This window comes from Typha latifolia, chromosome 8 (assembly GCF_019914945.1).
Source record: "Typha latifolia isolate L0001 chromosome 8, TyphaL0001v2, whole genome shotgun sequence".
NCBI lineage: Eukaryota > Viridiplantae > Streptophyta > Magnoliopsida > Poales > Typhaceae > Typha > Typha latifolia.
The window spans coordinates 5,426,495-5,570,673 of record NC_133093.1 but is presented as its reverse complement, the minus strand read 5'-3'; the positions used below and the strand labels follow the sequence as shown (position 1 = coordinate 5,570,673).

General features: G+C 38.5%; 3 protein-coding genes across 4 annotated transcripts; all 3 read right to left on the bottom strand.

Annotated features, from left to right (window-relative positions):
• Positions 1-49,242: 49,242 nt before the first annotated feature.
• On the bottom strand, positions 49,243-89,512 carry LOC140793785 (dol-P-Man:Man(5)GlcNAc(2)-PP-Dol alpha-1,3-mannosyltransferase). Of its 2 annotated transcripts, XM_073145479.1 has the most exons (13): positions 89,264-89,512; positions 89,151-89,185; positions 88,889-89,026; positions 81,493-81,561; positions 70,231-70,388; positions 70,054-70,120; positions 69,933-69,986; positions 65,909-65,997; positions 64,860-64,976; positions 64,265-64,383; positions 64,069-64,147; positions 49,866-49,922; positions 49,243-49,768 (listed from the first exon to the last, which is right to left on the bottom strand). In XM_073145479.1, exons 1-13 carry the CDS (start codon positions 89,397-89,399, stop codon positions 49,600-49,602), a joined length of 1,287 nt encoding a protein of 428 aa, XP_073001580.1. In that variant the 5' UTR covers positions 89,400-89,512; the 3' UTR covers positions 49,243-49,599. The 2 variants fall into 2 exon arrangements, with proteins under 2 accessions (XP_073001580.1, XP_073001581.1); XM_073145480.1 differs by lacking the exons at positions 81,493-81,561; positions 88,889-89,026; positions 89,151-89,185; positions 89,264-89,512 and adding exons at positions 71,937-72,046; positions 72,141-72,183.
• Positions 89,513-94,845: 5,333 nt separating this feature from the next.
• Positions 94,846-96,406, bottom strand: LOC140793735 (uncharacterized). Its single transcript, XM_073145410.1, has 2 exons — positions 96,216-96,406; positions 94,846-95,149 (listed from the first exon to the last, which is right to left on the bottom strand). Exons 1-2 carry the CDS (start codon positions 96,404-96,406, stop codon positions 94,846-94,848), a joined length of 495 nt encoding a protein of 164 aa, XP_073001511.1.
• Positions 96,407-97,075: 669 nt separating this feature from the next.
• LOC140793734 (uncharacterized mitochondrial protein AtMg00860-like) lies at positions 97,076-97,672 on the bottom strand. Its single transcript, XM_073145409.1, has one exon. The coding sequence runs from the start codon at positions 97,670-97,672 to the stop codon at positions 97,076-97,078; it is 597 nt and encodes a 198-aa protein (XP_073001510.1).
• Between the last annotated feature and the right edge of the window lie 46,507 nt (positions 97,673-144,179).

Here is a 144,179-nt window from a genome sequence, read left to right as displayed (position 1 = left end):
GAATACGTATACATATAATTATAATATATCCTACTATAGGAAAGCTTTCTAGGAGGTAAGACTACTCACCATCTAATCAGAAGATACAAACACATATTTCTCCCATTCGTTAGTCAAACGTCAACTCATCGCCAATAGGGTCCACGGGGTCTCAAATAAGAGCATTGGGATCTGAAAATGGTTAAGTAATATAAAGTTATTCTTTTATCCAATTATAATCCATTCGAGTAAAATATGATAGTTTATTAAGTTTAAAATTATTTAGATTCATATGATAAATTTAATTCTGATAATATTGATATACTATTACTATAATTTATATTTTATTTGATAAGAATCTTAATTTGCTAATTATAGAGTAAGTATATAATAATTTATATCTTTTTGTATACAACAAACAACAGCCATATATATGTGTTTTAGAAAAATACAATTATAAACATAGACTTATTAGTAATTATTTTGTGATTCTTACTCTTGTTTAATTAATCATTAACTATATGTGAAATAGTCATTATCCAATTACATAAAAATAATATGTAAACTTAATATTTCATAAAAAAAAAAAGTAGACAATAAGAAGCTGCTAAAAATAATTATATAAACATGAATACAAGATTTTTATCAATATAATTATATGCATTTATCTAATAAAAATGGCTAAACTATAGATAAATTTATATGCAAATATTTATAATTATAATTAATAAATTATTATGCTAAAAATACTTAACTTGTTACACTTTAGCTAGATATGGCTTGGACTTGACCAACCCGCCTCATAAGAAATAACTTTTAATTTTGAAGGATAAAGATTTCTGGCAGTCACATTTGAATGTCAGGAAGTCGGATTCTAACGTTTGCATACGTTATCAAATAGAGAGAATGTATTTAGCGTATTCAAATGCGATTGATGAAGCTGCATTATTTCTAGGGCTATCTTTTGCTTATTTTGCTTGTTAGGTTTGTCTTTAAAATATGTGGAAGGCAACCTTATTGAACTATTGATAAATTATTGAAGTTTTCAACCTTATTGAACTATTGATGAATTATTGAAGTTTTCAACCTTATTGAACTATTGATGAATTATTAAACTTTTCCCTTCCTATACCTCTATCTCCTTCCTCCAAGTCCATCCATCATTGAATGTCGTCTCCGTCCTCCTTCAAGCTGACCGTGCCCCCTTGCCTATCAAGGATCGGTCCACCCTTTGCCCCTTCATCTAGCTTAAGGCTCTATCCCCACCATCGCTGTCATTGTCATCTTCCAATACCCTAACCGTTATTCCACCTTACACTACCCACGTCCATCTCGTCACCATCTGACCAATGGTCAGTATTTCCCTCATATCTTCTGTTCTACACCTCCAATAGACGTGATTTTAGTGGCGTTGGATCCCTTATTTCAGAAGGAACAACCCATCAAACTCTCAAATATTTTGGATGGCCAGATCACCTGCAGTTGTTTTCGAAAATTCGGCCCTATATCTGAATTGAGCTAATTGACCATATCTCTTAAAAGCCATCGTAACATAGCTAATAATTATACTAGTGAGTGTAAATTATCAAACTAATTAACTATCTAAATAAACTAACTTACCTTAATGTTAGAAAATAAATTATATAATTAATAGAAAAAATAATCCCCTTTGCTACAATGATGGGCTCGGCCTAGTATTGTCTACTACAGTGCTAGGTCGCGCCTAGCACTGTTGTAGAAAGAGGAGGAGAAACCGAGGAAGAAGAAGAGAAAAGAAGAAGAAGAAGAAAGAAAGAAAGGAGAAGAAGAAGAAGGAGAAGGGAAGGGAGTGGGGCTGGGCTGGCGGGGAGGGGCTCAACCGCTGCTGGCCAGCCAACGATTGACCTCCCGTCGGCAGCTCAGGTCTGACTAAGCCGAGTGGAGGAAGAAAGAGAGAGAAAACAAAGAGAGAAAGGAGAAGAGAGGAGGAGGGAACTCACCTTGGTTGCCATGGTAGCGGCGACAGCAAAAGTGAGAGAGAAAGAGAAAGAGAGAGAGGAGAGTGAGAGAGAGAGAGAGAGAGAGAGAGAGAGAGAGGCAGTGGGGAGGACGACACTATGGTTGCAACAGCGATAGAGATAGGCTCACCAAAACCAGATGGCCAAGTCGGTGGTTGAGAGTGACTGGCACCCCAAGTGCATGCCATCACAATATGGCACAAGGCCAAGCACACTGTGGCTAGCCACGTCGTGCTATGCAACAATTTTCTTTCTAATTTAATCAAGGGCTAGGTTGTTACACATTAGTTCTTGAACTACTATCAAGTTGTCCAGTATTATGTCAACTGTGATGAAGGCAGACTGGCAGCCAAAGATGATATCTGGAAGAAGCATCTTCAGTCTATTTAGCTAGAATTTTGGCCATTGCTTTGTTTATTATGTTGTAGAGACTTATGGGCATGAAATCACTAGTTGTGATAGTCTTGACCTTCTTAGCTATTAAGACTATGTTAGTCTTGTTAGGTCCTTCTTCCATGGTACCAGATGTGAAGAAATAATCCCTTATAGATTTGCTAATAGCAGGCTTCATGATATCCTAGAAAGAGTAAAAAAATCTAGCGTTGAAACCGTCCAGGCCCGGAGCTTTATCCAGGCTGAGGCTTTTGACAACTGAATCAATTTCCTCACTAGAGGGGGCAGGCAGTGAGGATATCAACATTTAGGGAAATCTGAGGAATCTCCCCTAAAAGATCAGTGTCCAGATTTGCCAGCAAGGTAGGATTTGACGACTTATAAATCTCCTTGAAATGTGTTACAAAGGCATTGCCGATTTCATCTGGGTTATAAATCCATTGTCGATTTGACAACTTACTTGCAACTATTTTGGGATATTCCTAAGTTGGATATTTGTTATTCTATCAGTTCTTTCTTCTCCATGGGGGTGATGGACAACAAAATGAACAACACTATTATAGCGCTTGTGCCAAAGAAGAATAATTCCATGACTGTTGGGGATTTTAGGCCAATTAGCCCATGTAACACTTCTTATAAGTTAATTTCCAAGCTATTTGCTAACAGACTAAAACCAAATCTTCGGGATATTATCTCTCCTACTCAGAATGCGTTTGTTTCAGGGCCCCAAATACTTGACAACCATCTACTAGCGCAGTATATGAAAACTTCTTCAAGCAAGTAGGGATTCTTTACAATTAAGGTGGACTTGTCCAAAGCCTTCGATCAAATGGAGTGGAATTTTCTTTGCAGCTGTTTATCTCTCCATGGTTTTCCACCAAGTTTTATTCATTTGATCTTTCAATGCATATCAGCATCTCTGCTGTTGGTGGATATGAATGGAAGCCAAGGAGGGTATTTCAAACCTACTAGAGGACTCCGACAAGGTTTCCCCCTCTCTCTATACTTATTTTTCTTGGGAGCTAACTATCTGTCAGTTCTTCTTGACTAAGGATTGCACACAAAAGCCATCTCAAGTATTTGGGTGGCTCGGCATGCCTCTCCACTCTCTCATTTTCTTTTTGCAGATGATTTAGTACTATTTGGCAGAGCCACATAAAGGGAGGCCAGAAGCTTGAAGGAACTATGAGACCAATATTGTTTATTTTTGGACAGGCTCTTAATTTTGAGAAGTAGGCCATACATTTCAGCAAACATACACCTTATGTTATAAATATACTATTATTGCCACTCTTCATGTGAAGGCAATGCTGATTTTAGATAAATATCTTGGCTCCCTACTCATTTAGCATAGGTTGAAAACTCAGGCTTTTCATTTTGTATATGAGAAATTGCAAAGCAGACTCACCACTTTGAAGTATAGGCTTCTTAGCCATGCAAGAAGATTAACTCTTGTAAAGTGATGGGTTAGTCCGTGCAACCGTTAGAAAATATTCACCAAATATTCTCTTATAGCTAGTTAATTACGAAACCAATTGGATTAGATCCGTAACTCCCTGATCTAAAATTTTTATATTTATGCCCTTCGTAGATTCAAACTGCAATTGGGACGAAAATATAAAAAAAAACATGCTTGATAGTGGTGGTAACAGGTGGAATGGATGTTAAGGTTATGAATGATTATAGAGATGAAAGTGGAAGGTGGATGTAGTTAAGTGATAAAGACAAAGGGGAAGAAGTGGTCGAGATTTCAAAGAAGAGGGAGGACATGACAGATGAGGGAGATTAGAAGTTAGGAAAGACCTTGCCAATGGTAGAGGTGGAAGGATGGTGAAGAAGAAAGATGGAGAGAGAATAGAGAGAAGATAGGAGGAAAGAAATCAATAATCCAATAGCATAATAAATTTGGCTGCCATCCACACCTTTATAGAGGCTAGCCGACAAGCCATAATATAATAACTAACCCTAATCCTAGTACAATCCCACCAATTGCGTTCGAACGCACAAAAGACGTTCTCTGTATGTGCGAACGCGATGTTGGCGTTCGAACGCGCCCGACCGCATTTGAATGCACTTTTCGTATCCTCTATATTTGTGAACCTAATGCAGGCGTTCGGAAGGGCGTTGGAACACAATCTCTCCTGCGTTCGAACGCGACCTACATGAATTTTACTTTAATGAAAATAAACAACTAATGTAATAAGAAAAGATCCGAACTAAATGTATCAGCCCACCATTCTTCCCCCACCTTACCCTCAAGGTGTAAAGTCAGGGAAACGCTCTAAGATATCAATCTCCAACTCCCATGTCGCCTCATCGGATGGCTTGCCAAGCTACTCAACTAGAATCTCCATCTCTAATCTGGTACCATATCATCGTCGACACCTAGCAAGTACATAAATTGGCTCTACGATCCCTGTTTCCTCTAATGGCTCCGGTAGAACTGATCCAACGACCTCATGATCTCCAATCAGCTCCCTCAGCGAAAAAACATGGAAGACAGGATGCACTCTTGACCCCTTCGGCAGCTCCAAATGATATGCAACCGGACCAATACGCTCTAACACCCAAAACGGACCAAAGTAGCAATGTGCTAAGTTCTGGTTTCGCATCGGACGCAAGGTCACTTGTCAATACGGTTTCACCCTCACAAACACCCATCTACCGATGTCGAACTCCTGCTCCCTATGGCTGCGATCATAAATTAGCTTCGTGCGATTTTAAGCAAGTTTAAGATGGGCACGCAACCTCCTCAATGTGGCGTCTCTATCCATCAAAGCTAAGTACATCTCCGTTCGATCTGTAGATGCCACTGGATCATAAGTGTGTAATGTCAGAGCCGTGCGTCCATATACCACCTCAAATGGAGTCATGCAAATGCTGCTATGGTAGGCGGTATTATAAGACCACTCCACCCATGATAAGAACTCTAACCATTATCTCAGCATCTCTCCAACAAAGCACCTCAAGTACTGCTCAAAGCCTCAATTGGCCACCTCGGTTTGGCCGTCCATCTGTGGATGGTAGGCCGAACTAAAGTTTAATCGATTCCCCTGCAATCTAGAAAACTCCATCCAAAAGTCGCTCATAAATACACGATCACAATCCGAGACAATCGTGTGTGGCATGCCATGTAACCGAGCAACATCCCTCACAAAAATTTCAGCCACTAATTTATATAAAAATGGATGTGACAATGCCGAAAAATATGCATACTTGCTCAATCTATCAACCACCACAAAGATAATGGAATAACCACGTACCAGTTGAAGACTCTCAATGAAATCCATAGAAATATCTTCCCAAATACGGTATGGTATAGGTAAAGGTTGTCATAATCCGATCGGTTTCAATGTGGTTGCCTTAGCCCTTTGACAAACTTCACAAGCATGGATAAAACTCCTCACATCCCGTCTCAATCCTGACCATGTGCAACTCTGAAATATCCTCCTATACATCCTCAAGACACCCTCATGACCAGCCTCTAGAGTTTGGTGGAAGTGCTCCAATAATTTCTGCCACAATCCATCATTTGCGAGCACCCTAATGCATCCGCGGTCCAGCAGCAAACCGCCCTGGTTCTCCAACTCTAGATGGCGCTCCGGATCATCCATCACCTCCGGTAACAATCTTAAAACATCTTAGTCAGATGTACATGCATACCTCAGCTCGTCAAGGAAGGAAAGGTAGGAGAAGAATAGGCTGCGAGCTCGGCGGTGTCGGGTTGGCGTGATAGTGCATCTGCCGCACTATTTTCTGTTCCCTTCTTGTACTAGATTTCATAATCATACCCTAACAATTTTGTGACCCATATCTGCTGTGCCGGAGTGTGTATACGCTGTCCCATAAAGTATGGAACGCTCCTTTGATCGGTTCATATAATGAATCGTCTACCGATCAAATAAGGCATCCACTTTGTCACCACATGCAGAATTGCCAACATCTCTCTCTCATACGTCGATAATTGCTGAGATTTTTGTGATAAAGCCTTGTTAAGATACATAATGGGACGTCTTCCTTGCATTAGTACAGCTCCTATGCCAACTCCCAACGCATCACATTCCACAATGAACTCTTTGGTGAAGTCCGGTAACGCTAGAACGGGCGCTGTCGTCATTGCTGTTTTAAGTTTTTCAAAGTTAATAGTGGCTTTATCCGTCCATCTGAAAGAGTCCTTCTTCAACAAAGTGAAACATGAGGCCATATCGGTATCCACATGTGCAATAAGAAGTTATCTCAAAGATGGTAGCCGAGATGTTGGAGCAAAGCCTCATACAACCAAGTCATAGCTCATACTCATCCCCCGTGCTTTTGGTGCGAAAAAAGGATGGAACATGGCATTTTGTGTCGACTATCGAGCACTAAACGCTATTATATCAAGGACTGATATCCAATTTCGATTATTAAGGAGTTGCTGGACGAGCTTGCAGGGGCGACTATATTTAGTAAGCTTGACTTGAGGGTCAGGTATCATCAAATTAGAGTTTGCCTGGCGGATGTGCACAAAACTGTATTTTGGAATCTGGACGGGCATTACGAGTTCCGAGTGATGCCTTTCGGTCTCACCAATGCTCCAGTTACCTTTGAAGGCCTCATGAATGATATATTTCGGCCTCTCTTACGAAGGTATGTCTTAGTATTTTTTGACGATATTTTGATGTATAGCAGGATTGGATTGGATTGGAGCATTGGCGGTATTTGAAGGACATGCTGAATTTGTTGATGCAAAACCAATTGAAGATCAAGAAGTCCAAGTGCCTATGGAGAGTACCAAAGGTGGAGTATTTAGGCCACATCATTTTAGTGGATGGTGTAGCGGCGGATCCTCAAAAGGTTGCATGTATGACCACTTGGCCTATTCCTACTACAACCACCGGATTGAGAGGATTTTTGGGACTGACTGGTTATTATCGTTGATTCGTCGCCGGATATGGCAAGATCGCTGCTCCTCTCACTTCTTTGTTGAAGAAGGACTCTTTTAGATGGACGGATGAAGCCACTTTAGCTTTTGAAAAATTAAAAACAGCAATGACAACGACACACGTTCTAGCGCTACCGGACTTCACCAAAAAGTTCATTGTGGAATGTGATGCATCGGGTGTTGGCTTAGGAGTTGTATTAATGCAGGAGAGACGTCCCATTGCCTATCTTAGCAAGGCTTTATCACAAAAATCTCAGCAATTATCGACTTATGAGAGAGAGATGTTGACAATTCTGTATGCGGTGACAAAGTAGAGGCCTTATTTGATCGGTAGACGATTCATTATCCGAACCGATCAAAAGAGCCTTCCATACTTTATGGGACAGCGCATACACACTCCGGCATAGCAGAGATGGATCACAAAATTGTTGGGGTATGATTATAAAATTCAATACAAAAAGAGAACGGAAAATAGAGCAGCGGATGCACTATCGCGCTAACCCGATACCGCCGAGCTTGCAGCCTATTCATCTCCTACATTTCCCTTCCTTGATGAGCTGAGGTATGCATGTACATTTAACCCAAATATATTGAGATTGCTGTAGGAGGTGATGGATGATCCGGAGCGCCATCCAGAGTTGGAGAATCGTGGCGATTTGCTGCTGGATTGCGGATGAATTCGAGTGTTGGAGGATATTGATCCGGTTGCATATCGTTTTGAGCTGCCGAAGGGGTCGAGAGTGAACCCTATTTTTCATGTTTTATTGTTGAGAGAGCGCATTGAAGATCATGAGATTGTTGGATTGGTTCTACCGGAGCCATTGGAGGAGATAGAGATCGTAGAGACAGTTCGAGTACTTGCTAGACGCTGACGACGACATGGTACTAAATTGGAGATGGAGATTCTAGTTGAGTGGCTTGGCAAGCCATCTGATGAGGCGACGTGGGAGTTGAAGATTGATATCTTGAAGCGTTTCCCTGACTTTTCACCTTGAGGGCAAGGTGGGGGAAGCGTGGTGGGTTGATACACTTAGTTATGATCTTTTCTTATTGCATTAGGTGTTTATTTTCATTAAAATAAAATTCCTGTAGGTCGCGCCCGAATGCTTGTGAACGCCTTGTGAACACCTATGTTTGTGAACGCCTTGTGAACGCCCGTGTTTGTGAACGCCTTGTGAACGCTCGCGTTTGTGAACGCCCACGTTCAAACGCCTTGTAAATGCCTGTGTCGCATTTGCAAATCTAGAGAAGGGGCTTTTTGAGTGCGTTCGAACGTGATCGGGCGCATTCGAACATGATCGATGGGAATCTTTTAGAATTAGGATTTTATATTATTTTAAGAGTTGTTGGCTAGCCTCTAGAAATATGTTGATGGCAACCAACTTCATTATGCTATTAGATTCTTGATTTCTTGCCTCTTATCTTCTCTCTAGACTTCTCTCTCCTCTATCTTCACCATCCTTCCACCTTTACCGTTGGCAAGGTTTCTCCTCACTTCTAATCTCCCTCAACTGTCGAGCCACTCCTCTTCTTTGGGATCTTGACCACTTTGTTCCCTTTGTCTACTTCCCTTAATCACTTCCACAATCCACGCTCATCTCCATACCCGTCCATAACCCTAACATCCACTTCACCCGTCACCACCACCATTACCCACGCTATTCCGTGTTTTCTTACCTGCTACAATTCTAATATATGAAGGGAATAAATACAAAAGTTGTAGATTAGGAAGTTATGGATCCAACCCAATTAGTTTCGTAATTTGCTGACTACTAGAGAATATCTGAAGAATATTTTCCCACGGTTGCACGGACTGCTTCCTGCAATAAATTCAGATCTTGAGGAATTGTTCCGTAGCCGATCTTTTGGTTCCAGATCCTATCAAATTTTATCAGAGCCTCATCAATTGGTATCAGAGCCTATCAAATTAGTATCAGAGCCTATCAAATTGGTATCAGAGCCTATTAATTGGTATCAGAGCCTAATAGAAAGCTTGCCATCAAGACCTTTGCATCCTCCGCTGTCCCTTGATAATCAAATATTGTTAAACTTGCAACACCCAATCCATTGGATCACCGACTTAGAATTTTGAAAAGTCCAAGTGTGCGGTTCTCCCCAGAATAGCATTGTCGGGTTTGCAAAAAATTCTTGGTTCAGGTCTGGACCTTTGTGCAAGTTGATCTTCTTCTCTAAATCCTTGAGCACATCCATCACCATCTCCGAAGGGATCAACCTCATCCTCAAAGTGCCAATTCTCCTCATCGACGAAGCGCACTGGTGCCGCACGCCTCTCAGGTTCCACCACCGCTAATCTTGGGTTTTATAATGGAGGTGGGGGATGATGTGTAGGCATGGGTAAGAGGGGATCATTGATACTCACATGTCGCACCTAGACTTGTGGGGTATCGATTCGATGTGGTCCCACTGCTGGTCCTTCTTGAGGCACTTATTGTCGTCGAGGAGATGACGAAGCCGATCAGTTCATGACATCTTTTTTTAAAGCATTATAATCATTTTGTATTCCGTCAACTCTATGCATCAATGTTTAGAAAATGCCCCTAAGTTCATCTGCCAAGCCTATATTCACACCCATGGATGTTGGTTGATTCGGTCCTGCCGTGGTCACTCCAAAGGAATCGGACTCACGGTTAGGGTTAGCGTGGGCTGAGTCTTCCCTTGTCGGTGTGCTCTCCATTGGTCTCCTTGTTGATATCATCTTCCTTGTTTCCACCATTAATGGAGGTCTGAGGTTTGCCTGGCTCTGATACCAAATTGATTGGTTACGGTACCAAAAGATTGGCTATGGAACCATTTCCTCAAGATTTGGATTTATTATAGAAATTAGTCCGCGCAATCATGGGAAAATATTTACCAAATATTATCCTGTAGTCATACAATTATGAAAATAATTGGATTAGATCTAGAACTCCCTGATCTACAATTTTTGTATTTACACACTTTGCATATTCGAATTGCAACTAGGACTAAAACACGAAAGAACGCGCATGATGGTGGAGGTGATGGGTGGAGTGGATGTTAAGGTTACGGATGATTATGGAGATGAAGGTGGATGGTAGATGTGGTTAAGGGATAAAGATGAAGGGGAAGAAGTGGTCCAGATCCCAAAGAAGAGGGAGGACTCGATAGACGAGGGAGATTAGAAGTTAGGAGAGATCTTGCTAACGGCAGAGGTGGAAGGATTGTGAAGAGGGAGGAGGGAGAGAGAATAGAGAGAAGATAGGAGGCAAGAAATCAATAATCCAATAGCATAATAAATTTGGCTGCCATCCACACTTTTATAGAGGCTATCCAATAAGCCCTAATACAATAACTAATCCTAATCCTAGTGCAATCCCGTTGATCGCATTCGAACGCACAAAAGACGTTCTCTGTATGTGCGAACGCGATGCAGGTGTTCGAACGCGCCCGACCGTGTTCGAACACACTTTTCGCGTTATTTGCTTTGCGAACCTGATGCAGGCATTCGCCAAGGTATTCGAATACGACCTCTCCTACGTTCGAATGCGATTTACAAGAATTTTATTTCAATAAACATAAACAACCAATGTAATAAAAAAAGATCCTAACTAAATGTATCATAAAGTCAAATAGTATCTTCTATATCGATTCATTTCAGGTCCACTATTCTTTTCCCTAAAAGCTTGATGTAGTGACTGGACAACATTCTAGACAACATTCTTAGAAACCTATGCTAGGGTGGCACTCGAGAGAGTTCTCTTTGTCTATGAAGGTGGGAGGTCCTTTGTAGGACAAGAAAAGCATGGTGAACTAAGATTTCAAAGTTTTGAAACCCTGAATGGAAATGGTCTCTGGACAACTATTCTCACAGCTAAATATTTTCATGAATCTCCATTCTGGCGTGCTACTCTAAAGCCTTGCAGTTCTTGGGTTTTTGCAAGCTATATCCCAATGCTGAGATATTCTATGCTCTGCAACTTTGTAGGAGATACACTCTGGGAAATACTAGTATATTTGAAGATGCTGGCTTAGGGGCATTAGTCTCTCTGATGTCCCCCTATTGAACGGAATATCAATTGTGTAGCATCTGAGAACATCCACGGGGGATTGGGATCAACCACTAATTTACTCTATTTTCCCTGTTGCGCTTGTCGATAGGTATTGAGGCTTCATATTCCTGTTGCTAATACATCAAGTGCTGACAAAATTTTATGGACGCATACTCCTTTTGGTGTCTTCAATGTGAATAGCAAAAGGTAATTGGTCTTCCTCCTCTTTGATTCAGCTTAAATCATTATGGCATGCTGTTTGGAAGACAATATGTTCGACTGAGAATTATAGTGTTTATGTAGAGGTGTCTTGTTGATGCTCTTTCGACAAGAGTTTCTTTACATAAGAGGATTTCAGCAATTGATGAAATCTGTCCTCGTTGCTAATGCCATGAAGAAACTATAACTAATCTATTCTTTGGATGCAATTTTGCTAAAGCTATTTGGTTTGGGTTTGACTTTCGTTGGCTGCATTTGCATTGTCCGATTTCCTTCTTTTCTTGGTTAGGTGAATGTTAGTCTTCTTGCGGAAGTGATCCTTTCCCCACTATCTCATAGCATATTTGGGTTTGCCCAAAATGAGCTTATTTTTCAGCAGAAATCTTGCTCTCCTGAGGAAGTTTTACTAAGGATCAAAATTTGTCTCCAAAATGTTGTATTGGCCTCTAATAAGTCCATGGTCCCCTCTCACTATCCGGTAGCCGATATTTCCTCGCTCGCCTCCGCAGAACTGGCATCCTTTTGTTGGGTTGATGTGAGTTGGAGATAAGGAATTGATGGGGGGACCGGTAGATTTGATCAAACGGCCCAACTCATTTGTGCTCACCCCGGTTTGGACCGAGCTAAGCTCGTCTCGGACCTGGTTTAGGCCTGGCCTGGCCTGAGCCCGAACTACCCATGGGCAGCATGGGCTAGCCCTTTGCCCGCCCGACCCGACCCGAAAGCCCGCCCGTTTGGCCTACAACTAGGCCCGCCCATTCTGCTACAGTATTTACCCGTTCCGCTTTAGTAAAAACTAACTAAAATTTTGGTACTAAACCGTTTTACATTTTTTTTAAGCACACATTTAAATTTTTTTAATTTATTATTTTTTTTAAATGGAGGAACATAAATAAATTTTTTTAAAAAAAAGCTAATAGTAAAAAAAAATTTAAAAAATAGCTAAAATGTGGGTTGAGCCGAATGAATGGTGGGTCGAGCCAGCCCAGCTCGACCTGCTAGCCCGATCTCTCATGGGCCGACGGGCGATAACAAGATAGACTATTTTAGCCCAGTGCGAACCCGGCCCAACTCGAGTGATTGGTGGGTCATGTCTAGGGACTGGGTATTTACTTTTGCTTGAATGTCACTCGGAGTATTAAACAATATATTTATCTTCCACTATGTGCCTTTTGCCTTGGAGGGGAAGCATAAGCTCTTATGGCGGGATTTCATCTTTGTTTGGACCATGTTAAAAAATGGCAAGCTAATCTTGTTTTCAGATTCACATATAGTGGCAGACGCTGTTCGCTCTGCTCAGGAGGACATCCCTTGGACTATTCGGCCTTGGATCTTGGACTGCATCCATCTCTCTTTCTTTTTCTCACAGCTTATAATCTTGTTCACTAGTCGTGCAAACAATTCTATTGCTTATGAGCTAGCCTTTTTTACTATTTCTAAATCTTGTACAGTGGAACTACTCATAGAAGCTAACATTTTGCAATGTCACAATTCTCCTCATCACCAATTAATAAAATATGATCTCTAATAAAACTCATAATGAATGAAAGCATGCAATGAAGAAGAAACAAAGAGAAACCCCAAAAATCTATATCTCAAGTATCTCTATAAGGTAAGATAAACCTAATTTGATACGAATTAAAAATTCATGAGGAAGATAGGATTCTTAGATTGATTAGGTTTAGAGATATGAAAAGTAACAAGAAACTTAATTTCGAGTCAAAGTTAATAAAAACAAAACCGAATTGTGTTTGGAGAATAGGAACGTATTACATTTAGGAAAATAGAATAAGAACCATATTTGTAAAATGAAGCTAAATAGGAAACTCAAAATCCTACGGTAATAATGAAAATCGAACTCAAGTCGGTGAGTGAAAGTAGAAACTAAAAACTGAAGATGAATTCGAAAAGTAAAGTAGAACAACCCCTCCTAACACGCCAATGTAAAGCAGAACAACCCCAAAGTCGATTAATCTTATTTCATCAAGTAATAGAAGCAAAACTTACAACCCCTCCAGACACTCCAATGCCTCACTATTTAAGTAACTCACTATTCTCATGAAAAATATCGTCACTCTTTGGTCAGCATCCGAGTGGCGGATAAATTCTCAATCCTCGTATCATTATGGTAGATGTCGATATAGACTAGATTCAGCTCCTTTGATAATTTTGGATCATCCTCTATTGAAGCACAAGCACTCAGACATACTCCTCACAAATAGAAAAGAAATATACTCTGAGGGGTCCTGTAATTTATAGATGACTTGCATAAAGTTCACTCAAGTTGGATGTCTTCCTCTAAGCCTTTGTATCACTTATATAGAGGTGAAAAATATATCTACCTCATACTAGAAAAATCCATTAAATGAAAGTCCCAATCTGAGAAGGAATTTGAATTTCTATTTTTGTAATTCTCCCACCTAGTAGGGCACCTGCAGGCCCATGCACCCACACAGCACGTGCGGCGCATGCAACAGGATGGGCGAGGCCACCACGCATAGATACACCTCTGTGCTCATATAATCTATCACAAAATAAATCATGACATCATCAAGTAAAACCTATTAATATATCCATATCTAAATCCACAACAACCATATAAGACAGCTACATAATCTGGCAGGGTTCACACAGGCTACGATAAACCATCAAGATACAACTAAAACACTAATACAAGCATATACTATAATTCGACCTATATTATACAAATCATCGTCTAATACAATGGAGTACAAATATCAAATAATGGTACAATTCAATATCTATATATGCTATCATCTATACCATCTTGCATATATCACTCATCTCATTATGGCTCTAAATATTTTCTTAGGATATCACAAGTCACTATCACGTACCACATATCTGAAAGGGTTAGAAAAAAAATAAAAAGAGTCTTGAGCTAAAGGCTCAGTGAATAGACCTTGCCCCGAAGTAGTGATGCCAAATAAAGAGTAAATCATGTACTGGATAATATGAATCAGAAAGAGCATCATGTCATGAATGTAACACTCAAATCCCAAACACGTGCATCAACATCATAAGTTTATCACAACATGTAAACGAAGAATAACTCAAATCTAACTATCAACAACATATAGATAATCTTACTAAGACCCTACACAGGCCACAACACATCATCAAAGTCTTTTCGCTACTACATATACACAACGGTGGTATATACATAATTATACAAGTGCAAAGTCACCTACTAGAATATAAGACAAAAATGAAAACACACTTTGAAAGATATCAACTGATATATCATATAACATAACTCATCTAGCGTATAACATTAACCACACTCTACTCTTCACCTACTGGCAAGACCTCTAAGGGAGAATCCTGCTCCACTCTTTCACTTGGATTTTTGGAAAGGCAAAAACAAAGAGAGTCGTGAGCTAAAGGCTCAGTGAATAGACCTTATCCCAAATCAATAAAGTCAAACAAAGAGTAAATCAAGTACTGCGTAATATAAATCAGAAAGAAGCACCATACTGAAGCATCAGAAAGAAGCATCGTATCACCTTCATATGTTCTCTAATTATCTTTATCTTCTCAACTGTAGCATGAACTAGTATTGAGTTTTCAACCTTCTTTTCTCCAACTTCTTCCTAGTCAATCTTTTCATTCATTCCCACCAGAAATTATGAGCTTCATTTAAAATTTCATTTCTAAGCTCTTCACAATTAGGAACATACAATATGCCTTTAAATTGCAGTATCCCAGTAGGGTCCAAAAAGAAATCTGGTTTACAGGAATTCTGTCTGTACTTGTTTCACAATTTGCATAGCCTTAGTATCAATCTTTCGAGATGCACTAATTTTATCTATCAATGTAAATTTGATTGTAAATTGTGCCAATAAACCAACTCTACTACCCTTGGTCACAATTGGAACTTCTAGCCTTTGTAGATCCTTAAGTATCATAGTTTGTTGGGTAATAAAAAATGCTAGACTCCCTACTTAAGGCATCTACAACAAAATTTGCTTTACCTAGATGATAATTTATTGTACAATCATAATCCTTCACTAATTCCAACCATCTCCTTTGCCTCAAATTAAGTTCTTTCTGAGACTTTTATGATCTATAAAATTTTCACATTTTTCCCCATAAAGATAGTGTCACCAAATTTTTAGAGCAAACACTACAGCAGCCAAATCCAAATCATGAGTAGGATAATTCTGTCTATAATCTTTCAACTGCCTAGATGCATATACCACTACTTTACCACTTTGCATTAAAACAAAACCTAATTCTTTACATGAGGCATCACAATACACTTAAAATCCTATTCCATTGTAAGGAATAATCAGAATTGGTGCACAAGTCAATCTTTTTTTTTTAATTCCTGAAAATTATTTTCACATTTTTCATTCCACTCAAACGTTTGATTCTTTCGAGTCAACCTGGTAAGAGGCATAGCTATCTTTGCATATCCTTCTACACATCTTCTGTAATACCCAGCCAGACTAAGAAAACTATGCACTTCCATGATATTAGTTGGTTGAGTATATTTCAATACAGCCTCTATTTTGGACTGATCCACATTGATCCCTTCTTGTGATATCACATGTCCTAAAAAGACCACCTGATCTAGCCAAAACTCACATTTTGAAATTTTGGCAAACAATTTCTTCTCTCTCAAGATCTAAAGAATTAACCTCAAGTGATACTCATGTTCTTTCTCACTAGCTGAATATATTAGTATATCATCAATGAAAACTATTATAAACTGATCCAAATAAAGTTGGAAGACCTTATTCATCAAATCCATAAAATCAGCTGGAGCATTGGTCAATCCAAATGGCATGACCAAAAACTCATAATGTCCATATCTAGTGCGAAATGAAGTTTTAGAAATATCATCCTCACAGACTTTTAAATGATAGTAACCAGTTCTCAAGTCTATTTTAGAGAATACTCTTGCTCCCCTTAATTGGTCAAACAAATCATCAATGCGAAGTAGAGGATATTTATTCTTTATAGTCACTTGGTTCAGCTGTCTATAGTCCTTCTTAACAAAAAGGACAGGCACTCCACAAGATGAGACACTAGGTCTTATAAAGCCTTTCTGTAGTAGATCTTCCAACTATACCTTAAGTTCCTTCAATTTTATTGGTGCCATTCTATAGAGGGCTTTTGAAATAGGTGAAGTATCAGGAGCTAAATCAATAGAAAAAGTTTACTTCCCTATGCGGGAGTAATCTAGGAGATCATTTGGAAAAACATCAAGAAACTCTCTAACAACTCAGACATCTTCTAATTTGATCTTTTTATCAGTATCTCCTGATAGGCTAGCTAAGACACATGTACATCTTTTCTTTAATAATTTACAAGCTTCAAATACAGAGATTATCTTCATAGGGCTATTGGATTTATTGCCCCTAATTCTATATACTGCCCCATCAGCTAAATTCATCATAATTTCCTTTCTATAGCAATCTATATTGGCATGATATACAACTAACTAGTCCATCCCCAAAATAACATCAAAATCTATTAGCTCTAGTGGCAAAAAATCTACTTTGAACTCCTTATCCCTAAAACTAACTGTGCAAGATTTATAGGTAGAATCAATAACAACTATCTCTTCTACTGGTGTGGCAATCAAAGGAATATCCTCTAAAGGTTCTATTAGTATATCAGCATGGCAAGCAAAAGAACTTGCATGTGTGGCACCCAGATCAAATAAAATTCTTGTTGTATGTGAAAATAACTTTAGAGTACCTATGGCCACATCATTAGATGCCAAAGCGTCATGCTCCATCATCGCGAAGATCTGGCCACCTCTAGACTTTTGCCTAGGTTGGGAGGAACCTGCCCCTCCAACTCCTCTACCTTGGCCAGCCGTAGTAGAAACCCCAATAGGTGCAGTTCTAGAAGATGCTGCAATAGCTAAAATTAGGGTGGTGGTAGCGCGCGGACAATCACGACGGATATGACCAGGTTGCCAACACTCGTAGCATAAACGTGGGTTGGGGTAATCTCGAAGATGATGCCCAAACTTCCCACACCTGAAATAGCTACAAATCCGCACTGGTGATCCACCAACAAATCCACCTCCTCTACCACTAGAAGGTGGTCCAGTCACACTAACCTAAGACACTATTTGGCTAAGTCCTCCAGATCTCCGTGAATCAAATCTATTAGCAAATGAACTAGCACTAGAACTTCCCTGATAAGGATGGTAGGAAGGGTGATGCTGTGACTGTGAAGCCGGTAGGCTTTGGCTAGCAAAAGAAGCTCTAGAACTCCCACCTTGCCCAGACTATGTCCCAGATTACCGAGCTTCCATAGCCCTCTTCTTCTGAATCACCCCTTCAAGTGCCATAGCCCTCTCCACTGTATCAGTATAAGGGATGAGGCCTACTGCCTCCAAGCTCTGACGTATAGCATAATTCAACCCATGTTTGAAATGTCGAGCTCTAGTTGCTTCATTTGGAACTTGATGGGCACAAAATGAGCTAATGTATTAAATTTGACCTCATATTCTGCCACCATCATAGGACCCTAACGTAAATGCAAAAATTCTTCTTCCATCCTTTTTTTTCTCCAGGTTGGGAAATGTTTTTGATCAAAGGCATCAAAAAATAACTCCCAAGTGATGACAACGTCCCCTATCCTTGATTTTATCAATCTCTCTATGGCTTTCCATCATTGTTCAGCCTCACCCCTAAGCAAAAAGGCAGCAAAGGCTACCTTCTGCTGATCATTACATCCTAGAGTATCCAACATTTCTCTATGTCCGATACCCATCCATTGGCCTCTAGTGGATTAACGCCTCCACTATAAATTCGGGGGTTTAACTACATAAACTTATTTAAGGTGATGCTCAGTGTAGGAGGTGACTCAGAACTCTCTGCTGATATGCCAGCTCCTCTATTTCGTAGGATTTCCTTAATAAGTCTTTGTTGACTGTCCAGGAGACGCGAAATAGGATCACGCCTCTCTACAGATGGAGAAACTTCTGGGGTCTCAGTAGGGGCCTCAGCTGTGGAGGTCACCCTAGACTGTGAACCTCTACAACAGGGCGACATCTTTCCGTGGAAATAGTCAAATTCATAAACTGATTAGTGATCAAGTAAAGCTCTAAAATTTAGCTCTTGCGTAATCCTAAGATTTCAATACTTCTCTAGACTCAAGGTGACAATGTACAAAAGCTCTTGATGATATGCGGAAACTTAACAAACCTAGGCTATCATACCACTATAAAATGTAACATCCAAACTCTAAACACATGCATGACACAAGCTCACATGGCACGTGCGTGGCACCTAACAATTTGGTTAGTTGTCGATAATCAAATAAACCTGTATCAACATCATAATTTTATCCACAACATCTAAACTAAGAATAACTCAAATTTGACTGTCAACAACATATAGATAACCCTACTCCCCACACAGCCACAACACATTATCAAGAGCTTTTCACTATTACATATACACAACGGTGGTATATAAATTATTATATAAGTATAAAGTCACATGCTAAAATATAAGATAAAGATAAAGACAGACTTTGAAAGATGTCAATTGATAAATCATATAATATAACTCAATCTAGCGTATAATACTAACCACACTCTACTCTTCACCCACTGGCAAGAACTCTAATTGAGAATCCTACTCCACTTGTTCAGCTGAGGTTTTGAAAATGAGAAAACAAAAAGAATCATAAGCTAAAGGCTCAATGAATAGATCTTACCCCGAATTAGTGAAGCCCAAACAGAGAGTAAATCAAGTACTGAATAATATGAATCAGAAAGAAGCATCATGATGTGAATAAATATACAAGCAAGTCCTCGATAATCCCAGATTTATAGTAAATGTTATGTTATAACTAATCAAGAACACATACTCTTGACAATGTATAAATAAACCTCTAAGTCATACTATCATCGTATCACTCTCAAATATAACACATATGATGCATGCCTACCATGTCATGATATCAAATTCAATGATATATAAATTATGATATACTCAATAATCATATGAAATTCTCCATATCACAATCATCACCGACATCTCGGTATAACACCTTCATACTAGACCACTGTGCACAGTCAACACCCGATACTTGGTCTCAACATCATGCCCGAAGGCTCAGAGCAAAGTCTACCATCCGCAAGGAGTATCTCAAAAGAAAATCATACCCTACCATTCACTAAGGTATCAACATCCATCTAGACCGAGCACCCTTCTAGCTAATAGAAACCTCGTGAAGATAACTCGCCACATATGCCCTAGGCGAACGACATGTGTCCGAATGTCTATTGCGGACACAGACTAACAACCTCGGACGTAAGGCCATAGGATTGCGACTATGTCGAGCGATCAGTCATCCACCAGGTATCCTCATGCTTTCTATCAACTATACTATCAATCAGATTTCATGCTTTCCTTATAAATGACAAATCATATGCATATATCTAGTATTATAACAAGTCCTGCATATCAAGAATTTAGGTGGAAGAGGAGTCAAAAAAGATATAATGCTATGCATTCTCAAATTATAAATCTGTCACATGCATACTCATGCTAGTCTATCACATGCATACTTATGCTAGAGATCATTTTGACATAAAATCATAATAGTATCGTCATCTCCAATCATCTATATATATATATCACCAACATACTCATATCCAAGATCAATCTAAACAAATGCATGATAAAATATGCTCGACAGAAATCATCTCTAAATAAGGTTATATAATCATACTAGAGGCCAAAATATGCATATCATACCTAATTTGAGAAAGACGTTTAGAGGATAAGGCTACTCACCACCACTGTAATTATCAAACAACCACTCATTCACGCTGCTAGGATAACAATCAAGCCTCGATAGCTAAGTCCATGAGGTCTTAAATAGTGGGTTCAGAATCTGAAATTATTTATAACATATAATGTCAGTCTTCCTATTAATTAAAACTAACTCGGCTAAAGATAATTTCTCGTTGTAATAATATACTCTTCATTCCTATATTTGTTTTGTTATTTATTAACCATAATTATATTATCTAATAGTATATTCTAAACATAATTATCTGCTTATTATTCTCTTTGATAATTAAGAGAATAAGAATTAAGTTACTACAAATAATTATATTAGGATATACGTACATAACCCTAATAATTACTATTTAATATAGTAATTTATGTTGCAGGTATTTTGCTAAACATGATATAATTAGATTTATTTACTAACTACGATACAATTAGATTTAATTCATATAAATTAAATATATTAGATTAACTAAACTAATTAAATAACTAATAACATAATCAAATATAATTTAAATAGTAATCAATAATATGTATATATATATATTTAAAAAAAACTATACATAGTGCTGGGCTAACATAGCAGGTGCAGGTGCTGGGCCAGCACCTGCAAGGTGCTACTTGCTTGAGGGGAGGAAAGAAGGGAATGAGGAGGAGGAGGAGAAGAAGAAGAAGAAGAAGAAGAAGAAGAAGAAGAAGAAGAAGAAGAAGAAGAAGAAGAAGAAGAAGAAGAAGAAGAAAAGGGGAAGGGAGCTGGGCCGCAGGGGAGGGGTACGGCCATTGGTGGCCACTTAGCGGCCAACCTCTCGTTGACTGCTCAAACCTCCGGTGGCCCCGAGAGGAAATCGAGAGAACGAGAGAGAGAGAGAGAGAGAGAGAGAGAGAGAGAGAGAGAGAGAGAGAGAGAGAGAGAGGAAGGCTCACCGTTTGGGTTTTTCCACGTTAAAATCTTGGCGTTCATCTCTGCTTTTGTTCCTAATTTTTCTATGAACTTTTACTTAAGCGAACGAGTGATATCATTGCCTAGTATTTAGATACATACTTGTGTCTACGGGTTTTTCAATTGGTATCAAAGCAGGTTCTCTCACCTTTTGAGAGAGATTGAATAGGCATGGATTTTCATAGAGATGGACCATCATCTATTAGACCTCCTATCCTAGATGGATCAAATTATGGATATTGGAAAGCTAGGATGAGAGCTTATTTGAAGTCTATAGATGAACGAGTATGGTTTGCCGTTGTGAACGGTTGGAGTCCACCAATGTACATGGTGGATGATAAACTTGCTGATAAACCGATAGAGTCATGGGATAGGTCAGACTTTGAAAAAGTTGGATGGAATAGCAAGGCAATAGATGCAATTTTTAGTTGTGTTTCCTCGGAAGAATTTAGAAGAATTTCTACTTGTGAGATAGCAAACGAAGCTTGGACGATCTTAGAAACTACTCACGAAGGAACTATGGTTGTAAAACTTTCTAAACTTCAGAGGTTGACTACTAGTTTTGAAACTCTACGTATGGAGGAGAATGAGACATTTGATGAGTTCTATGCAAAGCTGAGTGATATAGTCAACTCTAGTTTCAACCTAGGAGAGAAAATTTCTAAAAATAGAATTGTCCGTAAGATCCAGGTCTCTTCTAGAGAGGTTTCAGGCAAAAGTTACAGCTATTGAGGAAAATAAAGACATCAATTCTATGAAAGTTGAACAATTGGTAGGAAATCTACAAACATTTGAGTCTAGTCTTTCAAAACCGACGAAGTCCAAAGGGATTGCTCTATCCACAGTTGAAGAAATTATAGAGGAGTCTGATGATGAAGGTGATTTAGATGTAGAGATGTTGGCCATGTTCGTCATAAACTTTAATAAATTCTTTCGGAAGCCGAACAAGTTGAATGCTGAAAAACTTGAGAAAAGCAAAGCCTTTGTCAAAAAGAAGAATACTGCGAGTTCGAATATAGGTGTGAACAAGAACAGTGTCAAACAAAAAAATAAGAATTCTAAGAATAAAGTTCGATGTTTTGAATGTTCTGGTTTTGGACACATAGCACAAGAATGCCCTAATCGCCTTAAGAAGAAAGATAAAGCTATGAAAGTTACTTAAGATAACTCAGATGAATCTGACGATGATTCTGGAAAAGACGAAGAAAATTTTGTTGCTTTTGCCTCTTCTCTACTTAATATCGATTCTGTTGTTGATACTGATAGTATAGATGATCAGGATATGATACCAGCTGAGGAAGATGAATATGAAATTCAAAAGGCATATAATGACCTGTACCTAGAGTCGTTTAAACTTAAGAAAAGCAATCTTAGACTACTTCAACGACTCAAGGTAATCGAACTAGAAAGAATTCAATTTGAGGAGAAGTACAAATTGGAACTTGAACGTGTCAAAGACCTTTCTGAACAACTTGACAATGCAAAAGATAAAATGAAGGCTGATGAAATTGAACTAGAGTGATTGAATAAGGAAGTGGCATTTCTAAAAGGGAAGAACAAACTTGATGAGATCCTAAAGGCTCAGATCTCTGGAAAAGACAGGTATGGTGTTGGATACACTAGTAATTCAAATAATAATAAAACTGTTTTCGTTTCTGTAGGTATACAAAAGGAAGAATATCTGAAGTCATCAACCGTATTTACAAATTAATCTTGGATGAATGCTTCTAAACTGAAGGTGAATCTACAAACTGGTGAATCGTCAACGGCACCAAAGGTAAACTTTAGTCACACTCCTCGATAAAAGGTGAGTAGAAAAAGGTTTGTTCCGACATGCTCTCATTGCGGCACTCTACCGCATATTCGACCTCATTGCAAATTTTTGCAAAAACCTAGAACTGCTTTCATTTATGGAATAAAAACAAAGGCCATATGGGTCAAGAAAAGTGATTTGAAATGTTATGTTGTTAATACAACCTTGAAAGCTTTAAATTCTGATTTGTAGTATTTAGACAGTGGTTGTTCAAGACATATGTCGGTGGCATAGTTGACTTAGGTATCTGGTTTACGTATGACTCGGGAGCTATCATATCTGGATACACGGATTCTGATTGGGCAGGTTCATGTGATGATACAAAAAGTACCTCAGGTGGATGTTTTTATATTAGAAACAATCTGGTTGCTTGGCACAGTAAGAAACAAAACTCGATATCTTTATCTACTACGGAGGCTGAGTACATTGCAGCGGGAAGTTGTTGTTCTCAGTTATTATGGATGAAATAGATGGTCAAAGATTACGGCATTGAACAAGATACTATGGTGCTTTATTGTGACAACATGAGTGCTATTAATATTTTGAAAAATCCTGTTCAACACTCGCGTACAAAGCATATTGATATCCGACATCATTTTATACGCGAGTTAGTTCAAGATAAAACAATAGCACTAGAACATGTTGAGACGGAGAAACAGTTGAGTGATCTATTTCTAAAATCTTTGGATTTACAGAGATTTGAGTATCATCGTACTTCTTTAGGGATTTGTGCTTTGGATTGATTTTTTTGGTTTGGTTTGGTTTGGTTTGCATGTTTCCTTTTTTGGTTTGGTTTGAGTATCATCGTACGATGAACTTTTGACAAATCTAGGTTTGCGTGTTTTCTTTTTATTATTTGATGCACTCCAAGATTCAATAATATACTCTTGACATATAAATATGATTTTTCTCTTGATTATAAGTTATGATAGTCAATTCTGTCATCTTTTAGTATATTATATCATTTTTGATTTGTTCACTCTCTCAACTTCTATGATAATTAAACTAAATTTAATTAACTCATAACGTGTGTATATTTTTGAGTGAGCATGACATCATGAAAATTTTTTAAATAGCTCACTATTGACGTTGATTTGCATAGTTTGACCTCATGCTTACTCATCACAAATGTGTTCACAAATCTGGGATGAGCGGGACTGCTTATGTGGAAGTTGTTCGGGAATTTTTTAGTAATGCCACGGTTTTAGACTGTTGTATACGTTCTACTGTTCGTGGGGTGTATGTATACCTAGACTCAAATGTTATTCGCGCTGAACTTTGTCTTCCTGATGGTGAGTTCCAGTATCCAACGTCTGCTCCACTTCCAGATGTCGATGAATATGCTGGCACTATACTGATCAAAGGGGAACGTTGGAAGGGAAACATGATGTCACATGCGAAGCTGACGTCCGTGGCTCTCATGCTTCACCTGTTTTGTCTGTACAATGTCACCCCTAAGACTCGACATTCAAGTATTAGTCTGGATCGTGCATTCCTTCTTCATGCAATGTTATCTAGAGTCTCGGTTGATTTGGCTGCGGTGATCTATGATTCAATACTCAGAGCTGCACAGAAAGAAGCACCTCGTGAGGGGTTACTGTTTGGCATCTTTATTACAAATTTGTGCACTCAGAGTGGGGTGCGTGTGGATGCTTCGGAACCTTCTCTTACTTCGTAGAAACTATTGGATCGGATTACTCTTAAGCGGAGTCAAGCTCACGACCAGTCGTCTTCTCTAAAGCCGTCCTCTTCCGCCGCTGATCGCTCCTCGCACCTCGACAGCTCTGATGATAGCTCTGACGGTGACACATCTCACTCTGAGGGGGAGTTACCACAGTACTCTGACCATTTCGATCAGCTTAGTACTCAAGTGCAGGATCTCCATTCGGTAGTGCATGATTTACGAGCTGAGCAAGCTCGTTAGGGGACTGTACTTGACTCTATGTTGACGATTCTTCATCGTCAGTTTCCTCCGAGTTCCTAGTCTTTGGCATTTGTGTCAAAAAGGGGGAGAGTGTCTAGGTGTCTAGGTGTTTAGGGGGAGTTTATTAAAGTCTTTCTGTCTTTCTAATATTGCTTATAACCTTGCTTGGAAGAATTGTGAACTTTGTCTGTTTAAGTACTTTTGAACTTATGCTCCATTGATAACTTGTGTTTGGATTGTTTATTCATTTCAAGTTATTTTCACTTGATTTTGGATTGGTATATGTTTCTTTGCAGGGATTGATGTGCAAAATATTCTAGTCTTGTTGATTGCTCAATTTGAAGTCTTTGTAATATCTTGTAACCTAGGTGTTTTGTCACAAATTGCCAAAGAGGGAGATTGTTAGGTTTTTATTTGTTGGCAATTGTGTACAAAATATTCTAAGTGTATTTTTTCATGCATATGAGCTTTACACAAGTTTAGAATATCTCTGGTTTGAAGAATTGTAAGATTATTGGAGAAAAGCCGTTGAGTTCACACCGCATTCACAAACGCGTTCGAACGCGGGTACTGCGTTCACACAGACAGAGAGCTGCATTCACAAACGCGTTCGAACGCGAGTACTGCATTCACACAGACCGAGAGATGCGTTCACAAACGCGTTCGAACGCGGGTACTGCGTTCACACAGACAGAGAGCTGCATTCACAAACGCGTTCGAACGCGAGTACTGCATTCACACAGACCGAGAGATGCGTTCACAAACGCATTCGAACGCAACCTGTAGAATTCAAGTTGTCGCGTTCGAACGCACTCGGGCCCGTTCGAACGCACCTGAGATCAAGTCATGTCGTTCGAACGCACCCGAGCCGTGTTCGAACGTACTAATGAAGTTTGATAAAATTGGACTTTCGTGTGTACGGATAAGACTTGGATTTTGCTCTATCTTGGAGATCATATATAAGGATTGTGATGCCCTATCTCTAGGGTGGTTGAAGAAGCATTATTGAAAGAGACTTCTTGAGGCTACATCGGTTCTTCAACTAACAAGGTTCCATTCATCATTAAAAAGTTAATCTTTCGTCTTAAGGGTTATCTATACGAAATATCAATCTCGAGGGTTACTGAGATTGGACTTCAATCACGAGAAGTAGTGAATCGTGGGTTCTAGCGAGCAAGACTGAGAAGAACAAAGTTGTTTGGATCGACAGGTTATTTTGTGAGTCAGTCTTGTAACTGCTACTATTCTTGTGATTGGTTTTGATCCAAGTTTGGATCCGTGGTTTTTTCCCGTTTGGGTTTTTCCACGTTAAAATCTTGGCATTCATCTATGCTTTTGTTCTCAATATTTCTACGGACTTTTACTTAAGCGAACGAGTGATATCATTGCCTAGTATTTTAGATACATATTTGTATCTATGGGTTTTTCAATATATATATAACTAATTATAATTAAATTGTAGTTCTCACTCTATCTATCTTGATTAATTGGGGACTATATAGTCTTTACTTTATATAAAAAATAAATCAATCAATAAATAAGCCTAGTATCTCATTTGTTACAAAATAATATATAATAAATTATTAAAATTGCTTAAAATGTATATCATATGAATATTAGTATACATCTATAAATCTAATGACTGTAATTTACGAATCTTTCTATTAATCTAATAGAAATATAGATAAATAAATATAAGTATTACCTACATTTATGTGTAATAGCTTAAAACATAATTAATAATTAATTATACTAATTGTAATTAATAATAATCATATTGATTAATATATATTATTATTAAAATAATTAATGATCTAAATAATTTATTTGCATTAACTAAGAAAGAAATACCTAACTAAATAAACAAATCAATCAATAAATAATAGACAGATTATTGCCACCAGTGTTGGGCTCGGCCTAGCAATATTGTAGCTAGGTGCAAAAGGATCGAGAAAAGAAGAAGAAGAAGAATAGGAGAAGAAGAAGAAAGGAAGAAAAGGAAGAAGAGAAGAGAAAGAGGAGAAGGGAAGCGAAGGGAAGAGGGGAGGTGCAGACCCAGGTTGGCAGCGAGGGTACCGACTATTGTTGTCCAACCAGTAGCTGACCTCTCTCTAGTGGCTCGGCTCTAGTGAGCCCAAGCCAAGGGCAAGAAAGAGAGAGGGAGAGAGAGAGAAAGGGAAGGGAAGAGAGGAGAGAAGAGAGTGAAGGCACACTTTGGTGGTGGCATTGGCAAAAACAGCGGCAGATCGGTGCCGACTAGGAGGGGAAAAAAGAGAGTTTGATTGAGAAGAAAGAGAGAGACCGAGAGGAGAAGAGATATTTAGAGGGAGAGAGAGAGGCGGTGGAAGAGGTGTTAGCGGTGCCGGCAGCGGGGGCCGTCGCGCCAACTGGTTTAGCCAATTGGCTGGGCTAGCAATTGGAGGTGCGTGGCACCCTTAGCCAGTCCGTCACTACATGGCAGGGCGGCCACGTCATGCCATGCAAAGATTTTTTATTATTTTATTATTATTATTATTATTATTATTATTATTTTAACTTTTTTAGGATAGGTTGTTACAATTTTCTTCCCTAGCAATGTCATTCAGATGCCACTTGACGCGATCCATGCCAAATCGAGCCAAAATTACGCGTCACGGGCCAAGGGACCACATTAGAAGAGAGTTGGCCTAGCTAGGCTAAACAAGTCATCTATCTTTTATTTAATTCATGTTTATTCCCCAATCCTAGTCTTAGTAGGATTTGTTGTACGTGACAACTATAATTAGTTGGTGTCAATCTATTTGTTCATTTGTTCAAGCATTGTGATTATCTTCTTAGTATTAGACTATCATGAGTAAGGATAACTTGGAGTAGAGATAATTTTAATCTACTTTCATCACCACCAACCGCCACCCCCTTTTCCCTCTCTCCATTGTTCTTCACCACCTTCAACCCTCATCAACCTATCGGCTATATTTTAAACGATGCCTCAGCCCTATTACGGATCAAGCCCTAGTGATGTGATTCGGACCACACTAAGTCATCTCGAGCATGGATACAATCTATGGGATCTATTTTTTATTTTTTTTTTTGTTGTTTTCTTCAAAAAAATAAGGATTCTGGATGTCGCGATTGAACGTGGGGAGGTCGCGTTCGAACGCAAGTGTGCGAACGCCTGCATATGTTCACATTTATAGTGAACGTGAATTGCGCGTTCGAACGTGCTCAACCCCGTTTGAACGCGGCTAGTGAGAATACAATGTTTCTAGGGTTATTTCTTGTTATTTTATCTTGTCAGGTTAGTCTCTTAAGATGTGGATAGCAACCTAAAGGGGCATTATGAATGAATATTGAATTTCCTTCCTTTCCTTCTCTATTCTAAGTCTTCTCCCTCCTCGTTCAAGCCCTAGCCGTGGCCATCTCGTCGCCGGTTATCTCTAATCCCCCTCAACTATCAAGTCCTCCCTCTTCCTTAGGATCTCGACCAACTTCTCCCCCCTCATCCTTATCCCTTCAACACCACATGCCACCAAATCCATCACCATTATCAGCCCTCTTTCACCATCTATATCACCACGATCACCATCACCCGTCATCTCCACTTTCACCAGAGTTTTGCATATATTTTCCCTAAGTGTAGTCAGAATCTGAGAAGGGTGTGAATATCAAAAACATAGATCAGGAAGAAACATAACAACCACCACTAGTTTAGTAATTTTCTGATAACCGAAGAATATTTTGTGATTATTCTCTTCCGACTGCGCGGACTGCTTCCCTACAACCGAGCTTGGTCGAGAACAAACGTACGATCCATAACACCTAGTTAGACCATAATAATTTGGTATCAAACCCATCGTTATCCTTAGACTAGATGACAACCACACGAAGGATGGACGCACTAGTGGCTAGGGATACTTCCAAAGGCATGTGTCCACTACCGACGATTGATCCACCACTAGAGAACATCACTCCATTGCTGGAACCACAGAACCTGCCATCGATGATGACCTATCTAGAACTAGTGTAGGCATTGATCACTATCTAGGTGGCCATGGTGGAGATGGCGATGGCTCTCTGTGAACTTCATAGCACATGGACACCACAAGGCCAAATTGAGGGGTTTGCGGTGAAGCCAAAGCCACCCGTGTCTGTTGTAGTAATTTCTGCACACCTAACCAGTTGAAGATAGGGATGCCCTAAGGTTTAGGGCAGACCCACTCCTTGGGCGAGAATCCCAAGGCTCGGCCCCACTAAGGGCTGGCCCATAGGGCGGTGTATCACTAGCTGAAAATCCCACTCATAAGATGGCTAGGGCTTGGTTTGATATGACAGTCCCTAGGACTTGACCGTAACCACATGCATCTAAGGTTCGGACTGAGCCACCTGTAGCCAGGGTTTGGCTCAAACTAGGGCAGGCCAGACCTTGGCCTAAACCACCTGACCTAAGACGCTAACTCAAACCATCCCCCTCCTAGGATTTGGCTTGAGCCACCAATGGCTAGGTATGGCCCAAACTAGTGGGACTTGGAGTAAAACCCATAGTGCAGCCACTTCGCGTGCTAGACATGGCCCACACAAAGATCGAGGACATGTGGTCTAGTAGGACGAACCATTTGTGGGGCCGAAGTCTGAACCATATGTTATGACCCGACTTGGAGGGGACTAGTTAGTTAGATTGTCCTTTTTATTTTATTTCCTACATTGTTATTTTCTGCATTGGGCTGGGTTGAGTCATGAAATATGTGGTTAGGTTGAGTCATGTTAAATTCTGTACTATGTAGTTGGGCTCCTTAGTCATGGCCACCTGACTTAGATCTAGGGTAGCCATCAAATAGTGTGATGAGCACCCATATTGAGGATATAGGAGAATTACCCTAATTTAGCTTTTATGGCTTGAGTCTCGAAGTTCACAAGAGGTGACCTGCTTGACTAGCTCTATTGAGCAGAATAGTTTTTTGGTTATTCAGGGACTCTAAACTAGCAAAAGGTCCTATTGGCATCGTTTTACTTAGAGAAGTCACGATTAGATGATTCCAAGCAGCTCAATGGACCCAACCATTCCTAACTTGGGAGGAGTTCGCATCCGCACTATGTACTTGATTTGGTTTGGCCAAGTACAAAGATTCCAAGCGATCTTGACAAAATTGACTCAACGGACTGATGAGCTTTGTAACCAAAGATAGGCTACGCTAAGATTCCTTCAAGATCTGAATGTATTATAGGAATCAGTCTGTGCAACCGTAGGAAAATATTCATTAGATATTCTCCGGTAGTTAGAAAATTACAAAACTAATTGGGTTGGATCCATAACTTCCTGATGTACAACTTCTGTATTTATGCCCTTCGTAGTTCGAACTGTAGAAGGGACGAAAACATGGAATAACGTGGGTGATGGTGGTGGTTTCGGGTGAAGTGGATGTTAGGGTTATGGATGGGTATGAAGATGAGGGTGGATTGTGGATGTGATTAAGGGAAGTAGACAATCGACAATCGAGGGAGATTAGAGGTTAGAAGAAATCTTGCCAACGGTAGAGGTGGAAGGATGGTGAAGAGGGAGGAGGGATGAGTCTAGAGAGAAGATATGAGACAAGAAATCAAGAATCCAGTAGCATAATAAAGTTGGCTGCCATCCACATATTTATAAAAGATAGCCAACTAGTCCTAAAATAATATGAAACCTTAAATCTAGAAGATTCCCGTCGATCACGTTCGAATGCACTCAAAAAGCCCCATCTCTAGATGTGCGAACGCGATATAGGCGTTCGAACGAGGGCGTTCGAACTCTCCCGACCGCGTTCGAATGCACAATATGCATTCTCTGTGTTAGATACTTAATTATTGGCAATTGTGTATAAAATATTCTAAGTGTATTTATAGATGTATATGAGCTTTATACAAGTCTAGAAAATCTCTGGTTTGAAGAATTGCAAGATTATTGGAGAAAAGCTTTTGAGTTCACATCGCATTCACACCGCGTTCACAAGTGCGTTCGAACGTGGGCTCATGCGTCACACAGACTAAGAGCTGCGTTCACAAACGCGTTCGAACATGGGTACATGCGTTCATACAGACCGAGAGCTACATTCATAAATGCGTCCGAACGTGGGTACATGCGTTCATACAGACCGAGGACTGCATTCACAAATGCGTTTGAACGCAACCTGAAAACTTCAAGATATCGTGTTCGAACGCACTTGGGCCCGTTCGAACGCGCCAACGAAGTTTGAAATTCTTGGACTTTCGTGAGTTCGGATAAGACTTGGATTTGGCTCTACCTTGGAGATCATATATAAGGATTGTGATGCCCTAACTCTAGGGTGGTTGAAGAAGCAATATTGAAGGAGACTTCTTGAGGCTACATCAGTTCTTCAATTAATAAGGTTCTTCTCATCTAGAAAACTTAATCTTTCGTCTTAAGGGGTATCTAGACGAAAGTACAATCTCGAGGGCTAATGAGGTTGGACATTAATCACGAGAAGTAGTGAATCACGGGTTCTAGCGAGCAAGACTGAAAGGAACAAAGTCGTTTGAATCGACGGGTTATTTTGTGAGTCAGTCTTGTAACTGCTACTACACTAGTGATTGGTTTTGATCCGAGTTTGGATCTGTGGTTTTTTCTAGTTTAGATTTTCCACGTTAAAATCTTGGCGTTCATCTCTGCTTTCGGTTTTAATATTTCTTTGGACTTTTACTTAAGCGAACAAGTGATATCATTGCCTAGTATTTAGATACATACTTGTGTCTAGGGGTTTCTTTAATTGGTATCAGAGCAGGTTCTCTCACCCGTAGAGAGAGATCAAATAGGCATGGATTTTCATAGTGATAGACCATCGTCTATTAGACTTCCTATTCTAGATGGATCAAATTATGGATATTGGACAGCTAGAATGAGAGCTTACTTGAAGTCTATAGACGAACGAGTATGGTGTGTCGTTGTGAACGGTTGGAGTCCACCAATGTACATGGTGGATGATAAACTTGCTGAAAAACCGATAGAGTCATGGGATAGGACAGATTATGAAAAAGTTGGATGGAATAGCAAGGCAATAAATATAATTTTTAGTTGTATTTCCTTAGAAGAATTTACAAAAATTTCTACTTGTGAGATAGCAAAAGAAGCTTGGACGATCTTAGAAACTACTCACGAAAGAACTATGGCTATAAAACTTTCTAAACTTCAGAGGTTGACTACTAGTTTTGAAACTCTACGTATGGAGGAGAATGAGACATTTGATGAGTTCTATGAAAAGCTGAGTGATATAGTCAACTCAAGTTTCAACCTAGGAGATCAAATTTCTGAAAACAGAATTGTTCGTAAAATCCTTATGTCTCTTCGAGAATGGTTTCAAGCGAAAGTTACAGCTATTGAGGAAAGTAAGGACATCGATTCTATGAAAATTGAATAATTGGTAGGAAATCTACAAACATTTGAGTCTAGCCTTTCAAAACCGAGGAAGTCCAAAGTGATTGCGCTATCCACAGTTGAACAAAATATAGAGGAGTCTGATGATGAAGGTGATTTAGATGTTGAGATGTTGGCTATGTTCGTCAAAAGGTTCAATAAATTCTTTCTAAAGCCAAACAAGTTGAATGCTGAAAAACTTGAGAAAAACAAAGTTTTTGTGATCAAGGTAATCGAATAAGAAAGAAATCAATTTGAGGTGAAGTACAAATTGGAACTTGAACATATCAAAAACCTTTCTAAACAACTTGACGATGCGAAAAATAAGATGAAGACTGATGAAGTTGAGCTAGAGCGATTGCATAAAGAAGTGATATTTCTTAAAGAGAAGAACAAACTAGACCAGATTTTAAAAGCTTAGATTTCTAGAAAAGATAGGTATGGTATTGGATACTCTAGTAATTCAAATAATAATGAAATTATCTTTGTTTCTGCATGTATACAAAATGAAGATAACTTGAGGTCATCGACCGCATTTTCAAAGCAATCCTACATAAATGTCTCTAAAACTGAAGTTTAATCAACAATCTAGTAACTCTTTAGCGGCGCCAAAAGTAAACTTTAGTTACACTACTCAACAAAAAGTGAGTAGAAAAGGGTTTGTTCCGACATGCTTTCATTGTGGCATTCTAGGGCATATTCGACCTCATTGCAATTTTTTACAAAAACCTAGAAGTGCTTTCATTTATGGGATGAAAACAAAGACCATATGGGTCAAGAAAAATGCTTTGAAATGTTATGTTGTGCATATAGCCTTGAAAGCCTTAAATTCTGATTTGTGGTATTTAGATAGTGGCTGTTCTAGACATATGTCGGGTGACAAGTCCTTATTTTCTAATCTCAAAGAACATGAAAGGGATTTGTGACATTCGGAGATGGTAATTCATCCAAAGTAATAGGTAAAGGAAATGTAAGTTCTCCAGGGGTTCCTATTCTTGAAAATGTTCTTTATGTGAAGGGCTTGAAAGCAAATCTACGAGCAACCAGTCAATTTTGTGATGAAAATTATGAGGTAAATTCTCCAAAACTGGTTGTACTATTCTAGATCATGATGGTAATGTTATATGTTATGGATCTAGAACATGTGATAATTGCTATGTTGTTGGAACTTTACATAAATTGAAATATAACAGTGCCTCTTTCGACATTGCAGATCTTTGGCATCAACGTCTTGGACATGTGAATCACAAGGAATTATTTGTTCTGTCCAAAGAAAAAGTGGTAAGAGGAATACCTAAGATGAAAGAAATGTCAAAAAAAGTGTGCGGTTCGTGTCAAATTAGAAAACAAATTAAGATCTCACACAAGAAGGTAAATGCAGCTACCACTAACCGTGTGCTACAATTAGTTCACATGGACTTGATGGGTCCAACAAAAATGGAAAGTCTTGGAGGTAAACGCTATATATTCTTAATGGTCGATGATTATTCCAAATATACCTGAGTTGCCTTTTTATGTGAAAAGTCTGAAACCTTTGAAGCTTTTAAATCACTATGCTTAAAATTGCATAATGAAAAATTTACTACCCTAGTTAGGATTCGTTCTGATCACGGTAGAGAATTTGAAAATAAAATTTTTTCCATATTTTGTGATTCTCTTGGTATTCAACATGAATTTTCAGCTCCTATAACTCCACAACAGAACGGGATTTTGGAAAGAAAGAATCGAGTTGTGTAGGAAATGGCTAGGGTTATGCTTCACGATAAAAAAGTTACTCAAAGGTTTTGGGCAGAGGCGGTCAATACAGCGGTACATGTGATAAATCGTGTTTATCTAAGACTAGGTACAAAATGACTGCATATCAAATCTAGAAAGGTAAGAAACCTAGTGTTAAATATTTTCGAGTTTTTGGAAGTAAATGCTATATTTTGCGTGATCAAGAACATTTGACTAAATTTGACACTAGAAGTAGTGAGGCATCTTTTTAGGGTATTCTAATAATAGCAGAGCCTACAGAGTATTTAATCTTGACACTTCTACTGTTATGGAATCTACTAATGTTATGATAGATGTATCCACGGCTGATATAACTTAAGCTACTCCTATTTTTGTTTCTACAGGTACACATGACGAAGAAATTGGAAAAAAGCTTGATTAGGAAATTGAGAATCAGGACGAGGATAAAGTTGAAATGAACAAAGATGACTACAACGTACCAGAACCATCCGCCAGAGTAAAATTAAAGTGAGGTATCATTTACTTGTTATACATCTTCGTTTGAACCTATAAATGTGAAGGAAACATTGTTAGACGATTCTTGTGTTAATACTATGCATGAGGAATTAGAGCAATTTTCTAGGAATGATGTTTGGTATTTAGTTCCTAGACCTAAGAATGTGAACGCCATTGGAACAAAATGGATATACAAGAATAAAGCTGATGAATATGGCAATATAGTTCGAAATAAAGCTAGACTAGTAGCACAGGGATATACTCAGGTTGAGGGTATAGATTTTGATGAGACATTTGCTCATGTTGCTAGATTAGAGTCTATTCGTATACTTCTTTCTATTGCTTGTCATTTAAAATTTAAATTATTTCAAATGGATGTTAAAAGTGCTTTCTTGAATAGTACTCTGAATGAAGATGTTTATGTGGAACAACCAAAAGGGTTCGAAGATCAAAAATTTCCTTCTCATGTGTTTAAATTGAAAAAGGCCCTCTACGGGCTAAAACAAGCTCCAAGAGCTTGTTACGAGAAGTTGACCACTTTTTTAGTGGATGCGAGGTTCACTCGAGGGGGAGTGGACAAGATATTGTTCATTAGACGGTTGAACAAGACTTTAGTTATAGCACAAATATATGTGGATGACATTGTCTTCGGAGCAACGAGTCAATCTTTAACTAAGGAGTTTGCAGATCTCATGCACAGTCATTTTGAGATGAGCATGATGGGTGAGTTGAAGTTCTTTTTGGGACTTCAAATTACTCAATTGGAAAGAGGGATATTTATCGCTCAAACCAAGTATGCTAAGGATCTTGTGACTAAATTAGGTTTAGAAAATGCAAAACATGCTAGAACTCCTATGAGTACTACTACCAAACTAAGTAAGGATATTTCAGGAAAAAATGTTGATCAGACACTATATAGGAGCATGATTGGTAGTCTTCTGTACTTAACTCCTAGTAGACCAGACATTGCATTTAGCGTCGCTGTGTGTGCTAAGTTTCAGTCTGAACCTAAATAGACATATTTGTTTGCTGTGAAACGTATCATAAAATATGTCGGTGGCACAGTTGATTTAGGTATCTAGTTTACTTATGACTCGGGAGCTATAATATCTGGATACACGGATTCTGATTAGGCAGGTTCATGTGATGATAGAAAAAGTACCCGAGGTGGATGTTTTTATATTGGAAACAATCTAGTTGCTTGGCACAGTAAGAAATAAAACTCAATATCTTTATCTACTGCGGAGGCCAAGTAGGAAGTTGTTCTCAGTTACTATGGATGAAATAGATGGTCAAGGATTACGGCATTGAACAAGATACTATGGTGCTTTATTGTGACAACATGAGTGCTATTAATATATCAAAAAACCATGTTCAACACTCGCGTACAAAACATATTGATATCCGACATCATTTTACACGCGAGTTAATTGAAGACAAAATAATAGCACTGAAACATGTTGAGACGGAGAAATAGTTGGGTGATTTGTTTACAAAACCTTTGGATTTACAGAGATTTGAGTATCTTCGTACTTCTTTAGGGATTTGTGCTTTGGACTAATTTTTTTTGTGTTTTGGTTTGCGTGTTTTTTTTTATTTCATTTCGTTTTTTTTTTTTTGGGTTTTCTTTTACTCTAAAATTTTCTTTTTGGTTTTAGTTTTAGATTTGTCAAGAGTTTTTGTTATAAAAAAAATTGATGCACTCCTAGATTCAATAATATACTCTTAACATATAAATATGATTTTTCTCTTGATTATGAGTTATTATAGTCAATTTTGTCATCTTGTAGTATATTGTATCATTTCTGATTTATTTACTCTCTCGACTTCTATGATAATTAAACTAAATTTAATGCACTCATAACGTTTATATATTCTTGAGTGAGCATGACATCATGAAATAATTTTTTTTAAATAGCTCACTATTGACTTTGATTTGCACAGTTTGACCTCATGCTTAGTTATCAAAAATGTGTTCATAAAAGATCAATGAAAAGGGCTACAATGAGTTAGTGTTTTCGAGTTTTGATCTTGATTGTTTTCGAGTCTCTTGATCTTAATTGATTTCATGTGTTTTCGAGTTTTGATCACGTTAAAGTTAATATCTTGATGTTTCTTGTGTGGTTGAACGTGATATCGTAGCGTTTTCAAGTGGAAGATGGATTTCAGTTAGGGTCTTCATGGTTTCTAGAATTTTTTTTGGATTTCTTGTTATTTTTGTATGCTTTGGCCATGTGTTGAATCTTGCGACTTGTTTCTTTCTCTAGAATGCCTAAAAAAGCTGCAGTTTCCAATAAACCAAGGTCACCTTCGTCACCATCCTCGGCTCCCATGTTTTCTACATCTACTGCTGTAGGCCGATATAAACATAATTTTGGTACTCGACCTATTTATTATTTGTGAACGGTCAGTTGTCATTTCTGACTTTTCTACCTTGTGGATCGAACAAATATTTACAGAGCAAGGTTGGTTGTCTGTGTCTCAGATGAATGGGACTGCATATGTGGAAGTTGTCAGAGAATTTTTCAGCAATGCCATGGTTTTGGAATGCTGTATATGTTCTACTGTCCGTGGGGTTTCGATATATTTGGACTCCGATGTCATTCGTGCTGAACTCCAACTTTCTGATGGCGAGTTCCAATATCCATCTTCTGATCCGCTTCCTAATGTTACAGACTATGCTGGTACTGTGTTAATCAAAGGAGAATGTTGGAAAGGAAACATGATGCCTCATGCGAAACTAACGTCAGTGGCTCGCATGCTTCACCTGTTTTGTCTTTACAATGTCACCCCCAAGTATGTATCTAAATACTAGGCAATGATATCACTCGTTCGCTTAAGTAAAAGTCCGTAGAAATATTAAGAACGAAAGCAGAGATGAACGCCAAGATTTTAACGTGGAAAAACCCAAACGAGAAAAAACCACGAATCCAAACTCGGATCAAAAACCAATCACTAGAATAGTAGCAGTTACAAGACTGACTCACAAAATAACCCGTCGATCCAAATGACTTTGTTCCTCTCAGTCTTGCTCGCTAGAGCCCACGATTCACCACTTCTCGTGATTGAAGTCCAATCTCAGTAACCCTTGAGATTGATCTTTCGTCTAGATAGCCCTTAAGACGAAAGATTAACTTTTGTAGATGAGTGGAACCTTGTTAGTTGAAGAACCGATGTAGCCTCAAGAAGTCTCCTTCAATAATGTTTCTTCAACCACCCTCAAGATAGGGCATCATAATCTTTATATATGATCTCCAAAATAGAGTCAAATCCAAGTCTTATCCGTACTCACGAAAGTCCAATTTTATCAAACTTCGTTGGTGCGTTCGAACGCGGCCCGGGTGCGTTCGAACGGCATGACTTGAACTCAGGTGCGTTCGAACGGGCCCGAATGCGTTCGAACGTGTTTGTGAACGCAGCTCTCGGTCTGTGTGAACGCAGTACCCACGTTTGAATGCGTTTGTGAACGCGGCTCTCTGTTTGTGTGAACGCAGTATCCGCGTTCGAACGCGGCTCTTTGTTTGTGTGAACGTCGTACCCGCGTTCGAACGCGTTTGTGAACGCGGCTCTCTGTCTGTGTGAACGCAGTACCTACGTTCGAACGCGTTTGTGAACGCGGTGTCAACTCGACGGCTTTTCTCCAATAATCTTGCAATTCTTCAAACCAGAGATATTCTAGACTTGTGTAAAGCTCATATACATGAAAAAATACACTTATAATATTTTGTACACAATTGCCAACAAATAAAAACCTAACAATTTCATCATGTGATATATTTTTAGATGAGGATATAATATGCTCATTCATGAGAATTAATTTCATTCATATATATGTCATTGAGGATACATATATATATATATGTTCATACATGGCATCATGCTACTTTCTGATTCATATTATCAAGTACATGATTTACTCTCTGTTTGGTATCACTGATTCGGGGTAATGTTTAATCACTGAGCCTTTAGCTCATGACTCTCTTTTTTTTCTCCTTTCCAAAAACCCAGGTGAGCGAGTGGAACAGGATACTCCCTTAGAGACCTTGCGAGTGGGTAAAGAGTAGTGTGTGGTTAGTGTTTTGCGCTAGTTGAGTTCTCTTATTTGATGTATTAGTGGACATCCTCCAAGTATGTCTTTATCCTTATCTTATATTCTAGCAGGTGACTTTGTACTTGTATAATGATGTATATACTACCGTTGTATATATGTAGTTGTGAAAAGCTCTTGATGATGTGTTGTGGCCTATGTGGGGCTCATGTAGGGTTATTTGTATGTTGTTGACAATTAGACTTGAGTTTTTCTCAGTTTAAATGTTGTAGATAAAATCATGATGTTACTACAGGTTTATTTGATTATCAGTATCTAACTGAATGGTCAGGTGCTATACACGTGTCGTGTGGGCTCGTGTCATGCACGTGTTTAGAGTTTGGGTGTCACAAGACTTCTTGAGGCTACATCGGTTCTTCAACTAATAAGGTTTTTCTCATCTAGAAAACTTAATCTTTCGTCTTAAGGGGTATCTAGACGAAAGTACAATCTCGAGGGCTACTGAGGTTGGACATCAATCACGAGAAGCATTGAATCGTGGGTTCTAGCGAGCAAGACTGAGAGGAACAAAGTCGTTTGGATAGACGGGTTATTTTGTGAGTCAGTCTTGTAACTGCTACTACACTAGTGATTGATTTTGATCCGAGTTTGGATCCGTGGTTTTTTTTCAGTTTGGGTTTTCCATGTTAAAATCTTAGCGTTCATCTCTGCTTTCGTTTTTAATATTTCTTCGGACTTTTACTTAAGTGAACGAGTGATATCATTGCCTAGTTTTTACATACATATTTGTGTCTAGGGGTTTTTTCACTCTGTATTTGCGAACTTGATGTAGGCGTTCACAAGGGCGTTCGAACGCGACCCCACCTGCATTCGAACGCGACCTACAGAAATTTTTTTTAATGAAAATTAACACCTAATGCAATAAGAAATGATCCTAACTAAGATAGTTTGAGCAGGTCCATAACAGCGTGCCAAATTGGTCCCCCTTGTCCATTTGTAGCACCTTTATCAATAAACGTATGTCCGACATTCAGACGAAGGCTAAGGCGATGCAGCATAGGACCTTATTGAAGGCCTTATCTACTACAACCATGATGGAGGACAAGGTCAAGGAATTGATGCAGCGTGTTCCCAGACTTCTCACCTTAAGGTCAAGGTTAGTGGAAGCATGGTGGACTGATGAAGTCCAAGCCGAACTCAGCAAGAGTTAGGCATCACGAGGCAAGCAAAGACAGTCACAAACCACTAATCTATGGTCACATCATGAGATCGGCAATGAATGCAATACCTTAAGGCTTCAACAAACCATTCCACCCATGGCAATGAAGATGTTGGGTATGTCATAGTCAAGAAAATCTTGCAATAGAACTTCTCTATACATTAAAACTACACGTCTTGATCAAGGTGTTATAATGGATCTTCGCCTCATCTGTCAAAAAACATTTTGGAGAAATAACTTTCTTTCTTCCCCTTTGTGTTCATTACTGTCTAGAATAAAAAACCCTCATGAAAAACCTAGGATTTTGCAAAGATTTCATGAAAATCCTAGAAAAATCAAAATCCAATCCAATTGAAAATGAGAAGAATGAGAATGAAATAATTTAGATAAGAGAGGAGAGCAAATCCAAGCTCAAAAAGTTAAGATCTCCATTCCGGTGTGTTAATGATCTTGGTGAGAAGAGATGGTTTCAAATGAAAACGGTGAAAGTTTGCAAGTTATATTCTCAACTTGGCAACGACATTTGGACAGTCAAGAGTACCGTCCGATTTAGACTAAGCAAAACCAACCCTTCCCCTCTACCATTTGAATAGGATAGAGCCCATCTGAACACAGAATCAAAATTAAATTTTTTGGAGAATTTTTTAATTTCAATCCGAAATCCAAAATTCCATAAAACAATTTGCTCAAAGACTTTAAAGGACGATAAACAATAGAACATAAAAAAATTACTAGATCCCATTATGTCAAGTAAAGTTTGATATGGGATTTGAAACTTTTTTGAATTTTTGTCTTTTAGGGTGAAATTTTGTAATAGAAAATTTGTGGACACAAAAATCCAAAGTATTTACAATGTATTATGTAAGAATTATGTACGACCGTGGAGAGTGTTACGGGCAAAAAACAAAAATTAAAGATTCAACAATTATTACAGTGTTGGATGAACAAAGATTTTGCTATAGCAAAATTACTATGGTACTGTTTCCAGATCAAAATTATGATGTACGGATGCTGACACAAAAATTCAAGTGAACCCTCTACTAGCCCATGAGATATAAGTGCTAGGTGGGAAATGAACCCTCCCAAGTGCAACGCCAGGTTCAAGTCAAGCTAGAATATTATAACTAGTCACCATCTACTAGCCCATGAGATATCAAGCTTGGATCAAACATAATGGGCCAAATTTAAAAAATATTATATCTTAAAGAGCCTAATGGGCCTCCATAAAAATATTAGTTTTGTTTCTTAGGAGCGTACTTATATAGTAATATCCAATTTACTATCCTATTTTCAGATCTAGACAAGATTTGGCATAGAACTTTGGAAGAGGATTCCGGAAGTTATAGCCGTCAGATCAATGTGAAATTTTTATATATTATAGCCCTAGAAAAGAGCTTTCCAACGAATATAATTTTAGGAAAATCGAAAGGCTGGAACTGGAGATATCGTTAGATAAGTAGACAAACATCAGGAAGTCCCTCTATGGATCCGTGGATGGAGGCACCAGATCCTAGGTGGGTTATGGAGGTGGTAGGCCGGTGATAATGGGGTGGCACCGATGAGTAAGGTGGTGGTAGAAGGATTATGGATGATGAAAAGTTTAGGGCAAGGATAGAGAGATTTGAAGAAGGGGGAGGAGTAAGCCACTCTAAGGGTCTAGGGTGAGTGGTCGGTCAAAGGAGGCTAGAAGCGGCGGAGCCGTGGAATGAGGGAATGAGAGAGAAGGATAAGAAGAAGATTATGGCAAAAACTCAATTCATTCAATATTCCCTTTTTGGTTGTCATCCATACCTTAAGAGGCTAATCGAATAATTTAAAAATAATAATTATTAACCCTAAAAATATTGGATTTTCGCCGACCGGTTGAACGCATTTGAACACACAAAAGGCGTTCTCTATCGATGCGAACCTGATGCAGGCGTTCGAACGCACATTTTGCATTCTCTGTTTTTGTGAACCTGATGTAGGCATTCGCAAGCACATTCGAACGCACCAATCCGTGTTCGAACGCGACATATAAAAAACTTATTTTTCTCTAGATAAAATACTAAAACAATAAGAAAAGATACCCATAAAGTGTATCCATGCTCAAGACGATATTGGTGAAATCCAAATCGTATCACAGTCTAAATTTAAGCTTAGCTTAAGGTATCGTATGAACTCATATAACTACTCTAAAAGCAAGCGATATTCATATTCTAATTACCTATGGGAGTATTATTCGGCGAGTGAAGCTTCGGATCACTTGCTCTGATTGCAACCCCACACTTTCTAGGGTAGATATGTTCCTCTAGTTTCTCTCAGATGACTCTCCTCATTCGGCTGAGAAGTGAAGCTTCGGATCACTTGCTCTGATTGCAACCCCACACTTTCTAGGGTAGATATTTTCCTCTAAGTTTCTCTCAAATGACTCTCCTCCATCTATGCAGTTGAAAGAGTGTTGACATCATTCACTTTTCTTTATCGTGACTGCTGGCTTTCCGCAAAAGAGCAAGAAAAGAACGTAGGGGAAGTGATGGAGAAACTCTCAGTGGGAAGAACTGTCCCCCCTCGTCCTCCCTAATGGGGCCCTTTCTTAAGGTTGGACAACCACAACGAAAACTCTAAAGCATGGCATGCATATTTATTGGTTAACTGGTATGAATAATTGAACCATGGAATCATAAGAAAGATTGGCATGCAAATTATTCCAACATAAGAAAGAGCTGTCAGTAATTGCCTTCTTTAGTTGCAGTCCTTACAAAATGGCCAATGAGAATTTTGACTGGTGGCTTCTTCCATTGCACTCTTTTAGTTTACATGAGATGCTAATGTGTTTGTTATGCCAAGAATCTTGCACTCTTTTAGTTTACATGAGATGCTAATGTGTTTGTTATGCCAAGAATCTAAAATGAACTCGAAAGATCATGGAAACAGGAATTATCTAGAAAATATTGTCACTCATAGATATTAGAATATATGATAAAAATCAAGAAGAAAACTTAATAGTAGAATTAAAGATTGATTGTATTTATGTGTATTGAGATGTATAAAGTAGTGACCTATTTATCTTAAATGAGGCCATTGTAATAGTTGAAAAATACAGCAAGAATTAATCCTAATTGGCCCCGACAAACACTAAATATGGGAGGATAAGTATGGTATGAAATGAGAGATACTACCATATTGTGCTAAGAATGAAGAATATTCTTGAAAATATTTTGGGAATATTCTAATATCAATTATGATAATATTTACCATAATCTAGGCTAAATTTTTACCATATATTCTAACAACAGAGAAATTATACTCTTGAAATACTTTTGCGGTTTAGAAGTTTTTTTGATATTAATCATTATTTTTCCTTTGCAGATGATAATTCCTAAAGTTGATAACTGTGAAATTACTAAGAAATTGTAAGATTAATTCTATGTTTCCCTCAAATTAAGGAGCAGGAGTTACTTCATCATTCAGCAGTTTCAACAGTATAAATAAACTGCAAATAGTCTAACCTTAAAGCTAATTAACCTGACCAAAAGAGTGAAGTAAATGCGCAGCTTGAGTCAGGTAATTACAATTATAATTATAAACCTTACATAAGTGATCATAAGTTTGGCAGGAGCCTTGTGTATTTGTGACGTCTAGGTGTGATAAGCTTTAAATAAACAATATATTTAGACAGATTCTTAATCAATCTATTGCTTAAGAATAAGATAATTTAGCTTCTGGTTTCAGAAAACTATGGGTTTATATATCTAAGGGCTTGGACACCTCTATCCCATCACTTCCCACCACTTTTTCCAAAATATCTTTAGTGCTACGAAGCCACTCCACGCATTAATTGTGTTAATCGTGATGACGTTCTTGGAATCAATTCAACTTTAAAGTTAATCTTGAGATGAGATACAAATCGTAGCAATAGAGTCTATATCAAATCTCTCATTGGGTTCTTTAGATTGCACTAAATAATGGGTTCGTCGTTAGCTACTTAAGATGTTGATTACCATGAAAAGGAAGTGACAGAATCCGCGGAGAGAATATATAAATTGCCAAAAGGGAATGGTTAGAAGAGCTTTGAGATTTTAAAGAGTTGGAAAATTAGCCTAAAAGTGTCTAATAATCTATTACAATATCACTTATTATGATACCTTACATTGATGTGGTTGTTATCACAGTTCAGAAGCACACAATTTTATATTTCAACAACCTATGCTACTGATTAGATCTATGGGGACCAGTCCTACTGATTGATTGAGCTAAATGATCAATTGGATACTTTTTATGCCTTGAACTAGTAACAGTTCATGAGAAGATATTTCTATAACATAAGATAATTTTCCACAAAAGCCCTTCCACTTTGGTGTAGTTGACTCTACCTATTGACTCAAGGTAAGACCTCTGACTCAAGGTTTATAGGAAGACGGGGGCAGAGAGAGACCAGAAGAATGATGAATTCACTTAATAATATGAGTTGGTACGACGAGTTAATTGATTTATGAGGGTAATCTCAGCTTACGCATCAGTGCTTAGTTGTTTGACCCAATTTTAACTTAGCTCCATGTACTTCAAATTTAAGCAATTAATCCACCTGTGGTTCAAACCAGATTGTAACTGTTGATCAATCATTAACTGGTACATAAATAGACTTAATTACCTCCACAGAAATATAGTTTAATTTGAGAATAGTAGAAAAGTTTCCCGTCAAGATCAAATTGATGTTATTGAGTTCTGAATGATTTATATCAAATCTTAATCTTTGAATAGGAGATAGAGACACTTAGTCTGGTTTAAAGTGTGCTTTATGACGGTCTGATACTCTGATTGGAGAATTTCTTTTGCGTCCTGTTTTGATTTTGCATTTATATATAAGTTCCATTCCTTTATGGATCTACATAACAATATATAATACTTTTAGTGTGTCACTTAACACATTGTGATCATAAGTTCAAGTAACAGAAATAGCATCTTCAGAAATTAAGGATGCAAAATTCTTCACATCGTCGGATTCGTAACTGAAGCTGAAGGGAGGCATCAAATGTTTTGTAAAATTGCAATCAAGCAGCAGCGATACTGCTAAACTGAAATTATAGGAATTCGCACATTGAACTCTTGACTTATAAAATCTCTTCTTTATTTCCAAGTGTAACTACATAGAGAAACTTCAGAACCAGATGTACACTAAGAGTGAGTAGCATAAGAAGTATCACAAATAAATCTAGTCTGCTCTTATTCTTCCTTACAGCTTCTTATGGCTAACTATAAGGGTTGCATTAATTGTGCTAATCTACAAGAGAAGGCAATTGACAGTGAGATCATGAGGAAATATTACAAGGGTTGGTAGTAGTAGTAGTAGTATATAGAATGGAAGTCCAACAACTCCACAAGCTAAACTGCAACGGTTTGCTTCTCGAGGTCCATGAAACGAGTCTCATGGAACTTAGCGATGAATGCAGAAGCTCTACTGTCTACATCTGGCTCGCCCAAGTATCGTCCTCGGTAGTCGTCACTTGGTCGTATCCTCGTCGAGGACCTCGGCGCACGGTCGACTTCGTCGTCCACGCAATTTGGCTTGAAGAAGATGCAGGAGGACTTGGAAGAGGACATACTTCCTCCCATTAATAATCTCACTTGCTAGATCTCTACTCCCACACCCAATTAATTCTAATTAACAGGTGTGTTTATGGAGAGCTTCTTAACTTACAAGTATATAGTCCCCCTTCAATTTATAGGACAGGAAGGCCACATACTTAAGCAACAAGAGGTGTGAGGTGAGATTCCCTATAATTTGCACGCTATATTGACGGTGGATATTTGATGAATTGATGTATGGTTAATGGGTGGTGGAGATAGCATGGTGAAACCATCCAAATTGCCAAATATTCTTCAGTCCCTCTCCTTTTTGGCATTTGACTTGAACTAATCCCTCGCCATAGTATTCATCTTATCTTGTAGACCATCACAGCTACCCTATGAATCAACTGAACTAATCTACAATTGAGATAAACCTAATTCTAATATCAATCAAATCAAATATTTGATGTAGCTTAATAGTCTCTGGATCATATAAATATAATGGTCAGTAGGTAGATTAGCTTTGGTCTACATTGGCTACTGTGGTTTTATGACATCTATGAAATTATTCGTGTGATATACTAGCTGACTAGAAAGAACTGTAGATCTTCTTAGCTTGCAACCAATTGATTACATGGACAGTGATTAATTCCCTTGTAAGCTAAAGAATGCAACTGATACTTTCATGTACTTAAAACTGTCAAAATTTTGGTAAACAATTGTGGCGCAATATATTTAAGTAAATATCTACTATTTAAGTTGAATAAGAGAGATAAACTTGAGGAGGATAAAGTAGGCTGGTCAAAGAAGGATAGACTTTTTAGATATGATTGGTTAGCTAACATGCATATATGTTTAGGGTTAGCGTTTCCAAATCTCCATTTCCAAATCTCCACCTTTGATTTCTTGAGCATAATGCAAAGCTGTTTGCTTTCTCTATCTTCTGGCCAAGGTTTGGCACACCACCCACTTACTTTTAGACTTTGTCCATTTGTTTATAACTGTTTAATGCTTGCTTGCTGTAATCACATTTGATTAGTATAATACTATATAGGTAGAATCTTAACGCCTGGTTAGGTCAGGCCCTATTCTTTGGGCTGTGAGATTCCTTCTTTTTTCTTATAAGAGGTACAGTTTTTTGGAAGTGGTGTCAACTTGCCAATAAAATAGAGCAGGTTAGCTGCAATGAACCCAATAGGCTAAATTCAGAAGTACATGATAAGCTTCCAACAAAGCAAGAATATAAAGAAGGTTAGAAATTATCATTATTATATATTATATATTAAGCAAGCTTGCCATGTGAACTAATTGGTGGAAAGGGGTGTTTGATTACATTAATCTGATCCTGTGCAAAATGATCACTCTCATGTGTCCTTTCTTGTACAAAGAGGACACACATAGAGAGGATTTCCTGGCAGATGGCTAAGAATAATGGGAGTGAGAATCCGTCTTAAAAGTAAGTCAAAGTTCACGAATAGTAGGTAGGAGAAAGAGGCAAAGATATTGATAGATCTTATCATGTGGAAAGGTGTGGAAGAACTTAAACAGAAGGCCAGGGAAAGAGAAGCTAGGCAGTGCCTACTCTTTTGCTCCTCCATTTGATTGCTAGCTTCAATGCTTCCAAATGCCAGTTTGTTCATGCCTTTTGCATATCTTGCACTATCCATCTATAGTCCATGAGTACTTGAAGAAATACTATTCTTGAAAGTTCATTTTCAATTTTTATATTCTTTTATAAGTCCTGTGTTGAAATTTGATTGATTTATGAGTTTTTTTTTACCAAACTAGCCCTAATGTTTTATTGAGCTTTTTACAAATCACACCTTATATTTTATCAAATTTGTAATTCATACTCCATCTTTTGAAGATTTTGTAACCAGACAGTACTAAAAAAAAAAATTCCATCATAATATACAAAATAATTTATAAATATCTAAATTACTCTTGCATTTTTCATCCTCTTTTTCTCTTCCCAAATAAGAAGAAGAAGAAGAAAAGGAGAAGGGGGGAGATAAAGAAAGGTGGTGGCCGCAGCAGTATTTTATGTTTATTTTATTTATAATAGCGCTAGGTAAAACGCTGATAATTTATTTTATAAAATGCTCAACTCATCAGCATTTTATGTTTAGAAAATGCTGAAGAGATAAGTATTCTATTTGAAAAAATCGAAAAAAAATTTTTTAAGTAAATTTAGAGAAGCTATGGTCTTTTTTGCAATTTTGAGCACAATTGGATTAAGAAAATCATTGTCATTCCAACTTATAAAACTCTTTTATATTTTCACAAGGAAATATTTTATAACTAAAAATAGATAACTTAGCACAAAGTTATAACGTTATAAGTTTTTTATTTATCTTTTTTTTAGTGTTTTAAACAATTAAATGCTTAACTTTTCAAGTGTATCCTTTGTTTTAGTAAAATGCTAAAATATTCATCATTTTTTGTTGTAATTAAAATGTAGATTAGATCAGTGTTTTACCTGATAAAATGCTAATCTAATTAGTGCTTTACTTAGGTTGGGACAGGTAAAATGCTTAACAATTAGCATTTTATTTAGGGCTATAATAAAATAAACCCATTTTGGTACTAAGTTGGAGATATAAGCCACATTGGTTTAAAAAAGAAAGGGTGTAGTTTGGTCAAAACCTCTTTGATTTATAACCAAAATATTACTGCAGTGTAAATTTTGAATATATCCTCCTTTGTTTCTCTGGAAAGGTGTGAATTAGGGTTCTCTGAGTATTTATGAATTGATTCCCTTTTCAATAATGTTTGGGAAATAGTGCCATGCTTTTCACTATCATTTGACTATCCAGACATCGAAGATTAAGAATGCTGAAAATGTCCCATAATTCAGTCGAATCTTGATGCATTTTATTATTTGGGGAAATTAACTGGCTTGCATTTTAACCTGTCTTTTTTTTTTTCTTTTTTAGAGAATAAAGGGTTGCACCCAGTTATATTATTAAGAAGATAATGTATTGAAAACCCTTTGAACACTAGCAAAGAATAACCCTCCAATTATTACGTGGACCGTGACTTCTCAAGAGGTTTTGCAATTTAATTGTATTTGATTTATAGATGTAGCATATAAAATTGAGTGCATATATATTCTATAGTCAATGCATATTTTATTATGACAGAGTATACATAATGTGATACATAGTAGAGTCGAATCAAAAAATCAAATGCAACAGCTCCCACCCCAAGTCCTAAGAAATTATTTGCAAGATAATTCCACTTTATAACGACATTAGCAAGTATGGAGTAAAACATATGTTACATGCAAATAAGAACCACTTTGCTTTGCAGTGCGCACATTAAATGTGCAATGCCGATATTTATGTAAGCAAAGCGTATCTTTATATAAGAAATGCAATGCAAATAAGAACCGCAGCATGAACCTTTCTATAAAGCAATACCAGTAGACCTTGTCTGCAAAGAGTGTGAGTTGTTGTCTGTTTGCTAATGTTATTATAAGAAAAATACTTCATGTTGTTATGATATCCAAGGCAAAAGCCACAATGAACTATAGGAGCTCTTCTTGTGACTAAGATTCCATCAGCAGCAAGAGTACAGCTAATTTGATAACTAGGGTCTGGTTCCAGCCCTTCAATAACTTTCTACAAACTTTCTTGTTTGCCAGCTGCAAAGCAGATTCATCTTTTGTTTGCATATTGGCATGGTTTTATTCTTATCGTACTAATTTATCTTGATGATATGATTACATCTCTATTATACGCACATTCCTCCGAGAAAGCAATTTTTCATGTCTACCTAAAAAGACTAATAAATAGAAATAATAGATAGACAAGGAAACTTCTCGCCTTCTCAAATAATAGAAATAATTTAAGAACTGTTTTACAGTACGGGCCTCTTCCCTGAACTTTGAACTTTGTTACTTTCTCAAAATTTTCCACTAGATCATTATCAACAGAAATTTCACAGGTCTTCCCTATCCAAGAATCTTACATAGTTGCGGTTGTTCAGGAAATAATTGTCAGAATTTAATTTTTTTCTTTTCTTTTTTTGGAAAAAAGAACGCAAAACAAGTAAACTTATTACCAGTTAATGAACTTCTTAAATCATCCGTACAGTCTGCTGTATTCTCAAAACATCCGTGTTGCCAGTTAATGAACGCGGTGCAGTATACATGAACATCATCCCTCCCTTTCTTGTGATGTCTTCTTATCAATATAGGGATGTTCACCTGGGGAAATCCAAAGGCCCCATAAAATTGATAGATGAATACACAACAGTAATATAGAAGAGTAGAAGGTTGAGGGATATATATTCCAGCAGAGCTCCACACCAGCAAACAAGAGGAGCCTGCAGAGGAAAAGTTGGATGCAACATCATACATGGAATACCCTACTCGACGACATTCTCTGGAAACAAATAATCAGAAAGCCATCGAGATTCCTACCGTACAGGAGTAGGGAAAGGTGTCTTCCACAAAAGAAAAGGCAATGAGTAGAAGTACCTGCAACCATCAAGGCGATGAAATTATTTCTATGTACTCAGATAGATGATCAAGATATGCAGAACTAGAAAAAAATGTTACATGTATAATGTAAAGGCCACATAATGCATTCATCATCTGAGTATCCAGATAAATTCGTATGCAGCATATTTTACAGGCAAGCCAATAAAGCAAGAGAATACTACAGAAATCTCATTCAAGTTTTCTATTACAATTCCCGTGTCAGCACACATTCAATGTTAATTGTTTAGAACTGACTAGTTAACTAATGAATCACGTAGGAAATACTGCATGTACATGTCACTGATGTCCACAGAAAGGTACTTAATCGCACTTTAGTATGACTAGCTATTGAGAGACTAAAAACTACATGCGTCCTGGCAGTAAGACTATGCAACTCAAGAAGATATATATGTTGCACTTACTTGAGGATAGACTATTTTATATAACATTGAAGAGGATAAAACGAATTCCTCTCAGAACTTTTGTAGCAGTGTTTATTTGAAAGGATCAAGAAAAAAATCTAACTCTGGTTATTGAACATCCCTTTTGGAGAGAGCTGACCTGATACTAATAATCCAAAAGTCAAGTTATAAAATTGTAGGGTATTTTACAAATCACACCCTACATTTTACCTATTTGTAATTCACACCCCGTCTTTGATGATTTTGCAACCCGATTCCTCATTTTTCTTTATAATTCTTGTTTAACACCTTAACGTTGACTAACTGATATCGACCAAATTACTAAAATACCTCACTACTATTTTTCCTCCTCTCTACCCCTCCTCGAAGAAGGTATGGGTAATTTAGATATTTATAAGTTATTTTATATATTATATTATAATATTTCTTTGTTGGTACCGTTTAAATTAACGAAAGGTGTTAAATGAGAATTATAAGAAAAAAGTAGGAGTCAGATTACAAAAACCTCAAAGACAGAATGTGAATCACAAAATAGATAAAATATAGAGTGATTTATAAAATTCCTAAATTATAATATGAAGTTGTAAAGATTGTTTAGCTGCTCTCACTTCTAAAGAGGGTGCTCAAAGCTAGGAAAAGCTTCTCTTCATTATAAGTGTCATTGGCAGTTTCACATGCATCATGCTGGCAAGCACATATACTTGAGCAAGTAGTTTCACACGCATCATGCTAGCAAGCACATATACTTGAGGAGGGTTTGGGAGCCCCTCCATGGGGTCTTAGAGATCCATCTACACAATAATTAGACTCTTCGATCTAGAGTCCACTACATGTGTAGGAGAGGCTCAGTACACACATGCAGGAGCATTAGGGCCTTGCATGTGAATATATCTAGAGTGCTCACATGTCAGCACAAATAATTCTAGAGCCCCTTGTCCAGGCTCAATCGTTTTCTTGATTGAAGATCCATGTGGCCCTCTTCCTTCTTCGTTTAAACCTCATCCAACTTGAGCACAAGAGGGAGGTTAGATTAAAATGATAGGCAACAAGAATTCTAAGTTTAGAGATAAGACTGATATGCTATGAAGCTTTTCTTTAATAGTTCTAATAACAAAATACTCAAATATGATGTCTTACAAGTATAGGGGTCTATCCCTTATATAGCAATAATAAAGTGTATAATATAGATTGATTGGCGAGGCTCAATGCTTGTGGCAGGGCTGTCAGAATTCAGCAAGCATCACCATAATCTTCTTGTGCACATCAGCAATAATAAGGGCAGCAAATGACTAAGTGTGAGCTTCCATTGGCTCCTCTTATCCCTTGCATAAAGTCCACAAAGATCACCAGCCAATTAGAGGCCTTTCCCAACCGTCAACAAAGATTGCACAACCTTTCTTGTCCAAAAATGAACAAGAACCAATACAGTCAAAGGTTTTGGTAGATCACTTGAGCAAAAGAGCTTCATATCATTTAAAGAGAACTAGGTGAGTATCATGACAAGGATTTGGTGCACCCAAATAGCATGATTTTAAGTCAAAAATAGGTTGGTTATGACATTTGCCCCAACCTAATGCGCGAACGTCCCATCCAATAGCGCCTCAAATGTCTACCACGGCTCCTCGAACTCCAAAAGTGTTGTTTAGTGGAGTGTCTTCACTCTTGGTTGCTAATGCAAACCAGGTCAAATCGGATCACATCACAGGGAAATTGGGCTCAATGGATTGAGTCTAGTTATCTTATCTGCTTATTTTCTTTAATTAGAGTCTTATTAGGTTAAAATTTATTAGTTAACTAATTCAGCTCTACGCAGTTTCGTAAAAATATTTAAAGAATATTCCACAGTTGACCAAATATTATGAAACCACTTGGAAAAGATCGAAGACGTCCTGATCCATAATTTTCGTATTAAGATTTCTCCAGATTTAGACTCTATCTGGTGGCGAACGAAGAATCAATCCAAGAAGGATAAGAAAGGCTGATTTAGCTTAAGTCATGTTTATCTCTACGTCATGTTTATCTCTTATGTAAGCACTTAAGGTAAGTCTAGTTAAGTCATGTAAGCCACTAAGATAAGTTCAATTAAGTCATGTAAGCATCTAAAACAAGTCCTAGTTCGAGTCGTACAAGCCTTTAGGGCTAGTCTAAGTAGGACTCATTGTACCCGACCTCTATATATAAAGGGACTGGGCTTCTTTGTTTAGGATGGAATTGAATAGAAGAAATATTGAGTTAAGTTAAATTAAGTTTATTTATCTTGCATTACTTATCGTCATTATTTTTTACCGTAGCCGTTAGATCGTCGTTATCTTTCTAGGAGTAGATCTAAGTTAGAAACCCTAATTCTACCTCCAACACATAACCACCATCACCTCCAACAACCACCCTACTTTACGGCCGTCCACCACCACCCTTGGCTGTCCGTCACCCTTTGACGACTGCCGCAACGTCGGATATTTACCGTTCTGCCCCATTCTAACATTGCTCCACTATTTTAATTATATCTTTCCATCCAAACATTCGACTGATGTGAAACTAAAACCATTAGAACCTTAACTCACAAGGCTATCTCTATCTAAATTTTATAATTTTCTTACATCCAGATCGGTCCAAATCTGGTCCGTAACAGTTGCACATCAAGCCTCGCTTCAATGTCATGGTTTGTTGTTCGCCTTGATGACCTTTGCTTGGACAGATCTTTTGGCATTGTCTCCTTGAACCCTCCAACGATGTTGGTAGCTTTCACTAGAATAGCCACCTAGTCTGAGAAAGTTGCCTCAACCACAACTCCTTTATTGGGTGCCTTCTTCGTGAAAGCGCCCCTATGCACACAACCTTTTCATAGAGAGTAGTTGTCAATTTTAGATCGTCGACCTCATGGAATTTAGACTGCAACTTCATTAACCTAGTTGCCTCAGCAACTTGATCACCGGGTGCCTCCTTCATGAGCATAACCCCATGCACTGCAACCCACTCAAAAAGAGAACTCTCATATTGATCTTATCAACTTCAATTTGTATTAAGCAAGACGTCTCTGTCATAACTTGCTCATCAGCTAACCCCTTTGTGAGAGCACCTTTATATGCTGCAGCCTTTTAGGCTTGTCAACTCCAATCAGCAGCTCCTCCAAATAAGATGCCTCAACAACTCTCTTGCCAGGTGTCTCCTTCACAAGCACAACTTCATGCAGAGAAGCCACTCAAGGAGAGCACCACTCATCTTGAGCTCATCGACCTCCTCATTGATGGCAGACTGCTGCTCTTGCAAGCGAGTTGCCTCAGCCGCAACATGCTTCTTATTTCATCAATCAAGCTTCAACTTTGAGCTTGCGAAATTGGGTCTCCTCCAAGGCTGTCCTCTTGCGAGAACATGTTGATCCTCCAAAGGCAAGGCCTTGGTGCACCCAATTATATTATGAAGTGTTCAATTATTAATATTAATTTTAATGAATGTCTTCAATCATAGTATGTGTTGAATAATATTTATATTTATCTATTACTTTATCTTTAATAAAATAGGTCATTTATAAAAATAATCTAAATGTAAAGCATTATAATATAGGTTTTAAACTGTTAATACATAAATTTAAACTAAAAACCAAAGCTTGACATGTCGAAGACCTAAAAATATCTTTAAATATCCTAAAAAATTTATTAAAAATATTATAAATGCATGCCACAGTAGCATGTAGGCGTGCCACTCACGTAGGGTCATGCAACTGGCATGTAGGGATATAACATTGGCACAACGAGGCATGCCACTCACGTAGGGGTGTGCAACTAGCATGCAGGGGTGTGCCATTGGCACGACGGGGCGCGTCGAGGCGTGCCCGGGCATGTGTCGTGCCGATGATGGCATGGCCATCATTGGTACCGGTAGGGTAGTACATTAGCTGGCTCAGCTCTGAGAGTGATCTTAATGCGGTGGTCCTGGGGTCAAGTTGACAACATGCCGCTTGGTTCTTCGGATACCTCGCTGAACTCTTTCAACAAGTTGGTCACTTCAGTGGACATTCCTTCCTCCATTTTGTGGTCCACTTGGCTCTAGACTAGGTTGCATTAAAAGGCCATGGCAATCAACCATGGCAGCCTCACCATCGGTTGAAGTTGGGCTCCAAGTCGCTATCGGATTTCATCACCGCACTCGTTCGCGCCACTTCGCTTGAAATTCATCCTCATCTCTAAAAAGTCAAAGGCAACCAGACCCAATAGTTGCTATTGGGTCCCCAACACAATGTCAACCCCTTGTAAAGCCAAGGGGTGAAGATCCAAAGTAAAGGAATTGCTTTGAATCTTCAAAAGAACCCCTTGGCATATATCGTTCGCCTGAAGCATTGTGCTGTCTCCAAGTGCTACATCATACCCAGAGGTAGCCTCTATAGCCATGTCTATCCTCTTCACTACATGCTCGTCCATGAAATTGTGGGTGCTCCTGATGTCGATGAGGATCCGCACAGTTTGGTTCTTCACGATGTCGTCGACCTGAAGCATCCTTGGTGCATCAGCGCAATGTTGACATGCATGGAGATCTCAGTATGGATCTCCTCACTGTTCTCCAAAGACTCTTGGTCTTCAATAAGGTCCACTGGTTCATCCTCGGTTAGTTCATCTTCTTCCATGTCTTTGGTTTCGTCCAATACCATCACCGTGGCCGTCGATCGAGCACACTTATGCCTAGGGGTGAATTTCTCATCACAATAGAAGCACAGCCTTTTTGCTCTTCCTTCTTCAACCTTGGCTTGTGTTAGTCTTCTCATGGGGGCTCGAGGAAGTCCCCTCATCTCTGTTTGTGGCCGTGGAAATGGCTTTGCATCTGTTGTCCTTAGCATGCATGCTGGCACATGGTGTGCAGTTGTAGTTTGCCAAGCTACTCCTCTGGCCTCCATGGTGCTCTAGCCCTGTTTTGTTGCCATCCAAAGCTTTATAAGTTTCTCTTCCATCACTTAAGCTATGGCGAAAGCCTCAAGCAAGGTGGCTGGCCGAGCGGCTTTTACTTTTGCTTGTTTATCCTGCCGAAGGCAACTAACTAATGTGTTCTTGAGTTGAGAATCCACTAAGCCCCAAACTCGATTGCTCACACGTTCAAACTCCTTTTGATATGCCCTAACCATAGTCCTTTGGGTCAGCTTAGTGAGGGCAGCTTAGAAATCTTCATAACTGGAGGGCCCAAACTGGACGCAAATAGCATCGGCAAACTCCTCCCATGACCGGTAGGGCTGAGCCCAGTTCGTGGTTCGGTACCATCAGATAGCAGTGTCTTCAAGGTGGAAGGATGCTAACAACACCTTTTGTTCATTAGGTGTTTTCTGGTACTTGAAAAATTGCTCCGCTTGATAGACACAATCGAGCAGATCACCACCATTGAATGGTGGAAAGTTAAGGCAAACGGTCCCCGCACAGACGATTCAGATTATAGCTAGGGCAAAACTTGGCAAAGAGCTGGGTGGATGTGTTGATGACGAGTGGTTGTGGTGAAAGTGATGGAGTGGACGTGGGTTATAGGCAGGGTTTGCACGAGGTGTTGTAGGGTGAAGGAACAGAGGGTAGAAGGTGTCGGTGTCCCAAGGAGGAGGGAGAGTTCCGACGATCAAGAGAGGCTAGAGGTAACCGACAACAAGATGACGCACACCTAGGGATTAAGCAAGGGAGAAGCTTTAGATTAGAGGAGAGAAGATGGATTCAAAATGATAATTTCTTTGATAAAAAACACTAATGAAGCTTCCTTCCACATATTTAGAGACTAGCCTAACAATTAAAAAACTACGAAAAATAACCTAATACAATCATTCTCGCTGAGGACGCTTGAACCGTCTCGCGATCCGTTCGAACGGCCATATCAGTGTCTCTATATGTGTGAACATAATGTAGGCGTTTGAATACCATGTTCGAACAACCCTTCCTAGCGTTCGAACGCCCAAATCAGTCTCCATATGCAAACGCAATGCAGTCATTCGAACACCCTAACCAGAATTCCCTATTTATCAAGAAATATATGAAATTGAAACAAGAATTCAAATCACATCACTCCAGCTTGGCCATCTGCTTTAATTCTATTTGCAACACCCTCATCGTGTCTCCTTGTTGAACTATAAATTCAAGGTAACAAAAAGTTTTCCTTTTAGAGTACTTCTTGTCCATCTAGACAAGCCAATATTTAGCCTTGGTCATGCGAGGGAGAAGAAAATCATGGAAGTCTATGTGGTGTTTTCATAGGATTTCTAATCTTAAAAGCTTCCTCTTTCTTGTAGGATTTTTAGAAAGGTTTCTTATTTCTATTTGTCTTTCTTAATTATTTTGTTTACAAATAGTCGTTAGTTTCCTATCTAGATTGGATTTATAGTAGTTTTCAGAGTTTTATAGTTGTTAGTTTCCTATCTACTTAAAAGAGAGGTGGTGTATAATGGAAAGCACGTTACTTTTGATGAAATTGATTGCTAGTTCTCTTCTATTTTTGTGACTGATCATAAAATTTCTTCATCAGCTATGACAAATTGCTAACAGAGTCATCTTCCACGGAGATCACCCTATGGCCGACATTGTTCGAAGAACAGCAGACTCATGGGGACACCAGCCTAACGAACGTAATACTTGATGGCTTTTCTAACAAAGCTACCAACAGCTCTAGTATTCATTTGAGTATTCCAAATGATGCAACAAGAACTCGGGCTACAAACATTACTGACTTCCTTAGCCTTCAATGCTCGATGAATTGCAGGTAACAGTTGCACAACTAATAATCATTAAAGCCAACAACAAGCCTCCACAAAACGAGTTGGGTAGGAGACCCAGCATGTAACCTCATCATTTGGCCTATATGACGGAGCTAGCAATAAGGAAGTAGAAAAATATCTTTCTTGAATGTAATCCAAGAATGGCGAGGAGAAAACATTGGGATCTGCAAAAACATAATCAAGATTTTCACATGAAGGTAGATCTTCCTTCATTCAATGGTGGATTCCACGAGTTTAATTATTTCTCCCTACTTTTTCTTCTCAACTCTACAATCAAGACATTGTCCTGCATTAGCTTTGATATCAGAGCAGATCGTTTTCTAGTTTATGGACGCTCTTGGATTCTACGCAATGCCTCATCTTTTTTTTGTCAGATCAATCGCTCCACGAACACCAAATCGCTACGAGATCCGTCACCCGATAACATTAGGATCCGGATCCGAGTTACGCGAGGAGATCACCCTTAAGGAGGAAAACAATAAATCATTACCATCACCAAATCTCCACAAAAGGAGATAATCACAAATAAGCTTTATTCAATAGATTCTTTTTTCCCCGTTTTAGATTAAAAAAAAAAGCTCTCTAAAAAAAAAGAGAGAAAAGAAAAAAAAAAGAAAAGAGCTCTCTGAAAAAAAAAAAAAGAGAGAAAAAAAAGAAGAAAGAGCTATCTGAAAAAAAAAAAGAAAAAAAAATAATTCCGAAATTCAATTTATTTGTTTCATCTTTATCTTTAGTTTTGAAATTCAAAAATTTCGAAATTAATTTTAGAAGATACTTTTTTTCTTTTTCTTATTTACCTTTCCTTAATTTTAGGAAATTAGTTTCTATAATTTTGGGATTAATTTCAATAATTTTGGGGATTAATTTCCAAAATTTTAGGGATTAGTTTTTATAATTTTGGGAATTGATTTTCACAATTTTAGGGATTAGTTTCCACAATTTTAGGGATTAGTTTCCATAATTTTTGAAAATTAGTTCCCGTAATTTTAAGATAAATAGCCCATCTTTTAGCCTTAGTGAATCGGTAAAAACCTACCCAAAACCGACCCGTTTACCTACAACCCAATCCAAACCCATCGTCATCTTCCTCCTCTTTAGCCCTATCCATATCACAAGAAAAAATAGACGCTATTTTAGATGATCAAATAACATCTACTGTAAAAGGAGGGGTTCACCGTTTTCTCATTCGATGGCACGGGCGACCAAGAGTCTGATTGTACATAGATCACTCGTGAGGAGTTTGTAACGCCCCCGCCCGGCACAAGCACGTGCATGCCCACGCGCCCACACGGCATGCGTGGCGCACGCGACAAGTAGGGCGGGGCCCGTCACGCACAGATACTCTCCTGTGCACATATAATCATGACATCATCAAATAAAACCTGCTAACCTATCCATTATCACATAATCCATCACTAGATAAATCATACTATTAACTAAATAAATTTGTTAACATATGAATATCCTAATCCACAATAATATACATTAAACCACTACATAATCTTACAGAACCCCCACAGGCCACAAGAACCATCAAGATACAACTAAAACAACTAATACAAGAGTACGCCATGATTCGACCTATATCATACAGATCATCGTCTAATACAAAGAGTACAAATATCAAATACTGTTATAACTCAATTTCTATATAAACTATCATCTATACCGTCTCGCATCTATAGCTTATCTCATCTTTACTCTAAAATATCTCATCAGGGTATCTGAAGGCAATATCACGTACCATAATATCTGTGGGGGTTAAAAAGAAAGAAATAAAGAGTCATGAGCAAAAGGCTCACTAAATAGACCTTATCCTGAATCAGTGATGTCAAACAGAGAGTTAATCATATACTAGAAAATATGAATCAGCAAGAGCATCATGTCATTAATGAGTATATGAATATATCCTCAATAATATATAAATGAAAAATAGATAATATATCGTAACTGATAAAAGTATATAATCCTTGACAATGAGTAAATAGATTTTCATGTTATACTATCATCACAACTCTCTCAAATATGACACATAATACATGCCAACCATGACCATGCTATGATATCAAATGCAACCATATATAATGTATATAGATCACTCGATAATCAGGTAACCAGATGATAATGAAATCATATACATTTCTCAACATCACAATTATCACTGACATCTCGGTATAATATCATCATACTAGACCACTGTGCACAGTCACCACTCGGTACCCAGTCTCAACATCATATCCGAAGGCTCAGAGCATACTCCGCGACCCGCAAGAGTATCTCAAATATAATCATACTCGCCTCCCTGCTAGGGTATCAACCTCCATCAAACCGGGCACCCACATAATCATGCTGGAGGTTAAAATATGCATGTACATAATATATAATATAACATAATTTGAGAAAGGCGTATAGGGGATAAAACTACTCACACTTGATCAGAAGACGCAAACCACGTATCCCTCACATTCGCCAATCAACCGAGTGACACTCATCGCTAACAAGGTTCACGAGATCTCAAATAAGGGGTTCGGGATCTGAAAATATTTAAGTAGTATGATGTTAGTCGTTTATCTAATTAGAATTAATTCAATTAAAATATAAAGGTTTATTACGTTTAGAATTACTTCTTTTTATTTTTGATTACATAACTAGATCTATATTATAGATATGATTCAAATACTATAATTATACTATTATCATAAAATGCTAATTATAGTATAAGGAGAAGAGGTTTGTTTTTTCTTTTATATAAGAATATTTCTAAATATATAATTATAAAATAAAATAAAAGGCTAAATAACTATAAGTATATTGTTAGTCTAATTATAATTAATTTTATAATTCATACTCTATCTTGATTAATTAGGGACTATGTAGTCTTTACTCGATAAAATAATAAATAAATAACTAAATAAGCCTAGTATTTTATTTATTGTAGAATAATAATATATAATAAATTAATAGAATTACTTAAAATATACATCATAAGAATATTAGAATATAAATCTAATAATTATAATTTACAAATCTATCTATTAAACTACTAGACATATAAGTAAATAAATAAATAAATATTGGTATTACCTATATTTATACCTAATAGTTTATAACCTAATTAATCATTAATTAATTATAATCAACAATAATCATATTGATGAATATATATTATTATCCAATAATTAATGTCTAAATCTATTTGTATTAATTAAGAAAGAAATATCTAAATAAATAAATAATAAAAATAAGGATTATTACACTAGTGTTGGGCTTGGTCCAGCACTGGACTGCTACAGTGCTGGGCCGAGCCTAGCACTGTTGAAGAAAACAAAGAAGAGAAAAAGCAGCTGAGGAAGAAAAAGAAAGGAAGAAGAAAGAAGAAAGAATAAGAAGAAGAGAAGAGAAGAAAGAGAGGAGGGAGGGAAGTGCGGACCCGGGCGGGTGGGGAGAGCACCGGCCGCTGCTGGCCAACCAGCGGCCGGCCTCTCGCCGGCAACTCGACTCCGACGAGCCCAAGCTCGGGTGTGAGCGAGAGAGAGAGGAGGGGGGGAAGGGGATCACCGTCGCTAGCAGAGGTGGCGGCGGCGATAACAGTGGGAGAGAGAGAGAAAGAGAGTTTGAGAGAGAGAGAGAGAGAGAGAGAGAGAGGACTATAAAGGGGAAGAGAAAGGCGGTGGGAACGTCGGTGCTGCGGCTGCGGCGCCGGCGGGCCCACCGGAGCTAGCTGGCCCAGCTTGGTTGGCCGGGCCAGCGGCTGGGAGTGCGTGGCACCCCCGGCCCGCGCCAGCAGCCATGGCTCAAGGCCGGCCACATTGTGGCTGACCACGTCGTGCCATGCAAAATTCTTTTTTTGTTTTTTTGGGGATTGGGTTGTTACAGAATTACAATAGCTTAACCCTGACATTTTGGAGTACTATCAGAACCACTCGACTAGGTCGAGTTTCTTCCACCCCGGGAGAGTTGGTGGGGACACCACTTTTCATCACGTTTATTCTCGTAAGCACAAAAGGGCTACACCCGTGGCCCTTTGCCTTAACGAGGGTTATGACTAGTCACATTCTAGGGCTATTTTCGTCACCTTCTAGGGCTATTTTCGTCTTTTGTCTTTTACTTTATTTTGCCTATATAAAAGCTTATAATCATCTTTTATGGGTTAATGAATATTTTGAGAGCTTTTGCCTATTGAGTGTTTGTTGGTGGATTCCAACGTCGATAGATTCTGACACCCTGATTGATGGATTTTACGGGTTTGATTATTTCTCCCTACTTTTTCTTCTTAACTCTACAATCAAGACGTTGTCCTGCATCACAATTACATATAGAAGATCTTTTTGACTAGAGAGGTGGAACACTACTTTGATTACATGGAGATCATTAAGGAAAAGAAAGTTAAAGTGTGTGCATACAAGATAAAAGGATGAGCTTCCTCATAGTGGGATCAACTAGAGACTATGCACAACAAAACAAATACTGCATACCCATTTCCTTCCTACCGACTATGATTAATGGCTTTTTGAAACAATATCAAAATTGTCAAGAAGGGAACTAATCCATATGTGATCATGCTGTCGAATGTTACTCTACAGGAATGATTTATTTGGAACAAAAGCTTAACAAGTAGCAAGATTTCTTGGAGCACTTCATCTAATGATTTATGATCGAATCAAGCTTAAACCTATCTTCACTCTTAATGAGGTGGAGAAACAATTAGATCGATCAAGTGGGAGGACTAGACCCTACAATATATTGTCTTCTACGACAAATTCAATGGATCCATCACCAAATAAAGTATGTATTCCACTGAATGATTCAATTACTTGATCTAATCCACCGAGAAACCCAATGATGCAATCAAATGTTGCCTCTCAACCTACAACATCAAAGAATTCAACAATTTTATTGCCAAAACTGATTGAAAACAACACTGGGAAAAACTGATGTGGAGAAGTATGACATCCTTCAATGGAATGTCACTGTCGATAATGATTTGATCAACAGAAGAGCAATATTATGATGATCAACAGGAAGAGGATGAGGCTCATATATCTTATAAGGATGAAAGAGTGTCTTTGGTAGTCCGAAAATTACTGTCTGCTCCAAGACAAGATCCTTCTAAGCAGTAACGTAGTATTTTGACTATTTTCAAGACAAGATGCACTGTAAATCAATGGGTTTGTTACATTATCACTGATTCGGATAGTGAAAATATTGTCTCACAACTGATGTTTAACAAATTGAATCTCCTACCTATTTAAGATTATCTAAACACTTATTCTATAGGATAGATCAATAGCATTGGCAAGACAAAAGTGATGAAACAATGTCTCATCACTTTCTCCATCAACCAACTATACAGGGATCAAGTTCTTTTTGATGTGGTTCACATGGATATTTGTCATACATTCCTTGGTCGCCCATAGCAGTACAATGTCGTGATAATACCTTTACTTTCTATAAAGATGGAGTGAAGATTATTCTTGCCCCTATGTGCATGGAGGAACATGCACCAAAAACACACAAAGTGAAAGAAGCTTTCCTTTTAGTCAGAGACATAGAGCATGAGTCCCGAGAAACTAAATAAGCCTTAGCTCTCTGATCATCAAAAAAGAAGGTCCAATATCGATGCTAGAACCACCCAACGTAATACCATTACTTAATGATTTTTATCCTTTCATACCTGACAAGCTTCAAGAAGGTCTGCCTCTGGAACGAGACAAACATCCATATTGATCTCATTACTAGCATGAGTTCACCAAATCTACCAAAGCAATGGGACATAGCCCTTGCCCAAGCTGAGTTTGCATATAATAACATGAAGAACCGATCAATGAGAAAATCACCATTTGAGATGATGTTCGAGCAGCCACCAAATCATCTTGTGGATCTTGTTCTTTACGAACAGTCATAGATAAACACCGCAAACTTAAAGTATTCAAAGAACGTGACTTAGTGATGGCACATCTCAGAAAAGAACGAGTTCTACTAGTTGACTACAATTAGTTGAATTCTAGAAAGATTGGACCCTTTCATATTTTGTACAAGATCAATAATAATGCTTACGTAATCGACCTTTCAAACAGTTATGGAATTTCAAAGATATTCAATGAGGAATACTTGTTTGAGTATCATCCTTCCGAAGTAAGTCCATTATTTGACTTGAGGATGGTCATGGGGGACTAATGTAGTATCAAGTGTTTCCTAGTTCTCATAGATTCCTAATCTTAAAGATTTTCTAATTCTTACATTCTCAAAGGTTTACTAATTCTCATTGGACTCCTAATCTAAAAAGGTTTCCTATTTCTAGTATCTTTCTTAATTACTTGGTTTCATAATAGTTTTTAGTTTCCTATCTAGATTAGATTGCTAGTAGTTTTAGGAGTTTCTTTTTTTTTAGTATTGTTCTCTATTTAAAGTGTAGTGTACAATGAAGAACACATTACTTTTGATGAAATTGTTTGTTTCTATTTTACTTCTTCTCTTCTCTTCTCTTCTCTATTTTCTATTTTTGTGACAATGATCACAAAATTTCTTCACCGATTGCGCCAAAGATACTTTTTAACTTTAGGTGAAAAAGAGAATGCAGAAAAGTTGATCAGGCCATGACAAGCCAGCACAAGTTCACACAGCTCAACACAGCTCAGCACTAGCATGGTTAATGTTTGTTTAAACAAAAACCATAACTTCTTTGCAAGTACCAAAACAATAACTTATAATCAGTAATAACAATCTTACCTGCGATAATTAAGTGCTCAAGACAACTAACTGATATGCAAAGAAATGAAACCCACATAGTACGCATGTTTAAGAAGACAATAAATGGAAATGCAAAAAAAGAAAAAAGGAAAAAAAAGCATATAGCAATTAATTAATTGAAGGATCCAAACATCATCATATAAATATGCAGATATGTAAGCCAAGAAATGTAGGATATACTTATCCTTCTGCCTTCTTTCTCCAAGATGAAAAATAACAACCTTAGCATGAAAGTTCTTACCACGAATAGAATTGATAATGCAAAGACCGAGCAAATACGACACCAATGAAGTTCCCAACAAACATAACTGTTATAATATCTGGATAAACATCACAAGTAAAGTCAGGATCAGGTTTAGTCAAAAATCTATAAAGTATAAACTATCAAAAAGAAGACAAAGATAAAGTATATCACTAGTTTATCTTGAAAACCGTACGTTCTTTACTGAGAACGATAAGTCTGGACTCTAAAGTAAGAAACTTTTTTATAGATAAGGATTTTGATAGAGCATCACTCAGTCTGGAATTCAAGAGCTGGAATAGTCCTCCTTCATGCCTGTAGATGATGTTTGATGCCATTAGTAAATTGTATGCTTTCAGAAAGGTCAAATATGATGTCAAATTAAAGCAATCCATCTTTTCCATAACATGAAAAATAGTAGGACAACTGACTAATAGTCATATAGTGGAAATGTTTTGTGTAAAAGTTAAATAGCACAATGATTAATCATTGGGACATAAAGAAACAATAAGCTCAGCTCAGACACATGGCTATCCCATCCCATGAGACAGCATTTTCCTGATCTCTTCCCACCTATCTGAATAAGTGTGTGTGGTCAATCAACACATGGTTATTTCAAAATAAAAAGGCAGCTTAAGCAGAACCATGGTTAATCAATGAGGATCACACCATACAGATCATTTTAAGAGAGAAGCAGGCCTAGAATAGTTAAGAGAAACTATTTTAATTGTATGTCTTAATCAGATAGAATATATGAGTAAAAGATGGCGCTTTTAGTTTTCTCTACTCACTTGGACCACCTAAAGTGCGCAAACATCAGTAGGACTGTAAGATGAAGAACCAGTAAGGCACTGGCAAATTCTTTTGATATGAAAACACTTTCTGGGACAAACTTGAAATTGACGGACCTGAAAAACAAAATAACCCATAATTATGTCAAAAAGGACAATTTATATGCATCATCTTAAAGAAGCATGAACTTATAAAAAGCCTATTTCTGTTGCAGGAATTGGACTCTTAGATTAAGAAACAGAAAAGTAAAAGAGCAGAATAAAATCAGGAATAGAGGCTATCAGAATTCAGCCTGATCACCTCCCAGCAAGATCTTAGACTAATATAATGCAAAAATGCATGTTTTATGCAAATAATACTCTTTGTATCTGTGTCCATTCACAGATGGATGAGCATGAAGGCTTCTGCATGTTCATTTTTGCCTGAAAGTAAGCACAATTACTGTATGCTACTTCACAACAGCAGGTAAGATATGGTTACTAATGACTGAAATTTAAGAACTGCTGGAAAACAGAATACAGCTTTTTGAAACTCAGCTTAGTACCGCATGATATGTGCAAGCTGCAATGAAAAAGAAAAATCAAGATTATAGAATATATTATAACTCCATTTGTTACCTATTGGAACAAGGTTTAATATTTCTTACATAAAATCTACTTGTGATGCCATTGCACACGACGTGCCAAACAATTGCATGCTATCGCTAGGCATGTACCATCCAGGGAGCCCATGATGTGTGGAGAACAGAAGAAGCATGCAGCACATTGGCATGGCACTGGCAAACACAGCTAGACATGCAGATGCAAAATGCAATTATGGAACTTAAAAGAAGACATCTACTATTCATGGAGAAACATTTGCGAAAAGAAACCAATAGTATAGCTTCCTAGCATATATGTTTAGATATTTAAAAATGAGATTGAAGAGCTTCAGATGCTTTTGAATTTTCTTTTATACTCGATGATTTCAGGAAATTGCAGATTATTCAGTCCTTTTTACAAACATAAAGCTTGAAAATAACTTCAATTTGGATAGCCTGGATATGCACCAGAAGTGGATGAAGACACGGCCTAGATTGAAGGCTCTTGAAATGTACGCAACTGGATATGATAACAAGAAGGGCAAACCCAAAAGAATCTGCAAAAAGTGAAAAAAAATATTCATAGTACGCAAGCATGGCTGCATGCATGACAGAAAATTGTCAAACAGTCCACTGTTGGATGCCTAGATAAACTTTGCAGTACATTAGCAGAGTAGCTACTATAATATTTGACCCTCAAATTATGGATATTAACTAATGCCACCATATAAAACTATCGCCCACAGAGAATAAGCCATCAAGGCATATTTTAAGCTGCTGAATGACTAATAAGCAAGGAAGAACCCATGAACCACATGGGTAGCTGACATAAATTTAGGATTCTTCCGCACTAAAGAAAGATAGCCTTCCATGAAAAGAAATAACGGAAGACAACCGTGTACATCAGTTATGCTTTCAATAGGTCACTACAAAGCAGGAAATTTGGACAGTACATAAAATGGAAACTTCTTTTTTTTTTCTTTTCTTTTGTCCATAAATTCTAGATATTGTATTTAGAGTTTCACCTACTGTTCTAAAACACAGTGTGATACTGTGATGGCTGTTCAACCTACATTTCAAAAGAAAAACCAAAATGAAATAACTTGAGTATTCCCATGTATATGTAGATATTACTAGAGGGAGAATAAAGAGAGAAAGCAAGATGACAAATAGGATTTGATATGAAGAGATCAAAAACCAGCATGGTTTGAAGTTTCAATCAGAAAGAATACCAGTTGAAACTTCTTGAACAATAAAACTGAAGCAGCACACTGATCAAGGCTGAAAGCCTGAAACCAACCAAGAGTTTTGGTTTTTACCTTTGTTTCAGACCACTATGGCTGAACCGATCATTTTCACCCAAATTTTCCATTTTTAAGTTTGTCGAGACAGAACTAATCAAAATCAAAATTCCAAACCACAAAGGGAAAGGTTTATACCACAATCAAAGTACAACAGTACAACAACATGAGTTAACATCCATAGAAATAAAGAATATTAAAAGAAAGAAGACAAAATAGAAGCAGATAAGAAAAGACACAATATGGTAAATGTCTAGCAAACCAAGAAGTAAGAAGGAGAGTGTTTAAAATAACATTTTTGAAAGATGCGCATAGCTAGAACAAAGGATTGCCATGCTAGCAGCACAGACATTACAATCTTGTCTCAGAATGTGCATGTTAGAACCCCAAGAACAAATGATTGATTTATCCATTCAAAGAAATTTACTTGAGGAACTTTCTTTGACAGAATATATAATTTCCCACTATGGAGCCCGCAAAGGAAATCCTGAATTGTTCTACAAGTCATATTTATCTTTATATCTTTTACAGGTCAAACAAAAAATAAAGACTAATGCTTTTTCTGCCACAAAATTAAATGTTAAATAAGGTAGACTAGAAATGAGAGGTCAACATAGGACAATGTTGCAATTCTCTTTATTCTGACTCTGTCTTTGCCAACCAAAGGAATAATCCAATATTATAGTGTTGGTATAGACAAAAATTGTGCTATGACCCAAATTCCAGAAGTTAGTACATACTGGTACTTTCAAATATTTGATTGATCACAATTTTGTATATTCCATTTACTAGAGATGTTCCCAGGCAATTCATTATAGGAATATTTATAGGCTGTAAGTTAGATAACTTGTTTACACCCACCATCTCAATGGTTCGGAGCAGAATTTTGAATTGGCCCATTAGTTGCTACCAAACTGTAATAATCCAAAAAGGACAAGCATAAAATAATATTATAATTATTATAGAAGAAAGAAGGAACTAGTTATAATGATAAGATTAATAGTAAAATATTAGTGATAATATTGATTTTACTAATACTAAAAAACAAACAATCATATAAACAACCTATTTTGAAGCAATTTTTGATTTTTTTCTAATATTTACTTAAAGTTATTTTTATTTATACTTTCATTTCTTATTTTGTCTTCTCTCCCTACTCCCTCTTCTCTCTTCTCCATTCCCTCTCTCCGTTCTTTTTATTTTTATTCTCTCCATCTCCAGCTGACTTAAAACAAACCAACATGGAAGTTTTCTTTAGAAAGCTCTCTCTCTCTCTCTCTCTCTCTCTCTCTCTCTATATATATATATATATATATTCCCTCATCTCTCTCTTCCTCTCTCTAGTTCTCTCTCAAATCCACTGCCGCCACCAACAGTACCGCTCCCTCCCCCTTCATCTCTACTCTCAGACGTCCAAACCCAACACCAAACAGCCACCACTACAACCCCACCTTGTTGGTGACCTGGTCGAGCCAAGATAAGCCTTCTCTCCACCACACACTCTCCTCACCCGTTTTTCCATCTCACCACCATCACACCCAACTCCAACGACCACACTACCACCATTGCCTCCACCCTCCCCACTCAATAATTTCATTGCACCACTATACCACCGTCACTTTCCTCTCCCTCTGACAACCACGCCATCACCACCACAACCTTCCTCTCACTCCCAACCCCCAACGACGACGATGTCACTCCTCTGACTGCCACCTCTTGAAACTCTGACCTAGCTGTAAATAGTGCTAGGCCTCGACCCTGCACTGTTTCACATCTCAGACTAGGCCAAGCCCAGGCCAACCTAGTAACTCTCTTTCATTTATTTTGTCATTTTAATTTATCTTGATTTATTTTCTGCTCCAATAATTTAGTAACTAGTTAAATTCTAACTTTAGTAAATTAAGTATGGAATAATATCTAGTTTACTTAATAGATTTTTGTAATGAGTGTCAAAGTAATTCAGTATTTTATTTGAGAAATTAATAGCCATATTCTAATAGTTACTAATCCCATTAAGTTAAATATTTATTTATGTATGTAAATGTATTGACAATGACGTATATATCTATTGTTATAAATGTATGTCCTAGCATACTTAAAATTATACATACATACATACATACATACATATATATATATACAAATACTATATTTTCATATACATATGAATAATACACAAGAATTATGTCTACATTGTTGGAATTATCTTTTTATTATAACTATATACATATATATAACTAAATTTATTAAAACAAAAAATAGAATAGAAATATAAATAGCAATAACCATATATAAATAATAAGTAATCACTATGGGAAGTAAGCCATGAGGTTCTAATATGATCTTTCCCCCTTACTCAGCAATTTTATACCAACAGAAGTAGAGACTCGAGAGTACCTCTAGGCAGGTATTATGTGATCAATAGATGACCAGAGAAAACATCGAAAGCGAGAATGCAGGGAGTAGTCTACCCCCTAAATGCCTTTTACAAATTAGGATATATTAAATATTTATATATACGTATTATGTTTTAGCCTCTAACATGATTATATGATCCTATAAAAAGATTATTACAATTGAACATAATTTTATCATTCATTTGTTAGGTTGATCTCAGGCATAAGTATGCAGATGATTTAGAAATGATTAGAAATAAATCTTGTGCATATTTTATTAGTCGAGTTGATTTGTAATATGAGCAGGCATATGATGGATATATAATCGGAGACGACATTGAATCATATTTCTTTTGACTTCTTTACCACCTAAATTTTAATATCCATGAATTGTTGCAATACTAGATAAATACATATGATCTATCATTTAAAAGAAAATTATAAAATTATCCATATGTGATGTGCTTGATATTGGACATACTCTTAATGTATGACAGAGTATAATTATAGTTGATAGTTATACTTTTAGCATATTACAGGGTACAACTATGATTGATATACCTTTAACGCATGATAGGGTATATTATTACTAAGATATTTTTAGCGTATAGCAATGTATGATCTTGGAAACAACATCCTCAAAGATAAGAGTAAGGTTGCATAAATCTTCGCTCTCCAAACCCCATGTAAAAGGGAGCCTCATGCAATGGGAGTATGGAATGCCCTCTCTTTATTTGCATCAGCAATGTAAGAATAAGTAATGACTATAAGAAACAACATTATATTGGAGCATACCTGCAGCAATGCAGCTCCCAACAATGCAAGAAACACCCCTTTAATGCTCATACCCTACAACAAAATAGCTCGCTAATAAAATGCAAAATGGAACAGAAATTTAATGACCTGACAATAGTACCTTCAACATAAGTAGAAACAATGGTGGGGCATAAAGAAGAACATTCATCTTAATTGACACTGCTCCACTGTAACCAGAAAAACGGATAAGAAATTAAAATAAGTATCGTTAGGCATTTATGTGAAAGAATAAATGTCTTATCTAAAATTAATTTGTAGATCAGAAATCAACAATCACCTGAAGATAATTAAAGCAAGGTGCCATTTTTGATAAAGAAGCAAAACCAGCGAAGCATGGAGCAAGGTCATCGCAAAACAATCATTGAAGAGACGAAGCATAAATATGGAATGAATTCTCCTTGATAAACAAAGTAAGCCTAAAGCCCACCATGGTAACTGCCATTGTCATTCAAGATAACAAAAACAAAGTTAAAATCATGAAAGACATCAAAAAAGTAGATGGACACATTGCAAACTTGTGATTGCAAGGACTGATATTTTAACTATAAGGAGCACTAGATATCTACAGAATAATATGATGTATTTCGGAGAAACCAGAAATGGAGCTAAAATATCCTTTGGATTGTTTCTAAGAAGTGTTTTTGATTGCTTTCATAAGATCTTCAAGATCTATAAAAGGATCTCTTGACTCAATTATATCGCGCCCGTTTGGATATGTATAAACTAGAAATTTTCAGGAGAAATGGCATTCATACATGAAAAGGTTTAGTACTGACACACAGTTTGTACTAGCCAATATGGTCACTATGTCAGTTGTCATAGTGCAAAACCGCTTTGGCATGGCCTAGTCTAGTTTTTAACTTTTCACGATGTTTTCTTCCGCCTTTACATTATTTTGATGGTTTTTGACCGGCATTCTATTCTAATGTGCAGTAAGAGTGAAATAAGCTAAGGATAACCCAATATTGCCAAATAATTGTTATAAAATTAATACAATTTGACCGAAGTACCAAAGCACCTTAATACACTTAGTTAGGATATTTTCTTATTGCATTAGTTAATTGTTTTCATTAAAATAAATTTTTTATAAGTCGCGTTCGAACGCATTTGTAAACGCCTGCATTAGGTTCGCAAAAATAAAGAACATGAAATGCACGTTCAAACACCTGCATCGCGTTCACATCGACAAAGAACATCTTTTATCCGTTCGAACGCAATCCATAATGAGCATGACAAGTTCTGATTCGCACGAAGAGATCACCATCGTCGAAGAACAAGAAAAATCCATCACCACTGCGCAACCTCTACGTTAGACTCAACGACTATCAAAAGTGAGTTGCTCATGTATTATTCAGTAATCAATTGCCAAAAACGAGATCAATCTTTCTCTTCGTCGTAGATCAACAAAAAATTAGCCTCTACGAAAAAAAATCCTAAATTTTCCTTATCTCGAAATTCAAATTTTGAAGTTTTGAAGTAGCAGATTTGTTTCTGTTTTGATTATTATCCCTTCATTCAATTATGTCATTAAAATCCTACCTTTCTAAAACTATTATAGCCTATACCAAATTTCAAACATTCAAATTTACGAGATTTGCTCGTTCCTTAGATATCTCAACAAATCTTCTCTTTCTTTAATCTTTTAACAAATCCCATATTACCAAAGCTATCCAAACCCATCAAAATTTCGAATTGCCTATACCCCCAAATGAACTTCAATCTGAAACCTAATCCTTAATCCAATCTTGGCTAAAACCCAAAACTGATGCAAAACGACGATATCAATAAAGAAGAACAAACGGATGAAATCTACCAATAGGCTGTTGAAATCCACCAACAAGTGAAAGAATGTAGATAATCTCAAAAATCTCCAAATACTTATTAATCTCAAATGATAACATAACAAGCATTTATATAAGGAAACCCTAAAAATACAAAAGAGTGGAATACCCATAATATAAAAAAAGACTAAAATCTCCTCACCTCAAAGCTTCTCCCATATGACTTGTCGTCCAACCAAAGTGTCACTGGATGGACTACCATCATGCATCTACGTGAGTACACATATGAAAGTAGTGTCCGCATCAACTTTCCTGAGATGAGAAAAACTCGACTCCGTCAAGTAGGACTGAGGGCCGCTCTAGTAAAACTCTTAGAGGTTTGAATCTATCTACTAAAGCTCCTCACGAGTGATCGACATGCTATCATCAGACTTTGGGCGGTCTCTCCGTCAGACTAGGAATCAATGAACTCCATCAGCATTAGATGTTATGGAACTTGACAATATGGATGATATTCAAAAATTCAATCAAGAATCCTTTGAAAAATATGCTACCACGCTAGATGATATCAATGCCCATCTTGAGGCTCTTGAAATTTGTCATGAGAGGCATAAGAATGGAAGTGATGCTGAAGTTTCCAATATGGGAGTTGCGCGTCAATCCTGACATTCAGATCCATCGACATCCCCCTAATCCCCTTACGAAGAAAAAATTCCTAATAAGTTCCCACAATGGCACCATTATCAATATGACACTGTGGATCCAAACGTTAATAGAGAGTTTAGAAACAACACTACTTATAGACATTATAAAGACCATAAGGATCAGATAATGAAAAATATTAATGTGGATGCTCCCACTTTTGATGGGTGAATGAATCCAATGGTCTTCACCGATTGGATTTGGATTCGCAAAATGGACTTCTTTTATTGGTACAACTTGTACAAAAATTAGAAATAGATTTGCCAAATGGAACTAATCAGGCATGCCAAGTTGTTTTGACAAAGTACGAAATAGATTTTAATCCGAAATAATCAACCTCCAATAATTGATTGGGTGAAAATGAAAGAAAAACTAAAAGAAAAATGTTTATCCCATTTTTATCACGACCTATTGAATCAATGGAACAATTTTAGGCAAGGGACGAAATCTTTGAGCGATTACGTGTCTCTATTTGAAGAGTATATGTTAACATGCATCATCATAGAAGATGAGAGGGTCACCTTGAGCCATTTCAGATGCGGCCTTAATGAAGATATTAGACATGAGTTAATTTTTCAAGAAAATAACCACACTAGACTAGGCCTACACTTTTGTGCTAAACTATGAAATGGACGCAAAACAATGTGTCGAGGCGTCCTATGAGTGGAATCCCTTTTAATCTTGCTCCAAATGGAAGTAAAACCTAGACGGCAATATCACTTCCTAGAAATATTTAGAATATGGTGCCAATCAACAAAGATAAAGGGGAAGGACCTATGAGTGACACTATGCCTACCACCAATCCTCGTTGATGCTATAGATGTAAGCAAATAGAGAAGGGTGACACTGTCCTAGAAAAGCCATATACCTTGGGGAATAGGACAATTTAATGAAGAAGACAATGCTGATGAACAAATTTATGTATCGGACCCTAATGTCATGCAAGAAAAGTGATGAGGAACGTGTCTATGAAGACCATCCTGTTGGTGTTGCCAAATGCACATTGACTCAACCGAAGGAGACTAATAATTGGCGTCGGAGCATAATTTTTCACACATACATTAAATGTGGAACCAAAGGCTCCAAAGTAATCATCGATAGTGGAAACTGCATTAATGCGGTCTCTTCTGGTGTGGTGTTTCGTCTGGGATTAAAACCTACTCGCCTAAGTCCTTACAAAATATCTTGGGTTAATAATCATTTATTTTCATATCCTATCCAGTTTCTTTCATACAAAGAAGATATTTGGTGCAACTCATACCAATGAATGTGGGACATATCATCTTGGGCCATTTGTGCCTATTAAATCACGATGTGACCAAATTTAGTCGATCAAACTTATGTCCTTTCATTTTCAAGGACACAAAGATCGAAATTAATCCTATGCGCCCCAAATTAGCTAACAAAGATAACAAGAAGAATGCTACTTATGAAAAGGGTTTACACATCATAAACCAAATTCCTAGACTTGATGACATGCTTAATATAACAGTCGGAGTTATAATTTTCTCCAAAATCAACTTAAAGAGTGGTTATACCAAATTAGAATTCGTCCAAGAGATGAATGACAAATTGCTTTGAAAATCACGGATGGCTTGTGTGAATAGTTAGTGATGCCTTTTGGACTATCCATCTCCAATGCACCGAGTACATTATTGCGAGTTATGACACAAGTTCCAACCATTTATGCGCAAGTTCTTCGTGGTGTATTTTGATGATATCTTGATCTGTAGCCACTCGAAGAAACAACATTTAGATCATTTGTGCCCAGTCTATCTCACCCTTCGCACCTCAAACCTCTATGCTAATGAGAAAAGGTGCTTATTTCTCGTGAATAGGGTCATATTCTTAGGGTTTGTGGTTTCATCTAAAAGAATATGCGTTCACCCCCAAAAATCAAAGCAATTGTCAATTGATTTGAGCCACAAAATGTCTATGATGTTCGCAAATTTCATGGACTTGCTATGTTCTATCGACATTTCATTCGCAAGTTGAGCACAATCATGTTCCCAATTATTGACTGCCTTAAAAATTGTGACTTTTAATGGACTCGAAATGCAAATAAGGCCTTCAAGAAAATCAAACTAAGAATGTCAGAATGTGATGCCTCTAGAATTGGAATAGGTGGTGTCCTTAGTCAAGAACGCCACCTATTACCTACTTTAGCAAAAAGTTAAATTGAGCAAAACAAAGGTATTCCACATATGATATAGAATTTTATACAGTTATTCAACATTTGCGCTACTGAAGTCATTTTCTACTCCCGCATGAATTTGTGCTATATTCCGACCATGAAGCTCTTTGATACCTCAACTCTCAAAAGAAGCTCAATGCTCGGCATAGTCACTAGATTGAATTTCTACAGGAATACATTTTTGTTCCAAAACATAAGGCTGGAGTTGAAAACAAGGCAGCTGATGCGCCCAGTTGAAGGGTTAATCTTCTTTCTATCACAAGTATCACTATCATAGGATTTGTCAAGCTAAAAAGAAGATTACACCTCATTCCTCAATTTTGGAGAAGCCTACATCACTTTATCAAATGATTCGAATGTATCTCTAAATGACTACTCTCTCTATAAAGGTTATTTATTTAACACCAATAAATTTTGCATACCTCGTACATTTGTATGTGATATTTCAATTTGGGAGATTCATGTCGATGATCTTTTGAGTCATTTTGGACGCGATAAGACTATCAAAGAAATGGAAGGCCAATTTTATTGGCGAGTCTCAAACATGATATAGCCAAAATAAATGCAGTTCCCATATTGGAAGCTTTAGCATCACCTCTATTCTCATGCCTTTCATGACAAGTTTCAAGAGCTTTAGGGCGGGCATTGATATCATCTAGCTTTGTGGCATATTTTTTAAAGGATTATTGAATGAATTTCCGAATATTATCCATAGCATTACGTTCTATAACAGACTAGAATTGAGAAATGGAAACTACCCAACTACTATGTAGGTTCATACAAAAGAATTGTCACTAATGACAATGCAAAGAGAAATGCAACAATTAATATTTATAATGCAATGATATGATAAGAGATAATAGCAAATCTCAAATAGTAATCAATCAAATAATCTAAGTCTATTCCCGACGAATTTCTAGCTAGAAAAATATCAAAATTCAACATTTAATTGCAATCCAGTAGTGCATGTCCTTCGGATCAAAATGGTGACCTAGATGTCAAAGATTTTTTCTCCAATTATGGCACTAGTTCCACCTTAAATATTGAACATTTAATAGCCTATAAACCTCCTGTGACCATCTCTAATGATCCTTATGATACACTTGTTTTCACCCTTCCAGATATACATGTTTTTAACCCTGCCACTTCCCATTTTTCATCCACATCATGAAAAGAAAAGATAGATGTTTTTTGGATAAACAGATAATATGTAATGCTGATGGAGGAATTCATTGGTTCCCGGTCCGATGGTGAGGCCACCCAAAGTCTAATAGCACATGGATCACGCGTGAGGAGCTTCAACATATAGATATAAACCTCTGGGAGTTCTACCAAAGCTGCCCTCAGCCCCACTTGGCAGGGTCAAGTTTTTCCCACCCTGAAAAAGTTGATGCAAACACTACTTTCAGACACGTACTTACATGGACGTAGGAGAACAGCCCATCCAGTGACACTTTGATTGGGCGACAAATTCGTGAGGAAGAGATGTGAGATTTTAGTATCTTTGGCATTATAGGTATTCTAGCCTTTTGTCCTTTTAAAGTTTGCCTAAATAAACAGTTGTTATGTCATCATTTGAGGTAAATGTGTAATTGGAGATTTTTTAGATTATCTACTTTCTTTTTCTTTTGTTGGTGGATTCCAACAATTCATTAGTGGATTCCATGGATTCCAACAGTCCATTAATACTGCATCAGTTTTGGGTTAGCCTGGATTGAATAAAGGATTGGGTTTTGGGTTGAAGTTGATTTGGGAGAGAGAGGCAATTAGAAATTTTGATAGATTTAATTAAAGAAAGAGAAGATTTGTTGAGATATTTAAGAAAAGAGCAAATCTCCAAAATTTAAATTTTTGGAATTTGGGAAAGGCTAGAACAATTTCAGAAAGCTAAAATTTTAATGAGATGATTAAATGACGGGATAATAATCAAAATAGAAACTAATATGCTAATTCAAAACTGTGAAATTTGAATTTCAAGATAAAAAAAATTTATATTTTTTTCCCCAGAGGTTTTTTCTTTTTTAATCTACAACGCGAAGAGAAAGATCGATCTCGCCTTTGACAATTGATTATTGAATAACATGAGCGACTCACTTTTGATGACCGTTAAGTCTCATGTGGAGGTTCTACGGTGGTGACGAATTCATTTTGTTCCTCACTAATAATGATCTCTCCATGTGGTTCAAAACTTGTCGTACTCATTGTGCGTCGAACTTCGTAACCTTCTAGTGTTCATGGGGCAACCAATCAAACGAAGAATAAATGAGCCGCAACATAGAATCCGGAAGGCAAAACATCCATAAACTGAACATTAGCTCTAATACCAAAACTAATGTAGAACGACAATATCAATAGAGAAAAATAAAGAACAAACCCACGAAATCCTCCAACAAGCTATTAGAATTCACCAACAAATGAAAAAAAGTAGACAATCTCAAAAACCTTTAAATATCATTAACCTCAAATGATAACATAACAAGCATTTATATGGACAAATCCTAAAAGGGCAAAAGACTAGAATACCCATAATGCGAAAAAGCCCCGGCAGAGTTTTCATATACTACCTGTCAACGTAGGCTTTTTTTCTTCTATGCTCATTTATTTGCTTGCATCCATCTACCAAATGATCTCTTGTGGTACTTTTATACACTGCAACACATCTAGGTATCCTCCTAGATGTGCTACCTAAATCAACTGACGCCTACTCCATAATGGATCAAAGCATAGTAGCTGCACTCAACGATCGTCGTGCCCTTGCGTGCCACTAGCACACATTTATAATATTTTTAATAAAACTTTTAAGATATTTAGAAATATTTTTAGATATTCGGCATGTCAATCTTTGGGTTTTAGTTTAAATATATGTATTAAAACCTACATTATAGTATTTTATCTTTATATTATTTTTGTAACTGACCTATTTTATTAAAGATAAAAAAACTATTAAATATAAATATTATTCAACACATAATATGATTGAATACATTCATTAAAACTAATATTAATAATTGAGCACTTCATAAGATGATTGAATACTCCATAATATAATTGAACGCATAACATTTAACACATAATACTAATTGATAATAGTTCAATAACTAACTAATATTTAGTTGAATGTAGAATGGCGAGGAGAATCAAATATTTTATTTACCAGCACAAAAATAACACGAGAATGTTGCATTAAATATTATTGATAATCTTCAAAATTGATATACTAACAATATTGCTCGTTGTAAGTTGTAACGTCTCACATAGTTTTCATACAAATAAAAATTTTATAATTTTCTTATGATATGATATGGATAGTGTATATACACGAAAACGACTAGCATCGATATTGGCACAGGCATACCAAAAGCATATGCAGATTGCGGATATGGAGTATAATAAATATATTGTGACTCTAATAGGTGGATTGATATGATGGTAATCAGTGATGGCCATGCCAGTGGTACGTGCCAGTCGGCATAGGGTGTGCCGAGCGGCACACTTCGACACGCGCCCTGTGCTAGTGGCACGTATTTATAATATTTTTTTTAGGATATTTAGTCAATCTTTGATTTTTTGTCTAAATATATGTATTAAAATTTAAAATCTATATTACAATATTTTATCTTTAGATTATTTTTGTAAATAACCTATTTTATTAAAGATAAAACAATAGTTGAATATAAATATTATTCAACACATGATATGATTGAATACATTCATTAAAACAAATATTAATGATTAAACCATAATATAATTGAATACTCCATAATATAATTGAACACATAATAACATTCAATACATAATTGATAATAGTTCAATAATTAAAACTAATATCTAATTGAACGTAGAATGACGAGGAGGATCCAAGACTTTATCTGCCGGCACAAAAATAATATGGGAATGTTGTGTTAAATACTGTCGATATTCTTCAAAACTCATCCACTGATAATATTACTCGTTGTAACGTCTCACATAGTCTTCATACAAATAAAAATTTTATAATTCTTCAATGATATGATATGAATATTGAATATGCACAGGAACGACCAGCACCGGCACCGGCACAGGCACACTATTAGCATATGTAAATCGTGGATATGAAATATAATAAAGGTGTTGTGGCTCTGGTGGATGTGATTGATATGATGATAATGATGATGAACTTATATTGTCATGTGAGCGCACCTCTCCCGATGTCCTGCTATCTACAGACTCAAATCTTTCTCTCATTTGACTATAATCATATTGAGCTTGAGATGGTCATTTTCCTTTCTTCTGTCTCTGATAAATTAAAAGAATAAAAGAGAAACTTACCTCACAATCACACAAGCTAAGAGAAAATTCTTAGAGAAGATTACCACGGGAGCTCAACACTACGTTCGTCACCGTCAAATAAGATCACCGGAGTAGAAGTTGTTAAGAAAACAAAATGAGAGAAAGATAGAATAAAAAAGGCTACGGTTGGAGGAGTTGAGAGAGAGAAGTGTTAAACACAATTGTGTTTAACATGAGAGTTTTAGAAATATTTAATGGATAGAGATAAAAGAAAGACAAAAAATAAGATTAGATGACAAAACAAGATTTGATTGAAATTAGAGAAAATGACAAATGAAAATTAGACATTAGTTGTCATTCCAATTTTAAATAATGACAAATAAATTGTCATTCAAAAAATGACAAATGAGTTGTCATTCCAAAAATAACAAATGACAAAAGTTAATTGATGATGGGTTAAAAAAAGTTTAAAAAAATGGGTTCCACTTGTCATTATGTTTGTTAAGAAAATAAGTAAAGTTGATTTGATCAAGATTAATGGAAATAGAAAAAATTTAAAAAAAAAATGTCTCTACATTGGCACATGACCGGCATAAGGCTGTGCTGGACGGCTCAGCACACCTCGGCACAGGGGTGTGCCACTGGCACACCCCGTGCCAAGTGTCGTGCCTCTACCAGCATGCTAAGTGCCAACCGGCACGGCCATCCTTGATGGTAATGATGACGAACTCATATCATCTTGTGGATGCACCTCTCCTAATGTCCTGCTACCTACAGAATTAATTTCTTTCTTTGTATGGTTGTAATCATGTTGAGCTTGAAATGGTCCCTTTCCTTTTTTCTGTCTCTAACAAATTCTGCCTCGTGGTTGTTTAGGTCTAGCCCCATAGTCTTGATCTTGGATGGCATATGTGAAGTTTTCCTCTTTTATAAAAATAATACCTCTCTAAGAAGGTTGTATAGCAGGGACATATGTCTCATCTTCAACATCACGATCACTAGACTGAGTCCCGTCATTATCACCATCACCATCACCATCATCATCATCGTCATCATTATCATTATTATTATTTCTAGTCTCACCATCATCAATTTTCTTAAGTCTAAATTAACAAATTTAAAAGTTGAAATTTATGTGAAGTCACTATCATCAAAGACCCCCTAATTAGGCTAGACCCAACGATTTCTCTTGTATGATTGGTGAATTAATGAAAAACTCTCTTATGATGACCACAGATCCTTATTTCTCCTCTGGATAAGGCAATTATGGATATAAAACCATATGAAATAAGTATAATTACCCAAAACTTTACCTTCAATTTTCCTTACTTTTTCTCTCCATCTGAATCAAGAATAAGATTTGGCAAACTTTAAGAAAGTGTAACACCCAGTTTGGATCATTTTTGCTAGCTCGAACACTTGAACACTCCAGAAGATCATATTTGATAGTGAAACAGCCCAACCTTTGACCGATCTCTTATAATCAGAGTTTCCTACACCTCAAAATAACTAAACAGCAAACCATGGATGGTCGTGCTATGGCACGGCATGGCATGGCATGGCACATGCCGCGGCACTTGTCGATTATGCTACAAGATATGGAGAGAAAAAGAGAAGGGAGAATAACGACGCTTCCCTCTTCGATCTCATCGTTTGCCGCTCACCGCCGTCGTTCGCCACTCGCCTGCCATCGTTTGCTAACAGAGTTGAAAGCCTCATCAATTCGGATCCGCAAATGCACTCTTTATTCACCTGCCCCGACTCGCCCGAGGTCTTCTTCCTCCTCGGGCTGGGGCTGGGGCTAGGGCTGGCCCGCGTGGGACGCAACAACACCTTCATTGATGGAGCTCTCTAGCACGACAGGCGATGATGGCGGCAAGGCTGGCGGCGACAAAAGCTCAGACGGCGAGCAAATTGCCGCTATTAGGGGTGTCGTGCGACACTCGTGCCGCATGCCGGTGCGCCGCCAGCACGGCCATCGTTGCAGCAAACCAAGACTCCTACATTGTAGTCTACATTAAAAGTTTAAAAAAAGCCCATTTTCATTACCGCCATTAGTGAATATGGCTACTCTATTCCGGTATTTTGCCAACCTATCATTGTTCACGACCAAAGAAAATATATACCTTTATTCTTTTTTTTTCCAAGAACTTGACCGAGGCTGATTTTTTTTCAGATCATACCTAGACAACACATTGAAAAGGGAGGAATCTGAACCAGGTTAGTTTCAATTAGTTCCTTTTGAATCTAAATTGAATACATGATACAGATATGTAACTTTTCCTTATTATTGATCTCTAAGCCAAGCTCACATTAATCTGTTCACTTGCATTGATGTGTCCTAAGTCCTAAAATTCCTAATTGAGTGACCATTTCATATATCTGCATATGTGTGCATCCAATTCAATTAAATACTTCCTCAAATTATCAAAAATAATAACATTCTTAATAAAAAAATTAAAAAAAAAGACAACTAGGAATGTGCAGACAATTATAAACCCATTGTACATACCCAAAAAATATGAAACCAACCTAGCAATCCATAAATCCATATTAATGAAAGGAAACGAAACCATAACAAAAAATATCATACCACTTCAGTCTTCAAATATATGACTAGGATGATGCCCAGATTAACAATGTACAGAATGCCAAACAGAATCTGGAAAAATACAGAGATAATTGAAAAGTCAGAGCTGGAAAACTAGTAAAATTTATATGAAAACAAAATAATAAAATAGAAATAAATGGATTTCCATCCATTCTAGCACCAAAGATCAATAGTACTGCATAAAACAATCATCACATGTATTAAAGAAGATATCAAAAGAATTTTGTACTAGCTCGAAGTAATTTTATATTTACTCGGCTAGTGATGAATGGACTTTTATTAGACTGATCTAATGAGCCCAAAAGTAATTAACAATAATCTCACACCCCCGATATATTTAGTTAGGATCTTTTCTTATAGCATTAGGTGTTTATTTTCATTAAAATAAAATTTCTGTAGATCGCGTTCGAACGCAAAATGGGTCGCATTCGAACGCCTTTGTGAACGCCTGCATCAGGTTCGCAAATACAGAGAACGCATATTGTGCGTTCGAACGGAGTCGGGCCAGTTCGAACGCCCGCGTTCGAACGCCTGCATCGCGTTCGCACATACAAAGAACGTCTTTTGATGCATTCGAACGAGATCGGGCGCGTTCAAACACGATCGACGGGAAAGTTTTAGAATTAAGGTTTCATATTATTTTAGGACTTGTTAGCTAATCTCTATATATATGTGGATGGCAGCCAACTTCACTATGCGATTGAAATATTGATTTCTTACCTCTCTATCATCTATCTACCCTAATCTCCCTCCTCCCTCTTCACCATCCTTCCATCTCTATAGGTCGCGTTCGAATACAGGATGGGTAGTGTTCGAATGTCGTTGTGAACGTTTGCATCAGGTTCGCAAATACAAAGAACGCGTAATGCACGTTCGAATGCGGTCGGGCGCGTTCTAACGTCTGCATCACGTTCGCATATACAGAGAACGCCTTTTGTGCGTTCGAACGCAATAGGGTGCGTGCAAACGCGATTGGTGGGAGTCTTCTAGAATTATGGTTATTTATTGTTTTAGGACTTATTAGCTAGTCTCTATATATATGTGGATGGCAGCCAACTTCACTATGCGATTCGAATATTGATTTCTTGCTTCTCTATCATCTATCTACTCTAATCTCCCTCCTCCCTCTTCACTATCCTTCCACCTCTACTGTTGGCAAGATTTCTCCTAACTTTTAATCTCCCTCGACTGTCGATCCTCTCTCTTCTTTGGGATCTCGACCACTTTGTTCCCTTCGTCTATATCCTAAAATCACATCCACAATCCACGTTCATCTCTATATCCATCTATAACCCTAACATCCACAATCCACCTTCATCTCCGTATTTTTGTCCCTACTATTGTTTGAATCTGCGAAGGGCGTAAATACGAAAGTTGTAGATCAAGAAGTTACGGATCTAACTCAAGTTTCATAATTTTCTGACTACCGGAGAATATTTGACAAATATTTTCCCACGGTTGCGCGAACTGATTCCTGTAATACATCCAGATCTTGAAAGAATAGTTGTGTAGCCTATCTTTGGTTCCAGAGCTTAACAATTTAGTATCAGAGCCCATCAAGGTGGTATCTGAGCCCTATCATTTGGTATCAGAGCCTAACCAAAATGGTATCAGAGCAGGCGAACCTCAGACCTTCATTAATGGTTGAAACAAGGATGATGACATCAACAAGGAGACCTATGGAGAGCACACCGATAAGGGAAGACTCAATCCACGATTACCCTAACCGTGAGGTCGATTTCTTTGGAGCGACAACGACAGGACCAAGTCAACCAACATCCATGAGTGCGAATATGGATAAACTTAGGGGCATGTTCCATACTTTGATGCATAGAGTTGACTCAATTCAAAAGGATCATAATAATTTCAAGGAATATGTCAAGAACTGATTTGATTCGTTATATTCTCGACGGCAATCGGAGTTTCAAGAAGGACCAGCGGTGGGACCTTATCAAACTGATACCCCACAGGTCTAGGTGCGTCATGTGAGTGCCAATAATCCCCTCTTACCTATGCCCACACATCATTTCCCACCTCCGTTGCAAAACCCAAGACCGACGGTGGTGGAACCCGAGAGGCGTGCGGCACCGGTGCGCTTCGTCGATGAGGAGGATTGGCACTTTGAGGATGAGATTGATCCCTTTGGAGATGGTGATAGACGTGCTCGAGAATTTAGGAAAGAGGATCAACTTGCATAAAGGTTTAGACTTGAACCAAGGATCTTTCGTGAACCCGACAATGCTATTCGAGGGAGAACCGCATGCTTGGATTTCCCAAAATTCCAAAGCAGTGATCCAACGGATTAGGTGTTTCAAGTTGAACAATATTTTGTCAAGGTACAGCGGAAGATGCAAAGGTCCAGATGGCAAGCTTTCACCTCCAAGAAACGAAAACTGCATTGGTATAGATCGGTTATTTGTGGTGGAGGATTTACCGGATGGGCTGATTTTTGTAAGAGGATTACACGCAGATTTGGGACTGCGGCATATGAAAATTTTGCTGCCATATTAAGCAAGATAGTTCAAAGGACGACTGTATTGGAGTACCAAGCTGAGTTTAAGAGAGTTAGTAGTCGTTGTGAGCCACCTTGGCCCGAACCGACATTAATGAGCACATTTATTCCAGAGCTGCGGGGTGAGATTTAGGCAGATGTTCGTGCTCTTTGTCCTATTACTCTTAAGGAGGCCTTTGAGAAGGCCGTGAGGATGGAGCAAAAACATAAGGCTCTAAAGATGGCAGCGAAAACCAATTGGGGCAACCGAGATGGGCGGTTTGCACCTAGAACGCCGACTAGAAATTCTGCGGTTTCAAAAACAACAGCTGCGAGTAGTAGACCACGACCACCCTTGAGACCTTCCGATGTTAAAGGAGGCACAAGACCCCTGTTCAAACTCACACCTGCCTAGGTGGAGGAGCGAAGAGTGAAGGTTCTTTGCTTTCGATGTGATGAGCATTTCATCCCCGATCATCGGTGTTCTAAACCGATCGGGAGTGTGATGCTTGTCAACGGTATTGAGGAGAATGATGAGGTTGTTGATGATGGAAAGTATCCAGAGGAGGTCCATGAGGAGACCATTGAGGTGGGTGCGGAAAAAGATATCCAAGCTAAAATATCGATACATGCATATTCGGGTACTTTTGCGCCGAGGATGTTACGAGTAGACGGACTCGTTAGAAAATATTGTGTGCACATCCTTATTGATTCGGGGAGTACACACAACTCTCTAGACGAGAGGTTAGTGAGGAGATTGGGTTTGGATACCGGACCGACCACGGGATTTGACGTTGCTATTGGAGACGACACGAAGCTTAAAACTGAGAACTTGTGTCGCCGGGTCAGTATACGAGTGCAAGGACACGACATCATTATGGATTTGTATCCGTTAGCGCTGCGAGAAGCGGACATTGTCCTTGGTGCTCAGTGATTACAGAGTTTAGGACCCGTCATATTTGATTTCTGGAGCATATGGATGAAATTTAAACAAGGAAACAAAGATGTGCAGCTGGATGGTGTTCGGTCTTCACCGATTCCTGCAATGCAGCCTATGATGGGGCTGCCTTGTGCGTATGATTTGGCCTATCTTCTTCAGTTAGGACCAGCAGGAGATGAGCCTCAAACGAGTTCAAGTACTACCATTGAATTATCTAATTTATTAAATAACTTTTCTGGACTATTTGAGGAGCCATAGAAGTTGCCATCGAGGAGAGCGGCGAACCATCGCATAGAGATTGTACCCGGGGCTGCACCGGCAAACGTGAGGCCATATCGGTATCCACATGTGCAAAAAGAAGTTATCTCAAAGATGGTAGCCGAGATATTAGAGCAAGGCCTCATTCAATTAAGTCATAGCTCATACTCATCCCCCGTGCTATTGGTGCAAAAAAAAAGGATGGGACATGGCGTTTTTGTGTTGACTATCGAGCATTAAACACTATTACCGTCAAGAACCGGTATCCTATTGCAGGGGCGACTATATTTAGTAAGCTCGACTTGAGGGCCGGGTATTATCAAATTAGAGTTCACCCGGCGGATGTACATAAAACTGCATTTCGGACTCCGGATAGGCATTACGAGTTCCAGGTGATGTCTTTTGGTCTCACCAATGCTCCAACTACCTTTCAAGGCCTCATGAATGATATATTTTGGCCTCTCTTGCGAAGGTATATCTTGGTATTTTTTTATAATATTTTGGTGTATAGCAAGACTGAATTGGAGCATTGGCAGCATTTGAAGGATGTGTTAAATTTGTTGAAGCAAAACCAATTGAAGATCAAGAAGTCCAAGTGCCTATAAGGAGTACCACAAGTGGAGTATTTAGGCCGCATCATTTCAGCGAATAGTGTAGCGGCAGATCTTCAAATAGTTGCATGTATGACCGCTTGGCCTATTCCTACTACTACCACCGAATTGAGAGGATTTTTGGGGCTGATCGGATATTATCGATGCTTCATCGCCGAATATGGCAAGATCGCTGCTCTTCTCACTTCTTTATTGAAGAAAAACTCTTTTAGATGGACGAATGAAGCCACTTCAGCCAATGATGATGGCACTCATTTTAGCGCTACGGGACTTTACCAAAGAGTTCATTGTGGAATGTGATGCGTCAAGTGTTGGCATAGGAGCTATACTAATTCAAGGAGGACGTCCCAAAGCCTTTCTTAGTAAGGCTTTGTCACAAAAATCTCAGCAATTATCAACTTATGAGAGAGAGATGTTGGCAATTTTGCATGCAGTAACTAAATGGAGGCCGTATTTGATCGGTAGACGATTTTATTATCCGAACTGATTAAGCAAGTATGCACACTTTTCGGCATTGCCACATTCGTTTTCAGCCAAGTCAATGGCTGAAATTTTTGTTAGAGATGTTGCTCGGTTACATAGCATGCCATGCACAATTGTCTCGGATCATGATCGTGTATTTATGAGTGACTTTTGGACTGAGTTTTTCACATTACAGGGAACTCGATTGAACTTCATTTCGGCCGACCATCTACAGACGGACGGCCAAACCGAGGTGATCAATCGAGACATGGAGCAGTATTTGAGGTGTTTTGTTGGAGAGATGTCGAGACGATGGTTGGAGTTCTTACCGTGGGCGGAGTGGTCCTACAATACCGCCTATCATAGCAGCATTAACATGACTCCATTTGAGGCGGTGTATGGACGCACGGCTCTGACGTTACGCGCTTATGATCCAGTAGCATATGCAGATCGTACGGAGATAGACTTAGATTTTATGGATAGAGACGCCACATTAAGGAGGTTGCGTGCTCATCTTAAACTTGCTCAAAACCGTATGAAGCAAGTTTATGATCATAGCCATAGGGAGTAGGAGTTTGACATCGGTAGTTGGGTGTTTGTGAGGGTGCAATCATATCGACAGGTGACCTTACGTCCGATGCGAAACCAAAAGTTAGCACATCGCTACTTTGGTCTGTTTCAGGTGTTGGAGCGTATTGGTCCAGTTGCATATCGTTTAGAGTTGCCGGAGAAGTCGAGAGTGCATCTTGTTTTTCATGTTTTATTATTAAGAGAGCGCATTGGAGATCATGAAATCGTTAGATCAGTTCTACCAAATCCATTAGAGGAGACAGAGATCGTTGAGCCAGTTCATGTACTTACTAGACGCCGACAACGACATGGTACCAGATTAAAGATGGAGATTCTAGTTGAGTGGCTTAGCAAGCCATCTGATGAGGTGACATGGGAGTTGGAGACTGATATCTTGGAGCGTTTCCAAGACTTTTCATCTTAAGGGCAAGGTAGGGGAAGCGTGGTGGGCTGATACACTTAGTTAGGATCTTTTCTTATTGCATTAGATGTTTATTTTTTTTAAAATAAAATTCTTATAGGTCACGTTTGAACACAAGAGGGGTCGCGTTCAAACGCCCTTGCGAACGCCTACATCAGGTTCGCAAATATAGAGAACGCATATTGTGCGTTCGAATGCGGTCGGGCGAGCGCCTGCATCGCGTTCGTACATACAGAGGATGTCTTTTGGTGCATTTGAGCGCGATAACGAGAAAGTTTTAGAATTAGAGTTTCATATTGTTTTAGGACTTGTTGGCTAACCTCTATATATATGTGGATAGCAGCCAACTTCATTATATTATTGGAATATTGATTTCTTGCCTTTCTATCATCTATCTACTTTAATCGCCCTTCTCCCTCTTCACCATCTTTCCACCTCTACCGTTGGCAAGATTTCTCCTAACTTCTAATATCCCTCGACTGCCGAGCACCCTTTTTTCTTTGGGATCTCGACCACTTCGTTCCCTTCGTCTATATCTCTAAATCACATCCACAATCCACCTTCATCTCCATATTCATCCATAACCCTAACACCCACTCCACCCATCACCACCACCCTCACCCACATTATTCCGTGTTTTTGTCCCTACTATAGTTCGAATCTACGAAGGGCATAAATACGAAAGTTGTAGATCAAGAAGTTACGGATCTAATCCAATTGGTTTCGTAATTTTCTGACTACTGAAGAATATTTAACGAATATTTTCCCACGGTTGCGCGGACTAATTCCTGTAATACATCCAGATCTTGAAGGAATAGTTGCGTAACCTATATTTGGTTTCAGAGCTTAACAATTTGGTATCAGAGCCCATCAAGGTGGTATCTGAGCCCTATCATTTGGTATCAGAGCCTATCACCCCCGTTCAATTGAATATTAAATCATTAAGTAAAATAGTATAAATAGCTCTACATCATAAATAACTTCTTCTCTATGGTATGTTTGGAATAAATTATAGATTCCATTCAATCAATTTCATTTGTGCACTCAGCAAAAGCATCTGGTTCTATCACTTGTTGTTCTGAGCTAGCTAAATGACCTAAAACTTCTCCAAGTGAAGCAATTCATGTCTAGAAAAATATCTTCCCTGATTCTCATAGAATTTATATTATTAGCGACAAGCTCCATACACATTTAAAGCAAGTTGCTGTGTTATTTTCCTAATAACCAAATTATGCTCACTAGTGATGATAGTTCTGACACATTGACAATCACCTCCATACTACAATCTTGTCCTTGACTCCAGTTTGCATTTCATGCACATTACTGAGGCTCAGCAGTTAATTCTTATCCATTGATAATCACAACTCCTCATAGGTAGTAAAAGCTAATTTGTATCTCATGTCAAGAGATTCACGTACAAAAAAAAATTGTACAAAACCAACTAAAACAAAAATTAAGACAAAAATGGTTGAATTGAAAAAAGAAAAAAATAGAATGCAGAAGCATTCTGCCTAGGAGAAGTATATTGGCACAGACAGCCTTAAGTCTTAGCATAGTCAACCATAAAAGAAAACAGAACAAAGAAAGAACTAAACAAATTAGCTCCTATGAAGACTAAATATCACCTGTGCAGGAAAGACCTGGCCACCAGTTATAAACTTAATGAGAGAGTACACATAGAGAAACCCAGCTGGATACACCAAAGGCCCTGTATCCCCTTTCAGCTTGGTGTAGTCCCTCTCTCCAGCAAGAAAACCATCTACCTGCCCTTCCCAAAACGATTAAATCACAAAAAACAAAACAAAACAAAAGGTTTGGTAGCATCAAGCAAAATTCAACTATTACTCAAAGCAGGGGAAATAGAAATCGGCCACACAGAATTTTCACCTGGGAAATGTACGCATCCCAATCTATCTTCGTATCTGAAGTGAAACGAAATGAAAAGAGCAACTAATATCAGAAACACATCAAAATGCTATAGGGAAGAGATGGTCTCTCACAAGGGACGTAGGAGATGATGAACGTGACCAAGACGGCATCAAGAACCAGAAAGAGAGAAGCGAAGAGGGCCTTCGGAATCTTGTAGCCACTCTGAGCTTTGGATGCTCTCTCTCCGATCGATCTGACTCCTCTCATGACTTCCGCGAGATCGTTCTCCGACTCCCTTTATTTTTACCCCCTTTGATATAAGCCACTTGCTCCTGAGTTCTCTCTACTTTCCTGCGCGTAGGGGCAAAACTGCAATAAACGGAAAACCCGATGGTAATAGTAGGGCAGTATTTATATGAGTTTTGACCAAATTTGTGCTACATGAAATAATATTTTCGAAATTACTTGAGAAATTTGCCCTAAAAACACTTGGGTTTTCAAATTTGTCACTTAGGTCATACATATGCATTGTGTGCTAGTACATATATAATGTATTATCTTTTGACAAGCAATATTAATCATTACCATACTTATCTACAAGCGTTGATTACTATTTTAGGAGCATACATATGAATTGTATGCTGGTGCGTATATAATGCATTACCTTTTGGCAAATAATATCAATTAGTATCATGCTTTACTTATATACCAGCGCTCATTACTATGATGGAGTATACATATGCATTGTATGTTGGTATGTATGTAATGCATTACATTTTGATAAGCAGTATCAATAATTACTATGTTTTATCTATCTACCATTTTCTATTACTATGGTGGGAGCATACCTATTCATTATGTGTTGGTATGTATGTAATGCATTACATTTTGACAAGCAATATCAATTATTATCATGTTTTACCTATCTACTAGCCCCCATTATTACAGTGGGAGTATATCTATATATTGTGTGCTAGTACATATATAATATATTAAAATATTAGTTTATCTATATTAGTCTTTTTTACATTTAATTCTACATATTTTATAGTCAAAAATAATATTTTATTATTTTAAATATTTTAAATATTATTATATTTTATAATATTTTAAATATTATTATATTTAATAGTCAAAAATAATAAATTTTATTTTACATGGAACATATTTTTTTAGTAATCTTTGAAAAATGAGATTATAATAATATTAAAATATTTACACTTTCATATGATTTATTTTTGTAACAACCCAACTTAACAAAAATTAAATTAATTAATTAACTAAAAAAGAAAATTAAAAAAAATTAATTTATGGGCACGATGTGGCCAGCCTCGTGTCCATGTAGTTATAGGAGGCAGCTTGCGTAGGGGGGCACCACATGCCCCATCGCCGCCTTCCTCCCCTAGCACCGCCTCTCTCTCTCTCTTTTTCTTCTCTTCCCTCTCTCTCTTTCGGTCTCCCTCTCACTCTCCTCTCTTTGTCTCTCTCTCTCAAACATTCCCTCTCTCTCTACTACCACCATCGCCGCCACCTCCAATGACGTTGGTGTGCCTCTTCCCTCCTCCTTTCTCTTTCCCCCCCTCCTCCCCATCTCTCTCTTTCTCTCCCTTTTTTTCTCTTTCTCTCTCAGGTTCGTCGGAACTAACCTGCTGGCGAGAGAGTCGTCTGCTGGCTGGCCAATAGCAGCCGAGTAGTTTTATCTTCTAGACCCCTTTCTCAAATTAGGATATATTATAAATTATGTATATGTATGTTTTGGCCTCCAACATAATTATATAACTTTATCTAAAAAAGATTTAGTCGAGCATATTTTTATCATGCTTTTGATTGGGCTGGCCTAGGATGTGAGTACGTTGGTGATATATATAGATGATTGAAGATGATTATATTGTTATAATTTTATGTCGAGATGATCTATAGCATGAGTATGCATGTGATAGACTAGTATGAATATGGATGTGTTAGATACATGGTTGGAGTCTGGATTGCATCATCTTTCTCTTGACTTCTTTGCCACCTAAATTTCTAAGTTGCATGATCTGTTGGAGTACTAGATATACGCATATACTCTATCATATATAGGAAATCATGAAAATACATGTCTATGTGATATGATGGTTAGAATGGTACTTGGTCTGTTCTAGTACTGGATATACTCTTATCATATGATAGAGTATGGTGATGGCTAATGGTTATACTCTTAGTGTATGATAGGGTACAACTATCATTGATATACCCTTAGCATATAGTAGGGTATGATTATTTACTAAGATACCCTTAGCACTAACATACATCATCATTGATGTGACTAGTATTATTGGATCATGATTGTTATACATTACATGTTGTTATATTCAGTAATGTTATATAATTTCATCATGAGATATATTTTGGTTGAGGATATAATATGCCTATTCTTGAGATAATACTGAGTTCATTTATATATAAGTTATCGATGATACATATATACATGCTCATACATGGTATAATGCTCTTTCTGATTCATATTATGCAGTATGTGATTTACTCTTTATTTAGCATCACTGATTTGGGATAAGGTCTATTCACTGAGCTTTTAGCACATGATTCTCTTTATTTTTTTCTAACCCTTCAGATATGTGGTACGTGATAACGACTTGAGATATCCTGAGAAAATATTTAGTGTGATAATGAGGTGAGCTATAGATGCGAGGCAGTATAGATGATAGTTTATATAGAAATTGAGTTGTACCGTTTTTTAATATTTATACTTCATTGTATTAGATGATGATTTATATAATACAGGTTGGATTATAGTGTACTCGTATTTTAGTGATTTTAAGTTGTATCTTGATAGTTTGTCGTAGCCTTTATAGGCCCTACCAGATTATGTAGCTATCTAGTATGATTGTTGTAGACTTGGATATACATATATTAATAGATTTATTTGGTTGATAGTATGATTTATCTATATTAAAGGTTTATTTGGTTGATAGTATGATTTATCTTTCAGATGAATTATGTTGAGTACAGGTGTATCTGTGCATGATGGGCCCCACTCGTCCTATCGCGCGCTGCGCGTGCCGTGTGAGCACGTGGGCGTGCACATGCCCGTGCCGGTCAGGGGCGTTCCAATTTTAGTTTAAAACATGATATTTTTAATAATATTATATTATTTTTTTCCTAAATTTCTTATTTTATTATTTTTTAAAAGATTTAATTAGATTAATACATAGTTTAAATAGTAAATATATTAATTTATCTATGAGTTAATATTTAATTTGATAAAATATTAGTTTATTAATATAATATTTTTGATGTTATTAGTACATATAAAAATTATTTTAATAATAAGATAATTTATAAAATAATTATTATATCAATTAAATACTATCTTATTAAGAATTTTACAATATTTATATTTACAAAAAATAATATTTAATAATAGTAATACTTTTTAAAATGTGTATTGACATTTATGTTGTTTAAATTAATTTTTATTTATTTAGTATAAAATAAAAAATATAATATAAGAGGAGAGAGTAGAGAGAGTGGTAAATTATGATAGAATGTTGATCGGATGTTTAAGAGAGATGAGAGAATAGTAATGAATTATGATAAAATGTTTAAAAAAATAAGAGATAAATGATAAATTATAATAAGATATTTAAGAGAGGTTGTAGTCATATTAGGGTAAATTGGTAATTGGGTCAGTGTGTGCGGTATAAGATGTAATTTTAATAAATAGTATTTATATTCTAGAATATAGCTATTATGATGTTTAGTTGCTATTCTGGAATAAGAGGTTGTATTTTGGATAAGAAATTTTGTTATTCTTGAAGTGAATGGGAGCTTAGAGTTTTGCTAGGAAGCTTCCATTTATTTATGGGCACTAGGATATTTAAATCGCAGTTAGTATACTTAATTTAAATTGATTAGTTTACCCTATAAAAATTTATAATCTATATTATAAATAAGTTGCGATATCTAGTTATTGACACTTTCATTTACAAATTTCAAAGTTAATTTATGAATTTCATAATTAATTTATGAATTTTGTAGAAAAGAAGAACAAAAAAAGAAATTGCTTGGTCTCCTTAAAAAAAACTTAATCAATGTTGCTAAAATAACAAAAAGTTTTATAATTAATCTTTCAGAAACAAAGAATTGCTTAATTCAAATTGTTTGGTTTCTCTAAAAATAACTCAAACTATGCTACAAATAAGTTACAATATCTAGATATGGATACTGTTAATTAGTAAGATATTAGTGATTATAGTTGTCTCTACAAATTTTAATAGGGCTTTGTCTGTATTACTCTCTTCAGTTTTTTTTTCTGACTATATTTCATTGTTAATTTACAATTTTTCTAAATTTTTATGAATTTTGTAAAAAAAACTACAAAATATAACCAGCATTTCCTAGTTAATTTACGATTTATAAATTCATGTTTGATTTTATTGAGCCGAGCGGCACTGATCCAGCTTGAAATCATTTATTATGGAGGTTGCCTATAGCTCCTATAATTACTACCTTTCTTTGGAAATGAATTAGAACCGGCTGCCTACTAAGCATAGGCTTCTCAAACATAGTCCGCCTATTTACCCTATTTGTGACATATATAAAGAAGACATGGAAATTCTTGAGCATTTATTCCTGGCTTATGTGGCTATTAAATAATTCCAGAATTTAAATATGTATGTGTTTGATTTTCATTTATTCTCTAAAGAAACAAGTGCATGCGGGTGGCTCAAATAGAGAGATAGCTATCCTAGTAAAAAGAAAATTGTTATAGCCCGTATGTCCGCTTTTCGATCTGGATCGAATGCAAGAAAACAGTCCGCACATCACCAAACATTCTACCATAGATAGAAAATTACGAAACTAATGGTTGTCGATCCATAACTTCCTGATCTACGTTTTTGGTATTTATGCTCCTCATAGATTTTGATTAAAACTGGGATGAAAATACTTAAAAGTGAGGGTGATAGTGGAAGTGATGGGTGGTGGTGATGATGAGGTAAGGGATGATAATGGCGATAGGGTGGATGGATTGTGGTGTTTAGGGGAGAAGGATGAGGGGGGGAGAAGGGATCGAGATCCCAAAGAGGAGGGAGAACTAAACAGACGAGGGAGGTTAGAGGATCACCGACGTCGAGATGGCGCATGACTAGGACGAAGGGGAAGGAAGATTAGGGTAGAGAGGAAGGGAAGGGGATAGAATTCAGTATTCATTCATCATCCTATTTTTGATTGCCATCCACACCTTAAGAGGCTAACCAAACAAGCCAAAAATGATAGATAATAACCCTAGAAATAATAAAATCTCGTCGATTGAGTTTGAAAGCACTTGAATGCGCATTTCGTGTTTGATGCCGATGTGAACGTATGCAGGTGTTCGCACACGGGTGTTCAAATAGGGTCTACGCATTTGAACGCACAAATTGCATTTTCTGTCGATGTGAATGCCTGTAGACGTTTGCAAGGGGCGTCCGCACCCCCTCCTATGTTCGAATGCAACATACAAAATTCTTATTTTTCTGAAATAAACACTAAAATACAATAAGAAAAGACTCTCATAGGGTGTATCCATGCTCGAGACGGCTTGGTGAGATCTGAATCACATCATTCCACCATGCTTCCGCTCACTTTGTCGTCAAAGTGCGAATTCAGGTAATCGCTCCATCAAGGTTATCTCGGGTTCCTATGTGGCTTGCCCCTATGTCTGTCCCATTCAGCTTACCAGCACCTCTGTGACTATTTGTCCTTCATGTTTGACCCTCCTTCGTGCTAGGACCTTCTCTGGAGCAGGCTCAATAGCCTCTGATTCAGACTCTGGTAGTTGTGCTGCAAATTGCTCAACTGGACCAACTCGGGCTCTCAAGTTGGATACATGGGAAATCGGGTGAACTCGGGATGACTCGGGTAGGTCCAGCTTATATGCAACCGCTCCCACCTTCTCCGGGATCTGAAATGGACCAAAGAAGCACTGTGCCATCTTTTGGTTCTTGAATAGTTCGTACCAAGATTTGCTGATACTATTGGAGTCGAACATAGACCCAATCATGAACTTTATAGCTTCTTTCCTAGTGTTTGCGGTCACACACTTGCTTCATTCGGTTCTGTGCCGCTGCTAGATAAAGCATGAGCTGCTTGATTGCCTCATCCTATTCCAGTAGTACCTCATTTATGTCAGTACGATCAAGTGCGCTCAGCCGGTCATATGATCTCAATGTTGGGGGTACGCGCCGTAGAACAGCCTCAAAAAGGGGTCACCCTAATAGCGGTGTGATGAGCTATGTTGTATGAGTATGATAGACTCTGATACCAAATTGATAGGCTCCGATACCAATTGATAGGCTCTGATACAACTTGATAGGCTCTGATACCAAATGATAAGATCTGGAACCAAAGATATGCTACGCTAAGATTCCTTCAAGATCTAAATTTATTACATGATTTAGTCTACACAATTGTGGGAAAATATTCGTAAGATATTCTCCGGAAGTCAAAACATTATGAAATTAACTAGGTTGGATCCATAACTTCCTGATCTACAATTTTTGTATTTACGCCCTTCACAGATTCAAACTGTAGCAGGGACGAAAACACATAATAATATGGTGATGGTGGTGATGACGGGTAGAGTGGATGTTAGGGTTATGGATGGGTATGGAGAGGACAGTGGATTGTGGAAGTGATTAAGGGAAGCAGACGAAGGGAACGAAGTGGTCGAGATCCCAAAGAAAAGGGGTGACTCGAACGCACTCAAAAAGTCCCTTCTCTGGATTTGCGAACGCGACACAGGTGTTCGAACGCGGGCATTCACAAGGCGTTCACAAGGGCGTTCGAACACGACTCCACTTGCATTCGAACGCGACCTATAGGAATTTTATTTTAATAAAAATAAACACCTAATGTAATAAGAAAAGATTCTAACTAAGTGTATTAGAGTACTCCGCCTAAGGTAGGTAAGCTAGCCATATCTTTGGTTGCTCCCCAACAAAGCATCGCAAATATTGCTCGGGGCAGCGATCAATGACTTTGGATTGCCCGTCGGTTTGCGGATGATACGTCGAGCTCATTTTCAATTCAGTACCTTACTGTTTGAAGTACTCTTGCCAGAAGTGACTCATGAAGATCGGGTCACGGTCTGAAACTATTGAACTTGGCATTCCATGCAACCGGGCTATTTCCTTCACAAAAATTTCTGCTACCTTTCTCGTAGTGTACGAGTGCACTAGAGCTGAAAAGTGCGCACTTTTCGTCAACCGGTCGACCACCACCATTACCATCGTATGTCCTCTGACTTGGGGCAGTCCTTCAATGAAGTCCATCATCACATCTTCCCAAATTTGCTCCGAAATGAGTAGGGGTCGAGTCTGCCTTGGCGCGTCGACAAACTTCACATGTTCGAACATAGGACAACACCTCCTTTTTCACCCCTGCCCATACACAATTTTGTGTCAACCTCTTATAGGTTCTAAAGGTCCCCTCATGCCCCGCCATAGGAGTATCGTGGAAGTGGCAAATCAAAGTCACCCGTAGTTCGGGTTTGGCCGGTACTCGTACTCGCCCTCGATCTAGTAGTAGACCGTTCTTCACTTATAGCTAGATGGTTCTTCCTCGACCTTATTCATGAGCTCCCTCATCTTGGATCTTCCACATATGCATCTCTAATCTCTGAAAGGAAGGGTAATACCGAAATATAAATCATGGTTAAGTCGGCCAATTCGAGTTGCTGCGATAGTGCATCAGCGACCCAATTTTCAGTTCTCTTCTTATACACCAATTCAAAGTTGTACCCCAACAACTTTGTCACCAATCGCAACTGTGCCAAAGTGTGGATCTGTTGCCCAAGAAAGTAAGGAAGACTCTGCTGGTCGGTATGCACCACGAATCGCCGATCGATGAGGTATGGTCTCCATTTGGTGATAACATGGATAATGGCTAGCATCTCTCGCTCATAGGTAGACATCATCTAGTTCATCATTGACAATGCCTTGCTCATGTAGGCCACCGGTCTTCCTTCTTACATGAGAATAGCTCCAATTCCAGTTCCTGACGCATCGCATTACCCCACAATAGGGTTTGGTGAAATCGGGTAATGCCAAAACTAGAGCAGTGGTCATTGCCTTCTTCAACGCTTCAAAGGCCTTCGTTGCTGCCTCGATCCAATGAAACCCTCCATTCTTTAATAATGATGTCAAGGGAGCGGCGATCTTGCCATAGTTGGCAATGAATCGATGGCAGTAGCCCGTCAATCCAAGGAAGCCTCGCAATTTTTTCGGTGTCTTTGGAATTTGCCATCGCACCATGTTTTGCACCTTGGCGGGATCGGCTTCCACTCCTGCCACTGAAATAATGTGGCCGAGATACTCCACTATTGGCTGGCCCCATAAATATTTGGACTTCTTCACCTTCAACTCATTGTCCTTCAAAATTTGTAATACTTCGCGAAGGTGAACAAGATGCTCCTTCCATGAGCGGTTGTACACAAGGATGTTGTCAAAGAAGACTAGCACAAATCGCCTCAATAACGCCCTAAAGACGTCATTCATCAAACCTTAGAAGGTGGATGGGGCATTGGTGAGTCCAAAAGGCATGACCTTGAACTCATATTGCCCATCATGTGTGCGAAATGCAGTTTTGTGCATATCCTTAGGCCTCACGCAGATTTGGTGATAGTCCGCAAGTCTAACTTGCTAAAGTAAGATGCCCCCGAGAGCTTATCCAAGAGTTCTTCAATGACTGGTATGAGATACCTATCCTTCACCGTGATGGCATTGAGTGCATGGTAATCCACATAGAATCATCATGTCTTGTCCTTCTTCCGTAGTAGGAGCACCGGTGAGGAGTACGAGCTTCGGCTCGGTTAGATGATTCCGTTATCCAGCATCTCCTTGACAAGTCTTGTGATCTCTCTTTTTGCACAAATGGGTACCGATAGGGCTGCACATTAGTTGGATCCGCTTCGAGAATAATCTCAATGCGGTGGTCTTGGGGTAGAGCCGGCGGCATGCCGCGCTCAAACACCTCGTCGAATTCCTGCAGTAAGTCGGACAAATCGGTGAGTACTTCTTCTTCCTTTGTATGGTCTACTTGACTCTGGATTAATTGCATTAAAAGTCCATGGCATCTGGCCTTTGGTAGTCCCACCATCGGTTGAAGTTGCGCTATGAGCTGTGGTTGAATTTCGTCTAACCATACTCGCTTGCCACTTCGTTTAAAGTCCATCTACATTTCTGAGAAGTCAAAGGTCACTAGGCCCAAACTATGCATCCATTGCATTCCTAATACAATGTCAGCCCCTCGTAAGGCCAGTGGATGAAAATCCAAAGTGAAGAAATTGCTCTGAATCTTCAAAAGAACCCCTCGGCATACGTCGTGCCATCTCCCAATGCTACATCGAATCCCGAAGTAGCTTCTGTAGCCTTCCCTATCTTCTTGACCACACGCTTGTCCATCAAGTTGTGGGTGCTCTCGATGTCGATGAGGATCCTCACTATTTGATTCTTCACGGTGCCATTGACCTGCAATGTCCAAGGTGCATTGGCGCCAGTGTACGCATGCATGGATATCTCGGCGTGGATCTCCTCGCTGCTCTCCAATGCTTCTTGTTCTTCCACCGCATCCTCTAGTTCAGCTTCCATTATTTTCTCTTCCTCCACATCCTCTGCTTCGTCCAACACCATCACCGTGGCTGCCGGTCGGACACATTTGTGCCCGAGGGTGAATCGCTCGTCACAGTAAAAACATAGCTCTTTTGCTCTTCTCTCTTCAACTTGAGCTGGGGTAAGTCTCCTCATGGCAGTTCGAAAAAGTCCCCTCACTTCTAGTTCTAGTTGTGGAGGCATTCTTGCACCCATTGCTCTCAATGGAGGTGCCAACACATGATGTGTGGCTGCTGTTTGTTGAGGCACACCTCTAGACTCTGTGGTGCTCCAGCCCAATTTTGTCGCTATTTGCAACTCTCAAAGCTTCTTTTCCATCAATTGAGCTGTTGCAAAGGCCTCCAACAATGTGGTCAGTCAGGCGGCCTTCACTTCGACTTGAATGTCTTGTTGAAGGCCACTAATGAAGGTGCTCTTGAGTTCATAATCCGACCAGCCCCGCATTCGATTACTAACATGCTCAAACTCCTCTTGATATGCTCTCCCCATAGTCCTTTGAGTTAGCTTGGTAAGAGCAGCCTGGAAATCCTCATAACTTGAGGGCCCAAATCGGACGCAAATAGCGTCAATGAACTCCTCCCATGATTGATAGGGTTGAGCTCGATTCATGGTTTGGTATATCGAATGTCGGTGTCTTCAAGATGGAAAAATGCCAACAACATCTTTTATGCATTAGGTGTTCTTTGGTATTGATACAGTTAGTTGGGATTTTTTCTTACTGCATTAGTTATTTCTTTTTATTAAAATAAAATTCTTATAGGTCGCGTTCGAACGCCCTTGCAAACACTTGCATCAAGTTCGCAAATATAGAGAGCGTGAAATGCACGTTCGAATGCGGTCGGGCGAGTTCGAACGCTGCGTTCAAATGTTTGCATCACATTCGCACATATAAAGTACGCCTTTTGTGCGTTCAAATGTAATCGGCGGGAATCCTCTAGAATTAGATTTACTTATTATTTTAGGACTAGTTGGCTAGCATCTATAAATATGTGAATGATAGCCAAATTCAGAATGCTATTGAAATATTAATTTTTTGCCTCTATATCATCTATCTATCCTAATCTCCCTCCTCCCTCTTCACTATCCTTTCACATCTATCGTTGGCAAGGTCTCTTCTAACATCTAATCTCCCTTGTCTATCGATTCCCCCCTCTTCTTTGGGATCTCGACCACTTCTTCCCCTTCGTCTATATCCCTTAACCACATCCACCATCCACCTTCATCTCCATTAACATCCATAACCCTGACTTCCACTCCACCCGTCACCACCACCATCATCCGCAATATATCATATTTTTGTCATAGTTGTCTTTCGAATCTAGGAAGGGAGTAAATACAAAAAACATAGATCAGAGAGCTACAGATCAATTAAACTTAGTTTCGTAATTTTCTGACTATGAGAGAATATATGGTGAATATTTTTTTTCGGTTGTGCTAACTACTTCATGCAATAAATTCATATCTTTAAGGAATTATTCTGTAGCCTATCTTTTGGCACAAGAACCCATCAATTTGGTATCAGAGCAGGTTGAACCTCAGACCTCCATTAATGGTTGAAACAAGGAAGATGACATCAACAATGAGACCAATGGAGAGCACACCAATAAGGGAAGACTCAACTCACGATAACCCTAACCATGAGGCCGATTTCTTTGGAGCGACCACGACAGGACCGAGTCAACCAATGTCCATAGGTGTGAATCTGGGCTTGGTGGATGAACTTAGTAGCATGTTCTAAATATTGCCGCATAGATTTGATGCAATACAAAATGATCACAATGATCTAAAGGAATATGTCATGAACCGATCTGCTTCGTCATCTCCTCAATGAAGATCGGTATCTCAAGAAGGACCAGTGGTGGAACCACACCGATCTGATACACCACAGAAGTTGCCACCGAGGCGAACAACAGACCATCACATAGAGATTGTACCCGAAATTGCACTGGCAAACATGAGACCATATCAGTATCCACATGTGCAAAAAGAAGTTATTTCCAAGATGGTAGCTGAGATGTTGGAGCAAGACCTCATTCAACCAAGTCATATATACTTATTCTCCATGCTATTGGTGCGAAAAAAGGACGGAACCTGACGTTTTTGTGTTGACTATTGGGCACTAAACGCTATTACCGTCAAGGACCGATATCTCATTCCGGTCATAGAGGAGCTGTTGGACGATCATGCAGGGGCGACCATATTCAGCAAGCTTGACTTGAGGGCGCCTCTTTTGCGAATGTATGTCTTGGTATTTTTTGACAACATTTTGGTGTATAGCAGGACTGAATTAGAGCATTGGTGGCATTTGGAGGATGTGCTAAATTTGTTGAAGCAAAACTAATTGAAGATCAAGATGTCCAAGTGCCTATGGGGAGTACCATAAGTGGAGTGTTTAGGCCACATCATTTCAGCGGAAGGTGTATCGGCGGATCCTCAAAAGGTTGCATGCGTGATTGCTTGACCTATTCCTATTGCTATCACCGGATTGAGAAGATTTTTGGGGCTGAACAGATATTATCGCCGCTTCATCATCGGGTATGGCAAGATCGTTGGTCCTCTCACTTCTTTGTTGAAGGACTCTTTTAGATGGACAGATGAAGCCACTACAGTCTTTGAAAAATTGAAAACAGCAATGATGACGACGCCCGTTCTAGCTCTACCAGACTTCACCAAAGAGTTCGTTGTAGAATGTGATGCGTCGGGAGTTCAAAATAAGAACTGTACTAATGCAAGGAGGATGGCTCGTAGCCTTTCTTAGTAAGGCTTTATCACAAAAATCTTAGCAATTATTGATTTATGAGAGAGAGATGTTGACAATTCATCATGTGGTGATAAAGTGGAGCCCTTATTTGATCGATAGAGGATTCATCATTCGAACTAATCAAAGGAGTCTTCCATACTTTATGGGACAATGTATACATGGCATGCCACGCATGATTGTCTCGGATCATGATCGTGTATTTATGAGTGATTTTTGGACCGAATTTTTTAGATTGTAGGGAACTCAATTGAACTTTAGTTTGGCCTACTATCCACAGACGGACGGCCAAACCAAGGTGGTCAATTGAGGCATTGAGCAGTACTTGAGGTGCTTTGTTGGAGAGATGCCGAGACAATGGTTGGAGTTCTTATTGTGGGCAGAGTGGTCTTATAATATTGCCTACTATAGCAGCATTGACATGACTCCATTTGAGGCGGTGTATGGACGTACGGCTCTGACTTTACGCGCTTATGATCCAGTGACATCTGCAGATCGTATGGAGGTGGAATTAGCTTTAATGGATAGAGATGCCACATTGAGGAGGTTGCGTGCCAATCTTAAACTTGCTCAGAACCGCATAAAGCAAGTTTTTGATCGTAGTTATCGGGAGCAGGAGTTCGACATCAATAGTTGGGTGTTTGTGCAGGTATAGCCGTATCAATATGTGACTTTGCGTCTGATGCGTAACCAAAAGTTTGCATATCGCTACTTTGGTCTGTTTTGAGTGATAGAGTGTTTTGGTCTGGTTGCATATCGTTTAGAGCTGCCGGAGGGGTCGAGAGTGCATTTTGTCTTTCATGTTTCATTACTGAGGGAGCATATTGGTGATTATGAGGTCATTGGATCAGCTCTACTGGAGCTATTGGAGGAAACAGAGATAGTAGAGCAAGTTCGAGTACTTGCTAGGCGCCGACGATGACATGGTACTAGATTAGAGATGGAGATTCTAGTCGAGTGGCTTGGCAAGCCATCCAATGAGGCGACATGGGAGTTGGAGACTGATATCTTGGAGCGTTTCCCCAATTTTTCACCTTAAGGGCAAGGTGAGGAAAGCTTGGTGGGCTGATACATTTAGTTAGGATATTTTTTTACTACATTAGTTGTTTATTTTCATTAAATAAAATTCATGTAGGTCGCGTTCGAACGCAGGAGGGGTTGCGTTCGAACGCCCTTGTGAACGCCTGCATTAGGTTTGCAAATACAGAGAACACGAAATGCGCGTTCGAACGCGGTCGGGCAAGTTCGAATGCCGCGTTTGCCTATATCGCGTTGGCATATACAGAGTACGCCTTTTGTGCATACGAACGCGATCGGCGGGAATCCTCTAGAATTAGGAATACTTATTGTTTTAGGACTTGTTGGCTAGCATCTATAAATATGTGGATGATAGTCAAATTCAGAATGCTATTGAAATATTGATTTCTTGCCTCTCTATTATCTATCTACCCTAATCTCCCTCCTCCCTCTTCACCATCCTTCCACCTCTACTGTTAGCAAGGTCTCTCATAACTTCTAATCTCCCTCGACTGTTGATTCCCCCCTCTTCTTTGGGATCTCGACCACTTTTTCCCCTTTGTCTATATCCCTTAACCACATCCACTATCCACTTTCATCTTCATTAACCTCCATAACCCTAACTTCCTTTCCACCCGTCACCACCACCATCATCCACAATATATCATATTTTCGTCCTAGTTGTTGTTCGATTCTGCGAAGGGCATAAATATGAAAAACATAGATCAGGGAGTAACGGATCGTTCAACTTTATTTCGTAATTTTCTGACTACGAGAGAGTATCTGGTGAATATTTTTCCTCAGTTGCGCGGATTATTTCTTGCAATAAATTCAGATATTTAAGGAATTATTCTGTAGCCTATCTTTTGGCACAAGAACCTATCAGGTACTTGAAGAATTGCTCCGCTTGATAAACCTGATCAAGTGGGTCTCCTCTATTGAAGGGTGAGAAGTTGAGGCAAACAGTCCCTACATGGATGCCTCGTTTTTCTTTTTCATATCGGTTGGGCCTCCTTTCTGTTGGGTTGAATCCAAAATCCCTAGGATGGTGTCGTAGTGTCGCTGGTTCTTCATAATCTGCCCACTCATCATTGTCATCATGGAGTGATGGATCTGGTGCTCGGTCGTAGTGATTAACTAGTGGCGGTACATCGCGGTGAAAGATCGGCGGTGGTTAGTTGCGCCTTTCAGCCGGCGTGGGCAACAAGGGCCTCCTGTCGTGACCACCCATGGGATCTTCATGGTCCTCCTCCTGCTTGGTATGGAATGGTGAAAGTGGTGTCCCTTGGTGAAAATGTGGTTCCCTTGGTGGTGCAGCCCGGGCTCGAGTAGGGAACTCAGTCGTCGTCGTACCCCTTGGTGTGCCTAAGAGGACTTGATTCATGGTTTCTATTGATCCTTGCATGGCTTGTTGTGTCTCCATCATATCCGCAAACATCTTGATCAGAACTGAGTTGACCGTAGAGGTCGTTGGAGACGTTTCGATCAGTGAGTTAGGGTTGGCATCCAATCTGATAATTTTCGTGGCCTCTCCCTCCACGGAGGTGCCTTCATTGGGTCTCGTTACTATGGATCTAGTGGTTGGCATGGTGGCTGAGGAATAGTGGCTCTTATACTACTTGTTATAGCCCGTACGTCCGCTTTTCGATCTGGATCGAATGCAGGAAAATAGCTCGCGCAGTCAGGAGAAAATATCCACTAGATATTATACCATAGAAAAAAATTATTAAACTAATGATGGTCGATCCATAACTTCCTGATCTACGATTTTAGTATTTATGCCCCTCATATATTCTAACTGAAACTAGGACAAAAATATGTAAAAGTGGGGGTGATGGTGGAAGTGACAGGTGGTGGTGATGATGAGGTAAGGGATGATAATAGCGATAGTGTGGATGGATTGTGGTGTTTAGGGGAGAAGGATGAGAGGGGAAGGGGTCGAGATCCCAAGGAGGAGGGAGGACTAAACAGACGAGGGAGGTTAGAGGATCATCGACGTCGAGATGGCGCACGGCTATAATTAAAATTTTTGATGTGATTCGGACCTCACTAAGTCATCTCGAGAATGGATATACCCTATGGGAGTCTTCTCTTATTGTGTTATATTGTTTATTTCAGAAAAATAAGAATTTCTGTATGTCGCATTTGAACGCGGGAGGGGGTGCTTTCAAACACCCCTTGCAATTTGTGCATTCGAACGCACAAGACCCGTTTGAATGCCCGCATGCGAACACTTGCATACACTCGTATCGGCAGAGAACATGAAATATACGTTCAAACACGATCGGTGAGAATTCATTGTTTCTAAGTGAGGTCCGAATCATATCAAAAATTTTAATTCTTGCCATAATTGCTAATTTTCTTTGGCATCCTACAACACCAAGTTACCTACTTATGCTTGCTGAAGAAACGTGGATCCAATGACCTTATATTACCCTTATTAAAAAACTCTTGGAAAATCAACATACTCCTTTTAATATGGTATGACAAATACACCACAATCTTGCCTCTATCTATGTAAGGTGATACAACTATAACATCTTGTTTATAAAAAAATTCTAAGAATGCGTGCGAGGCACCTGCGATGCATTCCCTTTTCCCCCTCCCTCTTCTTTTCTTTCTTTCTTTCTTTCTTTCTTTCTTTCTTTCTTTTTTTTTCCTTCCCTCCCACCCCATAGTCATTTCCCCCTCCCTCTTCTTTTCTTTCTTTCTTTCTTTCTTTCTTTTTTTTCCTTCCCTCCCACCCCATAGTCATTTCCCCTTCATGCTTCTTGTGGAGCTAAAGCACCATAGTAGAACGGCTCGCCAGTGAGTCCTTCTTAACACCTATTCAAGTTAATTTAATTATAAGTGCGTTATTAGTCTTTTTTCTTCTCTTTCTTTCTCGTTCAATGCCCTTCGTGGGCTCTAGTCGCTTCTAGGGGAGGCCACAACAACTGATCTCTTTGCGAGACTAAGCTATTGGTATCATCCTTTGGTGCCCTCGCGGCCGGGTTCTATAATGCCCCACACCGGCATAGGCACGTGCAAATCCACATGCCCACACTTAACGTGTGGCGCATGCAATAGGATGGGCGGGGCCTGTTACGCAAAGATACACCTTTATTCTTACATAATCCATTATAAAGTAAATCATGACATCATCAAGTTAAACATGTTAACATATCCATATCTAAATCCACAAGAACCATATTAGACAGCTATAAAATCTGGCAGATCATAATCTGGCGGGACTCATACAGGCCACAACAAATCATAAAGATACAACTAAAATAATAATATATGAGTATACTATAATTCGACTTGTATTATACAAATCATCGTCTAACACAATAGAGTACAAATATAATTAATAACATTACAACTCAATTTCTGTATAAACTATCTTCCATACCATCTTATGTCTATAGCGCACCTTATCTTTGCTCTAAAATATCTTCTTAGAATATCTCAAATTGCAATCACGTACCATATATCTGAAAGATTATAAAAGAAATAAAGAAAGTCATAAGCTATAGGCTCAGTGAATAGATCTTTCCTAGAATCGGTGATGCCAAACAGAGAGTAAATCATGTATTAGATAAGATAAATAAAATAGGCGCATCATATCATGAATGAGTAGATGAATATATTCTCAATAATATATAAAATATATGGTAGAACTCACGTCATAACTAATCAAATATATAATTCTCGACAATGAATAAATACATCTCTATGTTGTACCATCATCACAACTCTCTCAAATATGACATATATGATGCATGCTGACCATGACCATACTATGATACGATTTAGACTTCACCAATGTCGTCTCGAGCATGGATACACTTTAGGGGTGTCTTTTATTCTTATTTTAGTATTTATTTTATATAAAAATAAATTTTCTATATGTCAGCGGATGGAGTGCGTTCGAATGTGCTTATGAATGCCTGCATCAGGTTTGCAAAAACAGAGAACGCGAAATGTGCGTTCGAACGCGATCGGGCATGTTTGAACGCCGTGTTTGAATGCGGATGGAGTGCGTTCGAATGCATTTGTGAACGCCTGCATTGGGTTTTTAAAAATAGAGAACATAAAATGTGCGTTCGAATGCGATCGGGTGAGTTTAAACGTGATTGGCAAAAATCTACTATTTTAGGGTTAATAATTGCCATTTTTGAATTGTTTGGTTAGCCTCTAAAGGTGTGGATGGCAACCATGGAATGATTATGGAATGAATTGAGTTTGGCCCTAGCCTCCTTCATCTTCTTCTCTCTCGTTCTCGCGTTCCCCGACGTTGCCGCTTCTAGCCTCTCTCGACCGGCCAATCACCCTAGTCTCTCAGGGGCAGGCAGCCCACTCCTCCCCCTTTTTCCAATCTATCTATCACCTTGCCATAACCCCTACCATCAACCATAACCCTTCCACCTCCACGTATTCACCAGTGCCACCCTATTACCGTCGGTCCACTACCATCCATTATCACCTAGGATCTCATGCCTCCTATCCACGGATCCAAAGAAGGACTTTTTGACGTCCAACTACTAATCGGACGATATCGAGAGATCCCACCATTCGATTCGCCGAAAACTAGATTTGTTGGAAAGCTCTTTTCTGGGGCTTCAATATATCAAAGTTTCACATCTATCCAACAACTCCATCTTTCAGGATCTATTTTCAAACTTCCATATCAGATTCTGTCCAGATCTGAAAATTGGGATAGATCGAGCCTTGGCCTAAAGGGGAGATCGTATCAAGCTGGTATCAGACCCACCATTTCTCGGACACGCGCTTCCTATGATGACAACCAGAGCCATGGCTACACGACGAGATGAGGAAGACGAGATTTTTCCATTAGAGGATGGGGAAACAGTTGCGGAGACTTCCACTTGCGGAACCGCCCGATCAAATCTAAATACTAAAGAGCCTAGCGTTCAAGCCATGTTTGGGTCTCTTTCTGAACAAATGGCCATCAACAACCAAATGATGATGGAGATGATGCAAGAATTACGGGCGACAAGGGAAGCTATGGTGAACGGAAATGCACCATCAACCCCACGACATGAGTCCACCACCATGAACTTGCCGCCATTGGTTCAAAATTTGCAATCACAAGAGCCTCTCCTGCCACCACCCTTTGGGCAAAGACAAGCAAGGATGGTTCCACCAGGCCGAACGAACCACTATGGAGATCATCTTGGAGATCTGTATCCTTGGGCGAGGCAATACGAATTGGAGCCACGTCGAGTTAACCAAAATCGAAGGAGGGATCATCAACTATTCATGGTGCATCCTCCTCCGGTTAGGCAAGGAATGGGATATGATCCAGATCGAGACAATGGTATCCGTGGGCAAATTGTGTGTCTCGAATTTCCCAAATTCAAATATGGTGATATGATCGATTGGTTGTATAGGGCGGAACAATTCTTCGCGTACTAGGGTACAACGGAAGAATATAAGGTGATGCATGCGAGCTTCCACCTTGAAGATGTGGTGCTTCATTGGTTTCGAGCAGCCAACGCCTATGAGACGATTGAAACTTGGGCCGACTTTTGCGTTGATATCACGTAGTGATTTGGAGCATCGAGGTATGAAGACTTCGATACTCTCCTCTCAAAGACGGTGCAAAGGACAATGGTTAGGGCATACCAAGAAGAATTTGAGAGGATAAGCAGCCAATGCCAACCCCCATGGACAGATCAGCAACTTCGCAGCACCTTCATCTCTAGGCTACGGGGAGACATACAAGCCGACGTAAGGGCTTTAAGGCCTAGAACCTTAAAGGAGGCCTTTGAGGATGCAATACTCATGGAAGACAAACATCGAGCCATGAAGTTGCACCTCAAACAGAATTGGACGAGCCAAGGAAGCCGCAATCCAGCTCAACCAACCATAACGATAGGAAATGTTACCAGTGTACCAAGAGCCGCTGCTGCAATGGTGCCTTCTCGAGCACCCCTAAAGCTCTCCCAAAATGTGAAGTACGCACTTAAAGGTCCAGGACGAGCATTCACTCCTGCTCAAGTAGAAGAACGAAGAGCCAAAGGCATATGCTTTCGTTGTGATGAGAAGTTAGTACCTGAACATCGCTGCGCTAAACCGATGGGATCGGTGATGCTAATAGACAGATTAGAGGAGGCAGAGGATGAGATTGCAGCTGAAGATGAAGGTCTGGTTGGACAGCAAGGAGTAGCTGAGGAGCAACCCGTGGAGGACATAATAGCCAAATTCTCCCTCCAAGCCTATTCAAGGACAGCCGCGCTAAAGACTTTGCGGGTGAACGGTGTAATCAAGACAACCACAATGAAGATCTTGATCGACACCGGGTCCACCCACAACTTCATGAACAAGAGGCTTCTTAGGAAGATTGGGCTTGAGTTAAAAACCACGGACGGGTTCGATGTGAAGATTGGAGATGGCACCAACTTGTGAGCAGATTTCATTTGTGGAGGTGTGGAATTGAAGGTGCAAGGCCAAACTTTCATATTGAATCTTTATCCGTTGGCCTTGCGAGGTGCTGACATTGTCTTGGGGACACAATGGCTTCAAAGCTTGGGGCCCGTAACATTTGATTTTTCAAACCTCACGCTTACATTTCTGAGGAATGATCGAAAAGTGCTACTGGATGGAAACCAACCGTGGCAAGGGCCGACGTTGCAACCACTATTGGGACTTCCATGTGTAGGGGACCGAGCTCTACTCTTGCAAATGGCTGTTACTGAACTAGAACATCCACCATCAAGGGAAATACCCACTGACATGCAAGAGCTGCTGCAAAAATTCAAGGATCTCTTCGAGGAGCCCCGAGGATTGCCACTGTCCCGTCGACATGACCATCGCGTTCAGATCATTCTAGGGGATGAATTGGCAAATGTTCGGCCATATCAGTACCCACATGTCCAGAAGGAGGAAATCAACAAGTTGGTAGTGGAAATGCTAGAGCAAGAGATTATTAAACCGAATAGAAGTGCCTACTCATCGCCGGTGCTACTGGTTCGGAAGAAAGACGGGAGTTGGCGGTTTTGCGTCAACTACCGAGCCTTGAATGCGATCACTATCAAAGAGCGATACCCAATACTAGTAATCGAGGAGTTGCTGGATAAACTTACGGGGTCGACTTACTTCAGCACACTTGACTTAAGAGCAGGGTACCATCAAGTCCACGTCGACCCAGAAGATGTGCACAAAATGGCGTTTGAAACTCACGATGGACACTATGAGTTTCGAGTCATGCTGTTTGGGCTCACCAATGCAACAACTACCTTCCAAGGGTTGATGAATGACCTTTTTCACCCTCTCTTGTGTCGGTACGTGCTTGTCTTCTTTGACAATATTCTAGTGTATAGTAGGAAGTGGAGCGAGCACTTGTGGCATGTGCGTGAGGTGTTGAATATCTTACGACAAAACTAGTTAAAAATCTAGATGAGCAAGTGCCTATGGGGTGAGCCACAAGTGGAGTACTTGGGTCTTATAATCTCAATGAGAGGAGTGGAAGCTGATCCAAGCAAGATCAAAAATATGGTGGACTGGCCGACTCCCACTTATCAACGGGAATTAAGGGGATTCCTTGGGTTGATGGGGTACTATCGGCAATTCATTACCAACTACGGCAAGATTGCTGCCCTGCTGACCTCCTTACTCAGAAAAGGAGGGTTTCAATGGATGAGCAAGGCGATGGAGGCTTTGAAGCGTTGAAGATAGCTATGTCTGCCGCACCGATTTTGGCTTTGCCGGATTTCAACAAGCCGTTCATGGTGGAATGCGACGCTTCAAATGAAGGCATTGGAGCTGTATTGATGCAAGAGGGCAGGCCCGTGGCTTATATGAGCAAGGCATTATCAAACCAATCACGATAGATCCACCTATGAGCGCGAAATGCTAGCAATTCTACACGCTGTCACCAAATGACGACCCTACTTGATTGGCCAACGTTTACTATCTGCACGGACCAGCGTAGCTTACCCTACTTCATGGAGCTCTTTTGTCGAGTGAAAGGAAGGATGTGGTGGAGTGGGGTATTATTGAGTTGGTTGCTCGACCCAAGTGGTGGTTAGGCCGCGAGTAGCCCAACACAAGTATTGAGTTTGGGCTGCGAGTAGCCTAGCTCAAATTTGTGGGGGTAGCCTAGCCCAAATGGCTTTATTGGATAATTTGAACTTTGGGCCTAAGCTTAGTGCGTCAAGTTGGCGGTCTTTGGGTTGGTTGCAGTCCAGCCTATTACTTTGGGTCTTAGGTTGACCCAAATAGATTAATTATTTTTCATCTATTTTTATGTATTTTTAGTTTATTTTCTTATTATCTATGCCAACGAGAAATTTAATTGATCATCCTTAGATAATAGCTGGTTAGTTATAATAATTGTTGTGATTTAAACTATAGTCTGAAAGTGCCATTATTAATTGCTCCATATAGAGAATTTGCTCTAATTGAAGTTCACCATGGTCATTTATAATTTTGGTTAAATTAATTTTTTAAAATTGAGTCAGTGGCGTGAGCATGTTTGTATTAATGACTCATATCGGAGTATTAATATAGATTGGTGCAGGAAAATGGTATTAAGTAGGTTGTTTTATTTAATGAAGGTGATTAATTAAATGTGGTCTATTGGTCTTACTTTAAATTGATAATAATGATTTGAATATGAGGGAAATTATTTTAATTACGTTTAATAAAGTGTCAGGCATCGATACAGCTATGTCAGCTCTACCTGACTAATAAATATAGAAATTCTTAGATGGACCTACCCAAGCCCATAGTGAATATCAATATGATTATTTAATTAATTAGTGTTAGCAATATGATGCTTATGTTTGTATTGCTTTATTATTGCGGTGCACTCCATACCATGCAAGGATGATCCCATGGCATAGTTATAGCTAGTTATCTAAGAAGCGAAGTCAAACTAGTGCAACTTCTATAATCTAGGAGTAGTGTAGAGAATGCAATGACTTATCTTATGCATCATCGCATTTATATCATACATATGCATACATTTTCTTTACTATTATTAACGCATGTCGTGTATGTTAATTTTATTTTATTATTCGGCAAGATTTAATGTATCATGATTTCTACGCATATATGTTGGGCATGATCATGTTTGATAGCATGTAATATATGATAATGATATATGTTATATTATGCTTGTTGTGTTATATAATATTATGTCATTTGTACACGTGCATGACCATAAAGTGGGTGACTTCTATGTCTCTATAGTACCTGACATCTCTCTACCTAGGGTAAAAGCAAGGGATATTATTATAGTTACATATTAGTGTCCACAATTAAGGTCTCAGTCTGTTGATCATAGACAGTCAAGTAGATGTTTCGTCGAGCGATGGACGATTTACTATTGATTAACAAGAGTCAAACTCTTTAAGGTATTTAAGTTAGAAAACAAATGGTAGAATAGCGTAGACTTAGCGGTATCCAATGACGTAGGGTGGAATAATATGGAGTCAATAGCTTGGATGATTAGTATCAATATGCACTATTGATCTATGTGATGGGCTTAGGATTGAGATGTTACGAACCGATTTGATACGATTTGTAGCCGTTCTACACAGGATTTGGGATCAACGGTTTGAGGCACGGATTCATTCCTAGGTATAGGATGGAGGTGATGATGGAGTGGAGGTCGAGTAGTTGATGGAGGTGGCTCGACAATAGATGATGGTGGTGGTGGTTTGCGGATGTTGATACGATAGATAGTTGAAGGCTATGATTGGCCTATAACTATGATAAAAACGGTACGGAAGGTAGAAATGGTTAAGATAAAGAGACGAAGGGGGAGAAGTAGGCCTGCCCTACGGGACTAGGGGGATTAGTGGCAGAGGGAGATTAGAAGCTAGACGAGACCGTGCCAATGGAAGAGGTGGCTCTAGTTGGTGAACAAGGAGGAGAGAGATGTAGAGGCTGGCGGCCTAGTTAAGAAAGATGCTAGGGCAAAAGCCAATTAATCTTTCATTCTAAGCATGTCTAAGATACAAGCCATAAGCCCCTATTTATAGAGATTAAATTGAAAGGTCTAAAACAAATTTAACTAAACTAGTCTTCCTTATCTTCTCGGATTAACCCTTCAATTTTTTGCAGATAGATCATGAATATGGAGAAGTCGTGAGTCGAGGTATTTCGAATTGTTTGTTCCACTCCTTCACCACGCAACAGGCCCTGAGCAATCTGGAGGTTACGATCTTATCCAACTAGTTTGATATTATTCGGATATCTGCAGAATATTCTGTGAATATTTTCCCAAAACCGCATAGTGCTAGATTTAACTAATTAAATAAAATTCTAACATACTAAAACTATGACTAAACCACATAAGAATAATAAATAAGATAACTAGACTTGATCTATCAAGCCCAATGTCTTTCGAGGTGATCTGATCTAGTCCGAATTAGATCATTCTACCACGCTTCCGTTCACCTTGTCCTCAAGGTGAGTAGTCCCTGTCTATGAAAAGATGTCTCTTTAGTATCCTCAAAATTGCCTTCATGATGTTTTGGTCTGGTCTTTCTTGTGGTCAGCATCTGGTCCGAGGAAGACATGCTCTGATACCAATTGTTACGAACTGGCTTGATTTGATTCATAACAGTTCTGCACGGGATTTGGGATTTGCGGGTGGAGGCACGGGTATAGGATGGAGGTGATGATGGAGTGGAGGTCGAGTAGTTGATGAAGGTAGCTCGGCAATAGATGATGGTGGTGGTGGTTTGCGGATGCGGATGCCATAGATGGTTGAAGGCTATGATTGGCCTACAACTGTGCTAAAAATCATATGGGAGGTAGAAACGATTAAGATAAAGAGACGAAGGGGGAGAAGTAGGCCTGCCCTATGGGACTAGGGGGATCGGCAGTAGAGGGAGATTAGAAGCTAGACGAGACCGTGCCAACGGAAAAGGTGGTGCTGGTTGGTGAAGAGGGAGGAGAGAGATGTAGAGGCCGGCGACCTAGTTGAGAGAGATGCCAAAGCAAAAGCCAGTTAATCTTTCATTCTAAGCATGCCTAAGATACAAGCCAGAAGGTCCTATTCATAAATATTAAATCAAAAAGTCTAAAACAAATTTAACTAAACTAGTCTTCCTTATATTCTCGGATTAACCCTTTATTTTTCTGGATATAGATCCTGAATCTAGAGAAATTATGAATACTAAAGTTGTAGATCTGAAGGTTAGCGATCTTATCTAACTAGTTTTATATTATTCAAATATCTGCATAATATTTTGCGAATATTTTTCTGAAACTGTCCAGAGCTGGATTTTGCTAATTACATAAAATTAAAATATACTAAAACTTTGACTAAACCACATAAGAATAATAAATAAGATAACTAGACTTGATCTATCAAGCCCAATGTCTTTCGAGGTGATCTGATCTAGTCCGAATCACATCATGAGATCCTTAGTTTGCGATGGTAGACAATTAGTCATGCTAGTCGCCGGTGATGGATTGACGAGTTACTAGTAGGATCTATCCTCATTTGTGGGTATTGTATGGTTGGTTGTGAGCATTATTGTGGTCTACAGCCGTGGCTCTGCATGAGCTGAAGTTGAAGACTTGATAGTTTGAAAGGATATATATATTATGTTGTATAATATTGACATGGCTTATAGCGGAGCTCGATGTGTGCTTAAATTTGAGAATATGATAGTCCAGATTTGATGCATGTGCGCATTAGATAAATATGATGAGTATGCGGAGCTAGTACATTAATTTTAATCATGATATGCATAATCATATTTACCTACTATTATATTTTTATTTACACTACTTTTATACTGTAGAAGTAGAGACTTACTTGGCTTTATTCTCACCACCTTTTGGTGGAAATATTTTTATCTTATAAGTGAGTCTGAGTTCATGGAAAAGTTGACGAAGATCTATTTCATATTTCTTTTAATTATTAATTCTCATATAAATTTAACTGATAGTTTGTAGCCCCTGTGTGGGCATTTCCATCTATTTTTGAATATGTATTTTGGGGCTTGTTGTGACTTTTGGTATTTTGGGCTTATTTTCTTTGTATTATTTATGGAATTGTTGAGTTTTTTTCGTATGTATTGTGTTGAAATATTGACAATTACATGGAAACCACATGGGACCACGAGGGTTCTACTCAGGTGAAGGACACGTGTATTTGGTGATGGGTGTTATAATAACTAATGAGTTCATAATAACGAATAATAAGAATTCAAGTAGAATAAAATGGAAAAAAAATCAAAATACATATATTGCAAGTTGTTGTGGGATATTTTCAGCATTACACTTTTCATCAACTTCATTTTGATTGTATATTTCTTTATGCTAATTAGGAAGTTTATAATATGTGCTTGCATAAATAAATTTATTTGTAAAATTCTTAGAGGCATTAATATATATATATATATATATATATATATATATATATATATATATATAAGGTTGTTGGCAAGTTACTGTCTGTGTCATTTTTTATGTAGTTATTGCTAGGTAGAGAAGTATAATAAACCATTTCCTCTTCTCTTAAGTCAACAACAAGAAGGTATCAATGAATATTTGTATATAAATATAAGAAACAATGATCCTTCTCATTAAGACTGTGATTTTCATAATTGAGATGTATAGAAGTTGCAATTACTTTAAAATTTGTTTTCTTTGCTCTTCTACAAGAAAATAATTTATCTTCTAATAAACCTTAAACATTAAAGAGACTTATTTTGTACCAAAAAAACTTAATATAGACTTTGGTACTCAAATACACGAGGAATATATGTAGACGGATCCACCAACCACCTATTGTAGTGAATTTTTGACAAACACACAACATATCCTGCGATCATATGATTAGTGAGAAGACGGACACCTTTTCAATTATTGACAATAGTACAATCATTGCACTATATTATAATACGATCATGGTTAGGGGAGATGAGATCACAACAAGGCACCAATCTGGCAAATCTGGACAAGAAATTATGGAGATCAATGCTAATTGATCTAACTATCCAAAAGACTTGAGATTCAAAAATGTTTTTCCTTTAGAAGTCAAGGATCCAATGCAACTAGAATCTCATTGATTGAATGAGTAGATCAAAAGTTATGAAGGATAGAATGACCAAAGGTCAATTGTGACGATATGGGCGTTAAAAGTGGAAAATGATGATATGGTTAGGTTTATGGTTATGGGAGATGGAATATGAATGTAATAGTGAGATAAAGCATAAAACTAGATGAGGGGGGAGAAGAGGACTAACTCTCAGGGACAAGAGGGGGCAGTTGGTGATAGCTATGGTCGAGGATGAAGCTCAACGAGAGAGAGGGAGGTCACACAAGAAGGAGAGAGCAAGGGAGAGAGGGTCTAGGTCAAAACTCGATTCTTTCGATAATCCAAATGTGGTCCGCATCTAAGTATTTATAGGTGGCCACGATACATTTAACGCCCTCGCCAGGCACGGCACGTGCACGCCCACGCACCCACACGACACGCGCGGCGCACGCGACCATAGCATATATCCATGTATATATCCAGCCATCACATCATATCACATCATATCACATACACATGTACTTTTATAATTTTCTATACATGATAAACCATATGCATATATCCAGTACGACAACAGATCATGCAACTCAGGAATTTAGGTGGTAAAGAAGCCGAGAGAAAAATGATGCAATGCCGACTCTAACCATGTATACTTTTGCTAGTCTATCACATGCATACTCATGATAGAGATCATCCCGACATAAAAACCATAATAGTATAATCATCTCTATATATCACCAATGTACTTACATCTCAGATCAGCCTAATCAAATATATGATAAAATATGCTTGACTGAAATTATCTCTAGATAAAATCATATAATCATGCTGGAGGCCAAAACATGTGTGTACATAATATATACTATAACCTAATTTGAGAAAGGCGTCTAGGGGATAAGACTACTCACCGTCTGATTAGAAGATACAAACCACGCATCTCTCACGTCCGTCAGGTAACCGAGTGACACTCATCGCTAGCAAGGTCCACGGGGTCTCAAATAAGGGGGTTCGGGATATGAAATATTTAAGTAGTATGATGTTAGGCGTTTATCTAATTAGAATTAATTCAGTTAAAATATAAAAGTTTATTAGGTTTAGAGTCACTTTTCTTTATTTTTGATTACATAACTAGGTCTATAATATAGATACGATTCAAATATTATAATTTTTTATTATTATAAAATGTTAGTTATAACATAAGGAGAAGAGGCCTGTTTCCTTTTATATGAGAGTATTTCTGAATATATAATTATAAAATAAAATAAATAAAATAAAAGGCTAAATAAGTATAGACAAAGTCTAATTTTAATTAATTTTATAATTCATACACTATCTTGATTAATTAGGGACAACGTAGTCTTTACTCGATAAAATAATAAATAAATAACTAAATAGACTTAGTATTTTATTTGTTGCAGAATAATCATAAAATTAATAGAAATACTTAAAATATATATGATGGGGGTATTAGAATATAAATCTAATAATTATAATTTACAAATCTATATATTAATCTAATAGATATGTAAATAAATAAATAAATATAAGTATTACCTATATTTATACCTAATTAATCATTAATTATAAAAATTATCATTATTAAAATTATATTGAAGGATATATAATATTATTAAAATAGTTAATGTCTAAATAATCTATTTGCATTAATTAAGAAGAAAAATACCTAAATAAATAACATAAATAAACTAATAAACTAATTAATTAATAAATTAATTTCATCTGCCATCAGTGCTGGGCCGAGCCCAACACTATGCAGAAAGAAAGAGAAGGAGCTGAGGAAGAAGGAAAGAAAGAAAGAAAGAAAGAAAGAAAGAAGAAGAAGAAGAAGAAGAAGAAGAGAAGAGGAAGAGAAGAAAGAGAGGAGGTGAGGGAGGAGGTTGCGGACCCGGGCCGGTCTCTCGCCGGCGGCTCGGCTCCGACGAGCCCAACCTCGGGCAAGAGAGAGAGAGAGAGAGAGGGAGCGAGAGAGAGAGATAGAGAGAGAGAGTAGAGTGAGAGGGTGGCCGAGAGAGAGAGAGAGAGAAAGAGAGAGAGATAGAGAGAGATTTAAAGAGAGAGAGAGAGAAGGCGGTGGAGGAGGAGTAGTGGCGGCGCCGGGGCCCACCGCGGCCAGCTGGCCGCAGTCGGTTGGCGCCCCACCAAGCTGCATGAGCAGCTGGCATGGGCACGAGGTCGGCCACAGTGTGGCCGGTCGCGTCGTGCCCATAAATTTTTTTTTTTTTTTGGGATTGGGTTGTTATAATACAAGTCAGTTCGGCTATCCCAACTGCATCAACTCAAATCAACTAAAGTTGAAAACAAATGAACCTAATACAAGGACTAAATTGCAAAAGCAAATAATATAATTAGACTAAGGGGTTTTGGCCCCTATCTGGTCAGCTCGAGACGACTGCGTTGGCCCAAGTCGTATCATATTATCGGCACAATATAATATGAATAAGATTTAAAGATTAAAAAGAATAAAGTGTACTAAAAGTGAATAAAATTTAAAGGTTACTTTCCTCATCTTCAATGGTGTACTTTCATCCAGGGTATCTAGAAACTTTAGTGCCATATTTCTTAATACAGGACATTTCAGTAGAGCTTATTAAAATAAATGCCAAATTTTTATCCTTCTTAGGAGGAGCCTCATTTAGCTGTTCTTCTTAGTTTTAGTTCTCTTGTACTTGTTTGTCTTGTTCTAAATTCATATAGGTTTGGATGCCAACTTTTCACTTCAATAATAATTTTTCTGTACAAATGGCCTAAAGAATTTGACACATTTGACAATGCTCTCATTTCTAATTTATAAGCCACCCACCACCTTTTCAACATATAAGTTATCTGCTGCCATATTAGATTGAACTTCTTCATTTCCAATTAATACAATATTTGAAATTAACTTGTGTGTGCTCTTCAGTTGCTGAGTAAGCATTGGAAAATAATCTGTCATTTAACATCTTTATAGTAGCCTCAATGCTAATAATTCACCGTGTCAATTCAGCTTGTCCCAATATACGTTCCTTAATATCTTTAACCAATTGTTGGTAATAAGTATTTAAGAACTCCACCTTCTTTGACTTATCCTAATGGACAAAATATTTGTTACAATACATTAAGAACTGCCTACCTAAAAACATATTTCATACACCATTCTTGCTTCCACATCATTCTTCTTATACTCTCTCTTTGCTCCCTTCTAATGCCGCTTCTTCTCCTTCCATATTTGCTAATCACCACTTTGACCGATCACTACGTTCTAATTTCCCCCAAATTATTTGATGTAGCATGCTCATCCACAAGTAAATACATCTCTTCTTACATATATACTAGTGTCTTCTTAATCTATAGTAAATAAATCATGAAAAGGAAATTAAAACATTACCAAGTTTGGCCTTATTTTCTATAGGTTCTTCTACAGTGTGGTTTGATGCAACACTTTGTTTCTTATTCACTTGAACAGTCGTAGGAACACATTAGGGTTTGATGGCTTAACAAAGTCAATATGCTCATAAAACCAAATAATCAGTCGAACAAAACACCATTTATGTAGCATACTTTTACATCCCTTTTTCTCTTCATCTCTTTTGGTTTCTTATGTCTCAGTTATAGACTACATCAAAAAGTCATGAACTACACATGTTCATAAATACTTTAAAAGACATTCAATATCTTTCAAATAATGAGTAAGGCCTCAAGAACATGTATAGTTACTACTTTAGAAAAGTATGCTGTTGAATATATAAATAGTATGAAACAACAAACAAAATCTTCAATATCATTGTCCATATTGCTAGGTGATAACTTCTCCAACACACTTATAAAAATATAACAATCTTAACTTCTGCTTATCTTCATCCAAATGCTTGATAATAATTTCTGGAAATGTTTTGTCCCCATTGTAATTATCTAAATAGAAAGACTAGCAATCAGCATACCAATAATAATTGTTATATGAATTTTGACACATTGAGTTATGATGATATTATGCACTTATGGGCGTTATGAGTAAGTAAAAGTTTATTGTAAATTACATTGTACACATTTACATTGATATGTTGATAATTATGGGCATGTATTTCTATTTATCATGCAATACATTGTTCATAGACAACTATTGGATTATACTTGTTGGGCCGTGTGCTCACCGTCTTTTTGTTGAAAACATTTCAAAGTTAAATATGAAGGATGCAGATATTGAGAAGTAGCAGATTTATTTTCTTTTCGGTGTTGCTTATTCTTTTCTTCCGAGTTGGACTTTAGCCCCTGCAAGGGTTTCTATGTTTTAAGTTTGTATATGGACATGTATTCTTGGAGGCTTGTTAAGGCCTAAGATAGTTATAATTCTGGATTATTTGTTTGGATTGTTATGGTATTTTAGACATATCTTAGATACTTTGTGAGATTATTACACTAATAGATCATGTGAAAGTCACGTGGATTTTTCCGTGTGAAGAATACGTGATTTTTGGAGTTGAGTGTTTTAACTTGGTATCAGAGCATAGATTCACCATAATTCGGCAAGTTCTCTAGGGTACAGTCCATATATTTATTTAGGAAGTTTAGAGACCACAATATATTGGACATAAGAGATATTAATGACATGAAGGTATAATTTCTGAATTATAAATGAATTACTCTGAACTTAACAGGAATGTCGCCTAAATACACTAGATCAATTCGTGTGACTACTTCTGAGGGAGCTTCTGCTCCAATTGACAAGTCGACTATGAATGCTCCAGCTAGCACTGTGGAGGCCCTCGGGCGTTTGGTTAGATAGCAGGAGAGATTCATCGAGGAGGTAGTTCGTGAACACACAACGGCGACTAGGACAAACACACTGAGTGGATCATCCGAGCACCTTACCCCAGCCGAGCAAGCTGGAGGTGGATCCTTGTGGCCATTAAACTGTTTGACATAGCTTAATCCTCTAGTGTTTAGTGACACGACTGATCCTATAGAGGCTAACCAGTGATTAATAGATGTGAAGATCTTGACTGCTTTCAGATGCCTAGAGGATCAGCATGTGACTTTTGCCACCTTTCTTTTTCGTGAGGAGGCGGAAAAGTGGTGGAAGGCTGCCGAGTGTTTGATGCCAGATCAACCCGCAGGAGAGTATATCCACATGGAAGGCATTCTTAGACACCTTTGATTAGAAGTATTTCCAAGCATCCCTTTGAGTTGAGCTGACAAGGGAGTTTACCAAGTTAAAGCAAAGAAATATGACAGTAGCTCAGTATGAGGAAAGGTTTAATACCTTATCCCATTTTTTCCCTTGAGTTGTGTCAGATGACGCTGCTAGAACTGTGCAATTCAAAATGGGACTACAAATTGAAATCCGTAAGTAGGTGAATGTGGCAAGGAACTTGACTTATGCAGAGTTAGTGGAGAACGCAAGGATAGCCGAGAGAGATTTGCTAGAGGAGCGTTCTTAGCAGTAAGAGTGAGTGGCCAGATGTCCAGGTCGCTTTGATGGGCATCAGCAAGTAGGTGGTTCGAGTTAGAGTGGAACCTTTGGGTCTTATCGACCGAGGTTTCACCTCTATGCTGGTGGTGCTAGTTCGGGCGGACCTAATAAGGCATCGTCTTCTATTAGTGGTGGGGGGAGGCCAACAGCAATTTTAGGTAGCACTAGTAGCGGAGGATCTACACGATGCCCTGCATTGGAGGAGAGAACTTGCTATACTTGTGGTCAGAGGGAACATTTATCCCGTGATTGTCCTGGTACTTAGGATGTGACCTGTCACTATTGTGGACAGGTTGGACATTTCCGACCACGTTGTCCTCTGTTAGCTAGTGGGTCAGTCACTTCGACTATGCCAACTATTTCTAGAGCCTCAGGGGCTAGTATTGCTGCGAGTAGAGGACGTGGTGGTGCACTATCGAGGACTTCTAGCAGAGGAAGAGGCAGACGAACTGATCAAGTATTTGCCATGACGGAGTAGGACGTAGAGGCATCTAATGATGTGGCGACAGGTAACAATTAAATATACTTCGTTTAGAATTTAAAAATCCTGCTTAAATAGAATCAAACCATATCTTCCTTCTTAACTAGGGAAAATTAGAGTAATAAAACAATTTTGTTATAAACCTAACTATGCAATGATAGGTACTATGACCTTATTCTCTCATACCGTTAGGATTCTATCTGTAATGCCCCCATCCGGCACGAACACTGCACGCCCACGCTCCCACACGGCACGCGCGGCGCACGCGACAGGATGGGCAGGGCCCGTCACGCACATATATACTCCTATGCACATACAATCATAACATTACCAAATACTAATTGCTAACATATCCATGCTCATATAATCTAACACCAAATAAATCATACTATCAACCAAATAAGCTTGTTAATATAAATATCTAAGTCCACAATAATATAAACTAGACCACTATATAATCTAGCAGGACCCACACAAGCCAGGACAAACCATCAAGATACAACTAAACAACTAATACACGATTACACTATAATCTGACATGTATTATACGAATCACCGTCTAATACAATAAAGTATAAATATCAAATAATGGTACAACTCAATATCTAGTTAAACTATTTTCTATAGCATCTCACGTCTATAGCTCACCTCATCCTCACTCTAAAATATCTCCTTAAAATATCTCAAGTCGCTAACACGTACCACATATCTGACGGGGTTAGAAAAAATAAAGAGAGTCATGAGCAAAAGGCTTAGTGAATAGATCTTACCCCGAATCAGTGATGCCAAACAAAAAGTAAATCATGTACTGAATAATATGAATAAAAAAGTATCATGTCCTGAATGAGTGTATAAATGTAACCTCAATAATATATAATTAAAATATAGATAATATGTCATAATTGATAAAAACATATAATCATCGACAATAAGTAAACAAATCTCCATGTCATAGTATCGTCATAACTCTCTCTCAAATATGACACATGATGCATGCCGACCATGACCATGCTATGATATCAAATGCAACCATATATGATGTATATTGACCACTTGATAATCAGGCAATCATATGAGAATAAAATCATATGCATTTCTCAACATCTCAGTCATCAATATCATCTCTATATGTTATCATCATACTAGACCACTGTGCGCAGTCAACACCCGGTACCCGGTCTCAACATCATGTCCGAAGGCTCAGAGCATACTCTGCCATCCGCAGGGAGTATCTCAACTATAATCATACCCTGCCATCCACCAAGGGTATCAACATCCATCCAGATCGAGCACCCTTCTAGATAATAGAAATCTCATGAGGATAACTCGCCACATATGCCCTAGCGAACGGTGTGTGTCCGAATGTTTGCTGCGCACACAAACTAACGACCTCGGACGTAAGGCTAACTGGATCATGACTATGTCGAGCGATCAATCATCCACCAAGCACGTCCTAACCCTCGCGCCCACTCGGGTATCCTCATGCTTTCTATCAACTATCCTATCAATTATATTTTATATTTTCCTTCTAAATAATAGATCATATGCATATATTCAGTACGACAATAAGTAAATGCATAACAGGAATTTAGGTGGAATAGGAATCAAGAGAAAAATAATGCAATGTAGTCTCCAATCATGTAGTCGGCACATGCATACCCATGCTAATCTATCACAACATGCATACTCATGCTACAAATCAACTGGACATAAAATTATAATAATATAGTCATCTCTAATCATCTCTATATATCATCATCATACTCGTATTTATGATCAGCCTAATTACATGCATGATAAAATATGCTCGACTATAATCATCTCTAGATAAAGTCATATAATCATGCTGGAGGCCAAAACATGCATGTTAATAATATATAATATAATCTAATTTGAGAAAGACGTTTAGCGGATAAGACTACTCACATCTGATTAGAAGAAACAACTCATGTATCCCTCACATCCGGCAACCGAGCGACAACTCGTCCTAATTGAGTCCATAGGGCCTCACATAAGGGGTTCGGAATCTGAAAATATTTTAAGTAGCATGAAGTTAGCCGTTCATCTAATTAAAATCCTTTCAAGTAAGATATGATGATTTATTAGGTTTTAGAATTTCTACTTATCTTTATAACGAGCTAAAATTTTAATTATAAATAAAAATAAAAATATAGATAAAAAACTAATTATAATTAAATTATATCTTGATTAATTAGAGACTATGTAGTCATTACTTTATAACATAATAAATAAAAACATAGGCCTAGTATTTTATTTGTTACAAAATAATAATGTATAATATATCATTAGAATTACTTAAAATGTATCTCATAAGAATATTAGTATATAACTTTGATAATTATAATTTACAAATCTATATATTAATCTAATGGAGATATAAATAAATAAGTATAAGTATTAGCTATACTTATACCTAATTAATCATCAATTATACAAATTATAATTAATAATAATCATATTGAAGAGTATATATTATTATTAAAATAATTAATGTCTAAATAATCTATTTGCATTAATTAAGAAGGAAATACCTAAATAAATAACATAAAATAAATAAATAAATAAATAAATAAATAAAACACTACCATCAGTGCTGGGCTCGGCCTAGCATTGCGCAAAAAGAGAAGGAGAAGAAGCCGAGGAAGAAGAAGAAGAAGAAAGAAGAAAAAGAAAGAAGAAAGAAGAAAACGAAAGAAGAAAGAAGACGAAGAAGAAGAAGAGGAGAGAAAGAGGAGAGGAGGGAAGTGCGGACCGAAGTCGGTAGGGAGGGCACCAGCCACTGTTGGCTAACCAACGGCCGGCCTCTCGCTGGCGGCTCGGCTCCGACAATCCCGAGCTCGGGTGTGAGCAAGAGAGAGAGAGAGAGAGAGATTAGAAGGAGGGAAAGGAGCTCACGGACGCTTGCGAAGGTGGCGACGGTGGTTTCCAAGGACGGCGGCGGCGGCGATAGGCCGGCCTCGATGAGGGAGAGAGAGAGAGAAGGAGAGAGAGACCGAGAGAGAGAGAGAGACTGAGAGATATAGAGGGAGAAAGAGAGGCGGTGGAGGGGGAAAAGGGCGGCGGTGGGCATGTGGCACCTCACCACGCAAGCTGCTCATGCAGCTTGCATGGGCACGAGGCCGGCCATAGTGTGGCTGGCCACGTCGTGCCCAAAAACTTTTAATTTTTTTTTTGTTTTTTTTTTAATTTTTTCCTTTTTTTAGGGCAGGTTGTTACATGACCTATGAAGCTCTGCTCATAACTACCGCAATGAGTGATTCTTTGGAAATTTGTTGAGTGTATAGTCCTTGCACTATGACTTTTGGTGAATGGTATTTTAGGGCAGACATTTTACCTTTTGAGATGCATGATTTTGATTTGATTTTGGGTATGGACTGGTTAGCAGTTTATCATGCCAGCATTAATTGCTATAGCAAGGAAGTTATTTTGCAGCTTAATGATGGCATAATTGTCGATTATTTAAAGACCGACAAGTAGACCACTCGCAATTGGTGGCAATCATATCTGATGAATCTAGTAGGGCCCAAGCCTTAACTGAATTATTGCTAGTTCAAAAGTTTCCGGTGGTTTTTCCTTAGGACATCCGAGGGCTTCCTCTAGATAGGGGAGTCGAGTTCACCATCAACCTAATTCTAGAAGCAGGACCAATCTCCAAGGCTCCTTATCGCACGGCTCCAAAGGAAATGGAGGAACTTCGAGGACAAATTGATGATTTGCTAGATAGAGGTTTCATTAGGCCTAGCTCATCACCTTGGGGAGCTCCACTCCTCTTTGTTAAGAAGAAGGCACCCTTCATCTTTGCATTGATTATTAGCAACTGAACTAGCTGATTGTAAAGAACAAATATCCCCTACCTCTCTCTTTCTCTCCCTCTCTCTTTCTTGCCCGCGGGCTTGGGCTCGCCAGAGCTGAATCGCCGGTGAGAGGTCGGCCACTAGCTAGCCACCAGTGGCTAGTGCCCTCCCCGTTGGCCCAGGTTCGCACCCCCTTCTTTCCGTTCCCTTCCTTTCTTCTCCTCTTCTCTTCTTCTTTCTTCTTTCTTCTTCTTCCTTTCTTCTTCTTTCTTCTTTCTTCTTCTTTTCTTCTTCTTCTTCTTCTTCTTCTTCTTCTTCTTCTTCTTCTTCTTCTTCTTCTTTATCAGCTTCTTCTCCTCCAGTTTCTGCAATAGTGCTAGGCTCGGTCCAGCACTTGTGGCAATCCTCTTTTTATTTATTTTATTTTATTTTTGTTTATTTATTTATTTAGGTATTTCCTTCTTAATTAATGCAATAGATTATTTAGATATTAATTATTTTTAATAGTAATATATATTCTTCTAAAACCTAATAAATTGTCATATTTTACATGAATGGATTTTAATTAGATAAATGACTAATTTCATGTTACCTAAAAATTTTTAGATCTCAAATCTCTTATGCGAGACCTCGTGGACCTTATTAGCGATGAGTGACGGTCGATTGATGGACGTGAGGGATACATATGTTAGGTCTTCTGATATGAGGTGAGTAGTCTTATCCCTAGACGCATTTCTCAAAGTAACATATATTATATAATTATGTATATGCATGTTTTGGCCTCCAACAAGATTATATAACCTTATCTAGAGATGATTTCAGTTGAGCACCTAAATTCTTAAGTTGCATGATTTGTTGTAGTACTGGACGCATATGATCTATCATGTATTAGAAAATTATAAAAATACTTATGTATGTGATGTGATGGCTGGGAACGGTATGTAGCCCAGACTGATACTAGACATACTCTTAGTGTATGACAAAGTATGGTGATAGCTAATGATTGTACTCTTAGTGTATGACAGAGTATAACTAGCATTGATATACCCTTAGCATATAGTAGGGTATGATTATTTACTGAGATACCCTTAGTGTATGGTAGGGTATGATTATTTATTGAGATACCCTTAGCGTATGACAGGGTATGATTATCTCCAAAAATACCATTAGCGCATAGTAAGATATGCTCTGAGCTTATGGTATAATAGGTATCGAGTTTGGGAATAGGTACCATGGTCTAGCATGGTAGATGATATTCAAAGTTGAGACAAATGATTATGATAGTGAGAGATATACGGATTTTATCTGACTCTAACATATATGATACCGAGTAGTTGGCATGCATCATGAATTGTTACTTATATGACTATTATCGGATCATGATTGTTATACTTCATATGTTGCTATATTGGGTGATGTTATATTATAATTTCATCATGAGATATATTTTGGTTGAGCATATAATATGCCAATTCATGGGGTAATATTGATTACATATATATATATATATATATATATTATTGAGGATACATATATACATGCTCATAGATGACATTATGCTTTTTTCTAATTCATATTATTCATTATATGATTTACTCTATGTTTGACATCCCTGATTCGGAGTAAAGTTTATTCACTGAGTCTTTAGCTCATGACTCTCTTTATTTTCTTTTCTAACCTTCTTAGATATGTGGTACGTGATAGCAACTTGAGATATCCTGATAAGATATTTTAGAGTAAAGATGAGGTGAGCTATATATGCGAGATGGTATAGAAGATAATTTATGTATATATTGAGTTGTACCATTATTGCATATTGTACTTTATTGTATCAAGCTATGAATTATATAATACATGTCAGATTATAGTGTACTCATGTATAGTGATTTTAGTTGTATCTTGATGGTTTATCGTGGCCTATGTAGACCTTGCACGATTATGTAGTTATCTAATATGGTTATTATGGATATAGACATGGATATGTTAACATGTTTAACTTGATGATGTCATTATTTATTTTATGATAGATTATATGAGAACAATAGTGTACTTGTGTGTGACGGGCCCCGCCTGTCTTGTCGCGTGTGCCGCTTGTGCTGTGCTGGCACATGGGCATGCACGTGCCCGTGCCATGTGGGGGCGTTACAACCATGGTAGAGTTGCGCAGTTTTCTTAGGCTAGCTAGATACTATTGATGCTTTGTGGAAGGGTTTTTAAAAATCTCAAGCCTTCTTACTAGGTTGACTTGAAAGAATCAGCATTTTGTGTGGACTAATGATTGTGAGGAAATCTTTCAGGAGCCAAAAAGGAGACTTACTTCTACGCTTATTCTTTTAGTGCCTCGTAGTGGAGTGGGCTACTAGGTCTATTGTGATGTTTTACACTTGGGCCTAGGTTGTGTTTTGATGCAGGAGGGCAGAGTTGTCGCTTATGATTCGTTGCAACTCAAGGATTATGAGTGTAATTATCCTACTCATGACTTGGAGCTAGCAGCAGTGGTCTTTACATTGAAAATTTGGAGACACTACCTTTATGGGGAGAAGTGTGAGATTTTCACTTATCACAAAAGCTTGAAATACCTTTTCACCCAGATGGAGCTGAACTTGAGGCAATGCAGATGGTTTGAGCTTGTAAATAATTATGATTGCACTATTAGCTATCACCTAGGAAAGACAAATGTGGTAGCTGACGCTTTGAGTCGGAAGTCTATGGGCAACTTGGCTTGTATGATCACCAAGCTGGAGGGCATCCTAAAGGATCTGTAGAGGATTGATTGTGAGACCGACTCTAGCTGAGAGCAGAGCGAGCTCAGGACTTTTTGCCCATTTGGTTGTGAGATCGACTCTAGCTGAGAGGATTAGAATTGCACAAGCGAAGGATCCTCACATTCTGTAGATACTACAGCAAGTCCAAATTTCGGGCAAAGAGAGTTTTTGTATTGATGATACGGGAACCTTGTGATTTGGAGATAGATTCTGTGTACCTGATAGGTTACGGAACGATCCCCTTAAGATTTGGATTTATTGCATGAAGCAGTCCGCGCAATTGAGGGAAAATATTCACTAAATATTCTCTCATAGTCAGATAATTACAACTAAGTTTGATCGATCCGTAACTTCCTGATCTACGCTTTTTTCTCTTCACAGATTCAAATTAAAACTAGGACAAAAACACAATATAGTGAGGATGAAGGTGGTGGTGACGGGTGGAGTGGATGCTAGAGTTATGGATTATAATGGAGATGAGGGTGGATGGTTGTTTGTAGTTTAAGAGATAAAGACGAAGGGGAAGAAGTGATCGAGATCCCAAGGAAGGGGAAAGGACTCGATAGAAGAGGGAGATTAGAAGTTAGGAGAGACCTTGCCAATGGTAGAGGTGGTAGGTTAGTGAAGAGAGAGGAGAGAGATTAGGGTAGAGAGACTAGAGAGAGGATAGGGAGGCAAGAAACTAATATTCAATAGCATAACATCCACACCTTTATAGAGGCTAGCCAAAAAGCCAAAATAATAACTATTAACCCTAATTCTAGTGGACTCTCGCTAATTGCGTTCGAACACGCCTGATCGCGTTCAAACGCACAAAAGGCATTATTTGTCAATGTGCACCTAATGCAGGCGTTCGAACGCGGCGTTTGAATGCGTTCAACCGTGTTCAAATGCACAATTTGCTTTCTCTATTTTTGTGAACCTGATGCAGGCATTCGCAAAGGCGTTCGAAAGCGACCCCTTCCGCGTTTGAACACGACCTATAGGAAATTTATTTTAATGAAAATACATAACTAATAGAATAAGAAAAGACTCTAACTAGGTGTATCAGCCCACCACGTGTAACGCCCCAGCCTAGCACGGGCACGTGCACGCCCATGCGCCCACATGGCACGCGGCATGCGACAAGTCGGCGGGGCCCGTCACGGCCCAGATACACCATTATGCACATATAATCATGACATAATGAAATAATACCTGCTAGCATATCCATGCTCACATAGTCCAATACCAAATAAATCATATTATCAACTAAATAAACATGTTAACATATGAATATCCAAGTCTACAATAATATACACTAGACCACTACATAATCGATAGGGCCCACAACAGGCTATGACAAATATCAAGATATAACTAAACAACTGATACACAAGTACACTATAATATGACATGTATTATACAAATCATCATCTGATATATTAAAGTACAAATATAACAAACAATGATACAACTCAAATTCTATATAAATTCTCATCTATACTGTCTCGCACCTATAGCTCACCTCATCAATCTAAAATATCTTCTCGAGATATCTCAAGTCTCTATCACATACCACATATCTGGGGGGGGGGGGGGGTTAGAAAAGAAATAAAGAGAAAGTCATGAGCAAAAGGCTCAGTGAATAGACCTTATCCCGAATTAGTGATGCGAAACAGAGAGTAAATCATGTACTGGATAATATGAATAAAAAAAATCATCATGTCATGGATGAGTAAATTAATGTCCTCAATAATACATAAATGAAAAATAGATATCCTATCATAACTAATAAAAGTATATAATCCTCGACAATATATAAACAAATCTCCATGCCATACTATAATCATAATTTTCTCTCAACTATGACACATGATGCTCATACACTTAGGACTTTTCTTATCGCATTGGGTGTTTATTTTTATTAAAATAAAATTCCTATAGGTCACATTCAAACGCCATTGCGAACACCTGCATCAGGTTCGCAAATACAAAAAATGCATATTATGCTTTCGAACGCGGTCAGGCGCATTCAAATGCCTGCATCGCATTCGCACATAAAGAGAATATCTTTTGGTGCGTTCGGACGCGATCGAGTGCGTTCGAACGCGATCGACGGGAAAGTTCTAGAATTAGGGTTTTATATTATTTTAGGACTTGTTGGCTAGCCTCTATATATATGTGGATGGCAGCCAACATTATGCGATTGGAATATTGATTTCTTGCCTCTCTATTATCTATCTACCCTAATCTCCCTCCTCTCTCTTCACCGTCCTTCCACCTCTACCGTTGGCAAGGTTTTTCCTAACTCCTAATCTCCCTCGATTGTCAAGCCCCCCTCTTCTTTGAGATCTCGACCACTTCATTCCCTTGGTCTATATCCCTCAATCACATCCACAATCCACATTCATCTCCATACCCATCCATAACCCTAACATCCACTCCACCCGTCACCACCACCATGACCCAAGTTATTCCATATTTTAGTCCTTGCTACAGTTCAAATCTGTGAAGGGCGTAAATATGAAAGTTGTAGACTAGGAAGTTACGGATCTAACCTAATTGATTTCGTAATTTTCTAACTAACGGAGAATATTTGATTCTTGTAATATATCCAGATCTTGAAGTAATAGTTGCGTAGCCTATCTTTGGTTCCAGATCTTAACAAATTATTATCAGAGCCTATCAATGTGGTATTACAGTTTATCAATTTAGTAGCAGAGCCTATCAAAGTTCTATTAGAGCTTATCAATTTGGTATTGGAGTAGGTGACCTATGGAGAACACACCGACAAGGGAGGACTCAATCCACGATGACCCTAACCGTGAGGCTGATTCCTTTAGGGCGACCACGACAGGACCAAGTCAACAAACATCCATGAGTGCAAATATGGATGAACTTAGGGGCATGTTCCATACATTGATGCATAGAGTTGACTCAATTCAAAAGGATCACAATGATTTTAAGGAATATGTCAAGAACCGATTTGATTTGTGATCTCCTTGACGACCATCCGAGTTTCAAGAAGGACCAACGGTGGGACCTCATCGAATTAATACCCCATCGGTCTAGGTGCGTCATGAAAAAAATCCCTAGACATAAGTATGTATCTAAATACTAGGCAATGATATCACTCGTTCGGTTAAGTAAAAGTTCGAAGAAATCTTCAGAATGAAAGCAGAGATGAACACTAAGATTTTAACGTGGAAAAACCCAAACGGGAAATAACCACGGATCCAAACTCGGATCAAAACCAATCACTAGAATAGTAGCAGTTACAAGACTGACTCACAAAATAACCCGTCGATCCAAACGACTTTGTTCCCCTCAGTCTTGATCGCTAGAACCCACGATTCACTGCTTCTTGTGATTGAAGTCCAATCTCTGTAGCCCTCGAGATTGATTTTTCGTCTAGATAGCCCTTAAGACAAAAGAATAAGTTTTGTAGATGAGTGGAACCTTGATAGTTGAAGAACCGATGTAGCCTCAAGAAGTCTCCTTCAATAATGCTTCTTCAACCCCCCTTAAGATAGGGCATCACAATCCTTATATATGATCTCCAAGATAGAGCGAAATCCAAGTCTTATCCGTACTCACGAAAGTACAAGATAGAGCCAAATCCTAATCTTATCAGTACTCACGAAAGTACAAGATAGAGCCAAATCTGAGTCTTATCCGTACTCATGATCTTCAAGATAGAGCCAAATCCGAGTCTTATCCATACTCACGAAAGTCTAATATTCTTAAACTTTGTTGGTGCATTCGAACGGGCTCGAGTGCGTTCGAACGCGACAGCTTGAATTGTTCAGGTTGCGTTCGAACTCGTTTGTGAACGCAGCTCTCGGTCTGTGTGAACGCAGTACCCGCGTTCGAACGCGTTTGTGAACGCAGCTCTCTGTCTGTGTGAACGCAGTACCTGCGTTCGAACGCGTTTGTGAACGCGGCTCTCTGTCTGTGTGAACGCAGTATCCGCGTTCGAACGCGTTTGTGAACGTGGTGTGAACTCGACGGCTTTTCTCCAATAATCTTGCAATTCTTCAAACCATAGATATTCTAAACTTGTGTAAAGCTCATATACATGGAAAAATATACTTAGAATATTTTGTACACAATTGCCAACAAATAAAAACCTAACATGGTACGATCACGCCTCTCGCTATGGAGCTCTAATACCAGCTTGATACGATCTCTCCTTTGGCTATGGAGCTCTGATACCAGCTTGATACGATCTCTCCTTTGGGGCTAAAGATCGATCTCTTCCGATTCTCAGATCTGGACTGATCTTGCACGGAACTTTGAAATAAGATGCCGAAATATGTCGCCGTTGTGGATCCTAGAAAAGAGCTTTCCAACAAATCAAGTTTCAGGCGAATCAGAGTTGTGGATCTCGAGATATCGTCCGTTTCGTGGACGAACGTTAGGATGCTCTGTTTTGGATCCGTGGATGGAGGCACGAGATCCTAGGTAATGATGGTTGGTGGAGGACCGGCGTTAATGGGGTGGCACCGGTGAAAAAGTGGTGGTGGATGGGTTATGGTTGATGGAAAGGTTAGGGCAAGTGCTGGATAGATTGGAAGAAGGGGGAGGAGAGGGCCACTCCTAAGGGACTAGGGTGATTGGCCGGTCGAGGGAGATTAGAAGCGGCATCGCCAGGGTTTGAGGGAACGTGAGCGAAGAAGACGAAGGAGGCAAGGCAAAACTCAATTCTCAATATTCAATGATCAATTTGGTTGCCTACCACATCCTTTTATAGGCTAACCAACAACTCAAATTAACCCTAAAAACACAATTTTCGTCGACCGCGTTCAAACTCGCTCGACCGCGTTTGAACGCACCGAGTTCGCTCTTCTGGATTTGCGAACGCGATGCAGGCGTTCGAACGCGCCTGTCGATATGTGCGAACGCGATGCAGGCGTTCACAGTGCGTTCGAACACACTGCGTTCGAACGCAAAGTACATTCTCTTCACCACGTTCATAACCCCGTTCACAAACCGCGTTCGAACTCACTCCACTCGCGTTTGAACGCGACTTACAGAAAACTTATTTTAATGGAAATTAAACACTAAAACATGAAATAAAAACACTCCTAAAGTGAATCCATGCTCGAGACGACGTCGGTGAAGTCCAAATCGTATCATAACAATCTCCCCCTTTGGCAATTTGTGACAAAACACCTAGGTTACAAGATATTACACAGACTTCAAATGAGCAATCAACAAGACTAGAATATTTTGCACATCAATCCTTGCAAATAAACATATACCAATCCAAGATCAAGTGAAAATAACTTGAAATGAATAAACAATCCAACCACAAGTTATCAATGGAGCATAAGTTCAAAAGTACTTAAAAAGACAAAGTTCACAATTTCTCCAAGCAAAGTTATAAGCAAGATTAGAAAGACAGAAAGACTCTAATAAACTCCCCCTATTGCCATGCTCACCCTACACACGTAAACTCTAAAACTTTAAACTCGCATCGCACACGACACACTAGACACTCTCCCCCTTTTTGACACAAATACTAAAGACTAGGAACTCGGAGGGAACTGATGATGAAGAAACCATGAAGGCCCTAAATGAAACCCATCTTTCACTTGAAAACGCTAAGATATCACATTCAATCGCACAAGAAACATCAAGATATTAACTTTAACGTGATCAAAACTCGAAACCGCACGAAATCAATCAAGATCAAGAGACTTAATTGAATAAAAAATAAAAAAATTGATGAATGATCATACCTCGCAAAAAGTGAAGAAAATCTTGAAGTTTCAGCCAAAAGACTTTAAAAGGGTTTTAAGTGAAAATTTTGATGAAAAAGATGAAGATCTTGAGGATTTGGATTTTTTTTTAAAAATTTAAACTAAAACAAATCAAAAATATTTTTGGAGATGCACTTCTAGAAAATTCAAAATAGATTCAAGACATAGAATATGACAATCAAATGAAATAAGTCATACACAGATCAATCAAATCATTAAGAGCATATTATAATCAATTCTAATGCATCACTCAAAATTAAATTAATCTTGATTGATCATAACGATATGCATATGCAAGATGAGCATAGATAACATGAACCAATCTTCTTAAACAAACTTTCCTATATAAACAATGATGCAACACAGTAGTCAAACCGACTTAGTATTGAAATTTTGCACTTTTCGACTTATTCTCCATAACATAACAGGAATTTTTCTGTATTTTTAAAAAAAAAAAGGTGCAATGATGGCTTTCACACATGAGTAGGTAGCCATTTTCTTGTAATACAAATCAAACAAAGTGCAAGAAGAAATTCACATATTTTTTTTTTGAATTTGCATATAATGTACTGAGTCAAATTGGACTCGAAACAAGATGGCTTTCACACTAACTCATTATAGCCCTTTTCATTGATCTTTTATGAACATATTTTTTATGACTAAGAATGATGTCAAACTGTGCAAATCAAAGTTAATAGTGAGCTATTTTAAAAAAAAAATTCATGATATCATGCTCACACAAGAATACACATACGTTATGAGTGCATTAAAATTTTTATTATTATAGAAGTCGAGGGAGTGACAAAATCAAAATTGAAACAATATACTACAAGATGACAAAATTGACTATAATAACTCATAATCAAGAGAAAAATTATATTTTTATGTCAAGAGTGTATTATTGAATCTAGGAGTGCATCAATTTTTTTTATAGCAAAAACTCTCGACAAATCTGAAACTAAAACCAAAGAAAATTTCAGAGTAAAATAAAACCTAAAAAAAAATGAAACGAAATAATAAGAAACTCGCAAACTAAAACACAAATCAATCCAAAGCACAAATCCCTAAAGAAGTACGAAGATACTGAAATCTCTATAAATCTAAAGATTTTGTAAACAAATCACCCAACTGTTTCTCCGTCTCAACATATTCTAGTGCTATTGTTTTGTCTTGTTACATTTCAGATTATGTGAAGTTCTAACAACATAGCAATTATCAGATATTCTAGATCCAAAACATATAACATTACCATCATGATCTAGAATAGTAGAATCATTTTTAGAGAATTTTACCTCATAACCTTCATCACAAAATTGAATGATGCTTAATAAATTTGCTTTCAAGCCATTAACATAAAGAACATTTTCGAGACTAGGAATACCTGGAGTACTTACCTTTCCTTTACCTATTACCTTGGATGAGTTACCATCTCCAAATGTCACAACTCCCCCTTCATATTCTTCGAGATTAGAAAATAAGGATTTGTCGCCTGACATATGTCTTGAACAACCACTGTCTAAATACCACAAGTCAGAATTTAAAGCTTTCAAGGTAGCATGTACAACATAATATTTCAAATCACTTTTCTTGACCCATATGGCCTTTGTTTTCATCCCATAAATAAAAGCACTTCTAGGTTTTTGCAAAAAGATTGCAATGAGGTCGAATATGCCCTAGAATGCCGCAATGATAGCATGTCGAAACAAACCTTTTTCTACTCACCTTTTGTCGAGGAGTGTGACTAGAGTGTACCTTTGGTACCGTCGAAGTTTCACTAGTTTGTAGATTCAACTTCAGTTTAGAAGCATTCATCCAGGATTGCTTTGTAAATACAGTTGATGGCGTCTGGTATTCTTCCTTTTGTATACCTGCGGAAACAAAGACAGTTTTGTTATTATTTGAATTACCAGTGTATCCAACACCATACCTGTCTTTTCCAAAGATCTGAGCTTTTAGAATCTCATCAAGTTTGTTCTTCCCTTTTAAAAATGTCACTTCCTTATTCAATCGCTCTAGTTCAATTTCATCAGCCTTCATTTTATTTTTCGCATTGTCAAGTTGTTCAGAAAGGTCTTTGACACATTCAAGTTCCAATTTGTACTTCTCCTCAAATTGAATTCTTTCTAGTTCAATTACCTTGAGTCATTGAAGTAGTCTAAAATTGCTTTTCTTGAGTTTAAACGACTCTAGGTACAAGTCATTATATGCCTTTTAAATTTCAGATTCATCTTCCTTAGCTGGTAACATATCCTGATCATCGGTACTATCAGTATCAACAACGGAATCAATATTGAGTAGAGAAGAGGCAAAAGCAACAAAGTTTTCTTCGTCTTTTCCAGAATCATCATTAGATTCATCTGAGTCATTCCAAGTAACTTTCATAGTTTTGCTCTTTCTCTTAAGACGATTAGGGCATACTTGTGCGATGTGTCCAAAACCAGAACATTCAAAACATTGAACTTTATTCTCAGAACTCTTATTTTTCTGTTTGACATTATTGTTGGTACCACCTGTATTTGAACTCACAGTATTCTTCTTTTTCACAAAGGCTTTGCTTTTCTCAAGTTTCACAGCATTCAACTTGTTTGGCTTCCGAAAAAATTTATTAAACTTTTTGACAAACATAGTCAACATCTCAATATCTAAATCACCTTTATCACCAGATTCCTCTAAATTTTGTTCAACTGTGGATAGGGCAATCCCTTTGGACTTCCTCGGTTTTGAAAGGCTGAACTCAAATGTTTGTAGATTTTCTACCAATTGTTCAACTTTCATAGAATCGATGTCCTTGCTTTCCTCAATAGCTATAACTTTTGCCTGAAACCTCTCTGGAAGAGACCTAAGGATCTTACGGACAATTCTGTTTTCAGAAATTTTCTCTCCTAGGTTAAAACTGGAGTTGACTATATCACTCAGCTTTGTATAAAACTCATCAAATATCTCATTCTCCTCCATACGTAGAGTTTCAAAACTAGTAGTCAACATCTGAAGTTTAAAAAGTTTTACAGCCAAAGTTCCTTCGTGAGTAGTTTCTAAGATCGTCCAAGCTTCTTTTGCTATCTCACAAGTAGAGATTCTTCTAAATTCTTCCAAGGAAACACAACTAAAAATTGCATTTATTGCCTTGCTATTCCATCCAACTTTTTCATAGTTTGACCTATCCCATGACTCTATCGGTTTATCAGCAAGTTTATCATCCACCATGTACATTGGTGGACTCCAACCATTCACAACGGCAAACCATACTCGTTCATCTATAGACTTCAAGTAAGCTCTCATCCTAGCTTTTCAATATCCATAATTTGATCCATCTAGGATAGGAGGTCTAATAGATGAAGGTCAATCTCTATGAAAATCCATGCCTATCTGATCTCTCTCAAATGTGAGAGAACCTGCTCTGATACCAATTGAAAAACCCCTAGACACAAGTATGTATCTAAACACTAGGCAATGATCTCGCTCGTTCGCTTAAGTAAAAGTCAGAAGAAACATTAAAAACGAAAGTAGAGATGAACACCAAGATTTTAATGTGGAAAAACCCAAGCGGGAAAAAAACACGGATCCAAACTCGGATCAAAACCCAATCACTAGAATAGTAGCAGTTACAAGACTGACTCACAAAACAACCCGTCGATCCAAACGACTTTGTTCTTCTCAGTCTTGCTCGCTAGAACCCACGATTCACCGCTTCTCGTGATTGAAGTCCAATCTCAATAACCCTCGAGATTGATCTTTCGTCTAGATAGCTCTTAAGACGAAATATTAACTTTTGTAGATGAGTGGAACCTTGTTAATTGAAGAACCGATGTAGCCTCAAGAAGTGTCCTTCAATAATGCTTCTTCAACCACCCTAGAGATAGGGCATCACAATCCTTATATATGATCTCCAAGATAGAGCGAAATCCAAGTCTTATCCGTACTCACGAAAGTACAAGATAGAGCCAAATCCAAATCTTATCCGTACTCACGAAAGTACAAGATAGAGCCAAATCCTAATCTTATCCGTACTCACGAAAGTACAAGATAAAGCCAAATCTAAATCTTATCCGCACTCATGAAAGTACAAGATAGAGCCAAATCCTAATCTTATCCGTACTCACGAAAGTACAATATTCTTAAACTTTGTTGGTGGGTTCGAACGGGCTCGAGTGCGTTCGAACGCGACAGCTTGAATTCTTCAGCTTGCATTCGAACGCGTTTGTGAACGCAGCTCTCGGTCTGTGTGAATGCAGTACCCGCGTTCGAACGCGTTTGTGAACGCGGCTCACTGTCTGTGTGAACGCAGTATCCGCGTTTGAACGCGTTTGTGAACGCAGTGTGAACTCGACAGCTTTTCTCCAATAATCTTGCAATTCTTCAAACCAGAGATATTCTAGACTTGTGTAAAGCTCATATACATGAAAAAATATACTTAGAATATTTTGTACACAATTGCCAACAAATAAAAACCTAACAGTGTATTTATGAGTGACTTTTGGATGGAGTTTTTCAGATTGTAGGGATCTCGATTGAACTTCAGTTCAGCCTACCATCCACAGACGGACAGCCAAACCGAGGTGGTCAATTGAGGCATTGAGCAGTACTTGAGGTACTTTGTTGGAGAGATGCCAAGACGATGGTTGGAGTTCTTACCGTGGACGGAGTGGTCCTACAACACCGCCTACCATAACAGCATTGGCATGACTCCATTTGATGTGGTGTATGGACGCACAGCTCTGACGTTATGCGTTTATGATCTAGTGGCATCTACAGATCGTATAGAGGTGGACTTAGCTTTGATGGATAGAGACACCACATTGCGAAGGTTGCGTGCTCATCTTAAACTTGCTCAAAACCGCATGAAGCAAGTTTATGATAGTAGCCATAGAGAGCAGGAGTTTGAGATCAGCAGTTGGGTGTTTGTGAGGGTGCAACCGTATCGACAAGTGACCTTATGTCCGATGCGAAACCAAAAGTTAGCACATCGCTACTTTGGTCCGTTTCGGGTGTCAGAGCGTATTGGTCTGGTTGCATATCGTTAGAGCTGCCGGAGGGGTCGAGAGTGCATCTTGTTTTTCATGTTTCATTATTAAGAGAGCATTGGAGATCATGAGATTGTTAGATCGGTTTTAGCGGAGCCATTGGAGGAGATAGAGATCGCAGAGCTAGTTAAAGTACTTGCTAGACGTCTATGACGACATAGTACCAGATTGGAGATAGAGATTCTTGTTGAGTGGCTTGGCAAGCCATCTGATGAGACGACATAGGAGTTGGAGACTGATATCTTGGAGCGTTATCCTGACTTCACACCTTAAGGACAATGTGGGGGAAGCGTGGTGGGCTGATACACTTAGTTTGGATCTTTTCTTATTACATTAGCTATTTATTTTCATTAAAATAAAATTCCTGTAGGTCGCGTTTGAACGTAGGAGGGGTCACGTTCTAACGCCCTTGCGAATGCTTGCATTAGGTTCGCAAATATAGAGAACGCATATTGTGCGTTCGAACGTAGTCAAGCGAGTTCGAACGTCTGAATTGCGTCGGCACATACAGAGAATGTCTTTTGGTGCATTTGAACGTGATCGGGCGCGTTCGAATGCTATCGATGGAAACGTTCTAGAATTAGGGTTTCATATTGTTTTAGGACTTGTTGGCTAGTCTCTATATATATGTGGATGGCAGCCAACTTCATTATGCGATTGGAATATTAATTTTCTTGCCTCTCTATCATCTATCTACCCTAATCTCCCTCCTCCCTCTTAACCATCCTTCCACCTCTACCATTGGCAAAGTTTCTCCTAACTTCTAATCTCCCTCGACTGTCGAGCCTCCCTCTTCTTTGGGATCTCGACCACTTCGTTCCCTTTGTCTATATCTCAATCACATCCACAATCCACCTTCATCTCCATACGCATCCATAACCCTATCATCTACTCCATCCGCCACCACCACCATCACCCACATTATTCCGTGTTTTTGTCTCTGCTATAGTTCGAATCAGTGAAGGGTGTAAATACAAAAGTTGTAGATCAGGAAGTTATGTATCTAACTAATTCTAATTTTCTGCCAACTAGAGAATATTTGACGAATATTTTTCTATGCTTAAGCAGACCGATTCATGTAATATATCCAAATCTTGAAGGAATAGTTGCGTAGCCTATCTTTGGTCGCAGATCTTAATAAATTGGTATCGAAGCCTATCAAAGTAGTATCAGAGTTTATCAATTTGGTATCAGAGCCTATAAATTTGGTATCAAAGCCTATCAAAATAGTATCAGAGCTTATTAGATGCATGGCGACCTAATACAATCTCCCATTTAGGCTAAGGCTCAATCTATCCCGATTTTCAAATTTGGACAGAATCTGATATAGAACTTTGAAAATAGATCTCGAAAGATGCAGCCGTCGGATTGATGTGAAATTTTGATATGCTATAGCTCTAGAAAATATCTTTCCAAAAATCTAGCTTTAGGGAAATGAGATAATGGGATCTCGAGATATCATTCGAGAAATAGGTGAATATCACATAGTCCGTCTATGGATTAGTGGATGGAGACACGAGATCCTAGATGATGGTGGATGGTGGTGGACCGACGATAATGGGGTGGCACTAGTGAGTAAGTGGTTGTGGAAGGGTTATGGACGATGGAATGGGTTAGGGCAAGGTGATAGATAGATTGGAAGAAGGGGGAGGAGTGGCCACCCCTAAGGGACTAGGGTGATTGGCTGGTCGAGGGAGGCTAGAAGCGATGACGTCGGGGAACGAGAGAGAAGAAGACGAAGAAGACAAGGGAAAAACTCAATTCATTTAATAATGATTCCATGATTGCCATCCACACCTTTAGAGGCTAACCAAACAATTGAAAAATGGCAATTATTAACCCTAAAATAGTAGATTTTCGATGATCGTGTTCGAACGCGTCAGATCACGTTTGAACGCACATTTTGCGTTCTCTATATGTGTGAACGTAATGTAGGCATTCGCAGGTGCATTCAAATGCACATTTGGCACTCTCTGTATGTGCGAACCTGATGCACGCGTTCACAACCGCGTTCGAACGCACTCCACCCGCGTTTTAACGCGAAATACAGAAAACTTATTTTTCTATGGATTAAACAATAAAACAAGAATAAAAGACACCCCTAAAGTGTATCCATGCTTGAGACGACTTCGGTGAAGCCCGAATCGTATCCATCCACCACGCTTCTGTAACCTTGTCCTCAAGGTGTGAAATTGGGGAAGCAATCCATGATATCTGACTCTAACTCCCAATTAGACTCGTTAGTGGCTTTGCCTAGCCACTCGATCAGCACTTCTATTTCCAATCTGGATCCATGGTGTCTTCTCCTACGGCCTAAGACTCAAACCGGTTCATCTAGGCCATCTTCCTCCATTGGTTCGGGCAAGGCTGAACCCACCACATGGTTAGGCCCGATTTGGGCCTTCAATGCCAATTCATGGAAAACCAGATGGATTCGTGTTCCCTCGGGTAGGTCCAACCGGTAAGCCACCGGACCGATTCATTGTAGCACTCGGTACGGACCATAGTACTTGTGATCCAACTTCTGGTTCAAAATTGGCATCAATGTGGATTGCCGGTACGGTTGAGCTCGAACGAACACCAATTGATCCACCTCAAACTCTCGCTCATGCTGGCCTTTGTCATGGATCTGCTTCATGCTATTTTGGGTTGTTGCTTGGTGAATCTTGAGCCATCTCAAGGTTTCATCTCGATCAGTAAGTTCTAAGTATAGCTCAGACCTATTTGCCGCCGCGAGTCTATCGTAGGCACGCAAGACAGGGGGAGTGCGCCCATAAACTGCCTCAAAGGGGTCATGTCGATGCTAGAGTGATGAGCTATATTCTATGACAACTCGGCCCATGGAAGGAATTTGACCCAATCCTTTGGTCGGTCCGCCACAAACATCGCAAGTATTGCTCTAGTCTACGATTCACCACATCGGTTTAGCCATTCGTCTCGGGGTGACAAGCTGACCTATGGTTGACTCAAGTCCCTTGCAATCTAAAGAATTCAGACCAAAACTCGCTGATGAAGATGCGATCCCAGTCTGACACGATCATCCTAGGCATTCCATGCAAGCGCGCCACTTCCCAAACAAAAATTTCAGCAATCATTTTCACCGAAAATGGGTGCGTTAATGCTATGAAATGAGCATATTTGCTCAACCTATCCACCGTAACGAACACCACTGATTGTCCTCGAACCTCCGACAGCTCTTCAATGAAGTCCATGGAGATGTCCTCCCAAATATGCTCCGGTATAGGTAGTGGTTGCAACAACCTGCTGGGCTTGAGTGTCTTCGATTTGACTTGTTGGTAGACTTGGCATTCTCGCACATACTTCTTCATGTCCGACTTCATCGCTGTCCATGTACAGTTTTGGGCCAGTCGCTTGTAGGTACATAAGACCCCTTCATGGCCTGCTATAGGAGTATCATAGAAGTGTGCTATCAATAGTCTCCGTAGCTCTTCGCCCGCGAGTACCTTGATCTTCCGCGCTTGAGTACCAACCCGTCACGCTCGTCGTGCTCAGAGTGGCTTGATGGGTTCTCTCTCAGCTCCTCCATGAGTTGGACTAGATCACTATCCTCTGCGCTGGCTCTCCGCAGATCTGAGAAGAAAGGAAAGGTGGGTGCCGAGAAAGAAGCGATCTCTCTTGTGTCCCCTACACTTGGAAGTTCAAACAACGGTTGACTTCCATCTAGCAGCACTCTCCGGTCATTCCTCCAAAATGTCAATGTGAGGTTTGCAAAGTCAAATGTCACGGGCCCCAAGCTTCGAAGCCATTGAGTCCCAAAATAATGTCGGCACCTTGCAAGACCAACGGATAAAGATCCAATGTGAAAATTTTGCCTTGCACCTTCAACTCCACACCTCCACAAATGAAATCTCCTCGCAAGGTGGTTCCATCTCCAATTGTCACATCAAAACCTTCTATGGGTTCTTACTCAAGCCCAATCTTTCTAAGAAGCCTCTTGTCAATGAAGTTGCGGGTGGACACGGTGTCGATCAAGATTCTCACTATGGTTGTCTTGATTACACCGTTCACCCGCAAAGTCTTTGGTGCAGTTGTCCCGGAATAGGTGTGGAGGGAGATCTCGGCTATCATGTCCTCCATAGGTCGCTCCTCAGCTACTCCTCCTTGTTGTCCAACCACACCTTCATCTACAACTGCAATCTCATCCTCTACCTCTTCCAATCCATCTATTACCATCACTGATCCCATCGGTTTAGCGCAGCAATGTCCGGGTTTAATGATACATATAGTTAGGATATTTTCTTACTGCATTAGTTGTTTGTTTTCGTTAAAATAAAATTCCTATAGGTCGCATTCGAATGCAGGAGAGGTTGTGTTCGAATGCCGTTGTGAACGCCTACATCAGGCTCGCAAATATAGAGAACACGTAATACGCGTTCGAACGCGATCGGGTGCGTTCTAATGCCTGCATCACGTTTGCACATACAGAGAATGCCCTTTGTGCGTTCGAAGGCGATCGAGTGCGTTCGAATGCGATCGGGTGCATTCGAACGCGATCGGTGGGAATCTTCTAGAATTAGGGTTACTTATTATTTTAGGACTTGTTAGCAAGCCTCTATATATATGTGGATGGCAGCCAAATTTATTATGTTATTGGAATATTAATTTCTTGCCTCTCTATCATCTATCTACCCTAATCTCCCTCCTTTCTCTTCACCATCCTTCCACCTCTACCGTTGACAAGGTTTCTCCTAACTTCTAATTTCCCTTGGCTGTCGAGCCACCCCTCTTCTTTCAGATCTCGACAACTACATTCCCTTCATCTATATCCTTTAGTAACATCCACCATCCACCTCCATCTCCATACCCATCCATAACCCTAACATCCACTCCACCCGTCACCACCACCCTCACCCACATTATTTCATATTTTTGTCCTAGTTGTAGTTCGAATCTACGAAGGGCATAAGTACGAAAGTTGTATATAAGGGAGTTACGGATCGATTCCACTTAGTTCCGTAATGTTTTGACTAAGGGAGAATATCTGGTAGATATTTTCCCTCGGTTGCGTGAACTGCTTCTTGCAATAAATTCAGATCTTTAAGGAATTGTTCTGTGACATATCAATTGGTATCAGAGTCTATCAGTTTGGTATCGAAGAACCTATCAATTTGGTATCAGAGCCTGACAATTTTGTAGCAGAGCCTAACATACAAACTTCTCATCACAACGAAAGTATAGGCCTTTGGCTCTTCGTTCCTCAACTTGAGCAGGTATGAATGCTTGTCCTAGACCTTTAGGTGTGTACTTCACATCTTGGGAGGGCTTCAAGGGTGCTCGAGGAGGCACCATT

What these genes read in the sequence shown, in the direction of transcription:
- LOC140793785 (XM_073145479.1), bottom strand. Translation starts at nt 89,399, where the DNA reads ATGAGAGGAGTCAGATCGATCGGAGAGAGAGCATCCAAAGCTCAGAGT. An exon ending in GCCAGGTCTTTCCTGCACAG is followed by an intron (nt 81,562 to 88,888) that starts GTGATATTTAGT and finishes GTATTTTTCCAG; the next exon opens with ATTCTGTTTGGCATTCTGTA. An exon ending in TATCGTTCTCAGTAAAGAAC is followed by an intron (nt 64,148 to 64,264) that starts GTACGGTTTTCA and finishes ATGTTTATCCAG; the next exon opens with ATATTATAACAGTTATGTTT.
- LOC140793735 (XM_073145410.1), bottom strand. Translation starts at nt 96,406, where the DNA reads ATGGTAATGGTGGTGGTCGACCGGTTGACGAAAAGTGCGCACTTTTCA. An exon ending in TGGCAAGAGTACTTCAAACA is followed by an intron (nt 95,150 to 96,215) that starts GTAAGGTACTGA and finishes CGACTCCAATAG; the next exon opens with TATCAGCAAATCTTGGTACG.
- LOC140793734 (XM_073145409.1), bottom strand. Translation starts at nt 97,672, where the DNA reads ATGAATGACGTCTTTAGGGCGTTATTGAGGCGATTTGTGCTAGTCTTC.